At 50.5% G+C, this 141,373-nt stretch overlaps 4 protein-coding genes across 4 annotated transcripts in view; 1 reads left to right on the top strand and 3 right to left on the bottom strand.

Annotated features, from left to right (window-relative positions):
- Positions 1–6,197, bottom strand: part of ABTB2 (ankyrin repeat and BTB domain containing 2) — a 134,289-nt gene extending 128,092 nt beyond the window's left edge. Inside the window, exon 1 of the mRNA XM_075326840.1 lies at positions 5,000–6,197. Within this exon, the coding sequence (XP_075182955.1) occupies positions 5,000–5,861 (862 nt within the window). The 5' untranslated portion in view covers positions 5,862–6,197. The remainder of the gene's footprint in view (positions 1–4,999) is intronic.
- A 9,943-nt stretch (positions 6,198–16,140) lies between these two features.
- Positions 16,141–40,345, bottom strand: TFIP11 (tuftelin interacting protein 11). Its single transcript, XM_075325464.1, has 13 exons — positions 40,241–40,345; positions 39,728–39,933; positions 35,036–35,174; positions 34,076–34,232; positions 32,739–32,866; positions 32,487–32,639; positions 30,033–30,536; positions 29,752–29,855; positions 29,102–29,270; positions 21,553–21,796; positions 19,777–19,919; positions 18,338–18,503; positions 16,141–16,906 (listed from the first exon to the last, which is right to left on the bottom strand). Exons 2-13 carry the CDS (start codon positions 39,925–39,927, stop codon positions 16,557–16,559), a joined length of 2,457 nt encoding a protein of 818 aa, XP_075181579.1. The 5' UTR covers positions 39,928–39,933; positions 40,241–40,345; the 3' UTR covers positions 16,141–16,556.
- Positions 40,346–58,168: 17,823 nt separating this feature from the next.
- LOC142254973 (catalase-like) lies at positions 58,169–105,625 on the top strand. Its single transcript, XM_075326380.1, has 13 exons — positions 58,169–58,307; positions 66,658–66,826; positions 77,437–77,547; positions 78,179–78,309; positions 80,349–80,453; positions 83,222–83,347; positions 83,418–83,609; positions 83,816–83,968; positions 94,391–94,529; positions 94,895–95,025; positions 97,294–97,398; positions 97,709–97,789; positions 101,324–105,625. Exons 1-13 carry the CDS (start codon positions 58,179–58,181, stop codon positions 101,372–101,374), a joined length of 1,623 nt encoding a protein of 540 aa, XP_075182495.1. The 5' UTR covers positions 58,169–58,178; the 3' UTR covers positions 101,375–105,625.
- A 10,370-nt stretch (positions 105,626–115,995) lies between these two features.
- LOC142255355 (uncharacterized) lies at positions 115,996–118,303 on the bottom strand. The gene is made up of 6 exons (XM_075326916.1): positions 118,149–118,303; positions 117,996–118,073; positions 117,838–117,915; positions 117,528–117,741; positions 117,291–117,447; positions 115,996–117,161 (listed from the first exon to the last, which is right to left on the bottom strand). The coding sequence occupies exons 1-6, from the start codon at positions 118,188–118,190 to the stop codon at positions 116,036–116,038; spliced, it is 1,695 nt and encodes a 564-aa protein (XP_075183031.1). The 5' UTR covers positions 118,191–118,303; the 3' UTR covers positions 115,996–116,035.
- Between the last annotated feature and the right edge of the window lie 23,070 nt (positions 118,304–141,373).

Consider the following 141,373-nt stretch of genomic DNA (forward strand, 5'->3'; position numbering starts at 1 on the left):
ACCAGTACAGAGGATCCGAGCATGTTAGTGCCCACTCATCACTAGTTACCAGTACTGAGCACCCGAGCATGGCAGTGCCCACTCATCACTAGTTACGAGTACTGAGCACCTGAGCATGGTAGTGCCCGCTCATCACTAGTTACGAGTACTGAGCACCCGAGCATGGTAGTGCCCGCTCATCACTAGTTACCAGTACTGAGCACCTGAGCATGGTAGTGCCCGCTCATCAGTAGTTACGAGTACAGAGCACCCGAGCATGGCAGTGCCCGCTCATCACTAGTTACGAGTTCAGAACCCCCGAGCATGGTAGTGCCTGCTCATCACTAGTTACCAGTACTGAGCACCCGAGCATGGTAGTGCCCGCTCATCACTAGTTACCAGTACTGAGCACCCGAGCATGGCAGTGCCCACTCATCACTAGTTACCAGTACTGAGCACCTGAGCATGGTAGTGCCCGCTCATCACTAGTTCCGAGTACTGAGCACCCGAGCATGGCAGTGCCCGCTCATCACTAGTTACGAGTACAGAACCCCCGAGCATGGTAGTGCCCGCTCATCACTAGTTACCAGTACTGAGCACCCGAGCATGGTAGTGCCCGCTCATCACTAGTTACCAGTACTGAGCACCTGAGCATGGTAGTGCCCGCTCATCACTAGTTCCGAGTACTGAGCACCCGAGCATGGCAGTGCCCGCTCATCACTAGTTACGAGTACAGAACCCCCGAGCATGGTAGTGCCCGCTCATCACTAGTTACCAGTACTGAGCACCTGAGCATGGTAGTGCCCGCTCATCACTAGTTCCGAGTACTGAGCACCCGAGCATGGCAGTGCCCGCTCATCACTAGTTACGAGTACAGAACCCCCGAGCATGGTAGTGCCCGCTCATCACTAGTTACCAGTACTGAGCACCCGAGCATGGTAGTGTCCGCTCATCACTAGTTACCAGTACAGAGCAACTGAGCATGGTAGTGCCCGCTCATCACTAGTTACGAGTACTGAGCACCTGAGCATGGTAGTGCCCGCTCATCAGTAGTTACCAGTACTGAGCACCCGAGCATGGCAGTGCCCGCTCATCACTAGTTACCAGTACTGAGCACCCGAGCATGTTAGTGCCCACTCATCACTAGTTACCAGTACTGAGCACCCGAGCATGGCAGTGCCCACTCATCACTAGTTACGAGTACTGAGCACCTGAGCATGGTAGTGCCCGCTCATCACTAGTTACGAGTACTGAGCACCCGAGCATGGTAGTGCCCGCTCATCACTAGTTACCAGTACTGAGCACCTGAGCATGGTAGTGCCCGCTCATCACTAGTTACTAGTACAGAGCACCTGAGCATGGTAGTGCCCGCTCATCACTAGTTACCAGTACTGAGCACCCGAGCATGGTAGTGCCCGCTCATCACTAATTACCAGTACTGAGCACCCGAGCATGGTAGTGCCCGCTTATCACTAGTTACCAGTACTGAGCACCCGAGCATGGTAGTGCCCGCTCATCACTAGTTACCAGTACAGAGGATCCGAGCATGGTAGTGCCCGCTCATCACTAGTTACCAGTACAGAGGATCCGAGCATGTTAGTGCCCACTCATCACTAGTTACCAGTACTGAGCACCCGAGCATGGCAGTGCCCACTCATCACTAGTTACGAGTACTGAGCACCTGAGCATGGTAGTGCCCGCTCATCACTAGTTACGAGTACTGAGCACCCGAGCATGGTAGTGCCCGCTCATCACTAGTTACCAGTACTGAGCACCTGAGCATGGTAGTGCCCGCTCATCAGTAGTTACGAGTACAGAGCACCCGAGCATGGCAGTGCCCGCTCATCACTAGTTACGAGTTCAGAACCCCCGAGCATGGTAGTGCCTGCTCATCACTAGTTACCAGTACTGAGCACCCGAGCATGGTAGTGCCCGCTCATCACTAGTTACCAGTACTGAGCACCCGAGCATGGTAGTGCCCGCTCATCACTAGTTACCAGTACCGAGCACCTAAGCATGGTAGTGCCCGCTCATCACTAGTTACCAGTACTGAGCACCCGAGCATGGTAGTGCCCGCTCATCACTAGTTACCAGTACCGAGCACCTAAGCATGGTAGTGCCCGCTCATCACTAGTTACCAGTACCGAGCACCCGAGCATGGTAGTACCCGCTCATCGCTAGTTACCAGTACTGAGCACCCGAGCATGGTAGTGCCCGCTCATCACTAGTTACTAGTACCGAGCACCCGAGCATGGTAGTGCCCGCTCATCACTAGTTACCAGTACCGAGCACCCAAGCATGGTAGTGCCCGCTCATCACTAGTTACCAGTACCGAGCACCCGAGCATGGTAGTGCCACCTCATCACAAATAATGATGGCATTTCTGTTTTTTTTTGTTTTTTCCACTTACGTTGCATTTGGAAGACTTTTTCGCATTTTGAGCACATTACTGTATACTGAGAAGTTAAAAGAATCATGCAAAAAACTACACTCATCCTGCAAAAAAACAAAAAGAAAAAAAAACAAAACAATCTCTGTCACTGGGAAAAAAACAAACTGACTTTTGGAAGATGAATCGCAAATAAAATGAAAATGCAACAATGATAAAAACGCAAAGTCTCCAAGGGATTGAGAGGGACCTTTAGAGCAAAGGACAAGAAAAGACTGCAAAAATAAAGTAAAAAAAATACCCCATTGACTTGTCCTGCCCGGTTGTGATAGGGGCTTCCTTATTAGTCTACAGTTAACATATGCAAACCGTTGGACATTACAAAGGACGGAGCGGAGCGGTGCCGGCGGGGGGAGAGGACACCGCAGTCCCCATATGTCGTGCACACAATGCACCCGGCTGATTATTAAATGTCACCTCTGTCCTCATCAGGCCTCGCTATTTGCATACATCAATATTCAATGCATCTGGGGACAGAGATAGTAACATTTTTTGGTTGGAGGGGGGGGGGGTTCTATAATAAGATGCAAGGCTGATAATTAATTTCAGGCTATTATAATCCTCGTTTGTGTACAGGGTAAGTGCCAGACACATCGTTCATCAGTTTTGATTGACAGCCTGGAGATGACTGTGAATGTCTTCTAATAGGATCCACTTGGATACAATACCCACAAGCAGGAGACTAGAGCCAAATAATGAGTTGTACTGGACATTGGGGCGAGCAAAAGAGTCTTCTGGAGTCCATTGGAAAAATCAAAGGAAATGTTGAAAATTGGTTCAATTGTTCACCCACTACACAGCATTGTGCCGGTTAACATATGCACGGCTTAGAGGGTTTGTCCAGTCCAGGACTAGAAAACATGGCTACGCATCTGTCAACAGGTTGTATTTGAAATTGTAGCTCAGCACCAGTTACTTCAATGGAGCAGAGACACAGAACAAGTACAAGTCGCAGTACACGTACAAGTCGCAGTACACGTACAAGTCACAGTACAAGTCGCAGTACACGTACAAGTCGCAGTACACGTACAAGTCGCAGTACACGTACAAGTCACAGTACACGTACAAGTCACAGTACACCTACAAGTCACAGTACAAGTACAAGTCGCAGTACAAGTACAAGTCGCAGTACAAGTACAAGTCGCAGTACAAGTACAAGTCGCAGTACAAGTTCATGTCACAGTACAAATACAAGTCGCAATACAAGTACATGTCACAGTACAAGTACAAGTCGCAATACAAGTACATGTCACAGGACAAGTACATGTCACAATACAAGTACATGTCACAGGACAAGTACATGTCACAGGACAAGTACAAGTCACAGGACAAGTACATGTCACAATACAAGTACATGTCACAATACAAGTACATGTCACAGGACAAGTACATGTCACAGGACAAGTATATGTCACAGGACAAATAGAAGTCGCAGTACATGGGGACACACTGTTTTGGGGAAAAAAGCCACCATGTTTTTCTAATTCTGAGCAACCCCTTTAAAATGGGCATCTGGTTTAGAAAACCTATTTTCAGATAAATTAAAAAAGGTCAAATATAATATTGGAGGACCCTACAGAGGTTTCAGTCCCATTTTATTGGGCAACCAGACATGGATGAATATAGACCCAACTTGCGATCTGTGGAACGTTCTGTGAAGTGGTCAAAATATCTGACCACTATCTAGTTTGCTGTGGTTTCTTTAGTGGTAGCTCCGTGGGTTCACACACACACTGGGCGGCCCTGCTGCGTTTAGGGAATTCGGGAGTTGCCACCTTGAGAAGTTAGATTCATTCCGCCATACAGCATTTGTTGAGTATCTACAGGCCCAAGACACCAAACTTAGACACCCTATTACTGAGTTGACCATACACTTGATGGTGGACGGACAGGAGCCGGTTTGGTGGACAACTATTCTCATCGACTCCTCCGTACATACTTGGCTTAGAGTGAAACACCGTTGGCGGTGTCTTATATCATGTCAAAATATAAAAGGATTGGCCATGCTGAAATTTAGAAGCCTCTTTCTTCTTCTTTTGCCTTGACATCTGATGTCGAGGGAAAGAAGGTCCTGCCATAATCAGTAGGCTTGGTCCTACAATTATTCTGGTGCATGGCCACCTTTACCCTGGACCTAGAGACCACCATCTCAGTAGATCTTTCTATCTAGTCTATGTTCTACATTACTACAGAATTTCGGGCCAAATAATACAAGAACGGGCCGTGCTTAGAGAAGAAACTGAATGAGACAGTAGTGTGGAGCAAGCGTTATGAATGACATATCTCCACCTCTCCGAATACACATGCCCCACTGTTATCCAAACATCTCACGCCGGCAGACACAGCTTGTACAAGTGTCTGCATGGAGAACACAAGCTTATAGCTGTCAATCACAGCTCGACAAAAGGGGCTCCAGACCATCCAAACACCACCAAAAATAGAAGGCATTCTCCCTAGTGGCTTCCTAAGTAATTTGCCATAGATTGCAGGACCGTGCTCGACATATGGAAATCTCAGTTGTGAACCCTAGTGGCACTGTTTTTGGCACCAAATATGATGTTTGCATCTTACCATTGGCGTTCTTCCCGCAGATTAAGTGCTCATAGGGCTGCAGGACCCCCCAGAGTTCAGCATCATTGTTGATTGCCATTTCCAGGGCATCCAGAGATATCTCTGCCCCATCCGTCACTTGACTGGCAAGAACACGGTTACGAATCTCCTCCAACAAGTTCTCCATGCAAGCCGTCAAGCAAATAGCTGCGTATTCATGGATCCGCACTGATATTCTAGTGTCCACCATCCACCGGAAGAATCTGCCCACCGACATGGACAGACCACAACGAGCGGATTTTCCTTGCCGTAGTCCATCACCGGCACTCATGCTGTAAAGGGACAGAGCCCGAACCGTGGCCAGTGTGCAGCTCTGGGACAATGCCCAACTTAGAATGAGTTTCATGGCGCTCTGGATCTCATAACGTGTGCACTTGGCGTGAAGGACGCTCAAGCGTTGGGCTTCCCTTGATATCCGTATGAGAGGTCTCCTCAACAAAACCGACATTCTCCTTACCGCATCGTGGGAGAATTCCCACTTAATAACGCCATCCCCTTTACCCGTTCTGAGCAGTTTTCCGATATCCTCATCCGTCCACGGAAAGTCCTCTAGATCAGGTAACCGGTGGCACCTAGAGAACATATCCAACACATCAGGATCCTCGGTAAGAGCAGAATTCATGGTGTCCCAGCTGCTATTCCGGCTGTTCATGGACCCCGAGTAATACCACCAATTCCCACGGTGTTGAGAAGACGCCAATGGCTGGGAGTTGGATTTTGAGGATGAGAGGCTGAGGGACCTGCAGGAGTCCTCTGCCCCATATCCAGAGTCCAAGGTAAGGTCCTCCAAGGTCTTCAGGGTAGAGCTATATATTCCGGCCATCGGAACGAAGAATAGGAATCCCAAAAAAGAAGAGAAAAGTCCTGGCAGAAATCCTCAACGTTAATGAAAGCTTTCCATATTGTGGCACCTTACGTGAAGGATCTCGCTCTCCTGAAGGTACCGGAGAAGGGCTGGTGCTTTGTTTGCCATGTTCCTAAGAAATGTGAGGATTTGAGGAAAATGATCCAAGACTCCTGGAAGTGGATGGATTGGATTGTGCTGAAGCTTTTTGGAAAGGAAATTTCTGCTGGTCGTGAAAGGAACTGAGGAAAAATCCCAAAGCAGAACAGAGCGGAGCGGAGCGGATCCCTTTCTTCTCCGATAGAGAAGCTTTCTGCAAACTTTCATCAGTCAGTATGCTGATTCTCCAGGGCTGCAGCCAATCAGGAGCGTTACAGGGGAGGAGCAGCCCTGAAATTAAATCCAAGCAGCTCCAGCCCCAGATTTGCAGACCTCAGCCTGAGCCCATACCTTTGTTTCAAGTTTGCAAAAAACTTTTTGGATTTTTTTTTTTTTTGTTAAATCATAGACTCCCTGGAAAATGGAACCTCATTCACCAAGATCGGAAGAATCCGAGATGTGATTAGGGAGCGAAATGTTCACTTTTTCCTGCGGGATCTTATAGAACCTCAGGTTCCTGGTGAAGTTTGAGGAATCCCATTTACCTCCCAGTGAAAGCTCCGACATTCCTCTCCTGGCCCATAGAGACGCCCCCTCTCCCATATTCAGAGCCAGGTTTGTGGTTTGGCAAGAAAATCTAAAGAGAAACAAAAAGCCGTTCAGTCACCAGAAACGTTCACTAATTTAATAGAAAAGAGTGCAAGCTCCTGGGCTCACATTGCCTGTTCACACAAACAGATTTCTCTCTCCGATTAAGTCCGGACTCCACTCTGACCTCATTATAGTCAATGGCTCCGTTCAGATGAACCATTATGGAAAATTGGATAAAAAAGAATTTACAAAATTCACAATCAGATTCTGTTTTGTAAACAAACGTTGCAGTTAGGCTTTGTGCGCACACTGCAGATTTATTTCTCCAGTGAAAAATGCCTCCAGAAAAATGCATGCGTTTTTTTATTTATTTTGGTGCGTTTTTGCCCGTGTTTTTTTTTAACATTTGACAATGGCAAAACGCAGGGAAAACCGCAGAAAAGAAGTGACATGCTGCTTCTTTTTTCTGCAAAAAATAAAAATCACCAACAATAAGTGCAAGTTGCATAAAAATTAACTTTTATTAATCATAAAACATTAAAAAGTATTCAGAATGTCTCAGGAGAACAGGTCCCTCCAAAAAGGGGAAATGTGTATCAAAAAAATATTACATTGGGAGCACCAGATCAAAAAAATGTTTTTATGTAGAAGTTACCCCGTATATATAAAGTTATAATGATATATATATATATATATTATATATATATATATATATATATATATATATATATATATATATATATATATATATATATTAGAGGTACAATTTTTTACACTAATGTGTAGTTATAAAGATAGATTGGTTAAAATAAACCAAAGAAGAGAACAATAATAACAAATATACCTACAGGGGAACAATAGGCAAAAGTAACGGTGTCCCACACCCTCTCCGACGCACGTTTCGCACTGTGTAGTGCTTCTTCCAGGAAGTAGTCCCCTGTAGGTATATTTGATCTGGTGTTCCCAATATAATATTTTTTTATATATTGGGAACACCAGATTAAATATACCTACAGGGGACTACTTCCTGGAAGAAGTGCTGCACAGTGCGAAACGTGCGTTGGAGAAGGGGTGGGACACTGTTACTTTTGTCTATTGTTCCCCTGTAGGTATATTTGCTATTATTGTTCTCTTTGGTTTATTTTAACCAATGTATCTTTATAACTACACATTAGTGTAAAAAATTGTACCTTTAATCTATATATATATATATATATATATATATATATATATATATATATATACACACCATTATAACTTTATATATACGGGGTGACTTCTACATAAAAACATTTTTTTGATCTGGTGTTCCCAATGTAATATTTTTTGATACACATTTCCCCTTTTGGAGGGAACTGTTCTCCTGAGACATTCTGAATACTTTTTAATGTTTTCTAATTAATAAAAGTAAATTTTTATGCAAATTGCAGTTATTGTTGGTGATTTATATCTTAGTGTTTCTATTCCCTTATATTGATATATATTCTTGGTGTTGATGTTCTTTTTTCTGCAACCAAAACTGCAGGCAAAAAATAAAAAAAATTAAAAAAAAAAATTGCAACGTGCGCACAGACTTTCAGATTTCTCAGATTTTGCTGGGGAAGGTCATACATGCAGTTTAGGACCATAAGCTTCACCAATAAAGCAGCAAAAAAAAAAAAAAAGCAGTGTGCGCACAGGGCCTTAGAAGCCAAAGACCAAAGCGATACAATAAATGGGATTGTTAAATAGATCACTATAAAAGTCCAGTAATTATCCGTTAGAACAGATCATGCAGAGATCTGTTGGGGAAAAAGTTCTGCAACTTTTTTATCCATTGTGAAATAACTGATTTCTGCCGGATTGTTGTTTTTTTTTTTTTTTTGTTTTTTTTTAACATTCGAGTCTATGGAGGACGGATCCGTTAACTATTGCTATTTATCCATCCGTTTTCTTGCATTTGTAAGGCTGCTTTCACACATCAGTTTTTTTGGCATCAAGCACGATCTGGCAAAAAAACTAATGTTACAGATCCGGAAAAAAAACAGATCAGCTGCATCAGTTTTTTCCATCAGTTCCTTCAGTTATTTGATGGATCCGTTGTGGCGGCCGGATCCGTTTTTTTTTTTTGCCGCATTACGCCGGATCCGGCATCCATAGGCTTCCATTATAAAATACGCTGTACGACGCCGGATCCGGTGCGATCCGTTTTTTTTTTTGCCGCATTACGCCGGATCCGGCATCCATAGGCTTCCATTATAAAATACGCTGTACGACGCCGGATCCGGTGCGATCCGTTTTTTTTTTGCCGCATTACGCCGGATCCGGCATCCATAGGCTTCCATTATAAAATACGCTGTACGACGCCGGATCCGGCGCGATCCATTTTTTTTTTTTGCTGGACACAAAAACGTTCACTTCAACGTTTCATCCGGCCGCGGGACAAGTAAATTTTGCTGGCAAAAAAACGGATGAAACGCAAGGCCATCGGGCACAATCCGGCACTAACAAAAGTCTATGGGGGAAAAAATGGATCCGGCGGCAACAGATGCTGGATCAGGTTTTTTTTAGTTTTTGCCAGATTGTGCCTGATGGAAAAAAACTGATGTGTGAAAGCAGCCAAAGGCTATGTGTCCACGGGAGAATGTAGCTGCGGATTTTTCTGCATCAAAATCCGCAGCTTTCCCGCAAAATCCGCACCTTTTCAAAGGCTGGGAAGTGCCTGAGCTGCAGATTTTCGGGAAATCCGCGGCTTTTCCGCAGCGTGGACACATAGCCAAAGACGTAAATTGGACTTAACACGGGCATCATTTATCAATGGCAAAATACTAAAAAGCATTTCAGAATGCAAAAACAGTCAATGAACGATCCAGGAGGACGGGATGTGGAGTCCGGCAGCTCCGGGTTACGAGCCTGCATTACATACCAAACAATGAAAGGGGCACATACAGCGCAGCCCATCACGGTGGTCATATTTACACTAGGCCAGTACCCGAACCCTGTCCAGTCCTATATGTTCCCACACAGTATGGTACTTCTTTCATGGCCCCCCACACTCCGTATGAACCCCTACACATGAACCCCACTTGCCTGTGTCCTGCGTCTCTGCTGCGCTGGTCTTCTGCTGCCAGTGATATGACCTAATAATATCATACAGCTGAAGGTCCTTTAGGCTCTACGCAGAGGGATCCATGGAGCAGAGATCCGAGGGATCCATGGAGCAGAGATCCGGGGGCTCCATGGAGCAGAGATCCGGGGGCTCCATGGAGCAGAGATCCGGGGGCTCCATGGAGCAGAGATCCGGGGGCTCCATGGAGCAGAGATCCGGGGGCTCCATGGAGCAGAGATCCGGGGGCTCCATGGAGCAGAGATCCGAGGGATCCATGGAGCAGAGATCCGGGGGCTCCATGGAGCAGAGATCCGAGGGATCCATGGAGCAGAGATCCGGGGGCTCCATGGAGCAGAGATCCGAGGGATCCATGGAGCAGAGATCCGGGGGATCCATGGAGCAGAGATCCGGGGGCTCCATGGAGCAGAGATCCGAAAGATCCAAGGAGCAGAGATCCGGGGGATCCCTGCTCCACATTTCTATTCAGCTGTGGTTTTCCTCTGCAGACAGATCCAGTTGAAGTTTACTTTGACATCCTGAGGCCGCTCCCCAAATTCAGATCCAGTGGGATCCGGTAGGTACGGTGCTGCTAAGGTACTATATGCCCTACAATAGGAGACTGCTGTCTGTCATTAGAGGCACATACATGTAGTGTACGGGCCCATACACGGCAATGGGTGCCCTACTACAGCTCAATCCATACCACTTGTGTAATGGTGCAAGTGCTGACCTAGGCCCCCTCGATATGGCAGCACATTATTCAGCAAGCTAGCATATGAAATCATGTGCAATCTTTTATATAGCAGTAATGGCGACATTGTACAGTCAGTCCGCCACGCAGGCGGCCCATATGACGCTCATGATGTATAATCAGTGTCCTCAGGAGCCTCCAGCACGGCCTGTTCTCAGGATTTCCTTACATTGCACAGTGCTGGAATCATCACCTGTGCAATCAGGAAACCCTGAATCCATGACCTGCTGGAGGCTCCTGAGGATGGTGGTTGAGGAACTCTGAATTAAAGGGACTTCATGACCAGGTTTTTGCTCCCCCAACTGAAAGCAGCATAATGTAGGGGCAGAGACCCTGATTCCAGCGATGTGTCACTTACTGAGCTGTTTGCTGTCATTTTTATAAAATCAATGTTTTCTCCGCTGCTGATCTAGCAGTTATACAGAGCTCAGGAATATGCTGGACTACCTGCAGAGGCCAAATAGTCCTGCAATGATAATCTACTAGGAAAAAGAAAAAACAGACTTCAGCTTACCATAGGCGACTGCGCTCCAGGACTTGCAGGTGCTTGTAGTCCTCCAGGCCGGTATATAGTTAGGAAGGAGTGGGGGGTGGACCCGGCCCCACGATTCAGTATATTAAAATATCAGAAATGTATTAGATATTGAAAAGCCAGTGGATCCAAAACGTGAGAGAACATGCATAAGGGTGCCCTTATGCGTGTTCTCTCACATTTTGGATCCACTGGATTTTAAATATCTAATACATTTTTGATATTTTAATATACTGAATAGTGGTGCTGGGTTCACCCCCCACTCGTTTCTAATGATAATCTCCTGCTGATTAAACTATGATTTTATCAAACCTACACTAAGCAGCCCAGTAAGTGACATCACTGGAATCAGGGTCTCTGCCCCTACATTATGTTGCTCTCAGATTAGGTGGCAAAAACCTGATGACAGATTCCTTTAAGAGACAGTCCTTTGTTGATGACGGATGTGGTTGTGACCTTACGCAGCTTTCCAATATACTTTATCCATTTTCCAGACCTCTGCTTGCTGTCAGTGAACAGCTGGATTCTTGTTTGTTCACATATATTCTTCTAATTAAAAACAAAGAATCTTCCCGATCTCCGCTGACAATTACTGGTGAAGTCACGTTTCATTGATCCTTCTGGTTGTTTTTTTAATCCATCTCTTTTTTAGGATCATGTTATGGAACACAGACTCAGAAGACGGCGGACAAAATCAGGAGATACAAGAGCGCCCCCTGCAGGTCACCCAAAAATGTCACAACTCTCCCTGCAAATGACTACTACAAATCTAATGCTCACGATTGATGGGAATCCCGACATTTGCAATAAAAACTCCCCTCTGTATGAATTGGAGGATTATTGCGCTCTATGGCCCCCAATTTCTATGGGTGCAGTAATATGGCTCCATAGCATGCAGTGTGAATATTCCATTTCCTGTTTGATTGAGATGTGTCGGCTGGGACCCCCACTAATCCCCAGATCGGAGGGGACACAATGCTATTTCAGTGCCATGATGCTGCTGCCCCCCACCCCCGCCCCATTGCGCCCAATTCACCATGACCATCACCGCATCAGGAATAAGCTGAAGACACCTTCTTGGCCCTTCTGTTCTCCAGATTTTCGGACCACTACTGATCAGAATGTTATGGCCTTCTATCAATACCCATCGGATGAGAAAGACCCGCAATCCCATTATCAGGCCACTATGGGGGAAATGTCTCTACCCCCGGGTCTATGAGTGCAATATCTCTATCTCCACCCCCTTGGGACTATGGGTGCAATATCTCTACTCCCTTGGGACTATGGGTGCAATATCTCTACTCCCTTGGGACTATGGGTGCAATATCTCTACTCCCTTGGGACTATGGGTGCAATATCTCTACTCCCTTGGGACTATGGGTGCAATATCTCTACTCCCTTGGGACTATGGGTGCAATATCTCTACTCCCTTGGGACTATGGGTGCAATATCTCTACTCCCTTGGGACTATGGGTGCAATATCTCTACTCCCTTGGGACTATGGGTGCAATATCTCTACTCCCTTGGGACTATGGGTGCAATATCTCTACTCCCTTGGGACTATGAGTGCAATATCTCTACTCCCTTGGGACTATGGGTGCAATATCTCTACCCCTTTGGGACTATGGGTGCAATATCTCTACCCCCTTGGGACTATGGGTGCAATATCTCTACTCCCTTGGGACTATGGGTGCAATATCTCTACTCCCTTGGGACTATGGGTGCAATATCTCTACTCCCTTGGGACTATGGGTGCAATATCTCTACTCCCTTGGGACTATGGGTGCAATATCTCTACTCCCTTGGGACTATGGGTGCAATATCTCTACCCCTTTGGGACTATGGGTGCAATATCTCTACCCCTTTGGGACTATGGGTGCAATATCTCTACCCCCTTGGGACTATGGGTGCAATATCACTACCCCTTGGGACTATGGGTGCAATATCTCTACTCCCTTGGGACTATGGGTGCAATATCTCTACCCCCTTGGGACTATGGGTGCAATATCTCTACCCCCTTGGGACTATGGGTGCAATATCTCTACCCCCTTGGGACTATGGGTGCAATATCTCTACCCCCTTGGGACTATGGGTGCAATATCTCTACCCCCTTGGGACTATGGGTGCAATATCTCTACCCCCTTGGGACTATGGGTGCAATATCTCTACCCCCTTGGGACTATGGGTGCAATATCTCTACCCCCTTGGGACTATGGGTGCAATATCTCTACCCCCTTGGGACTATGGGTGCAATATCTCTACCCCCTTGAGACTATGGGTGCAATATCTCTACCCCCTTGGGACTATGGGTGCAATATCTCTACCCCCTTGGGACTATGGGTGCAATATCTCTACCCCCTTGGGACTATGGGTGCAATATCTCTACCCCCTTGGGACTATGGGTGCAATATCTCTACCCCCTTGGGACTATGGGTGCAATATCTCCACCCCCTTGGGACTATGGGTGCAATATCTCCACCCCCTTGGGACTATGGGTGCAATATCTCTACCCCCTTGGGACTATGGGTGCAATATCTCTACCCCCTTGGGACTATGGGTGCAATATCTCTACCCCCTTGGGACTAAGGGTGCAATATCTCTACCCCCTTGGGACTAAGGGTGCAATATCTCTACCCCGGGGCGCACACTTTATGCAATTGCTGCACGGATTTTCCAGCTACAAATCCGCTGCCTAAACAGACAACGCCATATAGAGGAGACTAAACAAACCGTGCAGACTTTTCCAAGCGTGGATTGATCTCTGATATAAATTGAAAAAGTCGCAGTATCGCCATTCATTTTGCATAATTAACCCCGTACCTCCCCCGGCGCGCAGCGAAGCCGTAGACAATTCTGCAGCTAAATTCTGAGCTGAACAGCGGCCGCCTCCTCTGTGACCAGAATATCTCGTCCGTCCCTGTTGGAGGTAGACGACATCTTACCAGGTGGCCATGAGACTCCTGTATCTGGTCACAAGACGTCTCCAGGGAATCTAAGCCCATAAACATGAGCTGGACCTGATTTCAGGAGGAGCGGGCAACCATCGAGGCTGGCAGATAAATGAGTGTTCAGCCCATGGCCAGCCTAAAGTGAACCTGTCCGTTCTTGCTGCTTCCGTCCCCCACAATCTGCTTTTGCTACATATACCCGTCCTATAGGTCCAGGAGCTGCAAATTCTCCATACTTTGTTATTTACCATCTGCTCTTTTTGAGTGGGTCGGTTTCCTCTTCTCCAGCATTCTCCCAGCACTATAGGTGTGGGGACCTCCTTTCCCAATACGCATTGCTCCTGCTATTGTCCATTTCCCTGCTTGGGGATAACTGAAAGCCCACCTCTCTATCGTGCCTTTATGCGGTTTGATAGAAAGGAAAACAGGAGCAGAGGAAACCCCTGGCCTCCGCAGAAAGAGCTCAGCCAATAGATTGGGTTCCTAAATTAGGACACCCCATGTATTAAAAATCATTGTCTCATTAGTAATTATATTTATTGCACAGATAAGTAACAATATTCACCATTTATGTATCAAAAATAATCTTAGTATAGCGCCACCTGGTGTTCAGAGTGAATAAGGAGGGAGGGAAAGGTGGGAGAGGGAAAGGGGGGAGGGGAGGGGAAGGGGGGGGGGAGGGAAAGGGGGAGAGGGAAAGGGGAAGGGGGAGAGGGAAAGGGGAAGGGGGAGAGGGAAAGGGGGGGGAGGAGAGGGAAAGGGGGGGGAGGAGAGGGAAAGGGGGGGGAGAGGGAAAGGGGGGGGAGAGGGAAAGGGGGGGGAGAGGGAAAGGGGGGGGAGAGGGAAAGGGGGGGGAGAGGGAAAGGGGGGGGAGAGGGAAAGGGGGGGGAGAGGGAAAGGGGGGGGGAGAGGGAAAGGGGGGGGGAGAGGGAAAGGGGGGGGGAGAGGGAAAGGGGGGGGGAGAGGGAAAGGGGGGGGGAGAGGGAAAGGGGGGGGGAGAGGGAAAGGGGGGGGGAGAGGGAAAGGGGGGGGGGAGAGGGAAAGGGGGGGGGAGAGGGAAAGGGGGGGGAGAGGGAAAGGGGGGGGGAGAGGGAAAGGGGGGGGAGAGGGAAAGGGGGGGGAGAGGGAAAGGGGGGGGGAGAGGGAAAGGGGGGGGGAGAGGGAAAGGGGGGGGGAGAGGGAAAGGGGGGGGGAGAGGGAAAGGGGGGGGGAGAGGGAAAGGGGGGGGGAGAGGGAAAGGGGGGGGGAGAGGGAAAGGGGGGGGGAGAGGGAAAGGGGGGGGGAGAGGGAAAGGGGGGGGAGAGGGAAAGGGGGGGGGAGAGGGAAAGGGGGGGGAGAGGGAAAGGGGGGGGAGAGGGAAAGGGGGGGGGGGAGAGGGAAAGGGGGGGGAGAGGGAAAGGGGGGGGAGAGGGAAAGGGGGGGAGAGGGAAAGGGGGGGAGAGGGAAAGGGGGGGGAGAGGGAAAGGGGGGGGAGAGGGGAAAGGGGGGGAGAGGGGAAAGGGGGGGAGAGGGAAGGGGGGGGGGGAGAGGGAAAGGGGGGGGGAGAGGGAAGGGGGGGGGAGAGGGAAAGGGGGGAGAGAGAGGGAAAGGGGGTGGGGGGGGGAAGAGGGAAAGGGGGGTGGGGGGGGAGAGGGAAAGGGGGTGGGGGGGGGAGGGAAAGGGGGGGGAGAGGGAAAGGTGGGGAGGGAAAGGTGGGGAGGGAAAGGTGGGGAGGGAAAGGGGGAGAGGGAAAGGTGGGGAGGGAAAGGGGGGAGGGAAAGGGGGGGAGGGAAAGGGGGGGAGAGGGAGAGGGGGGGAGGGGGAGAGGGTGGGAGGGGGAGAGGGGGAGAGGGGGGAGGAGGGGGAGAGGGGGGGAGGAGGGGGAGAGGGGGGGGAGGGGAGGGAGGGGAAAGGGGAGAGGGAAAGAGGGGAGAGGGGGAGGAAAAGGGGGGGAGGAAAAGTGAAAGGGGGGAGGTAAAGGTAAAGGGGGGGGAGGGAAAGGGGGGAGGGGAATACCGACCAGTGCAAAATATATTGCAGACCTACCCCAGTATACGGATTTTCCGGCTGACACGGGCGTTTCACGTCAGACCTATTATTAAGGCCGTCATGTAAAATATCAGTCTTAAAAGCAAAAGCTTCTGGGACTTATAGGGGTGAAATGCGCCCGTAGCCCACCCACGATGGCTTTTTGGGACTTCTTGTATGAACCGAATTTAGGGATTACACCTGATCGGGGGAATCGGACGACGTGTTATAAATGACGACAGTTGTCAGAAATGGTCGCGTTTATTGTATACCAACCAGCTAGGGTATTACAGATTGGGGGGCTTCTCTCGTGCTTTCCTCTGCTGGGTGGTCCCCCTTATGAAGGGTATTTCTGTCTCAATCAATCATGGCTGAGATTATCTGTCTGATTGTGGTGGTCGGTCACCATGGAAACGGCGGAAGCTTCCATTCACTTTGAATAGGGGTTTTGTGCTCACCTGTTACCCTCATCCCTAGTATTGGGGGAGGCTGCCAATACCTAGATATTCGGGCTGTTGGTGGGGATGGGTGTACCCCTTTAAACAGTTAAATAAACGTCAGTAAAAAAATAAAGTTCATGGCAGTAAAAGGTGCAGCTCCTCTCCTCCAGTGCGCTGCGGACTCCTTATATACAGTCATACGGAGCAGAACGTGTCCTCTACTTGGCCATGTCTATCAGGCTCTGCAGGGAGGTGGGCACCCAGGTCTTCTCACCCTGCACATAGACCACCCCCCGGTCTATGTAGATGATGATGCGGTTGAAGTTGTACAGCTGCTTGCCTTCGTGCCGTTTGCCGATAATCGGCATGAAGACGATGTTGTGCTCCTCGGCTTTAGACTGGATCAAGTCCTTGAAGTTCATGGGGACGGAGGTGACGCCGATGCCTCTCTGCGCGATGCTCTCTGCGTCCCGGCGCTCCTGCATGGCTTCGTACTGGAAGTCTTTCCTCCTCTCCGTCTGGGTCAGGTAGGCGATGCTTTCCCGGGCGCCGGGCTGCATGTACACACCTGGGGGGGGGGAGGACAGAAAACAAGGGTTACTTATGGCCGACTAGTGACGTGAACCGTAACGGCCCGGATCAAAATAATTCTAACGATCCTCTGTTTAGGATCCGCCGGTTTTAGCTTAGGGAAAAGGACCATTAAAGCCGCACGGACTGGCGCTTATACACTAAGGGGTACTTTGCACGTTGCGACATCGCTACTGTGATATCGTTGGGGTCAAATCGAAAGTGACGCACATCCGGCGCAAGTAACGATGTTGCAACGTGTAAAGCCTAGATGCACCGATTTACGATCGGCAATCTGTGTAGTGTCGGTCATTTCCATAATTTCGGGATGACCGATGTTACGATGTTGTTCCTCGTTCCTGTGGCAGCACACATCGCTGTGTACGAAGCCGCAGGAGCGAGGAACATCTCCTACCTGCCTCCCGCCTGCAATGAGGAAGGAAGGAGGTGGGCGGGATGTTTACGTCCCGCTCATCTCCGCCCCTCCGCTTCTATTGGCCACCTGCCGTCGCTATGACGCCGCACGACACGCCCCCTTAGGAAGGAGGCGGGTCGCCGGCCAGAGCGATGTCGCAGGGCAGGTGAGTGCATGTGAAGCTGCCGTAGCGATAATGTTCGCTACGGCAGATATCACAAGATATCTCATGTGCGACGGGGGCGGGGACTATCGCGCTCGGCATCGCAGCATCGGCTAGCGATGTTGCAGTGTGCAAAGTACCCCTAACTCGCGGACAGTCGTTGCCGGTGTGCCCCTGATGTTTGCCATTTTCACCACCCCCAGGATTGCACCGCCGGTCTGATCTGTGCACTCCCCTCTGCCTCTTTAACTCCCCTCTGCCTCTTTATAAAGTATCTTTACCTCTGCAGCGATGGTGGACACTAAAGTTGTCCGGATCCATAGCAGAGCCGTATAGCAAAAAAGCTTGAAACCAACCACCTCTGATCGGCTGCAGCGGTGGCTGGTAACCAAGGCAACAAGCTGTAAACTATCAAATTAAAAACCCCTGTGCTCTGAACAGGAGGATTATTAATAAGAAGTAAATTGCAAAGGATCTTATTTTACAAGCACTTTGCAATTTTACCCATACGATCCCTTTGTGCTAATGAGTACGGGGGGCTTTAGGCTTAATGCACAACATGCAAGAATCAAAGCACCCATAGAGGTCTACGGGCCTATAGATCCGCATAGCTCAGAGGTCACATTCCAGTAGAAGCCGTAATACTGAGGTGTAGCCTCCACGACGCATCGCTCACAGCCCTATGTGATAGGGAATACATGGTGCCAATAGCTCCATGATACAGAACGGTCGGGGATGTGGGGGGCATCAATCCCTACAAACACCAGGTAGAGCTGGTTTGGGTTTTTCCCCCATTCCCCCTCACAGGCGGTGATAGGGACCACCAGACGGACCGCAGATGCTGCACCTACCAGCATTAGAGGACACGGCCCTGTTCATTATGTCCAATGCTTCATTGAATCTGTCCTTGATTCCTGGATGGGCCAAAATCTGGTCAGAGAACATGGACTTCCAGCCGAGGTACCACTTTGTGATCTCTTCGTAGTTTGGGCTATTACTGAGCCAGGAGCACAGAACCTGCAAAAATCATCGAAAATCAGAAGGGGTGGATCTAACACCGTATAAAGATGGAGGGAAACGTCCGACTACACATTACTGCAAAACGTAAAGATAATATACGTCTGTATATGTATCAAGTCATCACCTATGCACAGATAACTTGCTGATTGTAGGGGGCGCCGCACTCCCACCATCCTGGAAGGGGACACGTGTGCCCCGTCTGAACAAAGCGATGGCCACCACTGGCACCACCACCACCAATCCTGGAAGGGGACGCGTGTGCCCCGTCTGAACGGAGCAATGTCCGCACATGGCCACCACCACCGATCCTGGGAAGGGAATGCGTGTGCCCCAGCTAAACGGAGCGATGGCCGCACATGGGCACCACCACCGATCCTGGGAAGGGGACGCGTGTGCCCAGTCTGAACGGAGCGATGGCCGCACATGGCCACCACCACCACCGATCCTGGGAAGGGAATGCGTGTGCCCCAGCTAAACGGAACGATGGCCGCACATGGGCACCACCACCGATCCTGGAAGGGGACACGTGTGCCCCGTCTGAACGGAGCGATGGCCACACATGGGCACCACCACCGATCCTGGGAAGGGAATGCTTGTGCCCCAGCTAAACGGAGCGATGGCCGCACATGGGCACCACCACCAATCCTGGGAAGGGGACGCGTGTGCCCCAGCTAAACGGAACGATGGCCGCACATGGGCATCACTACCGATCCTGGGAAGGGGACGCGTGTGCCCCGTCTGAACGGAGCGATGGCCGCACATGGCCACCACCACCGATCCTGGGAAGGGGACACGTGTGCCCCGTCTGAACGGAGCGATGGCCGCACATGGCCACCACCACCGATCCTGGGAAGGGGACACGTGTGCCCCGTCTGAACGGAGCGATGGCCACACATGGGCAGCACACCTCTGTTCATGGGGAATAACACTTGTTGGAGATATCTGGGTACAATGCAGATTGAATGGGGGAGCCAGTGGTGATGTGCTGTCCGCTCCTCCATTTCCAGTATTTCTTTTATCGGACCCACAGTGCTGGTGATCACCGGATCCAGAGACGGGGCCCCTCAGAATAAATCTGTGCCGGCACCGGTGCTCCGTGCAGAAACCAGTACACTGTATACAGCCATCTTCAATAGAGCGATTAGTGGCAAGCTCCATTAATCAGCAGAAGCCTCTGCCAGGCCGACGTTACACGTATGACCTATTTACTGCCGGCGTCTTTGAAGCTGGGCCGGGCTGTGAAGCACGAGCCGGGGTATAATCCGCTTACCTGGAGCCACTTGGAAAAGAAATGTTTCTCGAGGAGTCCCACGAGGTTGGAGAGAGAAATCATCCCCTCCCAGTCCATCATCCAGTGGAAGACGTCCATGTGCTGCTGGTGCGGATTAATCACAAACTCTCCCAGACACAAACCTGCAACACACCGGGACGTCGGCTGAGTTAGCCCGGATCATGGCGGTCACTACACATCACTTATATTGTCTGCTGAACAGTCCGGCTCTGGAATATCTATTTATTAACATTTTTAGTGCATCTGGGAAGATGATCCTACTCTATATAGGTCCAAGTACGACAATACAAACAATACCTGTCCTGTAACTCAACGCGCCAGAGCCGAGAAATCAAGCTGTGACTCCACATGCAAATTAGCATGGAAGTGCACAGGGGGAGTGTCCACGCGCGCCGAGTGCACAGGGGGAGTGTCCACGCGCGCCGAGTGCACAGGGGGAGTGTCCACGCGCGCCGAGTGCACAGGGGGAGTGTCCACGCGCGCCGAGTGCACAGGGGGAGTGTCCACGCGCGCCGAGTGCACAGGGGGAGTGTCCACGCGCGCCGAGTGCACAGGGGGAGTGTCCACGCGCGCCGAGTGCACAGGGGGAGTGTCCACGCGCGCCGAGTGCACAGGGGGAGTGTCCACGCGCGCCGAGTGCACAGGGGGAGTGTCCACGTGCGCCGAGTGCACAGGGGGAGTGTCCACGTGCGCCGAGTGCACAGGGGGAGTGTCCACGTGCGCCGAGTGCACAGGGGGAGTGTCCACGTGCGCCGAGTGCACAGGGGGAGTGTCCACGTGCGCCGAGTGCACAGGGGGAGTGTCCACGTGCACCAAGTGCACAGGGGGAGTGTCCACGTGCGCAGAGTACACAGGGGGAGTGTCCACGTGCGCAGAGTGCACAGGGGGAGTGTCCACGTGCGCAGAGTGCACAGGGGGAGTGTCCACGTGCGCAGAGTGCACGGGGGGAGAAGGAGTGTCCACATGTGCCGAGTGCACGGGGGGAGGGGGAGTGTCCACATGCGCCGAGTGCACGGGGGGAGGGGGAGTGTCCACATGCGCCAAGTGCACGGGGGGGAGGGGGAGTGTCCACATGCGCCAAGTGCACGGGGGGAGGGGGAGTGTCCACATGCGCCAAGTGCACGGGGGGAGGGGGAGTGTCCACATGCGCCAAGTGCACGGGGGGAGGGGGAGTGTCCACATGCGCCAAGTGCACGGGGGGAGGGGGAGTGTCCGCATGCGCCGAGTGCACAGGGGGATGGGGAGTGTCCACATGCGCCGAGTGCACGGGGGGAGGGGGAGTGTCCACATGCGCCAAGTGCACGGGGGGGAGGGGGAGTGTCCACATGCGCCGAGTGCACGGGGGGAGGGGGAGTGTCCACATGCGCCGAGTGCACGGGGGGAGGGGGAGTGTCCACATGCGCCAAGTGCACGGGGGGGAGGGGGAGTGTCCACATGCGCCAAGTGCACGGGGGGAGGGGGAGTGTCCACATGCGCCAAGTGCACGGGGGGAGGGGGAGTGTCCACATGCGCCAAGTGCACGGGGGGAGGGGGAGTGTCCACATGCGCCAAGTGCACGGGGGGAGGGGGAGTGTCCGCATGCGCCGAGTGCACAGGGGGATGGGGAGTGTCCACATGCGCCAAGTGCACGGGGGGAGGGGGAGTGTCCACATGCGCCAAGTGCACGGGGGGAGGGGGAGTGTTCACATGCGCCAAGTGCATGGGGGGAGGGGGAGTGTCCGCATGCGCCGAGTGCACAGGGGAGTGTCATCTTACCCAGTTTTGGCACAATGTTTTTCACCATGAAGGCTTCCCATGATCCAGGAGTGAAGACCTCCTTCCAGGGCTGCAGGATCAGTTTGGCGGAGGAGTCGCTCGGGTGCCACTTCTGCAGGGCGTTGGCGAGTTTGTTCCTGATTGGCGAGAACAGCGGCTCCAGCCGCGACTGCATCAATGGCAGCCAGGGGTGAATCCACGAGTGGATGGGGACCGTGTCTGTCAGGGGGTTCCAGTTTTCAACCTAGACACAAATGGTGTAAAAATAAAATAAAAACTAAAAAATGAAGGGAATTTTGTTTACTTACCGTAAATTCCTTTTCTTCTAGCTCCAATTGGGAGACCCAGACAATTGGGTGTATAGCTATGCCTCCGGAGGCCACACAAAGTATTACACTAAAAGTGTAAAGCCCCTCCCCTTCAGCCTATACACCCCCCGTGCTGCCACGGGCTCATCAGTTTTGGTGCAAAAGCCCGAAGGAGGAAAAAATTATAAACTGGTTTAAAGTAAATTCAATCCGAAGGAATATCGGAGAACTGAAACCATTTAACATGAACAACATGTGTACACAAAAACAGGGGCGGGTGCTGGGTCTCCCAATTGGAGCTAGAAGAAAAGGAATTTACGGTAAGTAAACAAAATTCCCTTCTTCTTTGTCGCTCCTAATTGGGAGACCCAGACAATTGGGACGTCCAAAAGCAGTCCCTGGGTGGGTAAATAATACCTCATAATAGAGCCGTAACGGCTCCGTCCTACAGGTGGGCAACTGCCGCCTGAAGGACTCGCCTACCTAGGCTGGCATCTGCCGAAGCATAGGTATGCACCTGATAGTGCTTCGTGAAAGTGTGCAGGCTCGACCAGGTAGCTGCCTGACACACCTGCTGAGCCGTAGCCTGGTGTCGCAAGGCCCAGGACGCTCCCACGGCCCTGGTAGAATGGGCCTTCAGTCCTGAGGGAACCGGAAGCCCCGAGGAACGGTAAGCTTCGAGAATTGGTTCCTTGATCCACCGAGCCAGGGTTGATTTGGAAGCTTGTGTCCCTTTACGCTGGCCAGCGACAAGGACAAAGAGTGCATCCGAGCGGCGCAGGGGCGCCGTACGAGAAATGTAGAGTCTGAGTGCTCTCACCAGATCTAACAAGTGCAAATCCCTTTCACATTGGTGAACTGGATGAGGACAAAACGAGGGTAAGGAGATGTCCTGATTGAGATGAAAAGGGGATACCACCTTAGGGAGGAATTCCGGAACCGGACGCAGAACCACCTTGTCCTGGTGAAACACCAGGAAAGGGGCTTTGCATGATAACGCTGCCAACTCAGACACTCTCCGAAGTGAGGTGACTGCTACTAGAGATAATCCTGAAGACGCTAGGATCCAGGACTCAATGGCCACACAGTCAGGTTGAGGGCCGCAGAATTCAGATGGAAAAACGGCCCTTGAGACAGCAAATCTGGTCGGTCTGGCAGTGCCCACGGTTGGCCGACCGTGAGATGCCACAGATCCGGGTACCACGACCTCCTCGGCCAGTCTGGAGCGACGAGGATGGCGCGGCGGCAGTCGGCCCTGATCTTGCGTAACACTCTGGGCAACAGTGCCAGAGGAGGAAACACATAAGGAAGCTGAAACTGCGACCAATCCTGAACTAAGGCGTCTGCCGCCAGAGCTCTGTGATCATGAGATCGAGCCATGAATGTTGGGACCTTGTTGTTGTGCCGTGACGCCATTAGGTCGACGTCCGGCATCCCCCAGCGGCAACAGATCTCCTTAAACACGTCCGGGTGAAGGGACCATTCCCCTGCGTCCATGCCCTGGCGACTGAGAAAGTCTGCTTCCCAGTTTTCTACGCCTGGGATGTGAACTGCGGATATGGTGGATGCTGTGGCTTCCCCCCACAGCAGAATCCTCCGGACTTCCTGGAAGGCTTGCCGACTGCGTGTCCCACCTTGGTGGTTGATGTAAGCCACCGCTGTGGAGTTGTCCGACTGAATTCGGATCTGCTTGCCTTCCAGCCACGGCTGGAACGCCTTCAGGGCTAGATACACTGCCCTGATCTCCAGAACATTGATCTGAAGTGAGGACTCTTGCTGAGTCCACGTACCCTGAGCCCTGTGGTGGAGAAAAACTGCTCCCCACCCTGACAGGCTCGCGTCCGTCGTGACCACCGCCCAGGATGGGGGTAGGAAGGATTTCCCCTTCGATAATGAGGTGGGAAGAAGCCACCACCGAAGGGAAGCTTTGGTTGCCTGAGAGAGGGAGACGTTCCTGTCTAGGGACGTCGGCATCCTGTCCCACTTGCGTAGTATGTCCCATTGAAGAGGACTCAGGTGAAACTGCGCGAAAGGGACTGCTTCCATTGCTGCCACCATCTTCCCCAGGAAGTGCATGAGGCGCCTCAAGGGGTGTGACCGACCTTGAAGGAGAGATTGCACCCCTGTCTGTAGTGAACGCTGTTTGTCCAGCGGAAGCTTCACTATCGCTGGAAGAGTATGAAACTCCATGCCAAGATATGTCAGCGATTGGACCGGTGTCAGATTTGACTTTGGAAAATTGATGATCCACCCGAAACTCTGGAGAATCTCCAGAGTAACGTTGAGGCTGTGTTGGCATGCCTCTTGAGAGGGTGCCTTGACCAGCAGATCGTCTAAGTAAGGTATCACCGAGTGACCCTGAGAGTGGAGGACCGCAACTACTGTAGCCATGACCTTGGTGAAAACCCTTGGGGCTGTCGCCAGGCCGAACGGCAGTGCCACGAACTGCAGGTGTTCGTCTCCTATGGCGAAGCGCAAGAAGCGCTGATGCTCTGGAGCAATTGGTACGTGGAGATAAGCATCCTTGATATCGATCGATGCTAGGAAATCTCCTTGGGACATTGAGGCGATGACGGAGCGGAGGGATTCCATCCGGAACCGCCTGGTCCTTACGCGTTTGTTGAGCAGTTTTAGGTCCAAAACAGGACGGAAGGACCCGTTCTTCTTTGGAACCACAAACAGGTTGGAGTAGAAACCGTGACCCTGTTGCTGAAGAGGAACCGGGACCACCACTCCTTCTGCCTTCAGAATGCCCACCGCCTGCAGAAGAGCCTCGGCTCGCTCGGGAGGCGGAGATGTTCTGAAGAATCGAGTCGGAGGACGAGAGCTGAACTCTATCCTGTAACCGTGAGACAAAATGTCTCTCACCCAACGGTCTTTTACTTGTGGCAGCCAGGTGTCGCAAAAGCGGGAGAGCCTGCCACCGACCGGGGATGCGGTGTGAGGAGGCCGTAAGTCATGAGGAAGCCGCCTTGGTAGCGGCACCTCCGGCGGTCTTTTTAGGGCGTGATTTAGACCGCCATGCGTCGGAGTTCCTCTGATCCTTCTGAGGCCTTTTGGACGAGGAGAATTGGGACCTGCCCGCACCCCGAAAGGACCGAAACCTCGACTGTCCCCTCCTCTGTTGGGGTGTTTTTGGTTTGGCCTGGGGTAAGGATGTTTCCTTTCCCTTGGATTGTTTGATGATTTCATCCAATCTCTCACCAAACAAACGGTCGCCAGAAAATGGCAATCCAGTTAAGCACTTTTTGGAAGCCGAATCTGCCTTCCATTCCCGCAGCCACAAGGCCCTGCGTATTGCCACCGAATTGTCGGCTGCAACCGCCGTACGGCTCGCAGAGTCCAGGACAGCATTAATAGCGTAGGACGCAAATGCCGACGTTTGAGAGGTTATGGACGCCACCTGCGGCGCAGACGTACGTGTGAGTGCGTCAATTTGCGCCTGACCAGCTGAGATAGCTTGGAGTGCCCATACGGCTGCGAATGCTGGAGCAAAAGACGCGCCGATAGCTTCATAGATGGATTTCAACCAGAGCTCCATCTGTCTGTCAGTGGCATCCTTGAGTGAAGCTCCATCTTCCACTGCAACTATGGATCTAGCCGCCAGTCTGGAGATTGGAGGATCCACCTTGGGACACTGAGTCCCGCCCTTGACCACGTCAAGGGGGAAAGGGTAACGTGTATCCTTAAGGCGCTTGGAAAAACGCTTATCTGGACAAGCTCGGTGTTTCTGGACTGCCTCTCTGAAGTCAGAGTGGTCCAGAAACATACTCTTTGTACGCTTAGGAAACCTGAAACGGAATTTCTCCTGCTGAGAAGCTGACTCCTCCACTGGAGGAGCTGAGGGAGAAATATCCAACATTTCATTGATGGACGCAATAAGATCATTCACTATGGCGTCCCCATCAGGAGTATCAAGGTTGAGAGCGGCTTCAGGATCAGAATCCTGATCAGCTACCTCCGCTTCATCATACAGAGAGTCCTCTCGCTGAGACCCTGAACATTGTGATGATGTCGAGGGGATATCATAGCGAGCTCGCTTAGTCGGTCTGGGGCTGCGGTCCGTGTCAGAGACCTCACCCTGGGATCCATGAGACACCCCGGGAAGACATTGCTGTTCCAACTGAGGGGGACCAGGGGGCAATGATACCACAGTGCCCCTGGCTTGAGATGCCGGCCTGGACTGCAAGGCTTCTAATATCTTAGCCATAGTCTCAGAAAGTCTTTCAGTAAAAACTGCAAACTCCGTCCCTGTCACCTGGACAGTGTTAACAGGTGGTTCTCCCTGGGCCACCCCTAGCAGAGGCTCCGGCTGAGTAAGTGCCACAGGGGCCGAGCATTGCACACAATGAGGGTCAGTGGAACCTGCCGGCAGTATAGCCGTACATGCTGCACAGGCAGCATAGTAAGTCTGTGCTTTGGCACCCTTGCTATTTGTGGACGACATGCTGTTGTCTCCTCTGAGCAATACAGGAGGGTAAATAGCCACAAATCAACAGTGCACCATACAGTGTAAAGTATAGTCTATAATCATATAATCTATAAGTACACTTCTGCACTAGTGGGGCCAGCACCACAGGTGCTGATTACCGCCTGCGCAATGCGGTTGTGTGGGCACCAGAATTCCTGCCTGGGTCTCCCTGCGCTTGTCTCTCCTCTCCAGCGTTAGCAGAGCTGAGAGGAATGGCTGCCGGCGTCCTGAGGAGAGGAGGGAGCCGTGGGCGTGACCCAGAAAAGTGCGGGAACTGGTGCCCCACTGTGCAGAGTGAGGGGGGTGGAGTATGCAAAGCATGCTCCAGCCCTCAGTGCTGCCGTCCTGTACAGCGTCCCGCCCTTCCCCTGACTGGCAGGGCTGGGGGCGGGAAAAGAATGAGACTAGGCCGCAAAAGCCGGGGACTCGAGTTATAAGCGCGGCCGCCGATATAAGCGCGGTCGGCGCGGAAGTCCCCGGCGCACTAACAGTCCCAGCCGCGCCGCAGTGATAACCATGGCAGCGGCGGTCAGCGCGGCAGTCCCCGGTGCACTAGCACACCCAGCAATGCTGGAGTGTTGCTGTGCGCGGTCCCCACGGGGACACAGAGTACCTCAAAGTAGCAGGGCCATGTCCCTGAACGATACTCGGCTCCTATCCAGCAGAGTCCTCAGGAGCTGTGGATGGAGCACGGTCTCCTGTGCCTGGAGACCGATGGGATCCCACTTCACCCAGAGCCCTAATTGAGGGATGGGGAAGGAAAGCAGCATGTGGGCTCCAGCCTCCGTACCCGCAATGGATACCTCAACCTTAACAACACCGCCGACAAGAGTGGGGTGAGAAGGGAGCATGCTGGGGGCCCTGTTATGGGCCCTCTTTTCTTCCATCCGACATAGTCAGCAGCTGCTGCTGACTAAGCTGTGGAGCTATGCGTGCATGTCTGACCTCCTTCGCACAAAGCATAAAAACTGATGAGCCCGTAGCAGCACGGGGGGTGTATACGCAGAAGGGGAGGGGCTTTACACTTTTAGTGTAATACTTTGTGTGGCCTCCGGAGGCATAGCTATACACCCAATTGTCTGAGTCTCCCAATTAGGAGCGACAAAGAAATTTTAATTTCAAGGCTTAAAAAAAACAACAAAAAAACAAATCCGGAGCCGTTTTGTGCATTCACCTCCTTGCAGATTTTTTTGTGTTTGTGGTTATGAACCTTCTCATATTCTGTAACCATAATTTACTGACTCCTTCCTGCCCAGTTTTCTATGGTCTAGAAAGAAAAAAGGGCATAAAGAGAAAATCCACCCGAGTACGGAGGGGTCATGGAGACGCATAGGTCTGCACAGGAGCTGTATACACAAAGAGGAAGGGCTTTTATTTATTAGGAATTCTCAATACTGGAGATTATAATATATCCAAAATGTAAGTGATGTTTCTGATTGGTCGCTAGGACGCCTCCGATCCCGCGCCTGCCATCGCGCCATTCACAATCAATGATATAGCAAGTACAGCGCATTCTGACAGGTCTTTTTAGAGGCCAGTTTTCGGGATTGGTGGGGTCCACACAGTAAGACCCCAATGACCAGCGAGTTATCACCTTTTCTGTAAACCTTTCCAATGGCGGGAACAAGCCTTTAAAACAATTTATAAATTTCCATATTTTATATACCGGATTTTTCGGATTATAAAACGCACTTTTCTTCCCAAAAATTTGGGAGGAAAATGAGGGGTGAGTCTTAAAATCCGAATGTAGCTACCAGGTGGTGATTGAGAGGGGTCACAGGAGGCAGGGGCTCTGTGCGGTGGCAGGCGGAGCTGCTGTGTGCGGGGGCGGCCGGCGGAGCGGCTTTCTGCGGGGGCGGGCGGCCGGCGGAGCTGCTGTGTGCTGCGGTAGTCAAGATACAAGCCATTCTGATGTCAGCAGTAAGGACTTCAAATATTAGCACCCAGAGTCCGCATGTGCACAGATGGAGCTCTTGTCTCAAAAGCTCAAGAGCTCCATCTGCGCACATGCTGCCTCCGGGCGCCATTTATTTGAAGCACAACTTCAGAATAACTCATGCATCACCCCCGCACGGAGCAGAGCCAGCAGGGAGCAGAGCACAGCCAGCAGGGAGCAGAGCACAGCCAGCAGGGAGCAGAGCACAGCCAGCAGGGAGCAGAGCACAGCCAGCAGGGAGCAGAGCACAGCCAGCAGGGAGCAGAGCACAGCCAGCAGGGAGCAGAGCACAGCCAGCAGGGAGCAGAGCAGAGCCAGCAGGGAGCAGAGCAGAGCCAACACGGAGCAGAGCAGAGCCAACACGGAGCAGAGCAGAGCCAACACGGAGCAGAGCAGAGCCAACACGGAGCAGAACAGAGCAGAGCCAACACGGAGCAGAACAGAGCAGAGCCAACACGGAGCAGAACAGAGAAGAGCCAACACGGAGCAGAACAGAGCAGAGCCAACACGGAGCAGAGCCAACACGGAGCAGAGCCAACACGGAGCAGAGCCAACACGGAGCAGAGCCAACACGGAGCAGAGCAGAGCCAGCACGGCGCAGAGCAGAGCCAGCACGGAGCACAGCCAGGACGGAACAGAGCAGCACAGAGCAGAGCTAGCGCAGAGCCTGCAGCCCCAGCACAGCGGTAAGACACCACCGGATTATAAAACAGACCCCATATATGTTTTTGTTTTACCTTTTTTATCCTCTGATTTTGGGGTGCATCTTATAAAACGAAAAATACTATATATATAATAAATAATAGGACAATATATCGGCAGCCGCCATCTTACCTCTTTCTGCAACTTGGGGAAAATTAATTGGTCCAGGATATTATCCAGAATCCAAACCGGCAACAAGGGCACCCAGTTATCCAGGAAGTCCACCATAGGGGCGCAGTTTCGGGGCTGCCATTGTGAGATGATGTTTCTTAGGAATGGAAGCCAAGTGTCCCAAAGAAGTCTGCAAAAGGCAAAAAAAAGAAGATTTCAAGGTAGAAATGTCACCATGGACTCACCTGTGACCAGCTACACCTGGAAATACGATGGGACCAGTTTGGGGGTGGAATGTCTGGTCAATGGGACCCTAATAATCACATTTACAACACTATATGGGATTGGAGCAAAACAATTGCCGGACCCTGGTGTAGCAGACACAGGACTAGTCCGTGGCCTCCAGATCACAGCCCCGCGCGCCTCCTCCTATCTGCCGGTGGCTTCTCTGATTAGTAATACTGATCACAGCGATGATGTCGCACCGGCAATACTAATCAGATGAGGTACCACAGATGCCGGCGGGCGGGCGACGGTACACAGGGCTGTGGTTCGGGGGCCACAGACTAGTTATGTGGCTACTAGACCAGGGTCCTGCAACTCTGCTACGAGTGAATGATGATGGATGGCGTTTCACTTAGTGGTCTGTCACTAGAGAAGCCAGGACCTACCTGTGATAGGAGTCCATCGATGCGTCCTGCGCACTATGGGATAGGTGACCTTCCTCCAGGAGAATCTTCCATTGGCTCATGATGTCAATACCGTATAAAGGGTCCTAAACCATCAATCGATCAGAATTAGTCAGTTATTCGAAAATAACAAAAATACTGGCAGTGATCAAATATGGCGGCACGGTGGACATACTGCTATACTGTCCCGTGTCATGAATGTGCGAGTTATACCAAGACGGCACAATCACAGCAGCGGGACCGTTTGCCCCCCGTTCACTCACCCTCAGGGGGTTCCAGTCTTTTAGGTATTCTTTCATCAGGGGGTAGACGATGGCCATGGCCAGCTCGGTCTTCTCGGACATCTTGTATTCTTCGTAGTACTTGTCCTGCAGCATCTGGAAGACGCGTGCACACTCCTCCAGCGTGAGCGGATCGTCACAGCCCGGCTGCATCCTCCGCTCGCACTCCTCCACCGTCTTCAGGACCTGGCTCAGGTTATGGATGGCCCTGTCCTCGCGGGATAAGACTTCAGACAGTTTCTCCAGCTCGTGGGTGAGGTTCACGACCATGTCCCTCTCGTACTGCAGCTGCCGGTCGTTCTGGATGATCTCCTGCTCCGTCATCTCGATCAGCAGCTGCAGATTGTGCTCCAGCTCGGGCAGGACAAACCCCTGAGGCTTCTCCTCTTTTCCCCCGGCGGGGGTCTCGGCTGGGATGTTGTGTTTGTGGGAGATCTGGCTGTAGCTGTAATAGACTTTCTGCTCTCGCCCCGTCATATCGATCACCTGGGAAGGAGGAAAGCCGGGATTTATCAAAACGCCATATTGGTAAGAAGGTGATGCCGGAAACACGGGAGAGGGGCGACACTAAGTCAACTTAAAGGGAACCTGTCACCAGTTTTTTGCCCTATAAGCTGCGGCCACCACCACCGGGCTCTTATATACAGCATCTAACATTGTGTATATAAGAGCCCAGGCCGCTGCATACAACATAAAAAACACTTTATAATACTCACCTAATGGCCGCTGCGGTGGAGTTGGGTCAGATGGGCGTCTTCGTTCTCCGCTGCCGGCGCCGCCTCTTTCGGCCATCTTTGTCGTCCTTCTGTCGCCGGGGTCCATGACGGGTCCTACATCACCCACACGCGCCGACATTGAGGTCCTGCGCAGGCGCACTTTGATTTGCTCTGAGCAGGTCAGAGCAAAGTATTGTAGTGCGCCTGCGCAGGACCGGCGAGTGTGTATGACGTAGGACGCGTCATGCACCCCGGCTTCAGAAGGACGACAAAGATGGCCGAAAGAGGAGGCGCATGCATCGGACAACGGAGACAGCCCATATGGCCAACCGCGCGACCGTTAGGTAAGTACAGTGGAACCTCGCTTAACGAGTAACCCAGTTAACGAGAATTTCGCTTAACAAGCAAAGCTTTTGGTAAATTTGTAACTCGGTTTACGAGCAAGATTTGCTGTACGAGCAATATACTCACCGCACACACTTCCGGTTCCGTACATCCACCGCGCTCTGACCCGCTCTTGCAGTCCACACAAACACACACGCACGCACACACATACAGTATTATGCTGACCTTACCTTCCGTTCCACCGCCGGCCTGATGGTTCTTGTAGTCCGCCGGTGCAATGCGATGAGGGAGGAATCCTCGCGACGAACTACAGGACCCAGGAGGCCGGCGATGGAACAGAAGGTAAGGTGAGCATATGTGTACCTTTCGTTCCATCGCCGGCCTCCTGGGTCCTGTAGTTCGCCGATCCAGGCTGTGTATCGGCAAGCATAGCGACGAAGCAGGAACTTCCCCTGTCAAACGCTACTCAAAGGCAGCCCGCTGGCCAATCAGAGGCAAACTGCTCCTGCCTTTGACGTCAGCGCTCTGGGTGCGGAAGTTCCTCCCTCGTCGTGATGGTTGCCTGATACACAGCCCGTACCGGAGAACAGCAAGTCCCAGGAGACCGGCGATGGAACGGAATGTAAGGTGAGCATAATACAGTATGTGCGTGCTTGTGAGTTTGTGCGTGCTTGTGAGTGCGTGCTTGTGTGTGCTTGTGCGTGTGTGTGCGTGCTTGTGTGTGCGTGCTTGTGTGTGCGTGCTTGTGCGTGCGTGGAATGACAAAATAGGGGACCAGGATGGGACATTTAACACATTGTGGAACGAACTGTCTGCATTGCAATGATTTCCTATGGGAAATCTTGCTTTGCTGAACGAGTAACTTGGTTTACAAGCAGAGTCCCAGAACGGATTGTTCTCGTTAACCATGGTTCCACTGTATTATAAAGTGTTTTTTATATTATACCCCCGGCCTGGGCTCTTCTATACACCATGTTAGAATACTGTATATAAGAGCCCACTGGTGGTGGCCGCAGCTTATAGGCCAAAAAACTGGTGACAGGTTCCCTTTAAAGCTTTATCAGGTCATATACATAATCGCCTGTTCTGTTGCTTTGATGGGTCATCAATATGTGACGATTGGGACTGTGACCAGAACTCTGGAAGGAAGAGGCCATGATGCTTGTTCAGTCACCATCCCGAACTGTGCGCTCTCCAATGCTGCATCGGAGGAGCTCAGGGGATCATACATGTATCTGCCTGGATTTCATTGACGAGTGTTTTATGGGACAGAATTAGTAGTAGAGGCTTCTTCTGGGCCGGCTACTTAACATTGACAGGTCTCGCCCATAAGTACAAATAATCAGTGACCGGACAACTGAAGCGAAGACCGGACCTTGACTTGTGAGACTTCCTTCTGGGGCGCAGACATCGCCTTCCCTCCCATGCCCTTGGCTTTCAGCTCCTCCACCGTCTTGTAGGCATACTTCAGCTTCTTCTTGCCACCTCCTGGGTCTTTTCTCCATTGACTCAATTCTTTCTGAAATTCCTGGATATAACACAGGAGAAGAAAAATGTAGATTTAGAACTATATAAAAATAAAACGGAACATCCCGCGTTTCCAGCCTTCAGCGGACTCGTTACCGACCTTCTCCTCCTCTTCCTCTGAATCCACCGTAGGGAAGTCCTGCAGGGACTGCTTGGTTCTTTCGGAGCCGTACGCACCCACTGCGCCTTTGCCTTTTCTTTGCTTGGCCTCAATAGGCGCAATGATACCTGCGGGAAAATAATGTTCTTTTTACTCTTTTCATAACATATTAAAGTAGTGAGATATTGAGGACCTCTCAGGCCAATATCAGATCGGTGCAGATAAACCTCGTCATCATTAAAGGGAACCTGCCACCAGTTTTTTGACTATTAAACCCAAAGTGTCCCCTTCTGCAGCTCCTGGGCTGCATTCTATGAAGGTGCACCTCGTTGCGGACCCCCCCCCCTTCTTGCAGACCCCAAAAAGAACTTTATAAAATCCCACCGTGTTGTTTGCTAATGAGCTGTGATGGCCAGATGGGTGGGCTCTATTTCGACTCCTGTCCCTCCTTGTTTGCCATCCTCCTGTCATGGTTGACAAGGATGGCGCTGCAGTCATCATCCCACGCTGCTGTCCAAGTCTCGAGCAGCGTGGGATGACGACGAGCAGCGTGGGATGACGACGAGCAGCGTGGGATGACGACGAGCAGCGTGGGATGACGACGAGCAGCGTGGTATGACGACGAGCAGCGTGGTATGACGACGAGCAGCGTGGTATGACGACGAGCAGCGTGGTATGACGACGAGCAGCGTGGTATGACGACGAGCAGCGTGGTATGACGACGAGCAGCGTGGTATGACGACGAGCAGCGTGGTATGACGACGAGCAGCGTGGTATGACGACGAGCAGCGTGGTATGACGACGAGCAGCGTGGTATGATGACGAGCAGCGTGGTATGATGACGAGCAGCGTGGTATGATGACGAGCAGCGTGGGATGATGATGAGCAGCGTGGGATGATGACGAGCAGCGTGGGATGATGACGAGCAGCGTGGGATGATGACGAGCAGCGTGGGATGATGACGAGCAGCGTGGGATGATGACGAGCAGCGTGGGATGATGATGAGCAGCGTGGGATGATGATGAGCAGCGTGGGATGATGATGAGCAGCGTGGGATGATGACGGCGGCGCCATCCTTGTCAATCATGACAGGAGGATGGCGAACAAGGAGGGACAGGAGCCGAAATAGAGCCCACCCATCTGGCCAACACAGCTTATTAGGATACAACACGGTGAGATTTTATAAACTTTTTTTGGGGTCTGCAAAGATGGGGGGGATGGGGGGGGTCACCAACAAGGTGCACCTTCATAGAATGCAGCCCAGGAGCTGCAGAAGGGGACACTTTTGGTTTAATAGTCAAAAAACTGGTGACAGGTTCCCTTTAATGATCCGTTACCTTGCGCGTTCTTCCCCAGGCCTCTCCCGGGGACGTAGCCCATCTTCTGCAGGAGCTTCTGCCCAATTCCCTTCGTGTGTTTCTCCCAGGAGCCAAAATCAGTCCCGGATCTGATTCCACCGGCAAATGTTTTCTGTAAAGGCTTAAAATTTCCACCCTGCAAAATGCAAAGAGGATGGAACAGATTTACTACACCCGATAGGAAGGCGTGACGTCAGATACACTCCTCTGAGCTCTGCCCCTGGGAGATTTCGGGAGCATTTGGAATAGAAAATCTTCCCCAAAATCAAATTCTTAAGATACTGGAAAACGTTGGGTCATTCTATAATTGATGCAGAAATGAATATATTTTAGAAGAAGCTCCTATATTTCACAGAATCGTGTATGTGACCCCCTAATAGGGTGCGGGGACGTCACCCCCTCAACTAGCCAGAGCACAGGTCTGGCAGATATGACCACTGATGTCTAACATGGCCGCCTAGTCAGATTAAAGGGTTTTTGCCACCGAATCTGAGAGCAGCATAATGTAGGAACAGAGACCCTGATTCCAGTGATGTGTCACTTACTGGGCTGCTTACTGTAGCTTTCATAAAATTACAGTTTAATCAGCAGGAGATTATCATTACAGGACTACTTGACATGCTGCAAGTAGTCCAGCATATTCATGAGCTCTGTATAACTGCTAGATCTGCAGCAGAGAAAACATTGATTTTATCAAAATAACAGCAACCAGCCCAGTAAGTGACAAATCGCTGGAATCAGGGTCTCCGTCTCTACATTATGCTGCTCTCAGATGGGGGAGCAAAACCCTATTAACCAATTCCCTTAAAGCCAGCAGTGACAATCACGGCAGATTTTTCTCTGAAGCGGTGGATTACCAGGGTGCTTTGTTCTAGGAGGGGGGGAATCTTCTATTTAGGACAACCCCTTTAAGACGTTCTGACATGATAAGTGACGCACCGTTCTCAGCTTCTTTGGCTGGAATTCCTCCACTTTCGGCGCGGTCTCGTTCTCGGAGTCGCTGTCGGATTTCTCTTCGGCTGCAGGCTTGCGAATCCCAGCGCTGATGAAATTTACCGGTGCGGAGTAATCACGAGCCCTGAGGAAGACAGAACCGTACGAGGTGATACACGCCGAGCCCCTTCAATGTACAGTTATACAGGAAGCATTGGGAATGTGGGAGCATCCGCGAACTACAAGCATCAGCATGCCCTGTGCCAAAACATCACTACTGTATGGGGCTGCGTGCAGATTGGATGAAGGCAGATGCCTTTAGTAAGTGCAAGTCTGCAGCCGATCAGCAGAAGCGGAGGCGGCAGCACAAAGCACCGACACTGCGCAGATAGGGGGCGGATAGGGGTATGTATTTATTCTTTAAAAGCCACCTTGGCCTATTGAGAAATCTTTTAAGAAAAGTGGCCATTCCCTTTAATGTGGTATCCAGCCTAAATCCATCTCCTATCTGCTAGATGGATGGGAAATGGCAGAGTGATGGATTGCTGCTGCACACCACTGACTGCAGCGGACCCTCCATCCCCGGGGTCCACAGCTCACACCTCACCAGGCTAATGGTCACCACCGACACAGTGGACCTCATACATAACGCCGGCCCGCGGACCCCTGTAATCTCATGATGAACACCTATACAGTGTCCATATACGGTAATGTGATCCATATATACAGTATATTTTATATATTACACACACACATATACATACATACGCACACACATACAGTTAGGTCCAGAAATATTTGGACAGTGACACAAGTTTTGTTATTTTAGCTGTTTACAAAAACATGTTCAGAAATACAATTATATATATAATATGGGCTGAAAGTGCACACTCCCAGCTGCAATATGAGAGTTTTCACATCCAAATCGGAGAAAGGGTTTAGGAATCATAGCTCTGTAATGCATAGCCTCCTCTTTTTCAAGGGACCATTGTAATCAATGAAGTAGTTAAAAGGTCTGGGGTTGATTACAGGTGTGTGGTTTTGCATTTGGAAGCTGTTGCTGTGACCAGACAACATGCGGTCTAAGGAACTCTCAATTGAGGTGAAGCAGAACATCCTGAGGCTGAAAAAAAAGAAAAACTCCATCAGAGAGATAGCAGACATGCTTGGAGTAGCAAAATCAACAGTCTGGTACATTCTGAGAAAAAAGGAATTGACTGGTGAGCTTGGGAACTCAAAAAGGCCTGGGCGTCCACGGATGACAACAGTGGTGGATGATCGCCGCATACTTTCTTTGGTGAAGAAGAACCCGTTCACAACATCAACTGAAGTCCAGAACACTCTCAGTGAAGTAGGTGTATCTGTCTCTAAGTCAACAGTAAAGAGAAGACTCCATGAAAGTAAATACAAAGGGTTCACATCTAGATGCAAACCATTCATCAATTCCACAAATAGACAGGCCAGAGTTACATTTGCTGAAAAACACCTCATGAAGCCAGCTCAGTTCTGGAAAAGTATTCTATGGACAGATGAGACCAAGACCAACCTGTACCAGAATGATGGGAAGAAAAAAGTGTGGAGAAGAAAGGGAACGGCACATGATCCAAGGCACACCACACCCTCTGTAAAACATGGTGGAGGCAACGTGATGGCATGGGCATGCATGGCTTTCAATGGCACTGGGTCACTTGTGTTTATTGATGACATAACAGCAGACAAGAGTAGCCGGATGAATTCTGAAGTGTACCGGGATATACTTTCAGCCCAGATTCAGCCAAATGCCGCAAAGTTCATCGGACGGCGCTTCATAGTACAGATGGACAATGACCCCAAGCATACAGCCAAAGCTACCCAGGAGTTCATGAGTGCAAAAAAGTGGAACATTCTGCAATGGCCAAGTCAATCACCAGATCTTAACCCAATTGAGCATGCATTTCACTTGCTCAAATCCAGACTTAAGACAGAAAGACCCACAAACAAGCAAGACCTGAAGGCTGCAGCTGTAAAGGCCTGGCAAAGCATTAAGAAGGAGGAAACCCAGCGTTTGGTGATGTCCATGGGTTCCAGACTTAAGGCAGTGATTGCCTCCAAAGGATTCGCAACAAAATATTGAAAATAAAAATATTTTGTTTGGGTTTGGTTTATTTGTCCAATTACTTTTGACCTCCTAAAATGTGGAATGTTTGTAAAGAAATGTGACAATTCCTACAATTTCTATCAGATATTTTTGTTGAAACCTTCAAATTAAACGTTACAATCTGCACTTGAATTCTGTTGTAGAGGTTTCATTTCAAATCCAATGTGGTGGCATGCAGAGCCCAACTCGCCAAAATTGTGTCACTGGCCAAACATTTCTGGACCTAACTGTACATATAGTGTGTATATATATAGTGTGTGTATATATACGACGGCGTGTCGTTTCGCTAGGACTTAGCTTCCACTTTGCACTGGGCCCGTGGAAGCTAAGTCCTAGCGAAACGGCACGCCGTCGTCCGGCGTTGTGTGGCTTGTCTCACCCTCCCCACTGTCTGTACCTTCATGTTTCTTCTGAAATAAAGACGGAGTGATACGGTGATCATCTTGGAGTGCGACTCTCTTTCTCCCTTGGATTAATTGTGGCTTACACCGTGAGTCTGCACCAGGATCCCCTCCATGGCTTATTGGGGCTTAAACAGCTGAACATACAGCAATACGCGGAGTAGGCGGTGCACGTGGACTCTTACTTCTACTAAATATATTTATATATATATATATATATATATATATATATATATATATATATATATATATATATATATATATATATATATATATATATATATATATATATATATATATATATACACACACACACATACATATACACATATATATATATATATATATATATACATATATACATATATATATATATATATATATATATATATATATATATATACACACACATATATACTATATACACACACACGCTATAAAATGATGCCCACCAGTCAACCCATAAAGGGATTCTGTGGTTCACTATCACTGGGTGCAGCAATGACAACTCATTTCAGTGCTTGTGACCACTGCAGTCAATCACTAGCTGCAGTGGTCGCATCACACTGGTCAGGATGTCATCTCTGCAGCAGAATATAAAGATGTGATGTTGTAAAAAAAATATTTCTTTTTAAGAGATGAGCGGATTGATTTGAGGGTCTCCGGTCCGGCGTCCAGGTCAGTTGCAGAGAGGATATCGCTCCAGCCCTGGATAATCTAACGCTGCGCCGAGGACGCAGAGAGGTAAGAGATTGTCAACCGCCAGGTGCCACCGACCTCAGACGCTGCACCAGAGTCCTGTGGCTTGAGCCGCTCATCTCTAGTACTATTTGTACTTGCAATGCAATGTAAGTTATTTAAAAAAGCATAACCCCCAATATATCTGCACCCCATAGCTCCGGGGGGAGGAAGAGAGTATTGGAGTACACAGGTTACTGGTAACATGCTAGGACCCCTGTCTGCATATTGGGGTCACTGATAACATGCTAGGGCCCGTCTACATATTGGGGTCACCGATAACATGCTAGGACCCGTCTGCATATTGGGGTCACCGATAACATACTAGGACCCGTCTACATATTGGGGTCACCGATAACATGCTAGGACCCGTCTGCATATTGGGGTCACCGATAACATGCTAGGACCCGTCTACATATTGGGGTCACCGATAACATGCTAGGACCCATCTGCATATTGGGGTCACCGATAACATGCTAGGACCCGTCTGCATATTGGGGTCACCGATAACATGCTAGGACCCGTCTGCATATTGGGGTCACCGATAACATGCTAGGACCCGTCTGCATATTGGGGTCACCGATAACATGCTAGGACCCGTCTGCATATTGGGGTCACCGATAACATGCTAGGACCCATCTGCATATTGGGGTCACCGATAACATGCTAGGACCCATCTGCATATTGGGGTCACCGATAACATGCTAGGACCCATCTGCATATTGGGGTCACACCGAGGTCACTGATAACATGCAAGGACCCCGTCTGCATATTGGGGTCACATCGAGGTCACTGATAACATGCTAGGACCCCTGTCTACATATTGGGGTCACTGATAACATGCTAGGACCCGTCTGCATATTGGGGTCACTGATAACATGCAAGGACCCCTGTCTGCATATAGGGGTCACCCCGGGGTCACTGATAACAAGCTAGGACCCCTGTCTGCATATTGGGGTCACTGATAACATGCTAGGACCCCGTCTGCATATTGGGGTCGCACCGGGGTCACTGATAACATGCAAGGACCCCTGTCTGCATATTGGGGTCACTGATAATATGCAAGGACCCCTGTCTGCATATAGGGGTCACCCCGGGGTCACTGATAACATGCAAGGACCCCTATCTGCATATTGGGGTCACTGATAACATGCTAGGACCCCTGTCTGCATATTGGGGTCACTAATAACATGCAAGGACCCCTGTCTGCATATTGGGGTCACTAATAACATGCAAGGACCCCTGTCTGCATATTGGGGTCACTGATAACATGCTAGGACCCCTGTCTGCATATTGGGGTCACTAATAACATGCAAGGACCCCTGTCTGCATATTGGGGTCACTAATAACACGCAAGGACCCCTGTCTGCATATTGGGGTCACCCCGGGGTCATGTGACTGGGTGGCTGGCGCTGCACTCACTTCTTGCCCCCGAAGCTCGGCCTCTCGTCATCGGAGTCCCGCTCGGCCCACACCCCGTAGGTGGCCTCCTCCTTGGTCTGCCAGTGCTTCCGCCGGTTGGGGTTGAACTCGTTCTGGATGTCCCAGTCGGTGATCTGGAAGCTTTCCATCTCCACGCCATCGCTGTCCTCATCTTTACCGTAGAGGTGCGACATCGACATGATGATCTGCGGAAAACAGAGGGAGAAGACCTGAGAACGGGGGCCACAGTGAAGACCCCTCCAATACAAAATACCAAGGCTGTGTCATGTGATTCAAGCCAATGACGTCTTGGCCCCTGGTGAACACAAACCACAAGAAGTCATATAGGAGTGAATGACCGACCATGAAGCTGAAGCCTGAAGTGTAGAGCATGGTGGATAACTCTGCCTACTGGGTTACATTTCAGTACACCGGCTGCGGACTCATTCTACACCGCAGTGATAATACTCCCCATGCAGAGCAACGGGGAACCGGAGCAGTTGTCATAGCTACCTGCGATCCGGTGCCGCGGCCTCTAACGCTGGAATCAACAAATCTACGGAAAGCAGCGAGGAACCGAGCACTAGCCCCGCCTCCATCAGTGACGCCGACGCGCAAGGCATTCCGGGAGTTGTAGTCTAGTACGAGTAGTTCCATGGAGATGTGAACTTTTCACGTTGCTAGTGGCTGAACTGCTGAGACTTGTAGTTTTATTAAAGTGATACATTTATTGGGGTCTGTATTTGTTTAGGGGATCTGTCTGGGGTCTGTATATGGGTTTTGATTTTTTTCAAGGGGTCCAATCAAGATCTGTATATTTATTCAGGGGGTCTGCGTTCAATAGTGGGGTTGGTCTGGGGTCTGTATTTGGTTATGTGGGTCTGGTCTGGGGTCTCTGATTGATTGGGGGTCTAGTCTGGGGTCTCTGATTGGGGGTCTGGTCTGTAGTCTCTGGGGGTCTGGTCTGGGGTCTCTGATTGGAGGTCTGGCCTGGGGTCTCTGATTGGGGGTCTGGTCTGTAGTCTCTGGGGGTCTGGTCTGGGGTCTCTGATTGGGGGTCTGGTCTGGGGTCTCTGATTGGGGGTCTGGTCTGGGGTCTCTGATTGGAGGTGTGGCCTGGGGTCTCTGATTGATTGGGGGTCTGGTCTGTGGTCTCTGGGGGTCTGGTCTGTGGTCTCTGTTTGACTGGGGGTCTGGTCTGGGGTCTCTGTTTGATTGGGGGTCTGGTCTGGGGTCTCTAATTGGGGGTCTGGTCTGTGGTCTTTGATTGGGGGTCTGGTCTGGGGTCTGTTTCATTGGGGGTCTGGTCTGAGGGTCTCTAATTGGGGGTCTGGTCTGGGGTATCTGATTGGGGGTCTGGTCTGGGGTCTCTGCTTCATTGGGGGTCTGGTCTGAGGGTCAGTTTGTATTTAGGGGCTTAGATCTGGGTTCTGGGTTTGTGTAAGGGGTCTGATGTGGGTCTGTATTTTCTCAGGGCCTCTGGGCTATTTTCTTGGGCCTGGTCAGGGCCTGTGTTTGCTTAATGAGTAAGGTCAAAGGGTCTGTTTTTGTGTAGGGGGTCAGATCTGGGGTCCATATTTATTCTGAGTTTCTTATGCAGAATATTTGCTCACAGGGTCTGGTTTGGAGTCTACATTTATTTAGGGGGCTTTGTTTTGGCTCTGGGATTTTTTAATGAGTTTCACCTGGAGTCTCTATTCATTGGCTGTGGGTCAGTTTAGTGGCTTTATATGGGGTCTGTATTTGTTTAGCACATCTGGACTTTTGTCTATTTTCACATGGGGCAGGGATGTCATACTCAAAGACACAAAGGGCCAAAATTAAGAACTTAGACAAAGTCGTGGTCCAACCTAGTCACAGGCCCCACGTGGGCTCTGGGTGGCTTTTTGGCTTGGTCTGAGGTCTGCATTGCTACAGTCTGTATTTGCCTACGGAGTCTTTTTGAGGGGTTTGTATTTCTTTAGGGTGCCTGGTCTTGGGGCTAGGATTGTTTCATGGGTTTGATCTGGGGTCTGTAGTTATACATGGGCTCTGGGTTACTTTATTCGGCCTGGTCGTGGGTCTTTATTTATTCTTTGTCTCTGGGTTACTTTATTAGTCCTGGTCTTGGGTCTGTATTTATTCATGGGCTCTGGGTTTCTTTATTGGGCCTAGTCTTGGGTTTGTAGTTATTCATGGGGTCTGGGTTACTTTATTGGGCCTGGTCTTGGGTCTGTAGTTATTCTTTGTCTCTAGGTTACTTTATTGGTCCTGGTCTTGGGTCTGTATTTATTCTTTGTCTCTGGGTTACTTTATTGGGCCTGGTCGTGGGTCTGTGTTTATTTATGGGCTCTGGGTTACTTTATTGAGCCTGGTCTTGGGTCTGTATCTGTGTAAGGGCCAGATTTTGTCCGTGTTCATTCTGGGGAGTAGTGAAGTGACTCTATGCACTATTTTTGATTCTAATGACTTAGGTTGGGGGAGTTTCCTGTAGTAGTGGGTGAATGTTGGCGGTGATCCCGCTTTCTGCATGTTTCAGATTCTGCCCGATGTCACGTAAGCCTGATATTTCGCATGCACGATACGCTTCATATCAGTGGGACACGGAATAGAATATGATATAATATTACATAATGGATTTTATTACACATTAGTCATCTAATGGAAGAAATCTATGAGAATTTCTGTTTTCCATACTGGGAAGACGAGCAACAAAACTCCTCATTACACAAGACTGGGATCACACCCAGAATCAAACGCTAATTACACAGTCATTTGCATTATGGAGTCATACTCCTAATGAGCCCGTGATATTGTGAGTAGTAGTAAAATGTGTTTTGATGGAAGTGGTTTGTCCGGTTTTTGGCCCAGGAGACCTTCATCCTGTACGGCTTCGGAAATGGACGGGATCAAGACTAGTGACCTGATCCTTGGTGGTGAATCCACACTAGTAAAATTTCTGTGGGTTGGTCCACATCCAAACCTACCATGATCACTGCTGGTAAAGTGGGGACATTGACGTTCCACCCTGGGAAGACCCTAAATCTTACAGGAATGCCCACTTTTTGTGTGGGGTTTACATCACCCCCTTTCTTTTTTAGCCATGGAAACACCTCAAAATTCGGGACTGTTGGCAACTATGGTCACATCACTGGGTGGTTGTGACTTAAGGCAGGTGAGGAAGAGGAGTGGGTGCAATGCTCACACTATATTCTTGGGGTCTCTCACTGTTATGGTGGGCCCAAAACTGGCAGTGATAAGGAGTCACATAGCGGTCACTGTTTAGCCCCATTGTATATTGTTAACTGTCCCATCCGCCAATTTTGTGCCCTTTATAATACTGGCGTCTTCCTTTGTGGCCGGTGTACAGTTATGCCATCTCGAGCAGTAGGGATTGGGTACAACTGCTACCTATGCACCCAATATGGCTGCCTCCCTAGGTCCGGTAACTGTCACTGTACATGTAACCTATGTGCCGAAAATGCTGCCACCCTGTGCCGGAAATTCATCCATAGTCCACATGTGCCAAATAGAACACAACTTAGCTTTCATTCGGACCTAAACATTGGGGTTTCCATAGACAGGGCTACAGAGTCATCTGATAAAAAATATTATATGGGATCTGTTTTTTACACTCAAATCCCATGGGTAATGGGGTTGTAACGCTCACGGCTGGTGTAGGGGCAGCGAGCGGGATTAGTGGACCCACTGGCACAGGGTGACGGACACAGGGATAACGGGACAGGAGCTCAGAACCTGACAACTAACTAGGTAGCAGACTGGAGACTGACTGACTAACTAAGGTGTTGCGCAGGCACCTCCCCTAATGGGAGGGTGCATTAAATACACAGTGCCTGTCAGCCATAGGCTAAGAGGCATTTCTGGGAAATGGCACATCACCTTTTAAGAGTAGGGCCGGTATGTGTACCTGCGCCTCAGGTGCACTCCTGGGAACCTTGTGCGTCATGTACAGGCCCCAGGAGAAGAAGGAGGCAGCAGCACATGTGGATGGCCAGGGAAGGATGCGACATGGATACCGTAGGGTGCTCAGTAAGTTGGCATCTCTGCAGAGATGCCGATGCTACAGTGGGCCACTGTTCGGCTACCTAGCAGGTGCACTCCAGGGAACCCTGTGCGTCATGTACAGGCCCCAGGAGGCGAAGGAGGCAGCAGCACATGTGGATGGCCAGGGAAGGATGCGACACAGATACTGTAGGGTGGAAAGTTGGTGTCTGTGCACTGATGCTACAGTGGGCCACTGTTCGGCTACCTAGCAGGTGCACTAATATGGAAAATATTTGGCCATTATTAAGTCTCAACCTCCAAATCAATCCATCAGCACCCCATGATCACATCGCAGGGAATGGATAGAGGAATCCTTCTCACTATGTCTAACCGCTTAGATGCTGTGGCCATTATTGACACTGGTACATAGGGGGTACATTGCAGACTCTTCACAGCATTCATCCGGTTTGGATCAGCAGCACAACATGGACATCCACCACGAGATGGGCCACCACTTAGAAAAGAAGGCTTCCGAGTGATAGAACATGCACTATGGCACACCTAAAAACTCACTAAAAGGTAATGAACATTACAGGGGATTTATGGAATTTGGAGGCCTGGGCAGAAAAAAAGCAATTGAATCTTAGTTTATCAATAACTATAAAGTAACAAAATGTATAATTATGTAGTAAATGGTAAAAAACTGGGTTAACCTGTCACTGAACAATGGGTGGACGGTGGCAAACTCTACTTTAGTGACCAATGCCAGGCAGCTGCTGCCAAGTCAAGTAAAATAATAGGATTCTTTAAAAGAGGCAGAGATGCTCCATAACAAGAACATCGTTTTCCTCTTTATAAGTCACTAGTGCTGCCACACTTAGATACATGCTACAGTGTATAAAAAAGATGTCGGTGAGCTAGAGCGGGTACAAAAAAGAGCAACCAAGGTTATTAAGGGACGGGTGCACTGCAGAAGACGGGTTATCCAACTTCAGATTATTCAGTTTGGAAAAGCAAAGGCTTAAGGGCGATCTTATTACAATGTACAAATGTATGCATATGTAGAATGATATTTTTACACCTAGACCTGTGATGGTGACAACTGCCTACAGTGAGACATGGTGGTGCTGATGTCCTTACGTGGATCTGCTGGTGTTGGGAGCTATACGTCCTTGACGGTATCATAAATTCACAGATTTACTGCTCTATAGTGAAAGAGAAGATGTCGCCATCACTCCATGCCTTTGGTAGACGAGCACTTTACCAACAATGATACAAAACTCACATCTGCTACAATTCTGAAGAACAGGGAGAAAGTGATTGTTAGGTCGAGCGTCTCCAGATCTGACCCAACCGGATGAAGAGACAAGATGTCATCACTCTCCATCCATCATCCAGGCGCTAAAAGAGCCCGATCTGAAAAATGCAAGAAGGTGGATGTAATTTGTCACTAACTTGTTCATTCATTGAAAAAGTATTCATACCCCATGAATGCTTCCGCATCTCTACACGTTACACCCCCAAAAATGAATTTTATTGAGATTTTATGTGGTACAAACACTAAGTAGCAAGTGTTTGTGAAGTGTAAAGGAAATGATACAGGGTTTCCTAAATATTTTAAAAATATAAAACTGAAAATTGTGACTTGCGTTTGTATTCATCCCCCGGAGTCAGTACTTTGTAGGGCTACCTCTCTCTGCCTTGCATTAGTATTCATCCCCCGGAGTCAGTACTTTGTAGGACCACCTTTCTCTGTCTTGCATTAGTATTCATCCCCCAGAGTCAGTACTTTGTAGGACCACCTCTCTCTGCCTTGCATTAGTATTCATCCCCCGGATTCAGTACTTTGTAGGACCACCTTTCTCTGTCTTGCATTAGTATTCATCCCCCGGAGTCAGTACTTTGTAGGACCACCTCTCTCTGCCTTGCATTAGTATTCATCCCCCGGAGTCAGTACTTTGTAGGACCACCTTTCTCTGTCTTGCATTAGTATTCATCCCCCGGAGTCAGTACTTTGTAGGACCACCTCTCTCTGCCTTGCATTAGTATTCATCCCCCGGATTCAGTACTTTGTAGGACTACCTCTCTCTGCCTTGCATTAGTATTCATCCCCCGGAGTCAGTACTTTGTAGGACCACCTCTCTCTGCCTTGCATTAGTACTCAGCCCTTGAATTAGTACTTTGTAGGACCACCTTTCTCTGTCTTGCATTAGTATTCAGCCCCCAGTCAGCACTTTGTAGGACCACCTTTCCCTGTCTTTAGGGGTCTGTCTCTCCAGCTTTGCACATCCAGAGGTGACATGTTCCTCTTCTTTGGATGGAGACGTCTGATCAGCATTTCTCCCGTCTTGTCGCAGATTATCAATCAGATTTAGGTCTGTACTGTGACTGGACCTTTCACATGATCTGAACTAAACCCTCCATTGTAGGTCTACAGGATGTTGAGGGTTGTTGTCCTACTGGAAGGTGAACCTAAGCCACAGTCTCAATTCTTTTGCAGCCTCTACCAGGTTTTCCGCAAGAATTGCCCTGTATTTAACTCCATCCATTTTCCTCTGACCAGCTTCCCTGCCCCTGCTGAAGAAAAGCCTCCCCACAGCAGGATGCTGCCTCCACCATGTATGACGGTGGGGAGGGTGTTTTCAGTGTGATCTGCAGGGTTAGTATTCCGTCACACAGCGTTTTGCATTCAGCTCAAAAATGTCTCCTTTGCTCTCATCTGACCAGGCACCCTACAAAAGGGACCTCTTATAAACATGGTTTCAAAAATGTCTTTCTTGTTTCTTCCCCTTCTCCATAAAGGGGGACATAAAGGACAGACTTTTTCCTTGTGTCCTTTCTCATTATTGCACATAACCTAATTTATGGACATCTATGGATTGATTTCTTTACCTGTGTAGATTGGATAGGTTGTTACCGACATCTAGTGAGAATTTTATGTGAATAGCTGCTTTAGAAATATATTTTCTTAAAAAATTGGTGACGTGTTCAATACTTATTTCATTGTATCTCTCTGCAGCTGAGCATTAACACAGATTACAGGCAGTGGAAAAACTGGATGAGCGAGGGAGCCGGAGGCTAATGGCAATATAATTATTTTCATCCTGTAATCAGGACTTTGTATAATAATATAATAATGTGAAGCAGCATGAAGCTATTACTACAATGTGTGACGCGTCTTCCCATATTTGTGAGTGCACATTCCCGGGGTCAGTAATCACAGAGGAATTAGGCGGCCCGGATGGGAACGTGAAGGGTGAACCATTACAAAAGTCCGTGATCGTCCGTCCGGGATCTGACGCTTCGCACTGATAACAGAACTGCTGTTGGTGTTGTTTCCCGCGCCTAATGAATATTATTTAGTGTAGATTTGCATGTACACTTTCACACATTTTTTTTTAATTTTTTAATTTTATTTTTTGCTCTCCATTTCTTTTTTTTCTCCCTCATTAGGTGTCTTAACGTCAGCATTTAATTTACTATTTAATTCATTAGGAAAATAAAAAAATAATCCCTGCGGTCCGCCCCGTGCCTCTGGGAATGGAGATGTGGCCGCACGTGCATCGTTCTCTCTATTAAGTTTTATGGACGTTCCAAATAATATATACAACAAGCACACACGACACATCCCTTTAATTGTACACCACGAGCATCCATAATGTACGGGTTAGGAAATCACCAATTAGCTACTGTATGTCCCTATTATTCCCTGCATGATAAAAAGTCATTAAATGATCCATTTGGCCACATTTATTTTTGGAGAAGGTGGTTCTGAGTCCAAAATGCCTAATATTACCAGTACTAATAGACATTACAGGGGTTGTGCACTACTAGGCGATCTCTGCTTAATCACTTCCGTGCCCTATACAGTTAGGTCCAGAAATCTTTGGCCAGTGACACAATTTTCGCGAGTTGGGCTCTGCATGCCACCACATTGGATGTGAAATGAAATCTCTACAACAGAATTCAAGTGCAGATTGTAACGTTTAATTTGAAGGTTTGAACAAAAATATCTGATAGAAATTGTAGGAATTGTCACATTTCTTTACAAACACTCCACATTTTAGGAGGTCAAAAGTAATTGGACAAATAAACCAAACCCAAACAAAATATTTTTATTTTCAATATTTTGTTGCGAATCCTTTGGAGGCAATCACTGCCTTAAGTCTGGAACCCATGGACATCACCAAACGCTGGGTTTCCTCCTTCTTAATGCTTTGCCAGGCCTTTACAGCCGCAGCCTTCAGGTCTTGCTTGTTTGTGGGTCTTTCCGTCTTAAGTCTGGATTTGAGCAAGTGAAATGCATGCTCAATTGGGTTAAGATCTGGTGATTGACTTGGCCATTGCAGAATGTTCCACTTTTTTGCACTCATGAACTCCTGGGTAGCTTTTGCTGTATGCTTGGGGTCATTGTCCATCTGTACTATGAAGCGCCGTCCGATCAACTTTGCGGCATTTGGCTGAATCTGGGCTGAAAGTATATCCCGGTACACTTCAGAATTCATCCGGCTACTCTTGTCTGCTGTTATGTCATCAATAAACACAAGTGACCCAGTGCCATTGAAAGCCATGCATGCCCATGCCATCACGTTGCCTCCACCATGTTTTACAGAGGATGTGGTGTGCCTTGGATCATGTGCCGTTCCCTTTCTTCTCCACACTTTTTTCTTCCCATCATTCTGGTACAGGTTGATCTGTGTCTCATCTGTCCATAGAATACTTTTCCAGAACTGAGCTGGCTTCATGAGGTGTTTTTCAGCAAATGTAACTCTGGCCTCTCTATTTTTGGAATTGATGAATGGTTTGCATCTAGATGTGAACCCTTTGTATTTACTTTCATGGAGTCTTCTCTTTACTGTTGACTTAGAGACAGATGCACCTACTTCACTGAGAGTGTTCTGGACTTCAGTTGATGTTGTGACCGGGTTCTTCTTCACCAAAGAAAGTATTCGGCGATCATCCACCACTGTTGTCATCCGTGGACGCCCAGGCCTTTTTGAGTTCCCAAGCTCACCAGTCAATTCCTTTTTTCTCAGAATGTACCCGACTGTTGATTTTGCTACTCCAAGCATGTCTGCTATCTCTCTGATGGATTTTTTCTTTTTTTTCAGCCTCAGGATGTTCTGCTTCACCTCAATTGAGAGTTCCTTAGACCGCATGTTGTCTGGTCACAGCAACAGCTTCCAAATGCAAAACCACACACCTGTAATCAACCCCAGACCTTTTAACTACTTCATTGATTACAGGTTAATGAGGGAGACGCCTTCAGAGTTAATTGCAGACCTTAGAGCCCCTTGTCCAATTACTTTTGGTCTCTTGAAAAAGAGGAGGCTATGCATTACAGAGCTATGATTCCTAAACCCTTTCTCCGATTTGGATGTGAAAACTCTCATATTGCAGCTGGGAGTGTGCACTTTCAGCCCATATTATATATATAATTGTATTTCTGAACATGTTCTTGTAAACAGCTAAAATAACAAAACTTGTGTCACTGTCCAAATATTTCTGGACCTAACTGTATTACATAAAAGCAGCCAATAATCACCATGTAATGGCGCCATTCCTGCAATGTCAGCGCCGCTATTTACAGGGCATTACATGACAGTATTGTGACATGTGACCATCGCAGCTAATCAGTGGCTACTCTGCAGCTCATTCCCCTCTGACAAAATAGTAATGGCTGCAGGTGATCAGTGGCTGCTGATTAGCTGCAGCGGTCACGTGACCTGTGGGTAACAGTAATGGATAACCACTTTAAAATGTTATTTATGGAAAATGTGCATATATGTTGAAATTGGTAGGTTAGACCAACAATAGCCAACATTTATGTGCCTGAAATTTGATGTCAAAGCTCACCTCCTCCTCCTCCTCCTGTACAGTGACTCATAACACCTCTATATACAGTAGATCACACAGGATCCACCATTCACAATAGGTGATGTCACAGCTCACCTCCTCCTCCTGTTGTCAATGATTGATAACACCTCTATATATGATGGATAACAGAGGACCCACCATTCACAATAGGTGCTACCACAGCTCACCTCCTCCCCCTCCTGTACAATGACTGATAACACCTCTATATACTAAATAACACAGGATCCACCATTCACAATAGGTTATGTCACAACTCACCCCTCCTCCTCATGTACAATGACTCATATTTTTTTGTTTGTACAGGATACAGCCAGGCCCCTTTCTGTTGGGCCTTGCATTGTAGAGTGTCTGTCCGTGCATGATATACAGTGGAGTACGGCTTGGCAGCCCGCCTGATCTTATAGAAGGGCGTTACCTAATAGGCTGCGGGTTTGTGACTGTGTCATCTGCATGTGAACAGCGCTCTATGCAAGCCACTTGTGTGCAGTTTTATCATCTAGCAGTCACCTCCCCTCCATTCCATGAAGGTGTGTGTGTGATCTGCTTCTCCTGCACCTGTGATGCCTTCACTTAGTGGGGGTTTAGCTGTATCCTGCTAGAGCATCAGTTTTTGGCCAGGGCGATGTACACACTGCAGCCCAACTTGCTGTGAGTAATACTTGATTTTTGGAGGACATTATCCTCTTATTGTTGCTTTTTTTATATTTAGTGTAGGGACCTACAGACATGAGGTCCCTTGACGAGGGTGTAGGCTTACGTTTTATGGCCATAAATACCAACAAAAACCTCATATTTTTTTGTTTGTACAGGATACAGCCAGGCCCCTTTCTGTTGGGCCTTGCATTGTAGAGTGTCTGTCCGTGCATGATATACAGTGGAGTACGGCTTGGCAGCCCGCCTGATCTAATAGAAGGGCGTTACCTAATAGGCTGCGGGTTTGTGACTGTGTCATCTGCATGTGAACAGCGCTCTATGCAAGCCACTTGTGTGCAGTTTTATCATCTAGCAGTCACCTCCCCTCCATTCCATGAAGGTGTGTGTGTGATCTGCTTCTCCTGCACCTGTGATGTCTCCACTTAGTGGGGGTTTAGCTGTATCCTGCTAGAGCATCAGTTTTTGGCCAGGGCGATGTACACACTGCAGCCCAACTTGCTGTGAGTAATACTTGATTTTTGGAGGACATTATCCTCTTATTGTTGCTTCTTTTTATACTCATGTACAATGACTGATAACACTTCCATATACAGCTGATAACACAGAATCCAGTATTCACAATAGGTGATGTCACAGCTCACCTCCTCCCGCTGTCCAATGACTGATAACACCTCTATATACTGTAAATAACACAGGATCCACCATTCGCAATAGGTGATGTCACAGCTCACCCCCTCCCCCTCCTGCACAATGACTGATAACACCTCTATATATGGTGGATAACACAGGCCCCATCATTCACAATAGGTGATGTCTCAACTCACCTGTCCTCCTCCTCCTGTCCTATGGCTGATAACACCTCTATATACAGTACAGTAGATAAAGCAAGATCAACTCCTCCTGTACAATGAATGATAACACTTTTAAAGTAGATAACAGGATCCATTATTCACAATAGATGATATCACAGCTGACCTCCTCCTCCTCCTCCTGTACAATGAATGATAACACTTATAAAGTAGATAACAGGATCCACCATTAAAAATAGATGATATCACAGCTCACCTCCTCCTCCTGTAAAATGACTGATAACACCTCCATATAGGGTAGATAACACAGGATCAACCATTCACAATAGGTGATGTCACAGCTCACCTCCTCCTCCTGTACAATGACCTCTGCATTGGTTACAGAGCATGCCAACAATACACATAGGCATCCTCTGTAGATTACAGTGCAGACCAGGCTCTATGTCACTGCTGTTAAGCTATCTCTCTGTCCTGGTAATAGCAGCTCAGGTACGATGACCGCCCCCCATAATCACGTATAAAAAAATAGAATCATTATTATTTATTATTATAGCGCCATTAATTCCATGGCGCTTTACAAGTGAAAGAGGGTATACGTACAACAATCATTAACAGTACAAGACAGACTGGTATAGGAGGAGAGAGGACCCTGCCCACGAGGGCTCACAGTCTACAGGAGGAGAGAGGACCCTGCCCGCGAGGGCTCACAGTCTACAGGAGGAGAGAGGACCCTGCCCACGAGGGCTCACAGTCTACAGGAGGAGAGAGGACCCTGCCCGCGAGGACTCACAGTCTACAGGAGGAGAGAGGACCCTGCCCGCGAGGGCTCACATTCTACAGGAGGAGAGAGGACCCTGCCCGCGAGGGTTCACAGTCTACAGGAGGAGAGAGGACCCTGCCCGTGAGGGCTCACAGTCTACAGGAGGAGGAGGACCCTTCCCATGAGGGCTCACAGTCTACAGGAGGAGAGAGGACCGTGCCCATGAGGACTCACAGTCTACAGAAGGAGAGAGGACCCTGCCCGCGAGGGCTCACAGTCTACAGGAGGAGAGAGGACCCTGCCCACGAGGGCTCACAGTCTACAGGAGAGAGGACCCTGCCCGCGAGGGCTCACAGTCTACAGGAGGAGAGAGGACCCTGCCCGCGAGGGCTCACAGTCTACAGGAGGAGAGAGGACCCTGCCCGCGAGGGCTCACATTCTACAGGAGGAGAGAGGACCCTGCCCGTGAGGGTTCACAGTCTACAGGAGGAGAGAGGACCCTGCCCTCGAGGGCTCACAGTCTACAGGAGGAGGAGGACCCTTCCCACGAGGGCTCACAGTCTACAGGAGGAGAGAGGACCCTGCCCGCGAGGGCTCACAGTCTACAGGAGGAGAGAGGACCCTGCCCACGAGGGCTCACAGTCTACAGGAGGAGAGAGGACCCTGCCCGCGAGGGCTCACAGTGTACAGGAGGAGAGAGGACCCTGCCCGCGAGGGCTCACAGTCTACAGGAGGAGAGAGGACCCTGCCCGCGAGGGCTCACAGTCTACAGGAGGAGAGAGGACCCTGCCCGCGAGGGCTCACAGTGTACAGGAGGAGAGAGGACCCTGCCCGCGAGGGCTCACATTCTACAGGAGGAGAGAGGACCCTGCCCGCGAGGGCTCACAGTCTACAGGAGGAGAGAGGACCCTGCCCGCGAGGGCTCACATTCTACAGGAGGAGAGAGGACCCTGCCCGCGAGGGATTACAGGGGATGGGTGAGAGTACAATAGGTAAGGACAGAGCTGGTTGCGCAGTGGTGTACTGGACTGAGGGTTATTGTAGGTTGTAGTATTGTTGGAAGAGGTGGGTCTTCAGGTTCCTCTTGAAGCTTCCACGGTAGGGGAGAGTCTGATGTGCTGGGGTAGTGAGAAATCTTGTACGCGATTGTGGGAAGAGGAGATGAGAGGGGAGCAGAGAAGGAGATCTTGTGAGGATCTGAGGTTGCGTGCAGGTAGGTACCGGGAGACTAGGTCACAGATGTAGGGAGGAGACAGGTTGTGCATGGCTTTGTGTGTCATGGTTAGTGTTTTGAACTGGAGTCGTTGGGCGATGGGAAGCCAGTGAAGGGATTGGCAGAGTGGCGAGGCTGGGGAATAGCGAGGGGACAGGTGGATTAGGCGGGCTGCAGAGTTTAGGATAGATTGCAGGGGTGCAAGAGTGTTGGAAGGGAGGCCACAAAGCAGGAGGTTGCAGTAGTCGAGGCGGGAGATGATGAGGGCATGCACTAATGTTTTTGCTCATTTTTGGTTAAGGAAAGCATGGATTTGGGAGATATTTTTGAGTTGTAGTCGCATGAGGTGAAGAGGGCTTGGATAAAAGAATAAAAAATTCTACAATAAAAACTGATTTGAAAAAGAAAAATGTTGATTATCTGGTTTTAACTATTAAAGATAATATGAGTGGTGCAGTCCCCTTAAGCCGGCTTAAGGTCGCTTATCCTCCCTGCCCAGTTCTGAGTCCCTATAAAGCTGCGGGGAGGAGCGGGACATTCTCCGCTGTGAGAACACAAATCTTTGGGTGTTACAAGATACACATCCTACTGGTCACATCGGCCGTCCTCTCATGTCTATGGGACCTTGACTGGCCCTTGATGGACAATGTTGGCTGTAAGAGGGATTGGGCATATCGGATTTCAACATGTTTGACCCTTTGAGATGAGTTGTCCATCAAGTGCTTATTCCCATCCCCCCACTGAGATGCATATGCATGCTTATGGTCCAGTGGGAGCCAACAAAAAAAAAATCTTGCAAGCCTCTGTGCGAAATCAGAGATGTACAGAGTTACTATTGGCCTCCATAGACTTCTGTGGGTGTCATATAATGGAGCAAATATAAGGTAAATTAAAGGGAATGTATAGGATTGATATATTTATGACTTATATTTAATATAGTTCAATAATATCAGAGGCGGGTGCCAGACCACCCACCCATCAGTGGATATCTGGAGCTGGGGCTACGGGAAGTACCGACCGCTGCAGTTCAGCTGTCATTCATGTCAGTCCTAATAGTAGGTCATCAATAATTCAGTCCTGCACAACCTTAATGCCATGATGTGACTGTAGGATAGCAAGGGACAAGGGACTCCTATACTGTTCCTCATGGTAAGGGATCCTAGGCTATCCCTGTCCTCAGGATTACCCCTGATGGTGGAGATGTCTGAGTCTCGTGCCTTGCTATGCTCCTAAGTATATGTAAAGTGCTATGGAATAAATGGCGCTATAATAGTAAATAAATAATAATTATAATAAGTAAAGATAATCTGTCCACCCCCAGGGAAGGACTGGCCAGGAGTGTAAGGGAAAACAGTTTTAGAGAACAGGAATAGCTCAGTCACACTGCACACTACCAGGAAAAAACAGTGAGAAACTAAAGTGAAAAGCAAGTGAAGCAAGCTAACAACACAAAGATAAAAACCAAAACCGCTCACAACAATATTACATACCAGACCAGAATAGACAAGCTATAGCTGGCACTACAAGAACAGTGCTGCCAGCAAATATAGGAGGAAAGTGAATATGATTGGTTCTCCCATAGCATGTGACTAAAGGAGATTAACAAGCTGACCAGCAGAGATTAACTATTGCTAGCCTGCCTAGGAACTACAAGTCTGTGAGTCAACGTCCGAGTCTCCCTGCGCTGATCACAGACATCCGAGGAGTTAGAAGACAGAGTGCTAGGATCTGGAGTTTGTAGGAGGCCAATGTAACGGGTGCCATATCATAAAAGTTGCCATGCTCCAAAATTCCTGCAGCTCACTCCAGTTACAGTAGGTGACCCCATGCCGTTTGCAAAAAATGTGTCTCATCTTGAATACAAATGATGCTCGTCACCTGCGTTACGTTCCTGATGCGCGGTGCGCCACTTCTCTTGTGTAATGTGCATTTGATGAATGCGTCGGTTTTGCCTTAATTTTTTCTTTGTATATTGATCTGAGCACAGACCTGTAGATAACAATTATAGAAATCACAGCCATCACTAATAGGATTACTAGTATCACGAGGTGCAGGGAGAGTATGTCGGCTTTAGTCACCATGTTCCTTATTTATGCACACTATTTCCTGTGACTTCTTGATGAAGAGCATACCCATTACAAACTTCGCAGACTGTCATGGTGGCATCAAGCTCTGTTCACATTGCAGATTCTGATACTTCGTCTGATGGTTTCTCAGGTGTCTGGGATCAACACAGGCAGACTCGGACGTCGACGTGCTGTGTGCTGATTCATAGACAGGCTACCAAGAGTTAATCTCTGCTAGTCTGTGGCGGGGAAGCCAATCACATGTGCTCCTCTCCTATTTAAGCTGGATGACATCTTCTACCCATGCCAGCTATAGTTTATTCTATGTTGGTCTGTGCAGTGTGGTGTCCCAGATGGTGAAAATTGTTCTGTTTGCTGTTGTGGAGTTTCCCCTGTTGTTTTGTAGCTTCCTCCCTGCTCTTGTTTTCCTCCTGAATCTCTTATTGTCTTTATCTTTGTGTGTGTTGTGTGACAGAGTTTTAGTTTTCCCTTGTCTGTCTTTATCTGTGGAATAATACATGTCTGGTCCCTCTCTGGCGGGAGGTGGAATCAGATCAGGACTAATCAGGAGCAAGGCCAGGAAGGAGACTCAGGCATCTCTATCATTGGGAGTATTCCTGAGATAAAGGATATCATAGAGTCCCCTAGCTTGAGAGACAGTAATGAAGCCCCGATTTCCCTATATTCCAAAGTCATTGTGACATAATGCCATATTCACTCCGTCCTTGGCCTATTTCTGAAAATATTTTCCAATTCCCTGCGACCTCTAGAGACTTCCTGACTCACGTAAGAGATGGTGACTCTCAGGGGCAGGAAAGTCTTCCGGAAAGTAGCGCTCCCTGAGTGTTTTCTGTGCTCGGTGTCGGGACTATTGGACTCCAGATGCACATTTTGTATTGGGAACAGGGTGTGACCCATAAAGGGGTGTGTTTCCAGTTTAAAAATTTCCCTATTTTCCCGAAGAAGAATTTCTAAAAGTTGGCAAGTGCTCTCCTGCGTAGACTAAGGTGCTCAGAGGTTTGCAGCTTAGAGGAACCATTGGAAGAAAAAAGTACCAAAGTATCAGCATTGTGCGATCTGGATTCCACGATGACTTATTCATCTCTACTCACCATCAGTACAAATTTAAGATTTATTTCTTTCCATATTGTTTTTCTATTTTTCTTAAGCAAAAGGAGAGTATGTCCCTTCTTTGAAGCGGCTTGTGATGGAATCATCTTCCAAACTAGGCAATGTCCAATCAAAAGGCTGCAAAAACAACGCTTCCGGAAAAAAATCTCTTCCAATAGGGATCTAAACTGCTCCAGAAAACTAAAAATTCCTCCAAAAACTCCCCAAAGAAGGAGCTTTTCCTGAAGCAGTTTTTCTGCTAGAAAAACTATTATTTTTGTCTGCCTCGAAAAACATTGTGCACACATACCGTACCATTAGCCTTACAGATTTTGCACTATGTTCACACTGAGTATTTTTATGAGTTTTTGTAGCAGAAACTCTCCAAAAACCAAGACGAGTTTAAACATCATGAGTTTTGATTGGAGAGTTTTGGTGTGTGCACATGACGTTCTTTAAAGCACCACTATAGTGGTTTTTGTAAATTCCCTTTTGGAGTGGTGGTTTAAATGTAAGTCCCCTGCCCCGTGTTATCCTCCCCTGCCGGCGTTTCATCTTTTTCCAGCGTCGCTCTGGTCGGTCTCTGAATATTTGTGACTTGCCGAGAGCTCCAGTCTTTCATGGAGCGCCGAGGTTACAACGAAATATAAGTCTATGAGAGACTCTTTCTGGCCTCGTTCTGGTGTCATCCTGGCCTTGTTCTGCTTTTGTTTTGGCCTTGTTCTGGTGTCTTGTCTTGGATTTGTTCTGGTCTCGTTCTAGTCTTGTTCCAGACACGTTCTGGCCTCGTTCTGGTCTCATTCTGGTTTCGTTCTGGCCTTGTCCTGGTCTTTTTCTGGCCTCGTTCTGGTCTTATTCTGGACACATTCTGGTCTCGTTCTGGCCTTGTCGTGGTCTCGTTTTGGCCTCGTTCTGTTCTTGTTCTGGACACATTCTGTTCTCGTTCTGGTCTTGTTCTGGCCTCGTTCTGGTCTTATTCTGGACACATTCTGGTCTTGTTCTGGCCTCATTTTGGCTTAATTCTGGTCTTGTTCTGGCCTTGTTCTGGTCTCATACTGGTCTTGTTCTGTCCTCTTTCTAGCCTCGTCTGGCCTCGTTCTGGCCTTGTTCTGGTCTCATTCTGGTCTTGTTCCGGACACATTCTGGTCTCTTTCTGGCCTCGTTTTGGCTTAATTCTGGTCTTGTTCTGGCCTTGTTCTGGTCTCATACTGGTCTTGTTCTGTCCTCTTTCTAGCCTCGTCTGGCCTTGTTCTGGCCTCATTCTGGTCTCGTTTTGGCCTCGTTCTGGTCTCATTCTGGTCTTGTTATGTCCTCTTTCTAGCCTCGTCTGGCCTTGTTCTGGCCTCGTTCTGGTCTCGTTTCGGCCTTGTTCTGGTCTCGTTCTGGTCTTGTTATGTCCTCTTTCTAGCCTCGTTGTGGCCTTGTTCTAATCTTGTTCTGGTCTCGTTCTGACCTCGTCCTGGCCTCGTTCTTGCGTCATTCTTCTGGCCAGTCCGAAGCTACAGTCACAAGATGGTACAGTGGGACCAGAGGGGCGTCAGTAACAGGTAAAGACACAATAAGGTAAATATATGCCATTGCTCAGGGGGTTTAGATTTAAAGCGCCACTCCAGCTCTACAAAAAAAAACACTGGAGTGGTGCTTTCAACTCAGGCGAGCCTAGTAAGCATTTTCAGTACTTCTTCCCTGTGTCAGTTCTTATTATTACACATCACTAATTAATTTATGGTTTGATTTCTTTGCCTGTGTGGTATATACAATCTTATGTTTATGGAGCATACAACGTTTGTATGTGGATACAGCAGTGTGCACTGTTTGTGCTTGCACAATACCTGTAACGTTGGCTCGGGAGGCAGGGTGGATGCGGCTCTCGATCCGTCTCTAGCTCAGGCGCCCTCCTTCTTTTATTGTGTCATGCTGTATAATCAGGATGTTTATTAGCTGCAATGTTTTACATACCGGAGCTGGAGGGAGGTGTATGTGTCACCTGTGCTATATATATGTCGTGTTCATTAACTTCAAAGAGTACACATCTGTCATCATGGCTGGACGATGTATGTATAGTGCTCCGATCCAGAAGGCTGGGAAGGAAGCCCAGGGTCCTCAGGTAATGATGCTAATTTACTAAACTTTTCTTTAAACCGTATATTATGAGTATTTTTATGGGTGAGTCAACTGCTTTTAGTGAAACTTCTTCAAAATAACACCCTAAAATAGACCACCCCTGATCTAGACCATATTTGATGATACAGGTTTGCTATCCCTATCCATACTGGACCTCTTAAAGTATAGTAGCTGACCACCCCTGATCCAGACCAGATTTTTCTATGTTAGGTTTTGGAATTCCTATCCATACTAAGACCTCTTACTTGAGATGACCACTGCCAATCTAGATCATATCTTTCGAAAATACATTTTGTAATCCATACCCATATTGGAGCTTTTCTATGAGATGACCACCACCAACCTAAACTGATCTTTCTAACATACATCTTGGAATCCATATCCATATTGGAGCTCTTGCACAAGATGACCACCACCAACCTAATTTGATCCTTCTAAGATACATCTTGGAATCTATACCCATATTGGAGCTGTTCTACAAGATGCCCACCACCAACCAAACTTGATCTTTCTAACATACATCTTGGAATCCATACCCATATTCGGGATCTTCTACGAGATGACCACCACCAACCTAACTTGATCTTTCTAAGATACATATTGGAATCCATATCCATGTTGGTCCTTTTCAATGATATGGCCACCAATGATCTAGACCTGATCTTTCGATGATACATCTTGATATCTCTATCCATGTTGGACCTCTTCAGTGAGATGACCTCATCTTTCAATGACAACGTTTGGAATTCCAAACTTACTGGACCTCCCCTCTTCTATGAGCTGACCACCATTGATCTAGACAAGGTATATCAATGATGTATTTTGGAAAATGATCCATACTAGACCTCCCCTCTTCTATGAGCTGACCAACATTGATCAAGACCAGGTATATGGACCTCCCCTCTTCTATGAGATGACCATCATTGAGCTAGACCAGGTGTATCGATGACGTATTTTGGAAAATGATCCATACTGGACCGTTTGAATGAGACGGTTAAACGTTTTTGGAATCTTTATCCATATTGTACCTGGATTTTGAAGATGACCTCCCTGGTGGCATATCTTCTAATTCTAAAATATATACAATGAGATAACTATAATCAAAGCACGGTGGTCTCCTCATGGAAGAAGGTGATCATATGTAAGAGATTACGGAATCCATATCGATCAGTCTGGTCTTGATCAGGAGCAGTCTTCGTTTTTTTAGATTGGTTTCACTGTTTTCACAATTGTCAGCTAAACATCAATTTAGACTAATCAGTCTTCTAGGTGATTGGTAGTTGTATCTCAGAGCCCTGTGTGGGTTCTTGTTTATGGACTATGTAGTACAATATTGCAATATAATGATTTATTGCTGATTCTTCACGGATCTTAAGTTGGATTTATGTCGCTAACTGCTCTACAAACAAACTAGTAATTTAAAGGGAGCAATACACATTGAGCAAGAAATCAGATCTGTGAGAACATGTTACAGGAGGAGCTGAGCAGATTAATTGTTTTCCAGGAAAACCTTCAGTAGAACTCGTATTTTAATCATATAAATCCCGTCTCATCCAGAGGTCCAGTGGTGGTCCTAATCAGAGACTGACCGCACACGGGAAGACATCACTGATAGGACCACCCACTGGACCTCTCAGCCTAATCTGATCACTTTATTTCTGATGGTAGAGATTCTTAGTAGGAAATATTGTAGAATTGTGATTGGTGGGGTCCACCGTAGCAAATCAAGAAAAGGATATTTGAAGTTTCAGCTGTACATCTGTCATTGAGATGATGCCATTTTGTTTGTTAACACATACAATACATGGCGATCACAAACATTTCCAATAGTACATGATCCCTTATGGGGGGGGAGGGGTCAAAGTGAGTTGAACTTTCATTATATCTTTCTGATGCCTAAACATAGTCTTATATACAGTGCTGGGTGGAGGTTGTAGCCCAACATTGGTATTAGTACATGAACCCCTTTTGTAGTATTGATGTGGCTGTCTCCATTTCCATCAAACATCCCTTTAGCTTTGAGCTTCAGACATGAATGATGGTAAGGATCTTTGCTAGCCATAAGGGAGGGCTGCTGGTGGAGACCTCTGAGGTTCTCAAGGTGTTGAATGTTCCATGTTCACTCATTATAATCCACTGCTGCTGGAGACCTCTGAGATTTTCCATCTGCTGGAGGTCCCATGTGCCCTCATTATAATCCACTGCTGGTGGAGACCTCCAAAGCTCTCCAGCTGTTGGAGGTTCTATGTGGCCTAATTGTAGTCCACTGCTGGTGGGGGCCAACAAGGTTCTCCAGGTGTTGGAGGTCCCATATGCACCCACTGTAATGTACTGCTGATGGAGACCTCCGAGGTTCTCCAGGTGTTGGAGGTCCCATGTTCCCTCATTGTAATCCACTGCTGGTGGAGACCTGCGAGGTTCTCCAGGTGTTGGAGGTCCCATGTACCCTGATTGTAATCCACTGCTGGTGGAGACCTGCGAGGTTCTCCAGGTGTTGGAAGTCCCATGTACCCTCATTGTAATCCACTGCTGGTGGATACTGCCAAGGTTCTCCACGTGTTGGAGGTCCCATGTGCCCTCATTGTAATCGACTGCTGTTGGAGACCTCCGAGGATCTCCAGGTGTTGGAGTTCCCATATATCCTCATTGTAATCCACTGCTGGTGAAGACCTCCGAGGATCTCCAGGTGTTAGAGGTCTCATGTGCCCTCATTGTAATCCACTGCTGGTGGAGACCTCCAAGGTTCTACAGGTGTTGGATGTCCCATGTGCCCTCAGTGTAAACCACTGCTGGTGGAGACCTTCGAGGTTCTCCAGGTGTTGGAGGTCCCATGTGCCCTCATTATAATCCACTGCTGGTGGAGACCACTGACATTCTCCAGGTGTTGGAGGGTATATGTGCCCTCATGTAATCCACTGCTGGCGGAGACCTTCAAGGTTCTCCAGGTGTTGGAGGTCCCATGTGCTCTCATTGTAATCCATTACTGGTGGAGACCGCTGACGTTCTCCAGGTGTTGGAGAGTCTATGTGCCCTCATGTAATCCACTGCTGGTGGAGACCGTCATAGTTCTCCAGGTGTTGGAGGTCCCATGTGCTCTCATTGTTTGTAATCCATTGCTGGTGGAGACCGCTGACATTCTCCAGGTGTTGGAGGGTCTATGTGCCCTCATGTAATCCACTGCTGGCGGAGACCTTCAAGGTTCTCCAGGTGTTGGAGGTCCCATGTGCCCTCATTATAATCCACTGCTGGTGGAGACCACTGACATTCTCCAGGTGTTGGAGGGTATATGTGCCCTCATGTAATCCACTGCTGGCGGAGACCTTCAAGGTTCTCCAGGTGTTGGAGGTCCCATGTGCTCTCATTGTAATTCATGCCGACAAATATTGTCTCCTTTGTTTAGATGGGACAATGGGAATGGCTGACAAATATCTATTACACGTAAAAGTGGTTAATTCTTCCCATTACCATACACATTCTATTGTTGTCCCAAAAATGTAGGCACCCAACAACATCAATGTCATGTGCACCCGATGTGTGTTCTTTACTGCATAGACCTAGATCTGCCCCCATGATGGGGCAATGAATAATTCCCTGTGTAAACAGAACATGCTGCATACTGACTGACATGTAATTAAAGGGCAATGACATCCCTCGGCATCCGTCTTATACACATGATGTCATGCTCAAATAATATTTTCTTATTTTTATCTTTGTGTTTGGAGACATCTAATTACTACTAGTGCTACACATCTGAGGACTGCTATCTGCGGCATGGCATTCCTTACAGCTGATGACCTGCCCTATTTACCCTCATTATTACCGAAATCACAATATTTGCTTGATTTAAGATAACGTGACTTTATATATGCTGGCTGTTGATGGGAAAATTTGGTTGTGATCAATATTCAAGGTGCCAATGGCAAAAGGAACATACATTAAAAAAATACATTATGTGCCCCCTCCAGGAGCTTTCCTGATCCTGACCTCCCATTCTACATCCATAGCATTAATATGAAGTTGCCCCCTCTCCCACTCTTCTGGGAAGGATTTGTATAAGATTTTGGAGCTGTCTGTGGAAATTTTTGCCCAATTACAATTACCGATTAAGATTTCCCATCACTGGAACTTGAGAGGTTGAGGCCAACCCCTGATAACAGCCCGGAGCATCATCCTCCTCCACCATCTGTACAGCGGGCACAATATAATCGAAGGATAATGTCCTCCATTTCCAAAACCCAGAGTCCTCCATCAGACACATATGGAGAAGTGCGATCCATCACTGCACAGAACACGTCTCCTCCAGAGTCCAGTGGTGGCGGGTTTACACTGCTCCATCTGATGTGCAGCATTGTGCTTGGTGATGTACAGCTCGGCATTGTGCTTGGTGATGTACGGCTCGGCATTGTGCTTGATGATGTACGGCTCGGCATTGTGCTTGGTAATGTACGGCTCAGCATTGTGCTTGGTGATGTACGGCTCGGCATTGTGCTTGGTGATGTATAGCTCGGCATTGTGCTTGGTGATGTACGGCTCAGCATTGTGCTTGGTGATGTACGGCTCGGCATTGTGCTTGGTGATGTATGGCTCGGCATTGTGCTTGGTGATGTACGGCTCGGCATTGTGCTTGGTGATGTACGGCTCGGCATTGTGCTTGGTAATGTACGGCTCGGCATTGTGCTTGGTAATGTACGGCTCAGCATTGTGCTTGGTAATGTACGGCTCAGCATTGTGCTTGGTGATGTATGGCTCAGCATTGTGCTTGGTGATGTATGGCTCGGCATTGTGCTTGGTGATGTACGGCTCGGCATTGTGCTTGGTGATGTACGGCTCAGCATTGTGCTTGGTGATGTACGGCTCGGCATTGTGCTTGGTGATGTATGGCTCGGCATTGTGCTTGGTGATGTATGGCTCGGCATTGTGTTTGTTGATGTACGGCTCAGCATTGTGCTTGGTGATGTATGGCTAGGCATTGTGTTTGTTGATGTATGGCTCAGCATTGTGCTTGGTGATGTACGGCTCGGCATTGTGCTTGGTGATGTACGGCTCAGCATTGTGCTTGGTGATGTACGGCTCGGCATTGTGCTTGGTGATGTATGGCTCGGCATTGTGCTTGGTGATGTACGGCTCGGCATTGTGCTTGGTGATGTACGGCTCAGCATTGTGCTTGGTGATGTACGGCTCGGCATTGTGCTTGGTGATGTACGGCTCGGCATTGTGCTTGGTGATGTACGGCTCAGCATTGTGCTTGGTGATGTACGGCTCAGCATTGTGCTTGGTGATGTACGGCTCGGCATTGTGCTTGGTGATGTATGGCTCGGCATTGTGATTGGTGATATATGGCTCGGCATTGTGCTTGGTGATGTATGGATATATCTGTTCGGCCATGAAGCCCCCAGTGGTCGCAGTGTTTGTGCTGCTGTTACCAGAGGAGGTCTGGACTCTGCAGTTATGGGGGGCAGCAGAGCCATTGTTATGTACAGTTGTAGGGAGAATTTTGTTTGTTTCTAAAGTTACATTTTGGCCACAATAATAGGGAGTAGTCCTCCAACCCTGCCAATAATTAGGAGGATTTTCAGCACTTTGCAATCTTGGTTGGCATTTACGACCTCGCCCACGATTCCTAGAAATGCCTCCGAGCGGGGAAATGTTGTGATGCAGCCGAGAAACATTTCTCTGAGATTAATTTATAAACCATTGTTTTATATGGACGGTCTCGGAGCACAGGCGCGTCCGCATGGCGGGAGGTGTATACAGCCTCATCACTGTATAATGGCAGTGCGGCACGTTATTACACACTTTGTGCTTAAATTCTTCATGATCTTTATGTATTCATTGCACAATTAGGCTTAATCTCCATAAAAAGGACACGAGGACAAAGACGAAGCGTGCGGCGACATCGCGGCAATTATTCCTTATGATCTCACCATCGCAATAGCGCCATCAAGAGGCAAGGGTCGGCATCTGGCCTTTGCCTATCAGCCCCTCCACTAATCACAGTATTAAAGGGAGGCTTTCATCAGAAACTGTATTTTTGCTTCAAGCAGGTTTTTCTGCTAACATTTTTTTATTTATTGGCAATGGTGTGTTTTGTTTTTTTTTGTTTTTTTTTTACATACCACAATATTTATTAAAGAAAAAAAAATGGAAGTCTTGTAAATCTCAGAGGCCTCTGGGGTTGTTTTAGACTTGAAAATTCACATGAACATTAGCATCTAATGAGCTTGCGTAAATGTCATTGTGAATAGAGGTGGAGGCGGTGAGCTGTGACATTTATTGTGACTGAAGGATCTTCAGGTATCAGCTATATATATATATATATATATATATATATATATATATAAATATATATAAATAAAGTATAGCTTGTCATTGTACAGGCGGAAAAGGAGGAGGTGAGCTGTGATATTTCCTATTGTGAATGATGGGTCCTGTGTTATCTCCTGTATATAGAGGTGTTATCAGTCATTGTACAGGAGGAAGAGGTGAGCTGTGACATCACCTATTGCAAATTATGAATCCTGTGTTATCTACTGTATAGAGAGGTGTTATCAGTTATTGTACAGGAGGAAGAGGTGAGCTGTGACATCACCTATTGAAAATTATGAATCCTGTGTTATCTACTGTATAGAGAGGTGTTATCAGTCATTGTATAGGAGGAGGAGGTGAGCTGTGACATCACCTATTGTGAATGGTGGATCCTGTGTTATCTAGTGTATATAGAGGTGTTATCAGTCATTGTATTGGAGGAGGAGGTGAGCTGTGACATCACCTATTGTGAATAGTGGATCCTATGTTATCTACTGTATATAGAGGTGTCATCAGTTATTGTACAAGATGAGGAAAAAATGAGCTGTGACATTAATTGTGATTTAGGGATTTTGAATTATGAGCAGCCATATAGAGAGATATTATCTTTAATGGCACAGGAGTAGGAGGTGAGCTGTGACATCACCTATTATCAATGGTGGATCCTGTGTTATCTACTGTATATAGAGGTGTTATCAGTTATTGTACAGGAGGAGAAGGTGAGCTGTGACATCACCTATTGTGAATGGTGGATCCTGTGTTATCTACTGTATATAGAGGTGTTATCAATCATTGTACAGGAGGAGGAGGTGATCTGTGACATCACCTATTTTGAATGGTAGATCCTGTGTTATCTACTGTATATAGAGGTGTTATCAGTCATTGAACAGGAGGAGGAGGTGAGCTGTGACATCACCTATTGTGAATGGTGGATCCTGTGTTATCTACTTTATATAGAGGTGTTATCAGTCATTGTACAAGAGGAGGAGGTGAGCTGTGACATCACCTATTGTGAATGGTGGATCCTGTGTTATCTACTGTATGTAGAGGTGCTATCAGTCATCGTACAGGAGGAGGTGAGCTGTGACATCATCTATTGTGAATGATGTCTCCTCTGTTATATACTATATATAGAGGAGTTATCGGTAACTGTATAGGTGGAGGAGGTGTGCTGTGATATCATCTATTATGAATGGTGGATCCTATTGCTATCTACTGTATATAGAGGTGTTGTGAGTCATTGTGCAGGAGGAGGTGGGCTGTGACATTTATCGTCATATAGGGATCTTGCATTGTGAGCCTTTCATTGCACAGGAGGAAGAGGAGGTGAGGTGAGCTGTGTTAGCACCCATTGTGACAAATTGTGGATTTTCTGATCTACTGTATAAAGAGCCTGTGCATATCATTGTAATTTTGCCTGTGTTGATAGTGAGAATGCTGAAAATTCTTCCTGAAAGCACAGAAGGTATAGGTCTAAAATAGCCCCAGTGGGTGGCCAGTGTGCTGATTGCAAAATACTTTGTTTTGTTTCTTTAAATCAAGATTGCGATAAGTACATTTTTGATGATGATACTTTCCTTTAAGACTTTAGACCTAACAAAGGCTAAGACGGCGTAACTTAGGTGATGCATGAGATATTGTATTCTAAAAAACAAATGTTGTGTCTGTCTGCAAGCACAAAGGAAACAACATAAAGACACGCTGCTTCCTGAAGAGCGCGTCCGTCCCTGAACCTCTCGCATTCTTCTGATGGGTCTGGTTGTTAAAAATTCTATTTATTTTAGTAGCAAACACCCAGCGATGATTGTCTCTTCTGGTTGCGACACTGACATTCATTCGCCCTAAAGAGGATTTTCAGATTGTGACATTGATGGTCTCTCCTTAGTGTGGTCCGAGGGGGTCGTCCAAGCTCTTGGTAGACCCTCATCGATCATAAGAGCGGCCCCCAAATCATATTCCACCACGTGTTGCGACATTCATAGCGAAACCCATATGGATATTTTCTTAAATATATTCTCTCTCCATAGCCTGAGCTGATGACAACAGCCGCTGGGAATCCCATTGGAAACAAGACCACCTCACTGACCGCCGGCCCCCGAGGGCCACTCCTCCTCCAGGATGCAACCTTTATTGAAGAAATGTCTCACTTTGTCAGGGAGCGTATTCCCGAGAGGGTGGTGCACGCTCGAGGAGCCGGTAAGAAAGTTTATATAGCGCTGTTAATTCCACAGCGCTTTACATACATTGGCAACGCTGTCCCCATTGGGGCTCACAATCTAGAGTCCCTATCTGTATGTCTTTGGAGTGTGGGAGGAAACCGGAGAACCCGGAGGAAACCCACGCGAACACGGGGAGAACATACAATCTCCTTGCAGATGGTGTCTTTGGTGGGATTTGAACCCAGGACCCCAGCGCTGCAAGACTGCAATGCTAGCCACTGAGCCACCACAAGACTGCAGTGCTAACCACTGAGCCACCACAAGACCGCAGTGCTAACCACTGAGCCACCACAAGACTGCAGTGCTAACCACTGAGCCACCACAAGACTGCAGTGTTAACCACTGAGCCACAACATGACTGCAGTGCTAACCACTGAGCCACCACATGACTGAAGTGCTAACCACTGAGCCACCACAATACTGCAGTGCTAACCACTGAGCCACCACAAGACTGCAGTGCTAACCACTGAGCCACCACAAGAGTGCAATGCTAACCACTGAGCCACCACAAGACTGCAATGCTAACCACTGAGCCACCGTGCCACCCATGTTGGTGTAATAATAAAACATTGAAAATTTAGATTCATTTATGACTTTTTTTGTACCATTTATACATATTTGTATCTTCCCTGCTATGTACAGATGGTCGGATGATAATTAATTCAGACTATTTTGGAGAAAGAAAGGATTGGGCATGTGAATGTCGGCATGTCTGATCCTTTTGTATCTAGGGCAGGTGAGCCGCTGCTAGAGATGTCTGACAGTGGCATAAGCCCCACTCCCTATTCAGAACACATGCCCACTTGTCCAATATATATAAGCATTTACAGAGGGTGAAATAAGTATTGAACACTTTACCAATTGTCTAAGTATATATATTTCTAGAGCTGCTATTGACATTAATTTCTCACCAGATGTTGGTAACAACTGATCCAGTCCACACAGGTAAAGACATCAAACCATAGCTGTCCTTACATTTAGTGATGTGTAATAATGACTTTCAACTAACATCCACACTAATTCGAACCTCCCACTCCCGGATCCAAGACTTCTTCCGAGCTGCACCAACCCTCTGGAACGCTCTACCCCAAGAAGTTAGGACAAATCACAACTTACTCAGCTTCAGACGCACCCTAAAGACGCATCTTTTTAGGGCGGCCTATCACACTCCCTAATCAGATTCGATTCACATAGTCCCTCTACAACCTCTCACAACATAGCTCCACATCAAACTCCATGGCACCCAAAGGCATCTCAAGGCTCGGGCCCACTGGTCCAGGAAACCATTATCCAGCCTCATTTCCGTGAGATGGTTGGATTGTCATTGTAAATAAGCACTTGAACCTTGCCTCTCCCCCCATCTCATTGTAGATTGTAAGCTCTCACGAGCAGGGTCGTATTTTTTTTTTTTCCCTCTAAATATTGTATTTCTATAACTGTTACTTGTTTGTATATGATCCTCCTGAATTGTAAAGCGCTACGGAATATGTTGGCGCTATAGAAATAAAGATTATTATTATTATTATAATGAGAAGTGACACAGGGAAAAAGTATTGAACACATGAAGAAAGAGAAGTTCAAAAAGCCCTGGAAAGTCCTGACACCAGCTGAAATCTATCAGTTATTAGAAAGCAGACTGTCACGATTCCTCTGTGCAGAGCATCTTGCCTTATGCTCTGCTGCACTTTCCTGTGTTACTAGCTAGCAGTTTGTTTGACAGCGCAGGATTCCATGCTGGTGCTGATTACTCAGGTGTTCCACCTTCCCGGTAATTGCTCAGGCTTCTTTACTGAGCATGCTCGCCCAGGACCTTGCCAGTTATATTTTCTGGTTCTGCAGTTGTGCTGTTGGCCTGTGTCTCTGATAGTGTTCTAATCTTTGCTCTCTGACCCCAGAATGTTATTTGACTCCTCTCTGCCTGTTCCTTCCGTGACCTCCTGCCTTTTTGACCTTGGACCATTACTTGACCACGTCTCTGTTTCTCCCCTGAATCTATTACATGCTCTCCTGGATTTCTGACCCTCGGATATTGACTTGACTACGCCCGTTTTCTCCTTGAGCTTATAATCGTCATCCCGTTACCAGACCCTGGCGTTCTTGACTACTCCTCTGTCCATACTTCCCGTAAGTAGTGGCTAGCATCACACAATCCTGACACTTAGAGAAAAATATCAGCTGGTCCAAATGATGGCTGATATAAAGGGGTCTTTTTACGCAAGAAACATCTCACGATGGGTAAAGCCGGGGAGCTGGCTCAAGACCTTCATAACCTTATTGTTGCAAAACATACTGATGGCATTGGTAACAGAAGAATGATCACTGTTGAGCACTGAGCACTGTTGGGGCCATAATCCAGAAGGAGACAGAACATCATTTCACCATAAACCGAGCACAACCAGGTGCTCCTCACAAAATTTCAGATAGCGGAGTGAAAATAATTATCAGAAGAGTTGTCCAAGAGCCGAGCACCACCTGTGCAGAGCTACAGAAAATGAGCAGGTACAGCTGTTTTTTTTTTTAAAAAAACCTAGAAAGTAATGCACTCCCCCTTTTTGGCTTGTATGCACGCTCCTATATGCACGCTCACCATGCAGATCTCCATTACTGAACAAAAAAGCAGGTTCAAGAGCGTTCACATTTGCTCAACAGCATTTAAGCAATCCTGGGAAATACTGGACAATACAGTATATTCTGATCAGATGAGACCAAAATTTAACTCTTTGGATGTCATAATACACACAAGGTTTGGAGGTCAAAAGGCAAATCACCTCAAAAAACACCAAAAGTGAAGTGTGAAGGTGGGAACATCATGGTGTAGGGGTCTTTTTAATCATACTGCACTGGCAAATGTCATATCATTGAAAGGAGGCTGAACCACTGTACTGAGACATTCTTGATAAAAATCTGCTGCCATCTACCAGGATGATGAAGATGAAACGAGGGTGGACATTTCAGCAAAACAATGATTCCAAACACACGGCCAAGGAGACTCTCAGAGAAAATAAATCTGCTAGAATGGCCGAGCCGATCACTAGAGCTGGATCCCATAAAAAATGTATTGAAGGAACTAAAGGCCGCGTCACACGCAGCGACGTATATAACAATATATCGCTGCGGTCACGGATTCCGTGACGCACATCCGGCATTGTTAGCGACGTCGTTGCATGTGACACAACGAGCGACCGTTAACGGTGGAAAATACTCACCTTATCGTCCATCGTTGACACGTCGTTCCTTTTTGAAAAATCGTAGATTGTTGAGGATGCAGATGTTCATCGTTCCTGCGGCAGCACACATCGCTACGTGTGACACCTCGGGACCGATGAACTGCAGCTTGCCGCCGACAATACAGAAGGAAGGAGGTGGGCGGGATGTTACATTCCACTCATCTCCGCCCCTCCGCTTCTATTGGGCGGCCGCTTAGTGACGCCGCTGTGACGCCGAACGAACCGCCCCCTTAGAAAGGAGGTGGTTTGCCGTCCAGAGCGACGTCGCTAGGAAGGTATGTGTGACGGCTCCAAACGATTTTGTGCACCACGGGCAGCGATTTTGTGTCGCCCTGGACAAGCCAGGGGCCACAGAGCACAACACCTACACACCCCACACTCCCTGCAGGCACATCAAGGTCAGACACAAAACCCTTGTTGCCTTCCTCCAGGGGCTGATGTCCACATCAGGGGGTGGAGCCAGGCGGTTGGTCTCCACCCACCGAGGAGTTCACAGTCCTGGAGGCGGGAAAACCAGGCAGATAGAGTTTGGAGAGGAAAGAGAGCAGTTGAGTAGTGAAAGTGGAAAGAGTAAAGTGACAGCTAAAGAGCCTGAAGTTGGTCCGGGTGTGTGGCCCGGACGGAGCAGCAAGGTTGGCAGACGGTGGTGACCGTCTGCAGGAGTGGCCTATCGGAGTTTGACGTAAGGACCGTGGACGGGCGGTGGCCCGGCAGTACCGGACCGGTACACAAGGAGAAGCCAGCACCATTGGCAGGGGCTTTTCGGACCCCGGCAAGGCTAGGAGTCGCCGTGAAGTTGCCGAATCCGTTAGTGAAGGGGACCTCCGGGTTTCCAAACAGTCAAGTCCCGACAGAAGGCAACCGTCCAACTGTGAAGGGGAGACACCGCCACCGCCAAGGGCAACCGTTTCCCAGGGCCAGCGCCTGCGGGCAAAAGGGGCTCCTCCGGCCCACATCCAGGTCAGGGAGTGGGTTACCGGTGGGAACCCATCGGAATCAACATAGAACATAGGTGCAGGGAGAGACAGTCACCGCTAACCTGCAGGGAACAACAACACCGCAGCTGTCCGAGGGACCCGTCCATCCAGCCGCTTGTTTTACTGTGAACTGTGTCCTCATCATTGGGCTGAGTGAGTACCTCCGTGCTGTGCGGCACAGCGCTGCCCCTGCGACCCTGCACCTCAGCAGGCCCCACAACCCGCCTGTCATCCAGCCCTACCCCATCACCGGGCCCCGGGACAACTGTGAAGCCCCACAGGTGTTGTGTCGGTGCATTACCTTCAGGGACTCCACGTAGCTGGATCTGGTCACAGGTAGGAGATCTTCTTCTTGTCGTGACGCCACTCTCAGTATTGCGGCCAGTAGGGACCGCCACTGCAGGTTGAGGGTCGCCTGGGGCTGATGGTGTGTGCAGTTAGTTGGAATAGCCTCCTGAGAGTGAGGCAAGCCCCAGGGCCCGGTGTAGGTGCGTAGTACCACAAGGCGCAGAATAACTCCACACAGGCAGAATGTCTTTCAGGGTTTTTACTCACTTCAGGTGGCAGGGTGAGTAACCCGGGCGTAGCTGGGATGAACCAGGCGGGAACCAGGTGTCCTTCAGGCTGACTTGTGAGGGTGACTACTAACTCGCCTTCCTTAGCCCTTGGTGGTTTGGGGTAACCCCGACTTTTAGTCCCTATGGGGGTCACCCAGGGAAGATGCTGCAGCCTCTCTCCCCTTCGTTTGCCGTGTGCTTGTTGCCTGGGCCAGATCACTCCAGCTTCTTGCCTCCTGTGAGCTATGGGCCCTAACTGTGGCTACGTGGCTGCGGCTTTTTGTGGTGTTGTGGCGTGGGCTTTGAGAGCCCCACACCGGCAGGTTTAGCAAAAGAAAGCTGGATCTATCTCCGCTTCGGGATCTGCCGCCCGTTTGGGCCTGGTACTCTCTAGCAGTCTCCTTACTTCCCACTCCGTGCTCTCTCTTTAGCTGAAGATGGATTTCGGGTAGCCCTCCTAGTTGACCGTTCTCCCCCGTCAGTAGCCACTGCGCGGGCGCTGTTAGACAGCAACAGCCCCACAGGTCTGCTCCTCACTGAGCCCTATGGAGTTCTGCTCTAACTGACTCACTGCCCCTCCTCTCCTGTTCTTGCCTACGCCACCTAGCAACCAGATTCTCTTACCACACCCCTTGAGAGGAGATGGAGGCTTTTGGCCCCCTCCACTATTCCAGTGAAGGTCAAGGCTTTTCCCCCTCCTGGGATCCCCAGGGGTCCTCTCATGGGTACATGTGTGAGACCTGATCACTATGCGCCTGTGTTCCACACCCCGGTCAGCCTTCTGGATTACCTGTGTTGTACTGTCCCCAGCATGGGTGCAGTACTCAGTGGTGCCTGACCAGGTCAGGGGCGCCACATTCCCCCTTAGTTATCACCAGCACGTCCTCGGGCTGCAAGACAACATTTTAAAATGCATAAAACATTAAAACATGTAAAACATTTTTTAAAAGCACCAGGTACCATACATCACCACCCTCCACCCACAAGTCCGTTAACCCACCCAAAACCCTTTCACGTTGGCCGCGGCTTCAGCCACTTCTGGCAGGATGTAGAGGCGGCTTACATGGGCTGGTGGTTTCAGGGTATACCTGGCCTGGTGGATCCGCGCCTTCAGCCTCTTCTGGCAGGATGCAGAGGCGGCCTCCACAGTTGGTGCTGACCAGGTACCCTCTTTGTGGTGGAGAGCCAGGCCCCATAAACAGGCATGCTCTCTGGTCGCAGGTGAGCCAAGGCCCTATATACGGACGGGCTCCTCCTGGTTGCAGACGAGCCAAGCCCCTAAACAGGCTGACTCTGGTGGTGGTGGTGCCCTCTGGTGTAACTATTTACACTGCGAGAGTTTGTGGCTATAGCCAGTTCATAGCCTTAAGGTTTATGGTTTTCTCACAATAGTTTTTGTGGGCACATTACTTGAACTTTAAAACGTTGCAAAACAAACTTTCCAAACTGGTCAAAACTTGCTGTACTTTACTTAACTTAGGCGGATTCCTCTTCACCAGGGCTTGGGCCTGTTGGGCTGCGGCACCTGTTGCTTTCTTGGCCTCTTTCTTCATCTGTTGTTGTCTCATCTGCAGGTTCCTTGTCTCTGCTTTCTCTATCTTCATCTGTTTCCTTTCCTGTATCTGTTTCTCTTTCCTGTAGCATGGGGTGGCTGTAAGGTTTGCTGGTACATAGTGCTACGTCAAGCGCGTACAGTCCTCTTTCGCCTTGATGCATGGTAAACTGTACTGAATCCCCCATCTTTAGGTTTCTGCCAGGGTGTCCTCTAGGCAGATGAGCGCTCACATCTCTTCGGTTGACAAATATCCCTTCCTTCACACCAGGTGCTACAATGAATCCATATCCACTTTTCAAATTGAAATCCTCCACTACTCCTCTGCAAAGGGGTCCTCTGACCTGGGCTTTGGCTCTTCTCAGGGACCGTTTTTCTTGTAGGTCTCTGGCTGTGACTTCTCTCTGCTCTGGAGACTGTGGTGCAGGGGACAGCGTTGTTCTGTTGCGACGCCTTGTCTTGCGGGCTGGGTTCTGCTGGGCTGTTACCTCAATGCCTGCAGGGCCCCAGGTGAGGTTTCTGGGCTGGTCTTCATCAGCAGACGGGGTCAAGTCCTCCTCATCCCAACGGGAATAGGGTAACATCTCCGGCTCTGAGTATTGCTCCACTGCCGGTGGCTCCGGAGTCAGCTCCTCAGTTGCCTGGCCTCCTCTCCCCCTTAGTTCTTCTTGGCACTCCTTTGGTGGCAGTGCTGGGGATGGGCTTTCTTCAGCAGGCCCAGGCGGGGGACTCTTTGGCTTGGTTGCTGCAGGGGTTGCCGGAACCCTCTTGGGGGTGTGCGGAGGGAGCAGATACCGATCCACCATCTCTTGTGGGAACTGGGCCTCCATGTCAGCCTTCAGCCGCCAGTATTCGGGGTCCTCCCCCAGCGTGGGCTTTCCAGCAGGGACCTCTTTGGACTGGGGAGCGGTGTCTGCTCTGGCCTTGCAGGCCGGGGAAAATGGTGATGCAATCTCTTGGCGGGCCGCGCCTGGCATGGTGGCGGCCTGGTCTTGGCGGGCCGCGCCCTGTATGGCGGCGGCCTGGTCTTGGCGGGCCGCGCCCTGTTTGGCGGCGGCCTGGTCTTGGCGGGCCGCGCCCTGTATGGCGGCGGCCTGGATCGGCGTCGCTGTCGCGATGGAATCGGTGCAGGCTGGGCTGGGCGTCGCTGCAGGGACCGGGTCTTGGTGGGCCGAGCAGGGCATCGCTGCGGCGGCCGGGGCTTGGCGGGCCGAGCAGGGCATCGCTGCGGCGGCCGGGGCTTGGCGGGCCGAGCAGGGCATCGCTGCGGCGGCCGGGGCTTGGCGGGCCGAGCAGGGCATCGCTGCGGCGGCCGGGTCTTGGCGGGCCGCACCTGGCGTGGCTGCGGCCTGGCTCAGCGTCGCCGCGCCGGGCGCCTCTTCAGGGACCGCGGGCGTGGCAGCAGGGGTCGGGGCATCCGGGCCGACAGGGGTAATACTGGACTCACCCATCGGTGGCAGCATCGGGGTCTGAGTCGTCGCCGTCCGGTCTGGCACTCGTCGTGCGGTTCCCCTCTCATAGGCCTGAACCGCGGCAGCCATCTCCAGAAGTTCCATGCGTTCTTCCCTGATCTGCTCCACGACCCGGGTCTCCAGTCGGTCGCAGAACTGGGCCAGCTCTCGATACCACCAGGCAGCGGAGCCCGGTTCTGGGTTTCTGCGGTCAGACGCCATTTCTTCTGCGCCGTCTTCTGCACGATTCTCCAGCTGTGGACTCGTCGTTGCCTCTAGTAGCAAGCTGTTCAGTTTCTGCTCTGCCTCTTTCAGCAGCTCCTCTCCCAGCAGCAGGCTTCTGGCTCCCTTTCTGTCCCGACGTCTCTGGACGCTTCCACTCTCATAGCTGGCAAGGTCAGAACTCTGCAGGGGATCTCTGGGTAGCCACACCTCTTCGTGGGCGGTAACTTCTTCCAGCGCGGGCTGCTGTTGTTTTTCAGTGCGCTTTTCATGGTGGCAATATGGCGGCGCTTCCAATTTTTCAAGCGGACCGCCCAGGCACATGGTCACCTGTCTGGACAGGTCTAGTCCTTATCCTGTTCGTGACGCCAGAAGTGAAGCCCCACAGGTGTTGTGTCGGTGCATTACCTTCAGGGACTCCACGTAGCTGGATCTGGTCACAGGTAGGAGATCTTCTTCTTGTCGTGACGCCACTCTCAGTATTGCGGCCAGTAGGGACCGCCACTGCAGGTTGAGGGTCGCCTGGGGCTGATGGTGTGTGCAGTTAGTTGGAATAGCCTCCTGAGAGTGAGGCAAGCCCCAGGGCCCGGTGTAGGTGCGTAGTACCACAAGGCGCAGAATAACTCCACACAGGCAGAATGTCTTTCAGGGTTTTTACTCACTTCAGGTGGCAGGGTGAGTAACCCGGGCGTAGCTGGGATGAACCAGGCGGGAACCAGGTGTCCTTCAGGCTGACTTGTGAGGGTGACTACTAACTCGCCTTCCTTAGCCCTTGGTGGTTTGGGGTAACCCCGACTTTTAGTCCCTATGGGGGTCACCCAGGGAAGATGCTGCAGCCTCTCTCCCCTTCGTTTGCCGTGTGCTTGTTGCCTGGGCCAGATCACTCCAGCTTCTTGCCTCCTGTGAGCTATGGGCCCTAACTGTGGCTACGTGGCTGCGGCTTTTTGTGGTGTTGTGGCGTGGGCTTTGAGAGCCCCACACCGGCAGGTTTAGCAAAAGAAAGCTGGATCTATCTCCGCTTCGGGATCTGCCGCCCGTTTGGGCCTGGTACTCTCTAGCAGTCTCCTTACTTCCCACTCCGTGCTCTCTCTTTAGCTGAAGATGGATTTCGGGTAGCACTCCTAGTTGACCGTTCTCCCCCGTCAGTAGCCACTGCGCGGGCGCTGTTAGACAGCAACAGCCCCACAGGTCTGCTCCTCACTGAGCCCTATGGAGTTCTGCTCTAACTGACTCACTGCCCCTCCTCTCCTGTTCTTGCCTACGCCACCTAGCAACCAGACTCTCTTACCACACCCCTTGAGAGGAGATGGAGGCTTTTGGCCCCCTCCACTATTCCAGTGAAGGTCAAGGCTTTTCCCCCTCCTGGGATCCCCAGGGGTCCTCTCATGGGTACATGTGTGAGACCTGATCACTATGCGCCTGTGTTCCACACCCCGGTCAGCCTTCTGGATTACCTGTGTTGTACTGTCCCCAGCATGGGTGCAGTACTCAGTGGTGCCTGACCAGGTCAGGGGCGCCACACAACCAACCCCCTACCCACGGAGGGGAAAAATAACAACAAAGCTGCTCCCTGTCACCGCTCCCGGGATCCCCGTCCAGAGCAGCGGTGGTGTCCACACAATCACCACAGCCGTGGGTGGCGTCACGGACAATATCCCTAAAACCAAACCACCCCTTTTCACTCACGGGCGAGGAGCGCCGCTCGAGTCCCCGGGATCCAGCCCATCGCTCGAGCCACCGAGCAGCAGCAGCCGCAGAGCAGCGGCGGCCGGACCCGAGCAGTGGGAGAGCGCAGCATCCCCTCCTCCGCCCGCGACAATTTGCCCGTGACACACCAACGACGGGGGCAGGTGCTTTCACCAGCGATATCGCTGCGTGTAACACCCCCTTAAAGCTCAGAGTTCATAGAAAGAATCAAGACCTGCAGAATGTGTAGAGTGTTTGTGCGGAAGAATGGGCAAAAATCCATCTGAGCAATGCAAGCGACTAGTTTCTCCATACAGGACGTGTCTGGAGGCAAAAGCTTTTGTACAAAGTATTAAATACATTTCAGTAAGCGTGTTCAATACTTTTTCTCTGTGTAATTTCTCATTATTACACATAGCTTAATTTATAGACATTTAGTGTTTGATATCTTTGCCTGAGTGGATTAGATGAGTTGTTACCGACATCTGGTCAGAAATTCATGTCAATTACTCCTTTAAAAATATATTTACTTAGAAAATTGGTTGTGTTCAATACTTATATTTTGCCATCATTGGTCAGGTGTAAAATCAGACACAGGTATTATGTAACTGTTATCGGAGCTCCCATAATGCACTGCTCTCTGGAATCCAGTACAATTTTAAATTTAAATTTTGAATGTGAATACAGAAGATGACATCACAACTGTCAGCATGAGAGCAGTTATGCAAATTAGCAAAACATTTTATGGCCTGCTGCAAAGTGTTGCATTTTCCATTAACATTGTCATTTCCATTAATTAATTTTCTCTTTGTTCTACTCCTATTAGACAGATTTTATCTGGCGATGATGAAGACATAAGGACGTGCGGTGATGATAAGCGGAGACCCCTCTTACTATACTGTTTTTGTATTCTAGGAGCGTTCGGATTCTTCGAGGTCACTCATGACATCACCAAGTATTGCAAATCCCAGTTGTTTCAGTATGTTGGGAAGAAGACGTCGGTAGCTGTCCGCTTCTCTACTACCAGTAAGTTGTAAGAGCAGAATTTTGTGCTTCAGAGCTGTTCTTCCTACTGTAATTAGTTGCTTAAAATCTCATACATATTACTGCTGATATGAGATGCAATCGATTTTCAGCTTGGAAAATAGGGATAGACAATATGCTGAATTTACAATAGAAACATACCTACAGGTAGGACAGTCCACTGATAGTCCACATGACGGTCCACATGACAGTCCTCATGACGGTCCACATGACGGTCCACATGACAGTCCACATGACGGTCCACATGACGGTCCACATGACGGTCCACATGACGGTCCACATGACGGTCCTCATGACGGTCCACATGACAGTCCACATGACGGTCCACATGACGGTCCACATGACGGTCCACATGACGGTCCTCATGACGGTCCTCATGACGGTCCACATGACAGTCCACATGACGGTCCACATGACGGTCCACATGACGGTCCACATGACAGTCCACATGACAGTCCACATGACAGTCCACGTGGCTCCTGTTAACTGGGAATGCAAACTCTACCTTCTGAGGTTAATTGTAGGAGCAATGAGACATGATAACTTGTACATAACACATCCCTTGCCCTTGTCTCATGCGTCTTTGACCTGTTGTGAATGATTGTGTCCGCAGCCGGCGAAACGGGGACGTCAGAACTTGTCAGAGATCCTCGCGGATTTGCTGTTAAATTCTATACGCAAGAAGGAAACTGGGATATTGTTGGGAATAACACCCCAATATTCTTCATAAGAGACCCCATCATGGTTAGTATGGCCTCTGCCCTTTTTATATATTGTCATCTCACTCCTTTGTGGACCCTTACTCCTTGAGAGTCACTTTCTTGAATTGGTCTACTGCAGGAAGACCCAACTGGTAGGTATGTGGCCCATTGATGTTTGATGTGCAGCCTCCATGATGGTAAATGCATATGGTGGAGAAGCCTTTTCCGGTATAATGAGTGCTACTCTCTACTGTTCTGTTATGGGGGCACTGATATGTCTCTTATGTGTCTAGCGTATGGGGCAGTGTATAGACTTACTACTTATTTGCCAACATTTCTAAACTATTTTTGAAAGCTTCACCTTCACATGCCTTCAAAATGTATTCCATAAACACCCCGACTTGTGCTTGTTCCTGCCCTTTGAACCTTGGTATCATACCTGAGCATCATGGCAAAACTTTGGGGCCACACTATCTCTAAGTTAGTTTATGCAGCTGCCGGGAGACTTGCCTGGAAGGTCTCTCCTTCTTCTGGGAGTCTTCTGTATATCCCAGGAGAGTTGAGCAGCTCCAGGAAGACTTATCTGGAAGGTCTCTCCTACTTTTGGGAGTCTCCGGTATATTCCAGAAGAGTTGAGCAGCTCCGGGAGACTCATCTGGAAAGTATCTCCTTTTTTTGGGAGTCTCCGGTATATTCCAGGACAGTTGTGCAGCTCCGGGAAAACTTAAATGGAAGATCTCTCCTTCTATTGGGAGTCTCCGGTATATTCCAGAGAGTTGTGCAGCTCTAGGGAGACTTATCTGGAAGGTCTCTACTTCTTTTGGGAGTCTCCAGTATATTCCAGAAGAGTTGAGCAGCTTCGGGGAGACTTATCTGGAAAGTCTCTTCTTTTTTTGGGAGTCTCCGATATATTCCAGGACAGTTATACAGCTCCGAGGAGACTTAAATGGAAGGTCTCTCCTTCTTTTGGGAGTCTCCGATATATTCCAGAAGAGTTGTGCAGCTCCGGGGAGACCTTTCTGGAAGGTCTCTCCTTCTTCTTGGAGTCTCTGGTATATCCCACAAGAGTTGTGCAGCTATAGGGAGATTTATCTGGAAAGTCTCTCCTTCTTCTGGGAATTTCTGGTATATTCCAGGACAAGTTGTGCAGCTCCGGGGAGACTTGACTGGAAGATCTCTCCTTCTTTTGAGAGTCTGCGATATATTCCAGGAGAGTTGTCCAATTCCCAGGAGACTTAATCTAGAAGGTCTCTCCTTCTTCTGGGAGTCTCCGGTATATTCCAGAAGAGTTGTGCAGCTGCAGGGAGACTTGCCTGGAAGGTCTCTCCTTCTGAGAGTCTCCGGAGAGTTGGCCACTATTGTGTATGTGGCTTGAGCAGCTTTTTGATGGAGACTCGAGCAACATTTTTGGCCCGTACGTGCTTTCAAAGTCCTGTTGGTTGCCATTGAAAACTAACAGTAGTTTATCTCCTCCCCACTGTCAGATATGAGACCTAATATCTTAAGTCAAAAGTTGCCTATTTCCATTAAACAGAGGTCGACTAAAAACCACAGGGCCGTTCAGCCTTTCAGTGTGTATATTGGGTGGTCATCTGATATTAGTTTGATCTTGTTGGCAAAAGAAAGGATTGGGCATGTTGAATTTCAGCATGCCTGATCCTTTAGTTTTCAAGTGGAGGTGAGCTGCTAGGCCTGGCAATGGATTGCTCCTAGACGTGCGTGTATCGACATGACCACCATGGTCTATAGGCTACATCATGTTTGACCAAAGACTTTTGTGAGTGGGAATAACATAATGAGATGTGAGATTATCCGGACTCCTGGTTCATCCTTCCATTTCGTCCAATAAATCGGGGTATTATTTGGCATGTAGAGACATCAACCTCAAAGATCATGGCTCATAGTTGATTGTAGGACATCTCGGAGGGGACATTTGAAATCAATGTCTGGATGCTGGTGTGTCCCACACATCTGTAGGAAGAGGACCCACGATATGTCGACTTCTACTTCTACTGGTCATACAGGGGGCTCGTAATGAGGTTTCTTCTGGATTTTCCACCCTCACAAGCTTTTCTCTTGCAGTTTCCATCACTTTCCCATGCTCAGAAGAGACACCCTCAGACGCATCGTAAGGATCCAAACATGCTGTGGGATTTCTTCAGTCTGCGACCTGAAACTCTACACGAGGTACCAGACGTCATATGTTACAGGATTTCAATTTGCAGAACGGATTGTCTGCAGCTGCTCACTGACCTCAACCAATAGTGGGCGCCTGTGGACGAGGTCTCGGTGGTCATTATTAGATGGGCACTGTGGTCATTATTAGATGGGCACTATGGTCATTATTAGATGGGCACTATGGTCATTATTAGATGGGCACTATGGTCATTATTAGATGGGCACTATGGTCATTATTACATGGGCACTATTGTCATTATTAGATGGGCACTATGGTCATTATTACATGGGCACTATTGTCATTATTAGATAGGCACTGTGGTCATTATTAGATGGGCACTATGGTCATTATTAGGTGGGCACTATGGTCATTATTAGATAGGCACTATGGTCATTATTAGATAGGCACTGTGGTCATTATTAGATGGGCACTATGGTCATTATTAGGTGGGCACTATGGTCATTATTAGGTGGGCACTGTGGTCATTATTAGGTGGGCACTATGGTCATTATTAGGTGGGCACTATGGTCATTATTAGGTGGGCACTATGGTCATTATTAGATGGGCACTATGGTCATTATTAGATGGGCACTATGGTCATTATTAGATGGGCACTATGGTCATTATTAGATGGGCACTATGGTCATTATTAGATAGGCACTGTGGTCATTATTAGATATGCACTGTGGTCATTATTAGATGGGCACTGTGGTCATTATTAGATAGGCACTGTGGTCATTATTACATAGGCACTATGGTCATTATTAGATGGGCACTATGGTCATTATTAGATAGGCACTATGGTCATTATTAGGTGGGCACTGTCGTCATTATTAGGTGGGCACTATGGTCATTATTACGTGGGCACTATGGTCATTATTAGGTGGGCACTATGGTCATTATTACATGGGCACTATGGTCATTATTACATGGGCACTGTGGTCATTATTAGATGGGCACTATGGTCATTATTACATGGGCACTATGGTCATTATTACATGGGCACTGTGGTCATTATTAGATGGGCACTATGGTCATTATTAGATGGGCACTATGGTCATTATTAGATGGGCACTATGGTCATTATTAGATGGGCACTATGGTCATTATTAGATGGGCACTATGGTCATTATTAGATAGGCACTATGGTCATTATTAGGTGGGCACTATGGTCATTATTAGATAAGCACTATGGTCATTATTAGATAGGCACTATGGTCATTATTAGATGGGCACTGTGGTCATTATTAGGTGGGCACCATGGTCATTATTAGATGGGCACTATGGTCATTATTAGATAGGCACTATGGTCATTATTAGATAGGCACTATGGTCATTATTAGATGGGCACTATGGTCATTATTAGATGGGCACTATGGTCATTATTAGATAGGCACTATGGTCATTATTAGATGGGCACTATGGTCATTATTAGATGGGCACTATGGTCATTATTAGGTGGGCACTATGGTCATTATTAGATGGGCACTATGGTCATTATTAGATAGGCACTATGGTCATTATTAGGTGGGCACCATGGTCATTATTAGATGGGCACTATGGTCATTATTAGATAAGCACTATGGTCATTATTAGATAGGCACTATGGTCATTATTAGATGGGCACTATGGTCATTATTAGATAGGCACTATGGTCATTATTAGATGGGCACTATGGTCATTATTAGATAGGCACTATGGTCATTATTAGATGGGCACTATGGTCATTATTAGATGGGCACTATGGTCATTATTAGATAGGCACTATGGTCATTATTAGGTGGGCACTATGGTCATTATTAGATGGGCACTATTGTCATTATTAGATAGGCACTATGGTCATTATTAGGTGGGCACTGTGGTCATTATTACATGGGCACTATTGTCATTATTAGGTGGGCACTATGGTCATTATTAGATGGGCACTATGGTCATTATTAGGTGGGCACTATGGTCATTATTACATGGGCACTATTGTCATTATTAGATGGGCACTATGCCTGGTATTACGTGTGTACTATGGCCGTTATTAGATGGGCACTGTGGTCATTATTAGATTGGCACTATGGATGGTATTAGATAGGCACTATGGTTATGATTAAATAGGCAATTGTGGCTCTTAATAGATGGGTACTTTGGATGCTAATAAATGGCACCATGGCTGGTGTTAAGTTGGTACTATTACTGTTATTAGGTGGGCACTGTGGATGGTATTATATGGGCACTATGGCCCTTATTAGGTGGGCACTTTGGTCATTATCAGATGGGCACTGTGGCTGGCATTATATGGATATGATCTGGTTTCATGGGGGCACTTTTGCAGATTTTATCTTGGTACGGTGGCTGGTATTATGTGGGCACTGTCATTAGTGGTATGTGGGCACTATGATAGTATTATGTGGGTACCGTGGCTGGTATTATGTGGGCACTATGTTAGTATTATGTGGGCACTGTAATTAGTGGTATGTGGGCACTATGATAGTATTATGTGGGTACCGTGGCTGGTATTATGTGGGCACTATGATAGTATTATGTGGGTACCGTGGCTGGTATTATGTGGGCACTATGATAGTATTATGTGGGTACCGTGGCTGGTATTATGTGGGCACTATGATAGTATTATGTGGGTACCGTGGCTGGTATTATCCTGGTACCATTGCTGGTGTTATTAATTAGACCGTATACCATATTTTCTGTCCAGTGTCTGGCTTTCCGTTCTGCGTCCTCCGATACCCGGGGATGGCTAGTAATGACCCTCCATCCTCTCTACTCGTAGGTCAGCCACCTTTTTTCGGACAAAGGCATTCCTGATGGATATCGCCACATGGACGGATTTTCCAACCATGCCTTTAAACTGGTGAACGAACAGGGGGAGTCCGTGTTTGCGAAATTCCAGCTCCAGGTGGGTATGTGAGGCAGGTATCGCCCCATCTGCCAAACCCTCCTTACACCAGGTCCTCGTATCCCTCCAGTCTAACCAGGGGCTGAAGAATCTGCCCAGAGAGACCGCCAAGGAGCTGGCCGGAAAAAATCCCGACTACGCCAATAAAGACCTTCAAGACGCCATAAACAATGGCGACTTCCCATCCTGGACATTGTGCATCCAAGTCATGACCCCGGAGCAGGTCAAGAAGATGCCCTTCAATCCTTTCGATATCACGAAGGTAAGAAAAGTAGAGTCATTTTTGCTTGTTCTGTGTATTTTGTGTAATTCTCCCCTTAAAGGGGTTGTTCAGTTTTTGAAAATATTTTATGATATGTATAGTTCATTGTAAAAAACAACCTGTGCCTTTCTCACCCTCCCCGGGTCCATTGCCGCATCTCCACCAATCCCAGGCACAGTTTCTTGTATTACGCTTTTTTATTTCAGGTTTGGTATGAGGATAAGTTCCCGTTGATACCCGTGGGAAAGGTCACATTGAACAGGAATCCGGTCAACTTCTTTGCTGAAGTGGAGCAGATCGCCTTCTCACCGAGTAACATGATACCTGGCATAGAGACCAGTCCTGACAAGATCCTGCAAGTAAGAGATGGCGGACTGTATCTATATATATAATTGCCTTATTCTGTCTGTCTGTCTGTCTGTCTGTCTGTCTATCTGTCTGTCTGTCTGTCATGCTCCGAAATTGTGTCCTTACGGTGACACAAAGCTGATTGGCCGCTGGGCTCGCCATGGCCCCCCCCCCCCCCACACGGATTGGCCTCTCGCCCCGGCTCTCTGCAGGCCCCGCCCCCTCACGCAATGCACGCTCGCTGTGGCCCAACTGACACGGGGCTCCGATTACCAGGTGAGTACACACACATCAGATCACACTCACTCTCACACTCACAACATGCTGGGATATCGCTTGCTTCTACACCGGCTCCGTCAGGATCCCGGCAGCGCCAGACATAACCTTGCGATGCTGGGATCTTAACGGAGGCCGTGAAAGCTGGTAACCATTATACACATCGGGTAACTAAGGTCCCTTAGTTACCCGATGTGTATCATAGTTACCAGTGTACACCGGCTCACACTCACTCTCACACACACCTCACACACACATCACATCGCATCCACACATCAAGGTCCTGCAGCTGCGGAAAATACAGACACATAACAGCACACACACACACACACAAATCAGATCACACTCACACACACACATCACATCGCATCCACATACTCACAACATCCTGGGATATCGCTTGCTTCTCGGCGGCGATACTGTGCTGTGAGCTTCCAGGACCTGACGGAGGATCACATGGCCAGAAGCATGTGATATCCCCGGATGTTGTGAGTATCAGCGCGTATGTGCAATATCGTCAGTGTCTGTGTGTGTGAGTGTATGCGATCGGGTGTGTGTGAGTGTATGCGATCGGGTGTGTGTGAGTGGATGCGATCGGGTGTGTGTGTGAGTGGATGCGATCGGGTGTGTGTGTGAGTGTATGCGATCGGGTGTGTGTGAGTGGATGCGATCGGGTGTGTGTGTGAGTGTATGCGATCGGGTGTGTGTGAGTGTATGCGATCGGGTGTGTGTGAGTGGATGCGATCGGGTGTGTGTGTGAGTGGATGCGATCGGGTGTGTGTGTGAGTGTATGCGATCGGGTGTGTGTGAGTGGATGCGATCGGGTGTGTGTGTGAGTGTATGCGATCGGGTGTGTGTGTGAGTGTATGCGATCGGTTGTGTGTGTGAGTGGATGCGATCGGTTGTGTGTGTGAGTGGATGCGATCGGTTGTGTGGGTGAGTGGATGCGATCGGTTGTGTGGGTGAGTGGATGCGATCGGGTGTGGGTGAGTGTCGGCAGAGGAGCACGGCGTGCTGGAGGAGGCTGGGAGCAGAGAGGCTGATCTTGGGGAAGGCTGGGAGGAGGGGGCTGATGCTGAGGGAGGCTGGAAGGAGAGAGGCTGAGCAAACGTGCTCCATCCGCCATACTGCGCACTCCCCATCGTGCTGCATCCCCCATGCTGCGCACTCCCAAACGTGGTCCATCCGCTGCGCACTCCCAAACGTGCTCCATCCGCCATGCTGCGCACTCCCAAACGTGCTCCATCCGCCATACTGCGCACTCCCCATCGTGCACCATCCGGCATGCTGCGCACTCCTAAGCGGATGGAGCATGATGGGGGGTGCGCAGCATGGCGGATGGAGCACGTTTGGGAGTGCGCAGCATGGCGGATGGAGCACGTTTGGGAGTGCGCAGCATGACGGATGGAGCACGTTTGGGAGTGCGCAGCATGACGGATGGAGCATGTTTGGGAGTGCGCAGCATGCCGGATGGTGCACGATGGGGAGTGCGCAGTATGGCGGATGGAGCATGTTTGGGAGTGCGCAGCATGGGGGATGGAGCACGTTTGGGAGTGCGCAGCATGACGGATGGAGCATGTTTGGGAGTGCGCAGCATGCCGGATGGTGCACGATGGGGAGTGCGCAGCATGGCGGATGGAGCACGTTTGGGAGTGCGCAGCATGGCGGATGGAGCACGTTTGGAAGTGCGCAGCATGGCGGATGGAGCACGTTTGGGAGTGCGCAGCATGGCGGATGGAGCACGTTTGGGAGTGCGCAGCATGGCGGATGGAGCACGTTTGGGAGTGCGCAGCATGGCGGATGGAGCACGTTTGGAAGTGCGCAGCATGGCGGATGGAGCACGTTTGGGAGTGCGCAGCATGGCGGATGGAGCACGTTTGGGAGTGCGCAGCATGCCGGATGGTGCACGATGGGGAGTGCGCAGTATGGCGGATGGAGCACGTTTGGGAGTGCGCAGCATGGCGGATGGAGCACGTTTGGGAGTGCGCAGCATGGCGGATGGACCACGTTTGGGAGTGCGCAGCATGGCGGATGGAGCACGTTTGGGAGTGCGCAGCATGGCGGATGGAGCACGTTTGGGAGTGCGCAGCATGGCGGGTGGAGCACGTTTGGGAGTGCGCAGCATGGCGGATGGAGCATGATAGGGGGTGCGCAGCATGGCGGATGGAGCACGTTTGGGAGTGCGCAGCATGGCGGATGGAGCACGTTTCGGAGTGCGCAGCATGGCGGATAGAGCACGATGGGGAGTGCACAGTATGGCGGATGGAGCACGTTTGGGAGTGCGCAGTATGGCGGATGGAGCACGTTTCGGAGTGCGCAGCATGGCGGATGGAGCACGTTTGGGAGTGCGCAGCATGGCGGATGGACCACGTTTGGGAGCGCGCAGCATGGCGGATGGAGCACGTTTGGGAGTGCGCAGCATGGCGGATGGAGCACGTTTGGAAGTGCGCAGCATGGCGGATGGAGCACGTTTGGGAGTGCGCAGCATGGCGGATGGAGCACGTTTGGGAGTGCGCAGCATGCCGGATGGTGCACGATGGGAAGTGCGCAGTATGGCGGATGGAGCACGTTTGGGAGTGCGCAGCATGGCGGATGGAGCACGTTTGGGAGTGCGCAGCATGGCGGATGGAGCACGTTTGGGAGTGCGCAGCATGGCGGGTGGAGCACGTTTGGGAGTGCGCAGCATGGCGGATGGAGCATGATAGGGGGTGCGCAGCATGGCGGATGGAGCACGTTTGGGAGTGCGCAGCATGGCGGATGGAGCACGTTTGGGAGTGTGCAGCATGGCGGATAGAGCACGATGGGGAGTGCGCAGCATGGCGGATGGAGCACGTTTGGGAGTGCGCAGCATGGGGGATGCAGCACGATGGGGAGTGCGCAGTATGGCGGATGGAGCACGATGGGAGGTGCACACCTCCCCCCAACACACACACACACGCGCACTGCACAACACACACACACTAGGAATCACAAACAACGCCCTACACAGACACCCACACACACAGACAACGCTGCACACACAAATATACGCACATACTGCACAACACACACATTGCTCAAAACATACCTCCCCCCAAAACACACCACACCCACACAAACCGCACAACACACACACACACACAACGCTACAGACACACAGCGCTCCACAAACAACGCAACACACGCAACACACATACAACACCGCTCTCACCCCCCGCGACACTCAGAACATGTACAGCGCCCTACACAAACACTTGGTAACTACACACAACAACATCTATATATATAACAAAAATCATACATGAACTACACAATACGTAAATTCTAGAATACCCGATGCGTAGAATCGGGCCACCTTCTAGTATATATATATATATATATATTGTGAGGTATCAACCGGCTGTATTACAAAGGGCCGGTATGTTTTGCAGAAGTGTGGGTGCTCTGCAATGTGAAGCTGGCTAGGACCTGTGGTTCCACAGGATTGCATTACATGCAGAGCCATGGAAGGGTGTGTGATGCTGATTACACACTCCTTACCACCTGTGGGTGTGGCTCCATGGGTTAAAGCAATCCTGTCTCTGAACCTGGGAGAAGTGTGTCTAGGGCAGTCTAGAGAGAGGCTGGCTCTAGATGTCCAGTGTGTGGACTGGAAACAAGTTAGAGCAGAGCCAGGAGCTCTGGGTGTATCAGCCTGCATGGAGGCTGAACACAAGGCTCTGATATTGAGTCTGAGGTGAGTGCAGCCAGGCCAGGGCTATAGGGCCGAATCTCTCCAGGAGGAGAGACAGACAGGGGTCTGCAGAGGGCCCTGGGTGCTGGAAGGAACCTTGGCTAGAGTTGTACGCTGGCAGGAGCCAGAGAGTGGGGAAGTTGCTAAACTTCCATTATGGACTTATTGTTTATGTGTGAGGGCAGTTTATGCTGAGTGTTTTTAATAAACTGCCAGAATTTCTATGAAGAGACTGTGTACGTGTGTTGCTGAAGCTACCTCACACCGCTGCAAGCGAGTGAAACCCCCACGTTGCAGGGCGCAACGTTACATATGGTGTCTCGAATGCGGGCATGCGGTCTGGTTGCTAGGGGCAACGGCATAGGACATATTCCTGTGGATACGGACTGCTTGCTGTGGATCGGCGGGTCCACGAAAATTTTTTTGAAGCGGTTTACGGTGGATCGGCGGGTCCACGAACAGGGACAGCGTGCTCCAGCTGCTGGCGGTGAATCAGTGGGTCTGCCGTGGCGAGAGACCAGTGACTGGAGGATTCCAGGCCGGCCGGAATTGCGAGGACCTGCTTGGTGAGCAGTGATACACCACAGGCTGGAGACCCAGGTTGTACGGGCGGTACAACCTGGAAAGGTTAGTGGTTATCTAACCCCCCCCCCCCCTGTCTTTGACCACCGGGTATTACCCATTGGAGCGCCCCTCCTGTGCCTCTTTTTCGTTACAGCATGGAGGAGCTCCTGAACCAGCTGCTGCAGAGCCAGCAGCACCAACAGCATGTGCCTGGAGGTCCAGTGACAGCAGTGGGGGCTAAAAGCGAAAAAGAGGGAATGGTCCCTGCGGACGTTGTGGAGGAGCTGTATCAGTTCCTGGTCCAGGGACAGCAGGAGCTGTCGGTGTGTAGCGATGTCACAGCCATGGACCAGTTTGAGCGTTCCCTTCAGGGGCCAGTATGGACACTGGGTGCCCAGGGAGACAAGGGCAAACGGTGTGAACTGGGGGCTAAGGACATTGCATGGAAACCGCAAAAGGGGGCGGAGTCCCAGAAAGGAATAGTTGCCCATAAGGGGGTGGTTGCCCATAAGGGGATGGAGTCCCAGAAAGCGGTGGTTCCCCAAAAGGGTGCGGAGCATCCCAAATCCAAGGGTGAAGTGGCACAGATGGACTGTAGCCAGGGACAACAGTGTTCATGCCACAAGTGTCCTGTTTGCAATATAGACCACCCATCCGACGAGAAGCCACGTCTGTGTTCCGTGGAAGTGGATGGGGAATCTATAACAGGAGTCGTAGACTCAAGGAGCTTGGTGACCCTGGTGAGGGCCACCTCTGATGTCCACTTGATTCCTGGAAGGAAGATCCACGTCGGCTGCACCCACAGTAATGAGACAGAATACCCGGTCTCCAGAGTGGTCATTAAGACAGCCTGGGACAGTGGTTCTCATGATGTTGGAGTAGTCTCAGATTTACTGCACCCAATTATTATAGGTTGGGACTCTAAATTATTTGTGCACTTGTGGAAGCAGGGGGACGTATACGGTTGCTTGTGTAAGAGCCGGAACAGCCCAAAGGAAACTCCACCACATTGGGAGGTGAAAAGGGGTCCTTGTTGTGCAGTTATGTGTGGTAAGGAGGAGATAGCACCTCCTAAAATTGACTGTCCTAAGTTAGGGGTGACCAAAGAAAATGATGGACGGACCCAACTTAGTGTCATAAGGACTAAGGGAATAACCGACAGTGTGACCGTTAAAAACGGGGTAGCTCCAGAAAGGGAGGCAGATATCTGGTTAAGTGGGGACATGATAGTCCAGGATGCCAGGGGGAGTGATTATGACTCCAGTAAAGACACTGACTCTAGTAAGGTGACAAACGAGTACAGTGTGGTACAGATGGGCGAGAAGGGCAAAACTTCCTCCCGACGCCGAAGACGTAATAAGCGCCGAGAGGGGGCACAGTGTAGGCCGTCTGAGGGTGCAGAGAAAGTGATATGCCTGGTTAATGAAAACATGGTGCTAGTAACACCTGCTACGGAAGAGTCAGACAGTGATATCCTGCAAAAGAAAGAGGAATCAAAGACTGAACTGACACATTGTCACGACAGAAACCAGCAGGGTGAAATTGCAGGGGAGGAACCGACCAAAGACGTAATGGCGGTGTCTCCTATAATTTCCATGCATGAAGCTGGAGGTCTGTTGGATGATAGCGCTGTACGAGATGACATCCTACAGAACAATATAGGAGAAGGAATCCAGGGCAGTGTTGGTGGAGTACAAATCCACAAAGGTCATGGTGAGCAGACTGGTAAGCTACCCAGTGGTGAAGTGATGAATGTTGAAAATGGTGCCAAGGTTCTAAGAAGAACAGAGTACCGTGCTGAAGGGCGTAACACCCTGGTAGAAGGCGATGCTGTAAATGCCCAAGAGAAGGCAGAGGGTGACACTGCAGAGACCCAAGTGGAAGTTGGAGGGAATGCAGTGAAGTCCCAAGACACAGCAGGTGCTGTAAAAGCGGAAAGAGCCTCTGAGGAAGAGGTGAAGTCTGGACATGAGGTCTCATCAGAAGCTGAGAGCCTGACTGACTCAGTGGGTAAGACCAAGATCGCAGACAAGAAGATTGGCTCAGCTAAGAGCCTGAAACCCAAACGTTCTGAAGCTGAGTTGGAAGAAGCCTCAGAAATAGTGTGTCGTAGACCAGAGAGGTCCGCAAGTGAAGACTCATTCAAGAGGATGAGCAAAGACCATCTGCAACAAGAGATACTTCTTAGGCAGCCTACTGAGAGTCGAGTAAGGGAGCTGGAGAAAGAAGTGGCTGAGCTCCGAAGTCGCTTGGCAGAGTACCAGTCCAAGTCCCAGGGAGCCTTGGAGCAGATGGAGCAGCGAGTGTCGATCCTGACCAAACATGTTGAAGCAGGGGAGGCCCAAAGAGAGCTGACTCTGGAAGCTAAACTTGACAAGCATGTGGCAGGGATGAATGAGACTTCTGTAGTCAAGTGCATGGTGGATATACCTGAGGACTTAAGAGAAGCGTGTGCCACCGAGTGCATGCATGACGTATTTAAGAGAGCTGTGGAAGCGTGTGAGGTCTACTGTACCCCAGGGGCTGAACAGTTAGTGATATTGTCCACCAGTGAAATTACTGGGCAGCGGGTGGCTATTCTAAAGGACATGCACTTCAGATGTGTTCGTATGAAGTGGCAGGTCCAACTGCAAAAGGAAGAAGCCACTAGACAGCTAGAGTATAAAAGGAAAGCGCAGAGTCTGGCGGAAGATATTGTCCAAGTACCCCGGGCTCTGGTGGGGAGAGTCATTGGAAAAACCGGACGAGTCATGCAAGACATGGTGAATAAATCAGGATTGGTGAGATTAAGAATCCCTGCTGCTAATGAGAGCAAGATACCCAGGGAAGCTGGTATGGTTCCGTTTGTCTGTGTCGGGACTGTAGAGAGTCTTGGAAACATTCGAAGCCTTATTGAATATCGGGTACACCATGTACGTGACATGGAGCGGTTGTGGCAAGAAAACCTGAAAATTAAGGAGCAGCTTCGCCAACTGTGTGGGGGACAGCAGCCGTCTTCCACCCGTTGTTCAGGGGAAAGAAGTGGAAGATGGCGTGTCGGTCCAGTAGTTCAGACGCGCGATAAAAGGAATCGCCGACAGAGAGGTAACCTACGATGTACTGTAGATAGTGGCCGCTATGAGCTTAGAGTTCCCGACAGTAGCCTTGGGGGTACTCGAGAAAGCCTAGGTTCGGACAAGACTGTAGGTTTGACTGGGGACATGTCTCTCTACTACGGTGACCCTGGGAGGGGGTCAGGGAGAGAACGGTCTGGAATTGGACGTCCTTTAACCCTAGGTTGACCAGACAGGGTTTGGTGACAGTGTCGGGCGATGCCTCAGGGACTACTGCTCTTGGACGGCCCTCTCAACTGGTGGGGCATGGCAGCGGGGATGCCCTGTCTCGCGGCCCCAGGTCATTGGCAAGTGTTCTCCCCTACGGGTTTGAACAGAGGGGGAGGGTATGTGAGGTATCAACCGGCTGTATTACAAAGAGCCGGTATGTTTTGCAGAAGCGTGGGTGCTCTGCAATGTGAAGCTGGCTAGGACCTGTGGTTCCACAGGATTGCATTACATGTAGAGCCATGGAAGGGTGTGTGATGCTGATTACACACTCCTTACCACCTGTGGGTGTGGCTCCAGGGGTTAAAGCAATCCTGTCTCTGAACCTGGGTGGAGACTGTCGAGGGCAGTCTAGAGAGAGGCTGGCTCTAGATGTCCAGTGTGTGGACTGGAAACAAGTGAGAGCAGAGCCGGGAGCTCTGGGCGTATCAGCCTGTGTGGAGGCTGAACACAAGGCTCTGATACTGAGTCTGAGGTGAGTGCGGCCAGGCCAGGGCTGTAGGGCCGAATCTCTCCAGGAGGAGAGACAGACAGGGGTCTGCAGAGGGCCCTGGGTGCTGGAAGGAACCTTGGCTAGAGTTGTACGCTGGCAGGAGCCAGAGAGTGGGGAAGTTGCTAAACTTCCATTATGGACTTATTGTTTATGTGTGAGGGCAGTTTATGCTGAGTGTTTTTAATAAACTGCCAGAATTTCTATGAAGAGACTGTGTACGTGTGTTGCTGAAGCTACCTCACACCGCTGCAAGTGAGTGAAACCCCCACGTTGCAGGGCGCAACGTTACAATATATATATATATATATATATATATACACTGTAGAGTAATGTTATAGTACAAGACAACTGGACATTTATGAGTACACTGGGTATTAGGGTTTGCAGGCTCAGCAGCTGAGGGGGTAACTTCCACTTTTAAAGGAGTCAATTGCTTGTGCATCTTTGGAATTTGTATATTTTTTTACTTAAATGCATGTATTTCTGATTAAAAATCAATTCCACAATTGGATTTCATTAAAAATTTTGCACAGTTTACCTTTGATTGCATCGTCTATTGCTGGCTACAGAAAGAGTTAACTGAGAATCCCTCAGCGAGCTTGTGATAACGGTCTGACAGGAGCATTTGTATCGCTTTTATCTGCATTTTTCAGAGTTCCTCTGAAACGTTGTGTCCCTGCTTCTCCCTGTTACAGGGACACCGCCCGGCGTCCCTGATCACTTCTCCATGTGCGATCCTCCTCCTCCTCATGCCTCCTGGAGTCTGTGCACATATCACAGGATCTCCAGGAGTGCTCCCAGGGAGTGCTTCTCCCTTCTCTTAAAGGGCCAGCATGCCACTTCTAGGAAGTGCCTCTCAGTCTATCGTTGAGAGGCACTGGGTATTTAAGGCACGCTCCCACTTGGGGAGGTGCCTGTTCAACACTATCAGTCCTGTTATTCAGTTGATTCTGTCTAGTCAGTTGTCAGGTCACCCCGTCCTGTCCTGTACTTTGTCTCAGCCCATCCTGCCTGTTGGCACCTGTGTCCAGTCCTGTCCCGCCAATACCTGGTCCAAGGCCGTCCTGCCTGTTGGGTGCCTCGTCCCAGTCCTGTCCCGCCCATACCTGGTCCAAGGCCGTCCTGCCTGTTGGCACCTGGTTCCAGTCCTGTCCTGCCCGTACCTGCACCTAGCCCGTCCTGCTTGTTGGCACCTGGTTCCAGTCCTGTCCCGCCTGTACCTGCTGCCTGTGTGTCCTGCCTTGTTGGTACTATAGACTTTGCCTGTCTTTACTTGGTCCCTCTCTGCACTTGAGACCCAGTCCTGTCTGCCCCTGTGTCCGCCCCTGTCCTGGGGGTCAGCTGCCAAAGTCCTGGTCCTCTACCCCACGCTAGGTTAGGTCCAGGGTCTCCCCGTGGTCCAGTGGGTCCACTTCTAGCTTACCGCAGCCCCATCCCCAGCGGTGAGCGTTATATCCTCTTGGCTGATTTATGACCTTACGCCACCAAAGAGCCTGTAAAAAACAAATGGTGCAACATTTTTGAATAAAACTCAATTGCAAAAATAATTTTTTTAGCTCCAAATAAATACAATTAATTTAGAATAAAAAAAAATGTCCAAGGTTACAAAGTGTTCACTGTTCACTATGTTTCTGCCTCCAAAAGCGTGGAGGAATATGAATAATAGAGCAGAAAAGATATACTGAGCAAAGAGAAAAGAATCAGTGCCAGGAATAAATGTCACCTGGTGGAAACGCCGCTGTTCTCCTGAATCCGGAGATGTTTTTCTTTTGTTCCTGCGCCGCTCCGTTCCTGAGATATGGCGTCTTGTTCCCTGTATATAAATCTAGTCTGTTAGCCAAATGGGTGTGGTCATCAGCTATTTGTAGGTGACTTACACACGCCCACTTGGCAAAAGGCTAGATTTATATACAGGGAAGAAGAGGCCATATCTCAGGAACGGAGAGGCGCAGGAACAAAAGAAAAACGTCTCCGGATTCAGGAGAACAGCGGCGTTTAATAGGTTTTCTTTAGATGAGAACCACTCGTATTGTAATGTAGTCTCTTCTTTTGATCTCTTTGGATCCAGGGGCGTATGTTCGCCTACTCAGATGCTCAGCGGCACCGGCTAGGAGTGAATTTTGCGCAGATTCCAGTAAACGCCCCGAAGAAGTCTAAAGCCGCAAATGTAGAGCGTGATGGGCTAATGGCAATGGGTGACAATCAAGGTAAGATTGTGCTGATCACATCTAGTCAGAGATTAAAGGGGTATTCCCAATTCCTTAACAGATGGTATATACTGGTATATACTGTCAGGACAGGTGATAACTTGCCGCTCGCTAGGCGCCCTGTGCCCGTCAGTCCTCGGACGTCTGTGGCACTTTAGTAAGTGATCACCTGTCCTGTGATATCCCGGAGAGCTTTAATGTTCTCTTAGGGTACATGGAGGTAAACAATGGGGTGCGCTGCTTGAGACCCCTCCGTGGAGCACAGGGCATGGCCCGATATTTCATCAGATGATGATCCTGTGATTATATAATAATTTATCATTTATTACGATGCCTAAAACACATGACTTCATTTTTCCACGTAGGAAATGCCCCCAACTATTACCCAAACAGTTATGGGGGTCCCCAGGACAGACGGGAGTGCCTGCAGAGCACATTCTCTGTGCAGGGGGATGCGGCCAGGTACGATGATTCAGAAGAAGACAACGTGTCTCAGGTAATTGTCACTCATGATGCAATGGGAGAAGGCCTAGGACTGCAGGGAGGACCGGGCCTAGGACTGCAGGGAGGACCGGGCCTAGGACTGCAGGGAGGACCGGGCCTAGGACTGCAGGAAAGACCAGGCCTATGACTGCAGGGAGGACCAGTCTAGGACTGCAGGGAGGACCGGGCCTAGGACTGCAGGAAAGACCAGGCCTATGACTGCAGGGAGGACTGGGCCTAGGACTGCAGGAAAGACCAGGCCTATGACTGCAGGGAGGACTGGGCCTAGGACTACAGGGAGGACCGGGCCTAGGACTACAGGGAGGACCGGGCCTAGGACTACAGGGAGGACCAGGCCTATGACTGCAGGGAGGACCGGGCCTAGGACTGCAGGAAAGACCAGGCCTATGACTGCAGGGAGGACTGGGCCTAGGACTACAGGGAGGACCGGGCCTAGGACTACAGGGAGGACCGGGACTAGGACTGCAGGAAATACCAGGCCTATGACTGCAGGGAGGACTGGGCCTAGGACTACAGGGAGGACCGGGACTAGGACTGCAGGAAATACCAGGCCTATGACTGCAGGGAGGACTGGGCCTAGGACTACAGGGAGGACCGGGCCTAGGACTACAGGGAGGACCGGGACTAGGACTGCAGGAAATACCAGGCCTATGACTGCAGGGAGGACTGGGCCTAGGACTACAGGAAGGACCGGGCCTAGGACTGCAGGAAATACCAGGCCTATGACTGCAGGAAATACCAGGCCTATGACTGCAGGGAGGACCAGGCCTAGGACTGCAGGAAATACCAGGCCTATGACTGCAGGGAGGACTGGGCCTAGGACTACAGGGAGGACCAGGTTTAGGGCTGCAGGGAGGACTGGGTCTAAGACTGCAGGGAGGACCGGGCCAAGGACTACAGGTAGTATTAGGTCTAGGACTGCAGGGAGGACCGGGCCTAGGACTGCAGTAAAGACTGGGTCTAAGACTACAGGGAGGACCAGTCTAGGATTGCAGGGAGGACTGGGTCTACGACTACAGGGAGGACTAGGTATAAGACTGCAGGGAGGACCGGGCCTAGGACAGCAGGGAGGAACGGACCTAGGACTGGGTCTAGAATTTCAAGGACTACTGGTCCTAGGACTGCAGGGAATATCTGGTCTAGGACTGCAAGGAGGACTGGGCTTAGGACTGCAGTAAGAACTAGGCCTAAGAATACAGGAAGGACTGGTCCTAGGACTGCTATAGGGCATAGGTCCAGGTTTGCATGGAGTAACAAGCGTAGAACTGCAGGGAGGACTGGGCCTAGGACTACAGGGAGCACTGGGTCTAGGACTTCAGCGACTACCAGGCCTTGGACTGCAGAGAGGACTGGGTCTAGGAGTGCAGGAAGGACTGGTTTAAGACTTCAAGAACTGCTGGGCCTAGGACTGCAGGGAATATCAGGTCTAGGACTGCAGATTGATGACTGGTTTTAGGAATGCAGTAAAAACCAGGCCTAAGAATACAGGAAGGACTGGTCCTAGGACTTCAGAAGGGACTAGGCCCAGGACTGCATGGAGTAACAAGCCTAGGACTGCAGGGAGGACTGAGCCTAGGACTGCAGGGAGGACTGAGCCTAGGACTGCAGGGAATACTATGCGTAAGTCTGCGGGAGGACCGTGCCTAGGACTATAGAGAGAACTGGGTGTAAGACTGGGTGTAGAATTGCAAGGAGGAGTGGACCTAGGACTGCAGGCAAGACTGAGCCTAGGACTGCGGGCAGGACCGGGCCTAGGACTGCAGGGAATACAAGGCCTAGGACTGCAGGGAGGACTGAGCCTAGGACTGAGCCTAGGACTGCGGGCAGGACCGGGCCTAGGACTGCAGGGAATACAAGGCCTAGGACTGCAGGGAGGACTGAGCCTAGGACTGAGCCTAGGACTGCGGGCAGGACCGGGCCTAGGACTGCAGGGAATACAAGGCCTAGGACTGCAGGGAGGACTGAGCCTAGGACTGAGCCTAGGACTGCGGGCAGGACCGGGCCTAGGACTGCAGGGAATACAAGGCCTAGGACTGCAGGGAGGACTGAGCCTAGGACTGAGCCTAGGACTGAGCCTCGGGTTACAGGACAGGAGGGTCCTGTATAAATTGTGTGAACTAGGGATAATGTGAGTTGGTGGGTTTAGGATAAGGGGTAGTTTATGGGGGTCTTCACATGATGTGCTGGCCTGAGGCTGCCCGTTGGTCTCATACGCCTCAGTCCCAGTCTCTCAGGTCCGGACTTCTGGTTTTCTTTCCAGGTGAAAAAGTTTTACCTCGATCTGTCAGAAGAGGAGCGGCAGAGGCTTTGTGAGAACATCGCAGAAAGCTTGTCTGTAGCCGAACTGTTCATTCAGAAGAGAGCGGTAAGCTACGAGCCCTGCACAACACTCAATGCAAATCTAGGCGGCAGAGCTGCAGTGTAAAGCATGGGCGAGGCACAAAAACATAGCATGAGCCTCTAATGAGACTGAAAATGGATTTCAGACTACTCTGTAAAGAAAAAGCAGCAAAGCTGATGACATCTGAGCCCAACACAACCCTGGTAAAAATCACTGACAGGTGGCCATTACAGAAAGGCGGTGACTGATGGATGCCTGCTGTGGACACGCAGCGCAGAGAACCCGAAAATGCTCCAAAAAGGCTTCAGAGTAGTCACTGTATCTGTATTTCCAGGTAAAAAACTTCTCAGACGTGCACCCGGAATACGGAAAAAGAGTGCAGGGGGAGCTGGACAAAGTGGCGGCTGCCAAGAAGGTAAAAAGGAAAACATGGCGGTATATAGAGGGGCAGTCAGATTACACGGCGGTATATAGAGGGGGCAGTCAGGTTACATGGCGGTATATAGAGGGCAGTCAGGTTACAGGGTGGTATATAGAGGGGCAGTCAGATTACATGGCGGTATATAGAGGGGGCAGTCAGGTTACATGGCGGTATATAGAGGGCAGTCAGGTTACAGGGTGGTATATAGAGGAGGCAGTCAGATTACACGGCGGTATATAGAGGGGCAGTCAGATTACAGGGTGGTGTATAGAGAGGGCAGTCAGATTACACAGCGGTATATAGAGGGGGCAGTCAGGTTACATGGCGGTATATAGAGGGGCAGTCAGGTTACATGGCAGCATATAGAGGGGCAGTCAGATTACATGGCGGTATATAGAGGGGCAGTCAGGTTACATGGCGGTATATAGAGGGGCAGTCAGATTACATGGTGGTATATAGAGGGGCAGTCAGATTACATGGCGGTATATAGAGGGGGCAGTCAGGTTACATGGCGGTATATAGAGGGGCAGTCAGGTTACATGGCGGTATATAGAGGGGCAGTCAGATTACACGGTGGTATATAGAGGGGCAGTCAGATTACATGGCGGTATATAGAGGGGCAGTCAGATTACACGGCGGTATATAGAGGGGCAGTCAGGTTACATGGCGGTATATAGAGGGGCAATCAGATTACACGGTGGTATATAGAGGGGACAGTCAGATTACATGGCGGTATATAGAGGGGCAGTCAGGTTACATGGCGGTATATAGAGGGGCAGTCAGATTACACGGTGGTATATAGAGGGGCAGTCAGATTACATGGCGGTATATAGAGGGGCAATCAGATTACACGGTGGTATATAGAGGGGACAGTCAGATTACATGGCGGTATATAGAGGGGCAGTCAGGTTACATGGCGGTATATAGAGGGGCAGTCAGATTACATGGCGGTATATAGAGGGGCAATCAGATTACACGGTGGTATATAGAGGGGACAGTCAGATTACATAGTGGTATATAGAGGAGGCAGTCAGGTTACAGGGTGGTATATAGAGGGGGCAGTCAGATTACAGGGTGGTATATAGTGGGGGCAGTCAGATTACACGGTGGTATATAGAGAGGGCAATCAGATTACACGGTGGTATATAGAGAGGGCAATCAGATTAAATGGTGGTATATAGTGGGGGCAGTCAGATTACATGGTGGTATATAGAGGGGCAGTCAGATTACATGGTGGTATATAGAGGGGGCAGTCAGATTACATGGTGGTATATAGAGGGGGCAGTCAGATTATATGGTGGTATATAGAGGGGGCAGTCAGATTACATGGTGGTATATAGAGGGGGCAGTCAGATTGCAGGGTGGTATATAGAGGGGGCAGTCAGATTATATGGTGGTATATAGAGGGGGCAGTCAGATTACACGTTGGTATATAGAGGGGGCAGTCAGATTGCAGGGTGGTATATAGAGGGGGCAGTCAGATTATATGGTGGTATATAGAGGGGGCAGTCAGATTACATGGTGGTATATAGAGGGGGCAGTCAGATTACACGGTGGTATATAGAGGGGGCAGTCAGATTACATAGTGGTATATAGAGGGGGCAGTCAGATTACACGGTGGTATATAGAGGGGGCAGTCAGATTACATAGTGGTATATAGAGGGGGCAGTCAGATTACTTGGCGGCATATAGAGGTGGCAGTCAGATTACATGGTGGTATATAGAGGGGGCAGTCAGATTACATGGTGGTATATAGAGGGGGCAGTCAGATTACATAGTGGTATATAGAGGGGGCAGTCAGATTACATAGTGGTATATAGAGGGGGCAGTAAGATTACAGGGTGATATATAGAGGGGGCAGTCAGATTACATAGCGGCATATAGAGGGGGCAGTCAGTTTACATGGTGGTATATAGAGGGGGCAGTCAGATTACATGGTGGTATATAGAGGCGACAGTCAGATTACATGGTGGTATATAGAGGGGGCAGTCAGATTACATGGTGGTATATAGAGGGGGCAGTCAGATTACAGGGTGGTATATAGAGGGGGCAGTCAGGTTACAGGGTGGTATATAGAGGGGGCAGTCAGATTACAGGGTGGTATATAGAGGGGGCAGTCAGATTACAGGGTGGTATATAGAGGGGGCAGTCAGGTTACAGGGTGGTATATAGAGGGGGCAGTCAGATTACAGGGTGGTATATAGTGGGGGCAGTCAGATTACACGGTGGTATATAGAGGGGACAGTCAGATTACAGGGTGGTGTATAGAGAGGGCAGTCAGATTACAGGGTGGTATATAGAGGGGGCAGTCAGGTTACAGGGTGGTATATAGAGTGGGCAGTCAGGTTACAGGGTGGTATATAGAGGAGGCAGTCAGATTACAGGGTGGTATATAGTGGGGGCAGTCAGATTACATAGTGGTGTATAGAGAGGGCAGTCAGATTACAGGGTGGTATATAGAGGGGGCAGTCAGATTACAGGGTGGTATACAGAGGAGGCAGTCAGGTTACAGGGTGGTATATAGAGGGGCAGTCAGATTACAGGGTGGTATATAGAGGGCAGTCAGGTTACAGGGTGGTATATAGAGGAGGCAGTCAGATTACACGGTGGTATATAGAGGGGGCAGTCAGATTACACGGTGGTATATAGAGTGGGCAGTCAGATTACACGGTGGTATATAGAGTGGGCAGTCAGGTTACAGGGTGGTATATAGAGGAGGCAGTCAGATTACAGGGTGGTATATAGAGGAGGCAGTCAGATTACAAGGTGGTATATAGAGGGCAGTCAGGTTACATGGTGGTATATAGAGTGGGCAGTCAGGTTACAGGGTGGTATATAGAGGGCAGTCAGGTTACATGGTGGTATATAGAGTGGGCAGTCAGGTTACACGGTGGTATATAGAGGGGGCAGTCAGATTACAGGGTGGTATATAGAGGGGGCAGTCAGATTACATGGTGGTATATAGAGTGGGCAGTCAGATTACATGGTGGTATATAGTGGGGCAGTCAGATTACAGGGTGGTATATAGAGGGGGCAGTCAGATTACACGGTGGTATATAGAGGGGGCAGTCAGATTACATGGCAGCATATAGAGGGGGCAGTCAGATTACATGGTGGTATATAGTGGGGGCAGTCAGATTACATGGTGGTATATAGAGGGGCAGTCAGATTACATGGTGGTATATAGAGGGGCAGTCAGATTACATGGCGGTATATAGAGGGGGCAGTCAGATTACATGGCAGCATATAGAGGGGGCAGTCAGATTACATGGCAGCATATAGAGGGGGCAGTCAGATTACACGTTGGTATATAGAGGGGCAGTCAGATTACATGGTGGTATATAGAGGGGGCAGTCAGATTACACGGTGGTATATAGAGGGGGCAGTCAGATTACATGGTGGTATATAGAGGGGGCAGTCAGATTATGCGGTGGCATATAGAGGGGAGGTCAGTGGGGGTCCCCGCTGCCCCCTTCCTCGCTATATATTATGACTTACTGATGTATACTTTGTATTTTTTGTTTTTAGGCCGCACAGAGCAATCAGACCCCGATATTACAGAAGGTGACCCTGCATTAGACCACCCCCCGCCATGTTACTCTCACACCGGTTTATACCCACAGATATTAACGAAAGAACTGAAGACTTTATTTTTTTTTTTTTACTTTTTTTTTGAAAATTGTGACTTGTCCCCTCCATTCACTGCATTATAACATCCTCTGGATATGAAAGAGTTGGACCGGAGCATCGTTTTATAGCAGGTCAATGCATGGCCGGGTTCTGCTGCTGGGACTCCCAAATTATTACACACTGGTCCTGTCCGAGGCGTCCATGGAGCTGGAGTATAGCAGAATGTGAAATCACGATCGGCCACTAGATGGCGACATCACAGCATTCGAGGGATTGTCCAAAATCTGATTATTCTAATTCATAATTAATTAATAATTAATCTAATTAATTAATTATTCTATTAACTCCATTCATCAATTGCAATTTTTTTTAAAAAATCACCAACTTTGTGTACAAATTTCCTCCACTTCCGCCCTTCCCTCCAGAGTCCAGAGGGATTTGATGTGCGCCTGAAATTTATGGGCAAATATTATGATATTTTGGTGGAATGTGTAAGTTTTTTTGTGCTGAAGTTGGATTTTTTTTTATTTTTTGCAAGACTTCATGAATTGTGTGAGCTGTTTTGCAAAATTTGGCACCAAAAAGTTAATAAATAACACAATATAAAAAAAGATAAGTGACAAAAAAACACAGACCCCCCCCCCCTCTACCCCTTGGAAATGATGAATAGAGCTCTATGTATACAGACTGTGGTTGAAACTTCCTGTGCTCAGTTATACTAAGAGGAGCAGCTCTGGAGCACAAAGTTCTGCTCTCACAAGTATTCAGACTGATTGTATCCGTGTTTTAGTCTTTATGTATGTAAGGGGGTACAAAAGAGGTCACAGACTATGTATGGGTAATATGTATGGGTCTATGTGTGTAATAAAGTTGTTGTTGTATGTTGTGTGGCCACTAGGTGGCAGCTTGCCCCAAGAGACCGCTTCCCTGGTACTCCTTGGTTAGGAAGGGGTTAGTTACAGGGAGGGATGTAGGTTATAAAAGGGTTAAGTAAGAGGAAGAGAGTATTGATTAGATGAGATCCTATGGGTCGAACTCGTAACCCGGACACGTGGGGTCCTGAAGCTGTAGGACTGAAGATAACTGACACACTAGTCTCCCCAACATGTACATGAATAGTGTAATATCAGCAGCGATTGAGTCAGTATCACACAGGACACCGGGGACTGCAGCTATGTTTGCTGCAATGGCTGCCTCCTCCAGACACTTTCCTACCTGTATCCACCTCACTGCCTCCCCCTACTGGACACGAGAGGCCACTATGATCGCAAAACCCTGGGTAACTACCAATCATCTCACATAAAATGCCCATGTATCTCCACTCAACACTTGGTGACTTTCCTGTTAAAGGCTCATTCTCTAAGCCGTAGATTAGAAGAAGCAGCACGGGCCAGAGGCGATGAAGCAGTAGAACTGCCTGGCACATGTATGAGTGAAGACCAGTATGAAAGACGACAGATAGATAAGCAGAGCAGGAAGCACCGAATGAAGCAAAGCCAGGGATGTGGATGCACACAGGAACAGGAGATGCATATGTGCCGCCCCTGCAGCGGTCGAACTGATCGGAGTCGGGGGTCGCTGCTGTGGCTCGAGGGTCTCCGGACCCAGGGGCTTGCGGCCACTCAAATGTAAAGGGAACTTTTTACAGGGGATAAGAGTTAGTGATGCCACCCGTGGTTCGCGGTAGGCGGAGTACTGCTTATGGGAGTACCCGATGAAGATGGAGCGGGGCAGCCAGTTGACGTTCCCTCCATGGGTAGGCTAGGCCCCGGGACTATGGATGGTGGAGGTATAGGGAGCGCAGCGCTGGTTGGGAACAGGGGAGGATCACGTACTCACTCAGGCAGGGTTGGTGATGATGCGACCGCAAAGCAGACTCTGACAACAAGGTAAACCAAGTCTCTGGGTGCCGCTGCCCTCTTGGGGGAGCCCGTCCGGGTATCCGTCCCCTCTGGTACTGCTGGGTGGTCTGGAGCCTGCCTCCGTGCACAAATTAGAAGTGTTCTGGTGGCCCGTTGGCATAAAGCTGTCCGGGCCCCGCTCCCTACTTGTTCGTAGTGGAGCTGCGCTCTCAAGGGCTCACGCTTGGGATTTCTGTGGGCTGCGTGGGTTGGAAAGCCCTATCCTCCTCGTTGCGCTAGTGCCCCTGATCTCTGAGCTTCTTGGGGACAGTCCATAAACTCATTATCCTCTGCAGGTTAATTGCTGGGTTACCTGAAGCTACTCCTCAAACTAGGGTCCTGTACCCCGCCGTGCTTTTGGTACCGGACCGGTTATTAGGCTCGAGCTGCTGACCGTCCTCCAAGACCAGGTCTAGGCACCCAGCCTCAATACCCTGCGACCGGGTCTCCGACTCCTCCGGGCCCGCACCACAGTCTGCGACCCAACCTGTAACCTACAGGGAGCCACTACTCCCTCAGCTCCTCACTTCTTGAGGGCTACTCCTCAACTACTCTGTCTAATTCCCTCCCACCAGTCTGCCTGACCCCTAGGTGGGCGGCCCTATTCCAGCTAGGCAGCCCACTGGTGTGTCTGACAGGGTGTCGCGTAAGGTGTGGTTGGGATTTGAATGCTGATGGAGGCAGTACCATAGGTTGGGAACCCAGAACCACAAGGGGTTGAGTCCTGCACCAAAGAATAGGAAATGCAGTACCCTGTGACGCCCTGACTAGTCCAGGGGCGTCACACATAGACAATTCAGAATAGCAGCAAACAAATGATTAATAATAATAATTGTATTCATTTATATAGCGCTATTAATTCCACAGCGCTTTACATACATCAGCAACACTGTCCCCATTGGGGCTCACAATCTAGAGTCCCTATCTGTATGTCTTTGGAGTGTGGGAGGAAACCGGAGTACCTGGAGGAAACCCACGCAAACACGGGGAGAACATACAAACTCCTTGCAGATAGTGTCCTTGGTGGGATTTGAACCCAGGACCCCAGCGCTGCAAGACTGCAGTGCTAACCACTGAGCCACCACAAGACTGCATTGCTAACCACTGAGCCACAGTTATATGCTTGCAGCAGACAAATGGTTAACAGCAGAGTAATATGCTTGAAGCAGACAGATGATTAATGGCAGAGTAATATGCTTGCAGCAGAGAAATGGTTAAGGGCAGGTTCATATGATTGCAGCAGACAGATGGTTAATGGCAGAGTCATATGTTTAAGGCAGACAGATGGTTATTTGGAATGGAATAAAAAAATAATTCTGCAGTCTGAGTTTGGCTTTTATTTCTACATTGTTAACTTTGTGGTAAAAAAAATATTACACATTCACTTTGTTCTTTGGATCAGAACTATTATGGTGATACCAAATGTACATAGTTTTTTTTATGTTTATTTACTTTTTTTTGTCAGACAGTGTCGCCATATTTGGGGAGCCATAATTTGACTTTTTTTTGTGGGGTGATCTATAAAAATTATCTTACTAGCACCATTTTAGGATACATATAACTTTTAGATCTTTTTTTATGCTTATTTTGGTGGGAAGACATTGTGATTAAAAAATCAGTAATTCTGTGGTTTTGGGCATTTTTTTTTCTTGGTGGAGGGGACAGTCAGTGATACATTTTATGATATTGTATTAGTTTTGCACTGTTACAAACGTGGCAAAATCAAACATGATTATTTTTTCACTTGGATTTTTTGATCATGGGAAAAGAGGGTGTGATGGTGGAATATGGGGGGGTTGTGTATAATTTAGTGTAGGTTCGTATTTTAGGCGTGGTGCTCTGTTCTTTCTGTGTACATTGTCCTGTTAAGTTAGGTTAATCACCCCCTGCCGGGCTTTTGTCCCTAAGTCTGGGGAAGGGGGGCCCTGGGATCCACCTAAACTCTCTGCTTACCTGGGAGATTATTGAGTGTGGCTGGGACGGGCAAGAGACAAGCAGGAAGATTCATCCTCTGGGGGAGAAGCTGCAGCTACAGGTAGCACCCTAGAGAGCCATTGAGAAACCCCGATGTTCCCTGGAAAAGGACTGCTGGAGAATTGTGACTGATCCCCGGGACATTTTACCCTCCGTGTGCTCGATTATATGATGGACATTCTGATTTGCTTGGAATAAATGTTCTTTGGATTGTTCAATCATCTCCCCATGACACAGTATTACTTTTTTTTATTATTATTTTTTATTAGTCACCTATAATGACTTGAAACTGCAAGCGCTCATACAATAAACTATAATACTTTTATATTGCAGACTGTTGAAATATTAAAAAATCTAGGGACAGGAGCGTTCAGTAAGCCTCTGGCTGCCATGATAACATTCGCCATTGCATTGGTGGGATTCCACCGTATTTAACCACTTAAATGCTGCTTTCACGATTGACAGTGATATCTGAGGGTCTAGCTTGTTAATGTTGATAACTGCAATACCTGAAGGGGCAATATAATACAGCTGGAAATCACTGTTTCTGAAGTTTAGCTGTAGTTTTACAAATAACCAGCAGGTGGCGCCACTGTCTATAATATCTGTAATATAAAGGGGATATCTGTTTAAGAAAACCTATTTTTAAACATCTTATTAGGTGGATTCAGGATCCTCATCTATTATTTAGCGTGAACCATAAAGAGTGATTCATAGACTTCAATGAAAAACGTTGCACACTGTGTAATGCTTTCTTTCTCCTCTGGTGGCGCTGCAGAGGGATTACAACTAATTTTTGAAGACCCCTGCGGCAACACCTCCTCTGATATGCTTATAGCCAAGGGAATTTATTAAAAAAAGAAATTGATGACCCCTTTATTCCCTTCAGGGTGCATTTATTATGGGCTTTAAAGACATTTTTTCAATAATTTTTTCGATTTTTTTGTACTGTTAATAATTGTTGTACGTATACCCTCTTCCACTTGTAAAGCGCCATGGAATAAATGGCGCTATAATAATAAATAATAATATTAATTTTGTATTATTATTACTAAGTTTTAAGAGTCAAAACAGTTTCACTTTTCCAGCAACATCAATGGATGAGGGATTATTTTAGTTTTGCCATTTTTTTGGTTGGGGGAGGAGGTGGGATTGCAAAAATAAAAAAACAAAAACATCAACTGTAAAAAAAAAATATTTTTTTATAGGTTTTCTGAGATGCGGAACTTTTCTGTTTCTCCATTGATGGGGCTCGTTTTTTTTCGGGGCGCTTTTACGGTTTTATTGATAATATTTTGGGGGATATAGGATGTTTTTTATTGTCTTTTAGGTAGGTGCAATTTTGTAATTTCTATTTTTTTTCTCTTTACACAATGACCAAAAAATAAGCAATTGGCATTTTGATTTTTTTTTTCTTCTCCCTACAGCATTTAATGAATGGGCTCTTTTTATTTTTTGAGGGATCAGACTTCGACAATTGCGGAGATTTTATTTTTTTATTAATTTGAAATGTTATATTTGTTAATTTTTCTTTTAATTTGTCACTTTATTAGTCTCATTTAGTATATTTGAAATGATGTTCTCCTATGAAGCTCATGATGACATATTGGTACCTCGCAATTGCCATTTAAATGCCGTTACCAGAGATTGACAGTGTCATGTAAATGGTTATCAGCAGTGATCGGAGCTGGCTCTGATCACTGCTGTTACAGGAGGATGCCAGCTGTGTAACACTGCTCCTGAGCCCGCTTCATACACTCGCACCCGATGTGTGGTTTTGAGCAGTATCTGTTTCCACCTTCCTGGTAATTGCTCTGTTTCATTACTGAGCATTATCTCCCAGAACCTCGCCAGTCGTACTCTCTGGTTCTGTAGTTGTGCTCTTGGCCTGTGTTTGTGCTTGTGTTCAGATCTAAGTTTCTTGACACCGGGCTGTTATTGGACTCCTCTCTGCCCACTCCCTGTTCTTGTTGTTACCTTCAGGCTTCTGACCTCGGACCGCTCCCTGACCACGTCTTTGCTCGCTCCCTGTTCTTGTCATTACCTCCTGGCTTCTGACCTCAGACTGTTACCTGACCACGTTGCTCTCTGCTCCCTGAATCTAATACCTACTCTTCTGGAATTCTGACCCTCGTCCTGTGACTTGACTGCATTTCTGTTTACTCCCTGTGTCCTATCGTGCCCTCCTGTTTTCTGACCCCGGCTTGTCTGACTACCTTTCCGTCTATACTATCTGTAAGTAGTGACTAGCATCACAGCAGCTTTCTTCAGCACTGGAAGAATCACAATCACTGAGGTCGACCAGATACAGCGATCTGGCTGAACGCATGAAAGATCTATAGCAAAGAGCTTGTAAGTGCTGTACTGTTTGCCTAGGAAACCAACCGCCTCTGATAGACTGCGGTGTGGCTGTTAATCTAGGTACCGAGGAATAAACTGTAGAATTCAAAAATCTCTCCGTTCTTGAGAAGTTGCGATAAGAGTTTTTATTTCTGTGCCCCGCATCTTCAGGGCATCTTTGCACTTTCTAAGCAGGGATTTTTGGCATATCAACAGGCGACAACTGTCTCATTTTAATAGCTAAGCCAGCTCCCTTCTTTGACTATGCTTTATCAGAGAAGGGGGCTGACTTAGCATTCATCCAAGTCAGCCAGGCCCTTTCAGACACAACAACGACAACATAGCCAACACAAAAGTGGTGCTGACCAACCCGTGACCGGAGGAGGTATCGGAAGAAGTGGGCACCCGGTACACCCCCATCTCCGTTATGCACTTCATAATATGGTTCATGCAATGGATTTTTCCAGTCTTAGACAAACAAGTGTACAGTTCACTTCCCCCCTGTCCAAATCTCTGATGTAACAAACAGCGGTTAATAAATGATTGAATTGGCGCTGAGCAATGCTACTGCTCAAATAAAGAGGATGAAGAAACAGAGGACCCGTCGGGGCGCAGCGCCAGTTTGGCACAGGTACAGCATGATTTTTGCCCAATAAACAAACAGATGAGCAAGGACTCTGCCCTCAACTAAGCGCTCGCTCAAATTCCAGATCAGTCAAGGAAACAGCGATATTAACCTCGTGGTGAGATGTAAAGTGAGAGGTACTGCCATGGGGTGCAAAATGGTGACCTGCAGGCTAGGCCAGTGCGGTATATAATACAGGCAGGGGTCGTCCTACTTCCATTTCTTGATCACTATTACATTCCAGCATGTACGATCTCTCATAGACCAGAGGACGACACATCTAAGCTTGACCTCCCTGCAATTCCCATGTATTGCCCAAACAGGACATTGATTGCACCAGTGTAATTCCTCATTTTTCCTTGTTGTGGCGCTGCAAGGAAATGTAATAAATAATGCAGATTTCCCCTTATATTGGTGCTGATCATCTTTTTTTATTGCAAAAAGAGGTTGTAAAAACACAATTAAACCTTTTATTCAATTTTTTTTATTTACTGTTAAATAGGGATTGTCATAACATAAATGGTAAAAATTGTGATGTGCTTGTAAAAACGAGCAACTTTGCAATTTAATTTACATCTTATTGCAACTTCTTAGGAACAGAGGGATTTTTGAATTCTATAGTTTATTCCTCGGTACCTAGATTAACGACCAAACTGCAGTCTATCAGAGGCGGTTGGTTTCCTAGGCAAACAGTGCAGCACTTACAAGCTCTTCGCTATAGATCTTTCATGCATTCGGCCAGATCGCTGTATCCAGACAGCTTTGGTGATTGTGATGCTTCCGGTGCTGAAGAAAGCTGCTGTGATGCTAGTCACTACTTACACATAGTATAAACGGAAGGGTAGTCAAACAAGCCAGGGTCAAGAAACAGGAGGACATGACAGGACACAGGGAGTGAGCAGAAATGCAGTCATGTTAGAGGCCGAGGTTCAGAATTACAGAAGAGTATGTATTAGATTCAAGGAGCAGATAGAGATGTGGTCAGGGAGTGGTCCGAGGTCAGAAGCCAGGAGGTAATGACAAGAACAGGGAGCGAGCAAAGACGTGGTCAGGGAGCGGTCTGAGGTCAGAAGCCTGAAGGTAACAACAAGAGCAGGGAGTGGGCAGAGAGGAGTTCAATAACATTCCGGGGTCAAGAAACTAAGATCAGAACACAAGCACAAACATAAGCCCAGAGCACAACTGCAGAACCAGAGAGTACGACTGGTGAGGTTCTGGGAGAGCATGTGCAGTAATGGAACAGAGCAATTAACAGGAAGGAGGAACAACTGAGTAAAAGCACCTACTAGATCCTGCAGGGGACCTGCGCTGTCAAACAGCTTGCTAGCTAGTGCTCAAAGAAATAGCAGAGCATCTCCAAATGGAAGATGCTCTGAACGAAGGAAACATGTCACTGCCGGCTCTGTAGTTCAGAAAGGTGCGGCAGAGCATTACCTGTGTGCAAGATGCTCTGCACAGAGGAATAATGTCACTGCTGGCTCCATAATTCAGGAAGGTGCAGCAGAGCATCTCCACTGTGCAAGATGCTCTGCACAGAGGAGTCGTGACAGCTGCCTCTGCTAGAGAGTGCACAGTTTGGCTTCATCACACCTCTGGCCACAGCTGTCAATCATCAGTATCATAGTTTTGATTTTTCCAGATGTTTTAGCTCACTTCATTTTTTGCAATTCTTTTTTTTTTTTAAATGTTGCAAAAATGTATGTGCAATAGTAACCCAGTACAGCAGAGGAGTACAAAATCTGCCACATTTTTATTTATTTATTGGGCAGCTTTGACTTTTTACTCCAATAAGGCATGAAAAATAGTCTGCACAAAATGAATCTCAACCGCGTGCAACATTTTGAAGAATTTGGTGCAAACCCCTGCAGTCAATATCGCAAGACAAAAAAAAGAAAAATCAAATAAAAAACAAAAAGACAAATTATGAATCTTATCCAAATGTAATGAAAAAAGATAAATACTTTTTTGTGGAAGGAGCAGAGAGAAAAACTGTGATTCTGCACTTTTAGCATCTCAGGGTTTTGCTTTTACTGTAAACGACAGAACTTTATTCTCCAGGTCTAAATAACCTCAATAATAAATTGGTATGAAATAAAAAAAAATGTTTTGCCGAAGTGTTTATCTTTCTATCATTATGGAGGGCAAGGAGTTTTATTTTTTTCAGCAGGGCCATCTTTGGTTTTTATTGGTGTCGTTTTGTAATACATAGGACTTTTTATCTGCTCTTCATGTCACTTTTTTGTGAAGAAGGTTAATTAACAACAAAAACAAAAAAAAAAAAGCAATTTGGGCTTTTTCTTATTTTTTTCCACACATGTTCAATGGGAATATGTGTAGGGGTTTTTTTTTTTTACACATGTATTTTGTAATATTATTTTTTTTAGTATGTAACGTTTTTTTAGCATTTTATTTACACTTTGGGCCTCAAAGGAGTACAAAGATGGCTCCATTAGGTTTAAGGATGAGATAGAAACCAATCTTCGACAAACGATTTGTTTCACAAGGCACCAGGGAGGTGACAGTGGGAAGTTGGAACCATCATTACCCCGTTTAAAGGGAACCTGTCATCTATTTTTTTGCCCTATAAGCTACGGCTACCACAACCTGGCTCTTATATACAGTATTCTAACATGCTGTATATAAGAGCCCAGGTCGGGTGTATAACATAAAAAACACTTTATAATACTCACCTAGAAGGTCGCTCCGGTGCAGACTGACCGGATGGATGTCTCCATTCTTTGTTGCGGCGCCTCCCCTTTCGGCCATCTTGGTCTTCCTTATTCTGAAGCCGCGGTGCATAATGCGTCTACATCATCCACACTCGCCAGCATTGAGGTCCTGCGCAGGTGCACTTTGATCTGCCCTGTTCAGGGCAGATCAAAGTATTGTAGTGCGCCTGCACTAGACGCATTATGCACCGCGGCTTCAGAATAAGGAAAACCAAGATGGCCGAAAGGGGAGGCGCCGCACCGAAGAACAGAGACATCCATCCGACCAGTCTGCACCGGAGCGACGTTCTAGGTGAGTATTATAAAGTGTTTTTTATGTTATACACCCGACCTGGGCTCTTATATACAACATGTTAGAATACTGTATATAAGAGCCCGGTGGTGGTGGCCGCAGCTTATAGGGCAAATAAGTGGTGACAGGTTCCCTTTAATCAGGGTGGTCTGTAGTCAACAGCTGCAGTGCTACAACCTACTGTATCCTCACCCATTCCCTTGTAGACTGTGAGCCCTCGCGGGCAGGGTCCTCTCTCCTCCTGTATACTGTGAGCCCTCGCGGGCAGGGTCCTCTCTCCTCCTGTAGACTGTGAGCCCTCGTGGGCAGGGTCCTCTCTCCTCCTGTATACTGTGAGCCCTCGCGGGCAGGGTCCTCTCTCCTCCTGTAGACTGTGAGCCCTCGCGGGCAGGGTCCTCCTCCTCCTGTAGACTGTGAGCCCTCGCGGGCAGGGTCCTCCTCCTCCTGTAGACTGTGAGCCCTCGCGGGCAGGGTCCTCTCTCCTCCTGTAGACTGTGAGCCCTTGCGGACAGGGTCATCTCTCCTCCTGTAGACTGTGAGCCCTCGCGGGCAGGGTCCTCCTCCTCCTGTAGACTGTGAGCCCTCGCGGGCAGGGTCCTCTCTCCTCCTGTAGACTGTGAGCACTCGTGGGCAGGGTCCTCTCTCCTCCTGTAGACTGTGAGCCCTCGCGGGCAGGGTCCTCTCTCCTCCTGTAGACTGTGAGCCCTCGTGGGCAGGGTCCTCTCTCCTCCTGTAGACTGTGATCCCTCGCGGGCAGGGTCCTCTCTCCTCCTGTAGACTGTGAGCCCTCGCGGGCAGGGTCCTCTCTCCTCCTGTAGACTGTGAGCCCTCGTGGGCAGGGTCCTCTCTCCTCCTGTAGACTGTGAGCCCTCGTGGGCAGGGTCCTCCTCCTCCTGTAGACTGTGAGCCCTCGCGGGCAGGGTCCTCTCTCCTCCTGTAGACTGTGAGCCCTCGTGGGCAGGGTCCTCTCTCCTCCTGTAGACTGTGAGCCCTCGCGGGCAGGGTCCTCTCTCCTCCTGTAGACTGTGAGCCCTCGTGGGCAGGGTCCTCTCTCCTCCTGTAGACTGTGAGCCCTCGCGGGCAGGGTCCTCCTCCTGTAGACTGTGAGCCCTCGCGGGCAGGGTCCTCTGTCCTCCTGTAGACTGTGAGCCCTCGCGGGCAGAGTCCTCCTCCTCCTGTAGACTGTGAGCCCTCGCGGGCAGGGTCCTCTCTCCTCCTGTAGACTGTGAGCCCTCACGGGCAGGGTCCTCTCTCCTCCTGTAGACTGTGAGCCCTCGCGGGCAGGGTGCTCTCTCCTCCTGTAGACTGTGAGCCCTCGCGGGCAGGGTCCTCTCTCCTCCTGTAGACTGTGAGCCCTCGTGGGCAGGGACCTCTCTCCTCCTGTAGACTGTGAGCCCTCGCAGGCAGGGACCTCTCTCCTCCTGTAGACTGTGAGCCCTCGCGGGCAGGGTCCTCTCTCCCCCTGTAGACTGTGAGCCCTCGCGGGCAGGGTCCTCTCTCCTCCTGTAGACTGTGAGCCCTCGCGGGCAGGGACCTCTCTCCTCCTGTACCTGTCTGTGTCTTGTATTGTTTATGATTATTGTACTTGTCCCTATTATGTTCACCCCTTCCACATGTAAAGCGCCATGGAATTGATGGCGCTATAATAATAATAATAATAAAAATAATAATAATAATGATAATAATAACCAAAGAGTTAGCGATTAGCTGGACATGGATATTTTCTTTCTCAGATGCCACTTTTATCAAAAGATGTTTTTAGACACATCAACTCCATTTACACTGTAAGAAAAACTCCAAAAGTATCAAACTGGAGTTTAAATTAAAAAAAATTATTGTGAAATGCAGAAAGAAAAAAAGTGACACTGCAAAGTATGATAATAAAATATATGGTATACGTGAACTGAAATGACAATGCAGCCCAGCAGGTGGCGCACCAAACATCTGCATGAAATCCTATAGATAACGACTTCTCTAGCGGTTAATATCATAGACTTAGTGGCCGTTATATTATCTCCAGCAACAGATAATATAAAGCAGCTTCATAGACTTATGTTTTCATAATATAATCATAGGGAACTCAAGAATTTCAGTCGCTTTTCTAACTACCCCCCCCCCCCCCCAAAAAAAAAGAAGTGCAATCAAAACATTCCACATGTACAGACCCCTGAAAATGCTATCAACGAAAACGTCATCACGTTATTAAAATAAAGAGAGACCTGGCAACGCTCCAAAGTTATGGGTTTTGGAAGAAGGGGAGGAAAAGCGCAAAATTATCCTAGGCTGAAAAGGGTTAAAAGTTTATTTTCAATCTAAAGAGCTTTAGGCTGCTTTCACACCTCCGGCTTTTGCAATGCGGCACAATCCGGCACTTTGCAGGAAAACCGCAACCGTTTTTTTTTGCTGCCGGTTGCGTTTTTCCTACATAGACTTTAATTAGTGCCGCATGGGCTTGCGTTCGGTCCGGTTTTTGCCGCATGCGGCAGATTTAGCCGATGTGGCGGCCGGATGGAACGTTCCCTGGCACGTTTTTTGCTCCGGCAAAAAAAAACGCATCGCGCCGCATCCGGCCGATGCGGCGCTTTTCCCAATGCATCCCTATGGATGCCGGATGCGGCGCGATGCAGCAAAAACCGCATCTGGCCGCCGCATGCGGTTTTTGCCACTGCGCATGCTCAGTAGCATGCCGCAAGCGGCAAAAACCGGACCGGCCGCATGTAAAAAACTTATGCAAAGGATACGGTGTTTTTACCGCATCCGTTGCATAGGCTTCACAGCCGGATTGAGCCGCAGAGCTCAAGCCGGATGTGTGAAAGCAGCCTTAGGCTACTTTCACACATCAGTTTTCTGTATTCAGGCACAGTCCTTTTTTTTGCCGTATCCAACGTTTCCGTTTTTGTTGTGCAAACCGGAGCCAACCGGACCCACCGGATCCGTTTTTTTGCGGATCCGTTTAGGACGGATCCGTTAAAAAACGGATCCGGTGGGTCCGGTTTGCATCCGTTTTGCATCCGTTATGTCCGTTTTTTAACGGATCCGTTTTTTTAACACTAAACAAACAATTAACGAGTTCCGTCTTCTGATTGGCTATTGGGAACATATAGTATATATACAGTATTTTGAAGCATATATGACAGAATGAAGACAGAGGCAAGCAGAAACCATGGATGCTATTCTTGCAAATTACACAAAGATCGCTGCAGATTTTATATTTGAGGCAAATCGCTTGGCTATCATCGTCAGAGAAAAGGAGCGACAGCGACTGAGGCGTCAGCGACATCGACGCTTTTGGATCCATCCCCTGACTGCCCAGAGACTGACACGTGGGGTGTTTTCAACCCTATACCTGGAGCTCCGTGGAAACCATGAAAAATTCACAAGCTATGTCCGGATGGCAGTGAATAATTTTGACGTCCTCCTTGGCCTTGTTGCGGACAACATCCGTAAAACGGACACCTACAGCCGGTTCTCTATAACACCCGAGGAGCGTTTGCTGGTTACGCTTAGGTAAGTTTTTTTTTTTTTAAATTGTATCCTCCTGTAAATTGACTTTTAACTGTAATGTGTTTGCTATTATTTTTTTATAATTATTGTCTTTCCTTTACAGATTCCTTGCAACTGGAGAGTCGCTTTCATCCCTCCACTACCAGTTTCGACTAGGAATTTCCACCATCTCGGGAATCATTAGAGACACTTGCCAAGCCTTGTGGGATTGCCTCCATGAGGATTTCATCCCCCAGCCCACCAGGGACAGATGGCTTGCAATTGCTGAACAATACTATAACATTTGTCAGTTTCCAAATTGCCTTGGCTCAGTGGACGGCAAACATATCAGAATTGTGAAACCTGCTGCTTCGGGGTCAGAATACTACAATTATAAAAAGTATTTTTCAATTGTCCTAATGGCAATAACGGATGCGGAATACAAATTCATCTCAGTGGACATTGGCGCATATGGGAGATCCAATGACTCTCAGGTCTTTAAAATGTCCCCAATGGGGCGGCGAATCTATGGGAATACTTTTGATTTCCCTCCTGCAAGACCTCTTCCTGGCACATGTGAGCCCCCAATGCCCTTTGTTTTTGTGGCCGACGAAGCCTTTCAACTATCCCAACATCTATTGAAGCCATATGCAAGCCGTGGATTGACGCAAACACAAAAAATATATAATTACAGATTATCCAGAGCCAGAAGAATGGTGGAATGCTCCTTTGGGATACTAACCAGCAAATGGCGAGTCTTGTTAACAGCCATTAATTTAAACATTGAAACTGTTGATGAAATAGTGAAAGCATGTGTGGTACTGCACAATTTTGTTTTAACAAAGGAACCTTTGTCGTTGGATGACCAGAGTTTGGAATCCACCTCTTTGTCAGACTACACCAGTCCTGGATTTAGGAGTAGTGTTGCCTGTTCAACAATCCGTGACATATATGCTAACTATTTTGTGTCCCCAGAAGGTAGAGTAGATTGGCAAGATCAAATGGTGTAAGATTTTTCTTCAGTTTTATAACAAATAAAAATAATTATAAATAAATTAAATAATATCTTGTTAACCTTGTTAATTTTAATCTTTCACTCGCTTTAAAAATTTGTAATTTTTACCCCGTCAAATTACAACATGTTATGTTTTTGTATTACCTTATTATTAACTTAACTTGCTAAATAATATTCACACCAAAAAAAACAAGAACAAATAAATACTTTTCAACCAAAAACTTTTATTTTTTATTACATAGATAAATAAATTATAAATTTGTAAATCTTGGGCTTGGGGTGGAGATAGTACTGGAGGGGCTGACAGGTGGGAACACACGCACAGTTGGAGTATTGAGGGTGGAAAGTGGTGTTGGTGGTGGTGGTGGGGAAGTAACAGAAGATGAAGGTGTGGTAGAGAAACCAAGAGGGAAACCAGGAGATGGGATGGGATTTGGTAAGGATTGAGGGGTGGAGTGGAGGGATTGGGAGACAGAAGAGGTGGCGGGTGAATTAGTGGTTTGAGTTGGGGTCATGATGGTTGTGGAAGGCGAGATGTGGTAGTGGGTAGGAAGTGTAGGGGCAGATGTGGTTGGGAGCTGGTACTGGCCCGCAGGCTGGTACTGGGCCGCAGGCTGGTACTGGGCCGCAGGCTGGTACTGGGCATCAGGCTGGTACTGGGCAGCAGGCTGGTACTGGGCAGCAGGCTGGTACTGGGCTGCAGGCTGGTACTGGGCTGCAGGCTGGTACTGGGCAGCAGGCTGGTACTGGGCAGCAGGGGGAGTAGGGACAATGGCTGGAGGGGGGGCAGGTGGTCTTGTAGGGGTGGGTGGAGGTGGTTGGGAGTCAACCTGCCCCAGAGCCTTCCGTGTGGCTTGCATTACATGCATCTGCTGGTCAAGAGATAGCTTTTCCATGCGCTCTAGTACGGCTTGAAAAAAACAATGATTGGGAGATTTACTTGCATCTAAATGCAGCCTGTCCAGACGCGTGCACAATTCGTGTGTATTTTTTTCCATATTTGCATTTAGGAAGCTAAAAGATGCACGATTTTGTTCGGATAATAATTGAATGGCGTTCTGGAAGGCTGCATTTAGATGCAAGAACTCTGGCGCATAGCTCTTTTCCTGACCCCTATGACGCTGACGCCCAGAACCCAAAGGTGTTCTACTGAGGGCAGCAGTGTCAGAGGGGTGGGGTAGGGGAAAAGCTATCTCATCACCAGCAGCTTCAGGTAATGAAGTCTCACGGGAAGCTCCAGCGCAGGTGGATGGGACAGATGTAGATGGAAGGGAAGGTTCAGATGGGTGGGGTCTGTGCGTGTGTTCACCAGTGGCGGACTGTTCAGGGATCGCTCCTGTCGGGTTCGATGCAGGCTCCTGAGTGCTGCAGACGGTGCTGTTAAAAAGAGGAAAAACAAAACAATAATTAATTTAATTGCTATACATTGGCCCTGACTAAAAAAAAAAAGCAAAAAAAAACAGACATAAAATATTATACTTTGTACATATTGTGTGGAATATTTACCTTCTGCACACCATAGTTGTCCGGAGGAACGACAACGCTCTAAAGTAACGGTACTTCGATCTGCGTCCTCCGGATCCACTCGGGGCCTGCATCTCTTGATTTAACTCCTTTTTGAAGCGATCCCTGATAGACCGCCACCGCTTCTGAAGTTTGTCACCTGAAAGTGGAAAGCAGAAAGTGGTTATTATACAACACATTACATCATGCAGCATAACCTACTGAACTGTGAATACTTACGCTGTTTCTTCTGGCCACGAGAATTGAGCTCCCCCCAACCTTCTACCGCTGCGTGGCATACCTCGTCCCAGAGTCGACGGGTTACGATCGAATCAGCGTGGCGGCGGTCAGCCATGTTCCACAGCGGCTCCCTCTCTCTAACTTCATCGATGAGGAGGTCGATGTTGATAAATCCGGCCTCCTCACCGTCAGAATCGGGAGCACGCTGGGATGCCTGTTCAAAGAAAGAAAAAAGAAATTAAAAAAAAAAATAGACAAAAATTCACACTGACATGAAAAAAAAAAAAATAAAAAAAAAAAAAAACCTTACACTATGACCACCGCCACCTCGACGACGACCCTGGGACGGTCTTGGGGGAGCTCTATCGTGAGCCCTAGAAGTTGAAGCCTTTAGTGAAGAAAACAAAAAAAAATTATTTACTTATATGTTTGGTGTGCTGTGGTAAACAATTCCTGTATGAAACTTACACTATGATCGCCCGCTCCGTGTCTTTCTCCACCCCTTCCGTCCTCTTCTGGCAGCATCTCCTGTGATGTTTCGGCCACCTGTGTAAATGTCGTTGATTTAAAAAAATGTTTTTTTTTGTATTTTTTACAAAAAAAACAAAAAAAAAAAAATACCTCAGTTTGTGAACCGAAGGGCGGGCTACCAGAAGACGACATTTTTTTGATTACAGGCCACGCACAACAGGACCTCAACCTCAGGAACACTCTTGCACTGCCACGGAAGATAAAAGGACCCAGCAACAGGCTGCCCAGAAATGTACCGCAACACTGCACCTGCAAAAAAAGAAAAAAAAATGTCTAAGTACATGTACGCAGCTCACAGCAGTGATCTGTGGACAGTACTGTGGACATTACCTCAGGAACACTCTTGCACTGCCACGGAAGATAAAAGGACCCAGCAACAGGCTGCCCAGAAATGTACCGCAACACTGCACCTGCAAAAAAAGAAAAAAAAATGTCTAAGTACATGTACGCAGCTCACAGCAGTGATCTGTGGACAGTACTGTGGACATTACCTCAGGAACACTCTTGCACTGCCACGGAAGATAAAAGGACCCAGCAACAGGCTGCCCAGAAATGTACCGCAACACTGCACCTGCAAAAAAAGAAAAAAAAATGTCTAAGTACATGTACGCAGCTCACAGCAGTGATCTGTGGACAGTACTGTGGACATACCTCTTCCCTGGAGCACTGGACTGGAGGACAGCAGAAGTTGAAGTCAGGAGCCGGCAGGAAGTGTGTAGAATGTGCTGGATCCTTTTATAAGTTTTGTGATGAGGAAAAAAAAAAATTTGCGCATGCTCTGTTTAACAAACCGGATGCGGTCACCGCATCCGGTTTAAACCGCATTGCGCCGGATCCGGCATGCATAGACACCCATTGTATACAATGCCGTATTGCGCCGGATCCGGCAGAATGCGGTTTTTTTAAGGGGACAAAAAACGTTACATGATACGTTCTATCCGGCCGCCGCATTCAATTATTTTGCCGCATCCGGAAAAAAACGGATGCAACGCAAAGCCATCCGGTACAATCCGGCAACAATGCAAGTCTATGGGGGATAAACGGATGCGGTACCGGATCCGTTTTACCCGTTTTTTTCCGGATTGAACCTGATGGCAAAAAACTGATGTGTGAAAGTAGCCTTACACAGTCAATGTCTCTGCCTCCTCAGGTTCTTCTTCCTCTCTGTCCCTCAGTGTCTCCCCCTCCTCAGGTTCTTTTCTCTCCCTCTCTGTCCCTCAGTGTCTCCCCCTCCTCAGGTTCTTCTCCCTCTTTGTCCCTCAGTGTCTCCGTCTCCTCTGCTTCTCTCCCGCTCTGTCCCTCAGTGTCTCTGCCTCCTCAGGTTCTTCTCTCTCCCTCTTTGTCCCTCAGTGTCTCCGTCTCCTCTGCTTCTCTCCCTCTCTGTCCCTCAGTGCCTCCCTCTCTTCAGGTTCTTCTCCCTCTCTGTCCCTCAGTGTCTCTGCCTCCTCAGGTTATTCTCCCTCTTTGTCCCTCAGTGCCTCCCTCTCCTCAGGTTCTTCTCTGTTCCTCAGTGTCTCCGTCTCCTCTGCTTGTCTCCCGCTCTGTCCCTCAGTTTCTCTCTCTGTCCCTCAGTGCCTCCCTCTCCTCAGTGCCTCCCTCTCCTCAGTGCCTCCCTCTCCTCAGTGTCTCCCTCTCTCTCCTCAGTGTCTCCCTCTCCTCAGTGTCTCCCTCTCCTCAGTGTCTCCCACTCCTCAGTGTCTCCCTCTCTCTCCTCAGTGTCTCCCTCTCCTCAGTGTCTCCCTCTCTGTCCTCAGTGTCTCCCTCTCCTCAGTGCCTCCCTCTCCTCAGTGCCTCCCTCTCCTCAGTGCCTCCCTCTCCTCAGTGCCTCCCTCTCCTCAGTGCCTCCCTCTCCTCAGTGCCTCCCTCTCCTCAGTGTCTCCCTCTCCTCAGTGTCTCCCTCTCCTCAGTGCCTCCCTCTCCTCAGTGTCTCCCTCTCCTCAGTCTCTCCCTCTCCTCAGTCTCTCCCTCTCCTCAGTCTCTCCCTCTCCTCAGTGTCTCCCTCTCTGTCCCTCAGTGTCTCCCTCTCCTCAGTGTCTCCCTCTCCTCAGTCTCTCCCTCTCCTCAGTCTCTCCCTCTCCTCAGTGTCTCCCTCTCTGTCCTTCAGTGTCTCCCTCTCCTCAGTGTCTCCCTCTCCTCAGTGCCTCCCTCTCCTCACTACCTCCCTCTCCTCACTGCCTCCCTCTCCTCACTGCCTCCCTCTCCTCAGTGTCTCCCTCTCCTCAGTGTCTCCCTCTCCTCAGTGCCTCCCTCTCCTCAGTGTCTCCCTCTCCTCAGTGTCTCCCTCTCCTCAGTGTCTCCCTCTCTGTCCCTCAGTGTCTCCCTCTCCTCAGTGTCTCCCTCTCCTCAGTGTCTCCCTCTCCTCAGTGTCTCCTTCTCCTCAGTGTCTCCCTTTCCTCAGTGTCTCCTTCTCCTCTGTTTCTCTCCCTCTCTGTCCCTCAGTGCCTCCCTCTCTTCAGGTTCTTCTCTCTCTCTGTCACTCAGTGTCTCTGCCTCCTCAGGTTCTTCTCTCTCCCTCTCTGTCCCTCAGTGTCTCCCCCTCCTCAGGTTCTTCTCCCTCTCTGTCCCTCAGTGTCTCCCCCTCCTCAGGTTCTTCCCTCTCCCTCTCTGTCCCTCAGTGTCTCCCCCTCCTCAGGTTCTTCTCCCTCTCTATTCCTCAGTGTCTCCGTCTCCTCAGGTTCTTCTCCCTCTCTGTCCCTCAGTGTCTCCGTCTCCTCAGGTTCTTCTCCCTCTCTGTCCCTCAGTGTCTCCGTCTCCTCAGGTTCTTCTCCCTCTCTGTCCCTCAGTGTCTCCGTCTCCTCAGGATCTTTTCCCTCTCTGTCCCTCATTGTCTCCCCCTCCTCAGGTTCTTCTCTCTCCCTCTTTGTCCCTCAGTACCTCCCTCTCTTCAGGTTCTTCTCCCTCTCTGTCCCTCAGTGTCTCCCCATCCTCAGGTTCTTCTCCCCCTCTGTCCCTCAGTGTCTCTGTCTCCTCAGGTTCTTCTTCCTCTCTGTCCCTCAGAGTCTCCGTCTCCTCAGGTTCTTCTCCCTCTCTGTCCCTCAGTGTCTCCCTCTCCTCAGGTTCTTCTCCCTCTCTGTCCCTCAGTGTCTCCCCCTCCTCAGGTTCTTCTCTCTCCCTCTCTGTCCCTCAGTGTCTCTGCCTCCTCAGGTTCTTCTCTCTCCCTCTTTGTCCCTCAGTGCCTCCCTCTCCTCAGGTTCTTCTCTGTCCCTCAGTGTCTCCGTCTCCTCTGCTTCTCTCCCGCTCTGTCCCTCAGCATCTCCCTCTGTCCCTCAGTGTCTCCCTCTCCTCAGGTTCTTCTCCCTCTCTGTCCCTCAGTGTCTCCCCCTCCTCAGGTTCTTCCCTCTCCCTCTCTGTTTCTCCCCCTCCTCAGGTTCTTCTCCCTATCGGTCCCTCAGTGTCTCCCCCTCCTCAGGTTCTTCTCTCTCCCTCTCTGTCCCTCAGTGTCTCTGCCTCCTCAGGTTCTTCTCTCTCCCTCTTTGTTCCTCAGTGCCTCCCTCTCCTCTGTTTCTCTCTCTCCTCAGTGTCTCCCTCTCTGTCCCTCAGTGTCTCCCTCTCCTCTGTTTCTCTCCCTCTCTGTCCCTCAGTGCCTCCCTCTCTTCAGGTTCTTCTCCCTCTCTGTCCCTCAGTGTCTCTGCCTCCTCAGGTTCTTCTCTCTCCCTCTCTGTCCCTCAGTGTCTCTGTCTCCTCAGGTTCTTCTCCCTCTCTGTCCCTCAGTGTCTCCCCCTCCTCAGGTTCTTCTCTCTCCCTCTCTGTCCCTCAGAGTCTCCGTCTCCTCAGGTTCTTCTCCCTCTCTGTCCCTCAGTGTCTCTGCCTCCTCAGGTTCTTCTCCCTCTTTGTCCCTCAGTGCCTCCCTCTCCTCAGGTTCTTCTCTGTTCCTCAGTGTCTCGTCTCCTCTGCTTGTCTCCCGCTCTGTCCCTCAGTTTCTCTCTCTGTCCCTCAGTGTCTCCATCTCCTCAGTTTCTCTCCCTCTCTTTCCCTCAGTTTCTCCCTCTCTGTCCCTCAGTGCCTCCCTCTCCTCAGTGCCTCCCTCTCCTCAGTGCCTCCCTCTCCTCAGTGCCTCCCTCTCCTCAGTGTCTCCCTCTCCTCAGTGTCTCCCTCTCCTCAGTGTCTCCCTCTCTGTCTCTCAGTGCCTCCCTCTCCTCAGTGTCTCCCTCTCCTCAGTGCCTCCCTCTCCTCAGTGTCTCCCTCTCCTCAGTGCCTCCCTCTCCTCAGTGCCTCCCTCTCCTCAGCGCCTCCCTCTCCTCAGAGTCTCCCTCTGTCCCTCAGTGTCTCCCTCTCCTCAGTGTCTCCCTCTCTGTCCCTCAGTGCCTCCCTCTCCTCAGTGTCTCCCTCTCCTCAGTGTCTCCCTCTCCTCAGTGTCTCCCTCTCCTCAGTGCCTCCCTCTCCTCAGTGTCTCCCTCTACTCAGTGTCTCCCTCTCTGTCCCTCAGTGTCTCCCTCTCCTCAGTGCCTCCCTCTCCTCAGTGCCTCCCTATCCTCAGTGCCTCCCTATCCTCAGTGCCTCCCTATCCTCAGTGTCTCCCTCTCCTCAGTGCCTCCCTCTCCTCAGTGCCTCCCTCTCCTCAGTGTCTCCCTCTCCTCAGTGCCTCCCTCTCCTCAGTGTCTCCCTCTCCTCAGTGCCTCCCTCTCCTCAGTGCCTCCCTCTCCTCAGCGCCTCCCTCTCCTCAGAGTCTCCCTCTGTCCCTCAGTGTCTCCCTCTCCTCAGTGTCTCCCTCTCTGTCCCTCAGTGCCTCCCTCTCCTCAGTGTCTCCCTCTCCTCAGTGTCTCCCTCTCCTCAGTGTCTCCCTCTCCTCAGTGCCTCCCTCTCCTCAGTGTCTCCCTCTACTCAGTGTCTCCCTCTCTGTCCCTCAGTGTCTCCCTCTCCTCAGTGCCTCCCTCTCCTCAGTGCCTCCCTATCCTCAGTGCCTCCCTATCCTCAGTGCCTCCCTATCCTCAGTGCCTCCCTATCCTCAGTGTCTCCCTCTCCTCAGTGCCTCCCTCTCCTCAGTGCCTCCCTCTCCTCAGTGTCTCCCTCTCCTCAGTGCCTCCCTCTCCTCAGTGTCTCCCTCTCCTCAGTGTCTCCCTCTCCTCAGTGCCTCCCTCTCCTCAGTGCCTCCCTCTCCTCAGCGCCTCCCTCTCCTCAGAGTCTCCCTCTGTCCCTCAGTGTCTCCCTCTCCTCAGTGTCTCCCTCTCTGTCCCTCAGTGCCTCCCTCTCCTCAGTGTCTCCCTCTCCTCAGTGTCTCCCTCTCCTCAGTGTCTCCCTCTCCTCAGTGCCTCCCTCTCCTCAGTGTCTCCCTCTACTCAGTGTCTCCCTCTCTGTCCCTCAGTGTCTCCCTCTCCTCAGTGCCTCCCTCTCCTCAGTGCCTCCCTATCCTCAGTGCCTCCCTATCCTCAGTGCCTCCCTATCCTCAGTGTCTCCCTCTCCTCAGTGCCTCCCTCTCCTCAGTGCCTCCCTCTCCTCAGTGTCTCCCTCTCCTCAGTGTCTCCCTCTCCTAAGTGCCTCCCTCTCCTCAGTGTCTCCCTCTCCTCAGTGCCTCCCTCTCCTCAGTGTCTCCCTCTCCTCAGTGTCTCCCTCTCCTCAGGTTCTTCTCCCTCTCCTCAGTGCCTCCCTCTCCTCAGTGTCTCCCTCTCCTTATTGTCTCCCTCTCCTCAGTGTCTCCCTCTCTCTCCTCAGTGTCTCCCTCTCTCTCCTCAGTGTCTCCCTCTCTCTCCTCATTGTCTCCCTCTCCTCAGTGTCTCCCTCCCTCTCCTCAGTGTCTCCCTCCCTCTCCTCAGTGTCTCCCTCTCTCTCCTCATTGTCTCCCTCTCCTCAGTGTCTCCCTCTCCTCAGTGTCTCCCTCTCTCTCCTCAGTGTCTCCCTCTCCTCAGTGTCTACCTCTCTCTCCTCATTGTCTCCCTCTCCTCAGTGTCTCCCTCTCCTCAGTGTCTCCCTCTCTCTCCTCAGTGTCTCCCTCTCCTCAGTGTCTCCCTCTCCTCAGTGTCTCCCTCTCCTCAGTGTCTCCCTCTCCTCAGTGCCTCCCTCTCCTCAGTGCCTCCTTCTCCTCAGTGCCTCCCTCTCCTCAGTGTCTCCCTCTCCTCAGTGTCTCCCTCTCCTCAGTGCCTCCCTCTCCTCAGTGTCTCCCTCTCCTCAGTGTCTCCCTCTCCTCAGTGTCTCCCTCTCCTCAGTGCCTCCCTCTCCTCACTACCTCCCTCTCCTCACTGCCTCCCTCTCCTCACTGCCTCCCTCTCCTCAGTGTCTCCCTCTCCTCAGTGTCTCCCTCTCCTCAGTGCCTCCCTCTCCTCAGTGTCTCCCTCTCCTCAGTGTCTCCCTCTCCTCAGTGTCTCCCTCTCTGTCCCTCAGTGTCTCCCTCTCCTCAGTGTCTCCCTCTCCTCAGTGTCTCCCTCTCCTCAGTGTCTCCCTCTACTCAGTGTCTCCCTCTACTCAGTGCCTCCCTCTCCTCAGTGCCTCCCTCTCCTCAGTGCCTCCCTCTCCTCAGTGCCTCCCTCTCCTCAGTGTCTCCCTCTCCTCAGTGTCTCCCTTTCCTCAGTGTCTCCCTCTCCTCAGTGCCTCCCTCTCCTCAGTGTCTCCCTCTTCTCAGGGTCTCCCTCTCCTCAGGGTCTCCCTCTCCTCAGGGTCTCCCTCTCTGTCCCTCAGTGTCTCCCTCTCCTCAGTGCCTCCCTCTCCTCAGGGTCTCCCTCTCTGTCCCTCAGTGTCTCCCTCTCCTCAGTGCCTCCCTCTCCTCAGTGTCTCGTTTCCTCAGTGTCTCCCTCCTCAGTGTCTCCCTCTCCTCAGTGCCTCCCTCTCCTCAGTGTCTCCCTCTTCTCAGGGTCTCCCTCTCCTCAGGGTCTCCCTCTCCTCAGGGTCTCCCTCTCCTCAGGGTCTCCCTCTCTGTCCCTCAGGGTCTCCCTCTCCTCAGGGTCTCCCTCTCCTCAGGGTCTCCCTCTCTGTCCCTCAGTGTCTCCCTCTCCTCAGTGCCTCCCTCTCCTCAGTGTCTCGTTTCCTCAGTGTCTCCCTCCTCAGTGTCTCCCTCTCTGTCCCTCAGTGTCTCCCTCTCCTCAGTGTCTCCCTCTCCTCAGTGCCTCCCTCTCCTCAGTGTCTGCCTCTCCTCAGTGTCTCCCTCTGCTCAGTGTCTCCCTCTGCTCAGTGTCTCCCTCTCCTCAGTGTCTCCCTATCCTCAGTGTCTCCCTCTCCTCAGTGTCTCCCTCTCCTCTGTTTCTCTCCCTCTCTCCCTCAGTGTCTCCCTCTCCTCAGTGTCTCCCTCTCCTCAGTGTCTCCCTCTCCTCAGTGTCTCCCTCTCTGTCCCTCAGTGTCTCATCTCCTCAGTGTCTCCGTCTCCTCAGAGTCTCCGTCTCCTCAGAGTCTCCGTCTCCTCAGTGTCTCCGTCTCCCTCTCCTCAGTGTCTCCCTCTCCTCAGTGTCTCCCTCTCCTCAGTGTCTCCCTCTCTCTCCTCATTGTCTCCCTCTCCTCAGTGTCTCCCTCTCTCTCCTCATTGTCTCCCTCTCTCTCCTCATTGTCTCCCTCTCCTCAGTGTCTCCCTCTCTCTCCTCAGTGTCTCCCTCTCTCTCTTCAGTGTCTCCCTCTCCTCAGTGTCTCCCTCTCCTCAGTGTCTCCCTCTCCTCAGTGTCTCCCTCTCCTCAGTGTCTCCGTCTCCTCAGCGTCTCCGTCTCCTCAGCGTCTCCGTCTCCTCAGCGTCTCCGTCTCCTCAGTGTCTCCCTCTCTCTCCTCAGTGTCTCCCTCTCTCTCCTCAGTGTCTCCCTCTCCTCAGTGTCTCCGTCTCCTCAGCGTCTCCGTCTCCTCAGTGTCTCTCTCTCCTCAGTGTCTCCCTCTCCTCAGTGTCTCCCTCTCCTCAGTGTCTCCCTCTCTCTCCTCAGTGTCTCCCTCTCTCTCCTCAGTGTCTCCCTCTCTCTCCTCAGTGTCTCCCTCTCCTCAGCGTCTCCGTCTCCTCAGCGTCTCCGTCTCCTCAGCGTCTCCCTCTCCTCAGTGCCTCCCTCTCCTCAGTGCCTCCCTCTCCTCAGTGCCTCCCTCTCCTCAGTGTCTCCCTCTCCTCAGTGCCTCCCTCTCCTCAGTGCCTCCCTCTCCTCAGTGTCTCCGTCTCCTCAGTGTCTCCGTCTCCTCAGTGTCTCCCTCTCCTCAGTGTCTCCCTCTCCTCAGTGTCTCCCTCTCCTCAGTGTCTCCCTCTCTGTCCCTCAGTGTCTCCCTCTTCTTAGTGTCTCCCTCTCCTCAGTGTCTCCCTCTCCTCAGTGTCTCTCTCTCCTCAGTGTCTCCCTCTCCTCCGTGTCTCCCTCTCCTCAGTGTCTCCCTCTCTCTCCTCAGTGTCTCTCTCTCTCTCCTTAGTGTCTCCCTCTCTCTCCTCAGTGTCTCCCTCTCCTCAGTGTCTCCGTCTCCTCAGCGTCTCCCTCTCCTCAGCGCCTCCCTCTCCTCAGTGCCTCCCTCTCCTCAGTGCCTCCCTCTCCTCAGTGCCTCCCTCTCCTCAGTGTCTCCGTCTCCTCAGTGTCTCCCTCTCCTCAGTGTCTCCCTCTCCTCAGTGTCTCCCTCTCCTCAGTGTCTCCCTCTCTGTCCCTCAGTGTCTCCCTCTTCTTAGTGTCTCCCTCTCCTCAGTGTCTCCCTCTCCTCAGTGCCTCCCTCTCCTCAGTGCCTCCCTCTCCTCACTGCCTCCCTCTCCTCACTGCCTCCCTCTCCTCAGTGTCTCCCTCTCCTCAGTGTCTCCCTCTCTTCAGTGTCTCCCTCTCCTCAGTGTCTCCCTCTCCTCAGTGCCTCCCTCTCCTCAGTGTCTCCCTCTCCTCAGTGTCTCCGTCTCCTCAGTGTCTCCCTCTCCTCAGTGTCTCCCTCTCTGTCCCTCAGTGTCTCCCTCTCCTCAGTGTCTCCCTCTCCTCAGTGCCTCCCTCTCCTCAGTGCCTCCCTCTCCTCAGTGCCTCCCTCTCCTCAGTGTCTCCCTCTCCTCAGTGTCTCCCTTTCCTCAGTGTCTCCCTCTCCTCAGTGCCTCCCTCTCCTCAGTGTCTCCCTCTTCTCAGGGTCTCCCTCTCCTCAGGGTCTCCCTCTCCTCAGGGTCTCCCTCTCTGTCCCTCAGTGTCTCCCTCTCCTCAGTGCCTCCCTCTCCTCAGTGTCTCGTTTCCTCAGTGTCTCCCTCCTCAGTGTCTCCCTCTCCTCAGTGTCTCCCTCTCTGTCCCTCAGTGTCTCCCTCTCCTCAGTGTCTCCCTCTCCTCAGTGTCTCCCTCTCCTCAGTGCCTCCCTCTCCTCAGTGTCTCCCTCTCCTCAGTGCCTCCCTCTCCTCAGTGTCTGCCTCTCCTCAGTGTCTCCCTCTGCTCAGTGTCTCCCTCTCTTCAGTGTCTCCCTATCCTCAGTGTCTCCCTCTCCTCAGTGTCTCCCTCTCCTCTGTTTCTCTCCCTCTCTCCCTCAGTGTCTCCCTCTCCTCAGTGTCTCCCTCTCCTCAGTGTCTCCCTCTCTGTCCCTCAGTGTCTCATCTCCTCAGTGTCTCCGTCTCCTCAGTGTCTCCGTCTCCTCAGTGTCTCCGTCTCCCTCTCCTCAGTGTCTCCCTCTCCTCAGTGTCTCCCTCTCCTCAGTGTCTCCCTCTCTCTCCTCATTGTCTCCCTCTCCTCAGTGTCTCCCTCTCTCTCCTCAGTGTCTCCCTCTCTCTCTTCAGTGTCTCCCTCTCCTCAGTGTCTCCCTCTCCTCAGTGTCTCCCTCTCCTCAGTGTCTCCCTCTCTCTCCTCAGTGTCTCCCTCTCCTCAGTGTCTCCGTCTCCTCAGCGTCTCCGTCTCCTCAGCGTCTCCGTCTCCTCAGCGTCTCCGTCTCCTCAGTGTCTCCCTCTCTCTCCTCAGTGTCTCCCTCTCTCTCCTCAGTGTCTCCCTCTCCTCAGTGTCTCCGTCTCCTCAGCGTCTCCGTCTCCTCAGTGTCTCCCTCTCTCTCCTCAGTGTCTCCCTCTCTCTCCTCAGTGTCTCCCTCTCTCTCCTCAGTGTCTCCGTCTCCTCAGCGTCTCCGTCTCCTCAGCGTCTCCCTCTCCTCAGTGCCTCCCTCTCCTCAGTGCCTCCCTCTCCTCAGTGCCTCCCTCTCCTCAGTGTCTCCCTCTCCTCAGTGCCTCCCTCTCCTCAGTGCCTCCCTCTCCTCAGTGCCTCCCTCTCCTCAGTGTCTCCGTCTCCTCAGTGTCTCCGTCTCCTCAGTGTCTCCCTCTCCTCAGTGTCTCCCTCTCCTCAGTGTCTCCCTCTCCTCAGTGTCTCCCTCTCTGTCCCTCAGTGTCTCCCTCTTCTTAGTGTCTCCCTCTCCTCAGTGTCTCCCTCTCCTCAGTGTCTCTCTCTCCTCAGTGTCTCCCTCTCTGTCCCTCAGTGTCTCCCTCTTCTTAGTGTCTCCCTCTCCTCAGTGTCTCCCTCTCCTCAGTGTCTCTCTCTCCTCAGTGTCTCCCTCTCCTCCGTGTCTCCCTCTCCTCAGTGTCTCCCTCTCCTCAGCGTCTCCCTCTCCTCAGTGCCTCCCTCTCCTCAGTGCCTCCCTCTCCTCAGTGCCTCCCTCTCCTCAGTGCCTCCCTCTCCTCAGTGTCTCCCTCTCCTCAGTGCCTCCCTCTCCTCAGTGCCTCCCTCTCCTCAGTGCCTCCCTCTCCTCAGTGTCTCCGTCTCCTCAGTGTCTCCCTCTCCTCAGTGTCTCCCTCTCCTCAGTGTCTCCCTCTCCTCAGTGTCTCCCTCTCTGTCCCTCAGTGTCTCCCTCTTCTTAGTGTCTCCCTCTCCTCAGTGTCTCCCTCTCCTCAGTGTCTCCCTCTCCTCAGTGTCTCCCTCTCCTCCGTGTCTCCCTCTCCTCAGTGTCTCCCTCTCTCTCCTCAGTGTCTCCCTCTCTCTCCTCAGTGTCTCCCTCTCTCTCCTCAGTGTCTCCCTCTCTCTCCTCAGTGTCTCCCTCTCCTCAGTGTCTCCGTCTCCTCAGCGTCTCCCTCTCCTCAGCGCCTCCCTCTCCTCAGCGCCTCCCTCTCCTCAGTGCCTCCCTCTCCTCAGTGCCTCCCTCTCCTCAGTGTCTCCGTCTCCTCAGTGTCTCCGTGTCCTCAGTGTCTCCCTCTCCTCAGTGTCTCCCTCTCCTCAGTGTCTCCCTCTCCTCAGTGTCTCCCTCTCTGTCCCTCAGTGTCTCCCTCTTCTTAGTGTCTCCCTCTCCTCAGTGTCTCCCTCTCCTCAGTGCCTCCCTCTCCTCACTGCCTCCCTCTCCTCACTGCCTCCCTCTCCTCACTGCCTCCCTCTCCTCAGTGTCTCCCTCTCCTCAGTGTCTCCCTCTCTTCAGTGTCTCCCTCTCCTCAGTGTCTCCCTCTCCTCAGTGCCTCCATCTCCTCAGTGTCTCCCTCTCCTCAGTGTCTCCGTCTCCTCAGTGTCTCCCTCTCCTCAGTGTCTCCCTCTCTGTCCGTCAGTGTCTCCCTCTCCTCAGTGTCTCCCTCTCCTCAGTGCCTCCCTCTCCTCAGTGCCTCCCTCTCCTCAGTGCCTCCCTCTCCTCAGTGCCTCCCTCTCCTCAGTGCCTCCCTCTCCTCAGTGCCTCCCTCTCCTCAGTGTCTCCCTCTCCTCAGTGTCTCCCTCTCTGTCCCTCAGTGTCTCCCTCTCCTCAGTGTCTCGTCTCCTCAGTGTCTCCCTGTCCTCAGTGTCTCCCTCTCCTCAGTGTCTCCCTCTTCTCAGTGTCTCCCTCTCCTCAGTGTCTCCCTCTCCTCAGTGCCTCCCTCTCCTCAGTGCCTCCCTCTCCTCAGTGTCTCGTCTCCTCAGTGTCTCCCTCTCTCTCCTCAGTGTCTCCCTCTCCTCAGTGCCTCCCTCTCCTCAGTGTCTCCCTCTCCTCAGTGTCTCCCTCTCTTCCTCAGTGCCTCCCTCTCCTCAGTGTCTCGTCTCCTCAGTGTCTCCCTCTCCTCAGTGCCTCTCTCTCTTCAGTGCCTCCCTCTCCTCAGTGTCTCGTCTCCTCAGTGTCTCCCTCTCTCTCCTCAGTGTCTCCCTCTCCTCAGTGTCTCCCTCTCCTCAGTGTCTCCCTCTCCTCAGTGCCTACCTCTCCTCAGTGCCTACCTCTCCTCAGTGTCTCCCTCTCCTCAGTGTCTCCCTCTCCTCAGTGTCTCCCTCTCTCTCCTCAGTGTCTCCCTCTCCTCAGTGTCTCCCTCTCCTCAGTGCCTCCCTCTCCTCAGTGCCTCCCTCTCCTCAGTGCCTCCCTCTCCTCAGTGTCTCCCTCTCTCTCCTCAGTGTCTCCCTCTCCTCAGTGTCTCCCTCTGCTCAGTGCCTCCCTCTCCTCAGTGTCTCCCTCTCTCTCCTCAGTGTCTCCCTCTCCTCAGTGTGTCCCTCTCCTCAGTGCCTCCCTCTCCTCAGTGCCTCCCTCTCCTCAGTGTCTCTCTCTCCTCAGTGTCTCCCTCTCTCTCCTCAGTGTCTCCCTCTCCTCAGTGTCTCCCTCTCCTCAGTGTCTCCCTCTCCTCAGTGCCTCCCTCTCTCTCCTCAGTGTCTCCCTCTCCTCAGTGTCTCCCTCTCCTCAGTGTCTCCCTCTCCTCAGTGTCTCCCTCCCTCTCCTCAGTGTCTCCCTCTCCTCAGTGTCTCCCTCTCCTCAGTGCCTCCCTCTCCTCAGTGCCTCCCTCTCCTCAGTGTCTCGTCTCCTCAGTGTCTCCCTCTCTCTCCTCAGTGTCTCCCTCTCCTCAGTGCCTCCCTCTCCTCAGTGTCTCCCTCTCCTCAGTGTCTCCCTCTCTTCCTCAGTGCCTCCCTCTCCTCAGTGTCTCGTCTCCTCAGTGTCTCCCTCTCCTCAGTGCCTCTCTCTCTTCAGTGCCTCCCTCTCCTCAGTGTCTCGTCTCCTCAGTGTCTCCCTCTCTCTCCTCAGTGTCTCCCTCTCCTCAGTGTCTCCCTCTCCTCAGTGTCTCCCTCTCCTCAGTGCCTACCTCTCCTCAGTGCCTACCTCTCCTCAGTGTCTCCCTCTCCTCAGTGTCTCCCTCTCCTCAGTGTCTCCCTCTCTCTCCTCAGTGTCTCCCTCTCCTCAGTGTCTCCCTCTCCTCAGTGCCTCCCTCTCCTCAGTGCCTCCCTCTCCTCAGTGCCTCCCTCTCCTCAGTGTCTCCCTCTCTCTCCTCAGTGTCTCCCTCTCCTCAGTGTCTCCCTCTGCTCAGTGCCTCCCTCTCCTCAGTGTCTCCCTCTCTCTCCTCAGTGTCTCCCTCTCCTCAGTGTGTCCCTCTCCTCAGTGCCTCCCTCTCCTCAGTGCCTCCCTCTCCTCAGTGCCTCCCTCTCCTCAGTGTCTCTCTCTCCTCAGTGTCTCCCTCTCTCTCCTCAGTGTCTCCCTCTCCTCAGTGTCTCCCTCTCCTCAGTGTCTCCCTCTCCTCAGTGCCTCCCTCTCTCTCCTCAGTGTCTCCCTCTCCTCAGTGTCTCCCTCTCCTCAGTGTCTCCCTCCCTCTCCTCAGTGTCTCCCTCTCCTCAGTGCCTCCCTCTCCTCAGTGTCTCGTCTCCTCAGTGTCTCCCTCTCCTCAGTGTCTCCCTCTCCTCAGTGCCTCCCTCTCCTCAGTGTCTCGTCTCCTCAGTGTCTCCCTCCCTCTCCTCAGTGTCTCCCTCTCCTCAGTGCCTCCCTCTCCTCAGTGTCTCCCTCCCTCTCCTCAGTGCCTCCCTCTCCTCAGTGCCTCCCTCTCCTCAGTGCCTCCTCTCCTCAGTGTCTCTCTGTCCCTCAGTGTCTCCCTCTCCTCAGTCTCTCCCTCTCCTCAGTGCCTCCCTCTCCTCAGTGTCTCCCTCTCTCTCCTCAGTGTCTCCCTCTCCTCAGTGTCTCCCTCTCCTCAGTGTCTCCCTCTCCTCAGTGCCTCCCTCTCCTCAGTGCCTCCCTCTCCTCAGTGTCTCCCTCTCCTCAGTGTCTCCCTCTCCTCAGTGCCTCCCTCTCTCTCCTCAGTGCCTCCCTCTCCTCAGTGTCTCCCTCTCCTCAGTGTCTCCCTCTCTCCTCAGTGTCTCCCTCTCCTCAGTGTCTCCCTCTCCTCAGTGTCTCCCTCTCCTCAGTGCCTCCCTCTCCTCAGTGTCTCCCTCTCCTCAGTGTCTCCCTCTCCTCAGTGCCTCCCTCTCCTCAGTGTCTCCCTCTCTCTCCTCAGTGCCTCCCTCTCCTCATTGCCTCCCTCTCCTCAGTGCCTCCCTCTCCTCAGTGCCTCCCTCTTATCAGTGCCTCCCTCTCCTCAGTGTCTCCCTCTCCTCAGTGCCTCCCTCTCCTCAGTGTCTCCCTATCCTCAGTGTCTCGTCTCCTCAGTGTCTCCCTCTCCTCAGTGTCTCCCTCTCCTCAGTGTCTCCCTCTCCTCAGTGTCTCCCTCTCCTCAGTGTCTCCCTCTCTGTCCCTCAGTGTCTCCCTCTCCTCAGTATCTCCCTCTCCTGTGTCTCCCTCTCTGTCCCTCAGTGTCTCCCTCTCCTCAGTGTCTCCCTCTCTGTCCCTCAGTGTCTCCCTCTCCTCAGTGTCTCCCTCTCCTCAGTGTCTCGTCTCCTCAGTGTCTCCCTCTCCTCAGTGTCTCGTCTCCTCAGTGCCTCCCTCTCCTCAGTGTCTCCCTCTCCTCAGTGTGTCCCTCTCCTCAGTGTGTCCCTCTCCTCAGTGTCTCCCTCTCCGCAGTGTCTCCCTCTCCTCAGTGTCTCCCTCTCTCTCCTCAGTGCCTCCCTCTCCTCAGTGTCTCCCTCTCCTCAGTGCCTCCCTCTCCTCAGTGCCTCCCTCTCCTCAGTGTCTCCCTCTCCTCAGTGTCTCCCTCTCCTCAGTGTCTCCCTCTCCTCAGTGTCTCGTCTCCTCAGTGTCTCCCTCTCCTCAGTGTCTCCCTCTCCTCAGTGTCTCCCTCTCCTCAGTGTCTCCCTCTCCTCAGTGTCTCCCTCTCCTCAGTGTCTCGTCTCCTCAGTGTCTCCCTCTCTGTCCCTCAGTGTCTCCCTCTCCTCAGTGTCTCCCTCTCCTCAGTATCTCCCTCTCCTGTGTCTCCCTCTCTGTCCCTCAGTGTCTCCCTCTCCTCAGTGTCTCGTCTCCTCAGTGTCTCCCTCTCTGTCCCTCAGTGTCTCCCTCTCCTCAGTGTCTCGTCTCCTCAGTGTCTCCCTCTCCTCAGTGTCTCCCTCTCCTCAGTGTCTCCCTCTCCTCAGTGTCTCGTCTCCTCAGTGTCTCCCTCTCCTCAGTGTCTCGTCTCCTCAGTGTCTCCCTCTCTGTCTCTCAGTGCCTCCCTCTCCTCAGTGCCTCCCTCTCCTCAGTGCCTCCTCTCCTCAGTGTCTCTCTGTCCCTCAGTGTCTCCCTCTCCTCAGTCTCTCCCTCTCCTCAGTGCCTCCCTCTCCTCAGTGTCTCCCTCTCTCTCCTCAGTGTCTCCCTCTCCTCAGTGTCTCCCTCTCCTCAGTGTCTCCCTCTCCTCAGTGTCTCCCTCTCCTCAGTGCCTCCCTCTCCTCAGTGTCTCCCTCTCCTCAGTGTCTCCCTCTCCTCAGTGTCTCCCTCTCCTCAGTGCCTCCCTCTCTCTCCTCAGTGTCTCCCTCTCCTCAGTGTCTCCCTCTCTCCTCAGTGTCTCCCTCTCCTCAGTGTCTCCCTCTCCTCAGTGTCTCCCTCTCCTCAGTGCCTCCCTCTCCTCAGTGTCTCCCTCTCCTCAGTGTCTCCCTCTCCTCAGTGCCTCCCTCTCCTCAGTGTCTCCCTCTCTCTCCTCAGTGCCTCCCTCTCCTCATTGCCTCCCTCTTCTCAGTGCCTCCCTCTTATCAGTGCCTCCCTCTCCTCAGTGTCTCCCTCTCCTCAGTGCCTCCCTCTCCTCAGTGTCTCCCTATCCTCAGTGTCTCGTCTCCTCAGTGTCTCCCTCTCCTCAGTGTCTCCCTCTCCTCAGTGTCTCCCTCTCCTCAGTGTCTCCCTCTCCTCAGTGTCTCGTCTCCTCAGTGTCTCCCTCTCTGTCCCTCAGTGTCTCCCTCTCCTCAGTATCTCCCTCTCCTGTGTCTCCCTCTCTGTCCCTCAGTGTCTCCCTCTCCTCAGTGTCTCCCTCTCTGTCCCTCAGTGTCTCCCTCTCCTCAGTGTCTCCCTCTCCTCAGTGTCTCGTCTCCTCAGTGTCTCGCTCTCCTCAGTGTCTCGTCTCCTCAGTGCCTCCCTCTCCTCAGTGTCTCCCTCTCCTCAGTGTGTCCCTCTCCTCAGTGTGTCCCTCTCCTCAGTGTGTCCCTCTCCTCAGTGTCTCCCTCTCCGCAGTGTCTCCCTCTCCTCAGTATCTCCCTCTCCTCAGTGTCTCCCTCTCTCTCCTCAGTGCCTCCCTCTCCTCAGTGTCTCCCTCTCCTCAGTGCCTCCCTCTCCTCAGTGTCTCCCTCTCCTCAGTGTCTCCCTCTCCTCAGTGTCTCCCTCTCCTCAGTGTCTCCCTCTCCTCAGTGTCTCCCTCTCCTCAGTGTCTCCCTCTCCTCAGTGTCTCGTCTCCTCAGTGTCTCCCTCTCTGTCCCTCAGTGTCTCCCTCTCCTCAGTGTCTCCCTCTCCTCAGTATCTCCCTCTCCTGTGTCTCCCTCTCTGTCCCTCAGTGTCTCCCTTTCCTCAGTGTCTCGTCTCCTCAGTGTCTCCCTCTCTGTCCCTCAGTGTCTCCCTCTCCTCAGTGTCTCGTCTCCTCAGTGTCTCCCTCTCCTCAGTGTCTCCCTCTCCTCAGTGTCTCCCTCTCCTCAGTGTCTCGTCTCCTCAGTGTCTCCCTCTCCTCAGTGTCTCGTCTCCTCAGTGTCTCCCTCTCTGTCTCTCAGTGCCTCCCTCTCCTCAGTGTCTCCCTCTCCTCAGTGTCTCCCTCTCCTCAGTGTCTCCCTCTCCTCAGTGTCTCGTCTCCTCAGTGTCTCCCTCTCTCTCCCTCAGTGTCTCCCTCTCCTCAGTGTCTCCCTCTCCTCAGTGTCTCGTCTCCTCAGTGTCTCCCTCTCTGTCCCTCAGTGTCTCCCTCTCCTCAGTGTCTCCCTCTCCTCAGTGTCTCCCTCTCCTCAGTGTCTCCCTCTCCTCAGTGCCTCCCTCTCCTCAGTGCCTCCCTCTCCTCAGTGCCTCCCTCTCCTCAGTGCCTCCCTCTCCTCAGGTTCTTCTCCCTCTCCTCAGTGTCTCCCTCTCCTCAGTGTCTCCCTCTCCTCAGTGTCTCCCTCTCTGTCCCTCAGTGTCTCCCTCTCCTCAGTGTCTCCCTCTCTGTCCCTCAGTGTCTCCCTCTCCTCAGTGTCTCCCTCTCCTCAGTGTCTCCCTCTCCTCAGTGTCTCCCTCTCTGTCCCTCAGTGTCTCCCTCTCCTCAGTGCCTCCCTCTCCTCAGTGCCTCCCTCTCCTCAGTGTCTCCGTCTCCTCAGTGTCTCCGTGTCCTCAGTGTCTCCCTCTCCTCAGTGTCTCCCTCTCCTCAGTGTCTCCCTCTCCTCAGTGTCTCCCTCTCTGTCCCTCAGTGTCTCCCTCTTCTTAGTGTCTCCCTCTCCTCAGTGTCTCCCTCTCCTCAGTGCCTCCCTCTCCTCAGTGCCTCCCTCTCCTCACTGCCTCCCTCTCCTTACTGCCTCCCTCTCCTCAGTGTCTCCCTCTCCTCAGTGTCTCCCTCTCCTCAGTGTCTCCCTCTCCTCAGTGCCTCCCTCTCCTCAGTGCCTCCCTCTCCTCAGTGTCTCCCTCTCCTCAGTGTCTCCGACTCCACAGTGTCTCCCTCTCCTCAGTGTCTCCCTCTCTGTCCCTCAGTGTCTCCCTCTCCTCAGTGTCTCCCTCTCCTCAGTGCCTCCCTCTCCTCAGTGCCTCCCTCTCCTCAGTGCCTCCCTCTCCTCAGTGTCTCCCTCTCCTCAGTGCCTCCCTCTCCTCAGTGTCTCCCTCTCCTCAGTGTCTCCCTCTCTGTCCCTCAGTGTCTCCCTCTCCTCAGTGTCTCGTCTCCTCAGTGTCTCCCTGTCCTCAGTGTCTCCCTCTCCTCAGTGTCTCCCTCTCTGTCCCTCAGTGTCTCCCTCTCCTCAGTGTCGCCCTCTCCTCAGTGTCTCCCTCTCCTCAGTGCCTCCCTCTCCTCAGTGCCTCCCTCTCCTCAGTGCCTCCCTCTCCTCAGTGTCTCCCTCTCCTCAGTGTCTCCCTCTCCTCAGTGTCTCCCTCTCCTCAGTGCCTCCCTCTCCTCAGTGTCTCCCTTTCCTCAGTGTCTCCCTCTCCTCAGTGCCTCCCTCTCCTCAGTGCCTCCCTCTCCTCAGTGTCTCCCTCTCCTCAGTGCCTCCCTCTCCTCAGTGTCTCTCTCTCCTCAGTGTCTCCCTCTCCTCAGTGTCTCCCTCTCTGTCCCTCAGTGTCTCCCTCTCCTCAGTGTCTCCCTCTCCTCAGTGTCTCCCTCTCTCACCTCAGTGTCTCCCTCTCCTCAGTGTCTCCCTCTTCTCAGTGTCTCCCTCTCCTCAGTGTCTCCCTCTCCTCAGTGCCTCCCTCTCCTCAGTGCCTCCCTCTCCTCAGTGTCTCGTCTCCTCTGTGTCTCCCTCTCTCTCCTCAGTGTCTCCCTCTCCTCAGTGCCTCCCTCTCCTCAGTGTCTCCCTCTCCTCAGTGTCTCCCTCTCTTCCTCAGTGCCTCCCTCTCCTCAGTGTCTCGTCTCCTCAGTGTCTCCCTCTCCTCAGTGCCTCTCTCTCTTCAGTACCTCCCTCTCCTCAGTGTCTCGTCTCCTCAGTGTCTCCCTCTCTCTCCTCAGTGTCTCCCTCTCCTCAGTGTCTCCCTCTCCTCAGTGTCTCCCTCTCCTCAGTGCCTACCTCTCCTCAGTGCCTACCTCTCCTCAGTGTCTCCCTCTCCTCAGTGTCTCCCTCTCCTCAGTGTCTCCCTCTCTCTCCTCAGTGTCTCCCTCTCCTCAGTGTCTCCCTCTCCTCAGTGCCTCCCTCTTTTCAGTGCCTCCCTCTCCTCAGTGCCTCCCTCTCCTCAGTGTCTCCCTCTCTCTCCTCAGTGTCTCCCTCTCCTCAGTGTCCCCCTCTGCTCAGTGCCTCCCTCTCCTCAGTGTCTCCCTCTCTCTCCTCAGTGCCTCCCTCTCCTCAGTGCCTCCCTCTCCTCAGTGCCTCCCTCTCCTCAGTGTCTCTCTCTCCTCAGTGTCTCCCTCTCTCTCCTCAGTGTCTCCCTCTCCTCAGTGTCTCCCTCTCCTCAGTGTCTCCCTCTCCTCAGTGCCTCCCTCTCTCTCCTCAGTGTCTCCCTCTCCTCAGTGTCTCCCTCTCCTCAGTGTCTCCCTCTCCTCAGTGTCTCCCTCTCCTCAGTGCCTCCCTCTCCTCAGTGTCTCCCTCTCCTCAGTGCCTCCCTCTCCTCAGTGTCTCCCTCTCCTCAGTGTCTCCCTCTCCTCAGTGCCTCCCTCTCCTCAGTGTCTCGTCTCCTCAGTGTCTCCCTCCCTCTCCTCAGTGTCTCCCTCTCCTCAGTGCCTCCCTCTCCTCAGTGTCTCCCTCCCTCTCCTCAGTGCCTCCCTCTCCTCAGTGCCTCCCTCTCCTCAGTGCCTCCTCTCCTCAGTGTCTCTCTGTCCCTCAGTGTCTCCCTCTCCTCAGTCTCTCCCTCTCCTCAGTGCCTCCCTCTCCTCAGTGTCTCCCTCTCTCTCCTCAGTGTCTCCCTCTCCTCAGTGTCTCCCTCTCCTCAGTGTCTCCCTCTCCTCAGTGCCTCCCTCTCCTCAGTGTCTCCCTCTCCTCAGTGTCTCCCTCTCCTCAGTGCCTCCCTCTCTCTCCTCAGTGCCTCCCTCTCCTCAGTGTCTCCCTCTCCTCAGTGTCTCCCTCTCTCCTCAGTGTCTCCCTCTCCTCAGTGTCTCCCTCTCCTCAGTGTCTCCCTCTCCTCAGTGCCTCCCTCTCCTCAGTGTCTCCCTCTCCTCAGTGTCTCCCTCTCCTCAGTGCCTCCCTCTCCTCAGTGTCTCCCTCTCTCTCCTCAGTGCCTCCCTCTCCTCATTGCCTCCCTCTCCTCAGTGCCTCCCTCTCCTCAGTGCCTCCCTCTTATCAGTGCCTCCCTCTCCTCAGTGTCTCCCTCTCCTCAGTGCCTCCCTCTCCTCAGTGTCTCCCTATCCTCAGTGTCTCGTCTCCTCAGTGTCTCCCTCTCCTCAGTGTCTCCCTCTCCTCAGTGTCTCCCTCTCCTCAGTGTCTCCCTCTCCTCAGTGTCTCGTCTCCTCAGTGTCTCCCTCTCTGTCCCTCAGTGTCTCCCTCTCCTCAGTATCTCCCTCTCCTGTGTCTCCCTCTCTGTCCCTCAGTGTCTCCCTCTCCTCAGTGTCTCCCTCTCTGTCCCTCAGTGTCTCCCTCTCCTCAGTGTCTCCCTCTCCTCAGTGTCTCGTCTCCTCAGTGTCTCCCTCTCCTCAGTGTCTCGTCTCCTCAGTGCCTCCCTCTCCTCAGTGTCTCCCTCTCCTCAGTGTGTCCCTCTCCTCAGTGTGTCCCTCTCCTCAGTGTCTCCCTCTCCGCAGTGTCTCCCTCTCCTCAGTGTCTCCCTGTCTCTCCTCAGTGCCTCCCTCTCCTCAGTGTCTCCCTCTCCTCAGTGCCTCCCTCTCCTCAGTGCCTCCCTCTCCTCAGTGTCTCCCTCTCCTCAGTGTCTCCCTCTCCTCAGTGTCTCCCTCTCCTCAGTGTCTCGTCTCCTCAGTGTCTCCCTCTCCTCAGTGTCTCCCTCTCCTCAGTGTCTCCCTCTCCTCAGTGTCTCCCTCTCCTCAGTGTCTCCCTCTCCTCAGTGTCTCGTCTCCTCAGTGTCTCCCTCTCTGTCCCTCAGTGTCTCCCTCTCCTCAGTGTCTCCCTATCCTCAGTATCTCCCTCTCCTGTGTCTCCCTCTCTGTCCCTCAGTGTCTCCCTCTCCTCAGTGTCTCGTCTCCTCAGTGTCTCCCTCTCTGTCCCTCAGTGTCTCCCTCTCCTCAGTGTCTCGTCTCCTCAGTGTCTCCCTCTCCTCAGTGTCTCCCTCTCCTCAGTGTCTCCCTCTCCTCAGTGTCTCGTCTCCTCAGTGTCTCCCTCTCCTCAGTGTCTCGTCTCCTCAGTGTCTCCCTCTCTGTCTCTCAGTGCCTCCCTCTCCTCAGTGCCTCCCTCTCCTCAGTGCCTCCTCTCCTCAGTGTCTCTCTGTCCCTCAGTGTCTCCCTCTCCTCAGTCTCTCCCTCTCCTCAGTGCCTCCCTCTCCTCAGTGTCTCCCTCTCTCTCCTCAGTGTCTCCCTCTCTCTCCTCAGTGTCTCCCTCTCCTCAGTGTCTCCCTCTCCTCAGTGTCTCCCTCTCCTCAGTGCCTCCCTCTCCTCAGTGTCTCCCTCTCCTCAGTGTCTCCCTCTCCTCAGTGTCTCCCTCTCCTCAGTGCCTCCCTCTCTCTCCTCAGTGCCTCCCTCTCCTCAGTGTCTCCCTCTCCTCAGTGTCTCCCTCTCTCCTCAGTGTCTCCCTCTCCTCAGTGTCTCCCTCTCCTCAGTGTCTCCCTCTCCTCAGTGCCTCCCTCTCCTCAGTGTCTCCCTCTCCTCAGTGTCTCCCTCTCCTCAGTGCCTCCCTCTCCTCAGTGTCTCCCTCTCTCTCCTCAGTGCCTCCCTCTCCTCATTGCCTCCCTCTCCTCAGTGCCTCCCTCTCCTCAGTGCCTCCCTCTTATCAGTGCCTCCCTCTCCTCAGTGTCTCCCTCTCCTCAGTGCCTCCCTCTCCTCAGTGTCTCCCTATCCTCAGTGTCTCGTCTCCTCAGTGTCTCCCTCTCCTCAGTGTCTCCCTCTCCTCAGTGTCTCCCTCTCCTCAGTGTCTCCCTCTCCTCAGTGTCTCGTCTCCTCAGTGTCTCCCTCTCTGTCCCTCAGTGTCTCCCTCTCCTCAGTATCTCCCTCTCCTGTGTCTCCCTCTCTGTCCCTCAGTGTCTCCCTCTCCTCAGTGTCTCCCTCTCTGTCCCTCAGTGTCTCCCTCTCCTCAGTGTCTCCCTCTCCTCAGTGTCTCGTCTCCTCAGTGTCTCCCTCTCCTCAGTGTCTCGTCTCCTCAGTGCCTCCCTCTCCTCAGTGTCTCCCTCTCCTCAGTGTGTCCCTCTCCTCAGTGTCTCCCTCTCCGCAGTGTCTCCCTCTCCGCAGTGTCTCCCTCTCCTCAGTATCTCCCTCTCCTCAGTGCCTCCCTCTCCTCAGTGCCTCCCTCTCCTCAGTGTCTCCCTCTCCTCAGTGTCTCCCTCTCCTCAGTGTCTCCCTCTCCTCAGTGTCTCCCTCTCCTCAGTGTCTCCCTCTCCTCAGTGTCTCCCTCTCCTCAGTGTCTCCCTCTCCTCAGTGTCTCCCTCTCCTCAGTGTCTCGTCTCCTCAGTGTCTCCCTCTCTGTCCCTCAGTGTCTCCCTCTCCTCAGTGTCTCCCTCTCCTCAGTATCTCCCTCTCCTGTGTCTCCCTCTCTGTCCCTCAGTGTCTCCCTCTCCTCAGTGTCTCGTCTCCTCAGTGTCTCCCTCTCTGTCCCTCAGTGTCTCCCTCTCCTCAGTGTCTCGTCTCCTCAGTGTCTCCCTCTCCTCAGTGTCTCCCTCTCCTCAGTGTCTCGTCTCCTCAGTGTCTCCCTCTCCTCAGTGTCTCGTCTCCTCAGTGTCTCCCTCTCTGTCTCTCAGTGCCTCCCTCTCCTCAGTGTCTCCCTCTCCTCAGTGTCTCCCTCTCCTCAGTGTCTCCCTCTCCTCAGTGTCTCGTCTCCTCAGTGTCTCCCTCTCTGTCCCTCAGTGTCTCCCTCTCCTCAGTGTCTCCCTCTCCTCAGTGTCTCGTCTCCTCAGTGTCTCCCTCTCTGTCCCTCAGTGTCTCCCTCTCCTCAGTGTCTCCCTCTCCTCAGTGTCTCCCTCTCCTCAGTGTCTCCCTCTCCTCAGTGCCTCCCTCTCCTCAGTGCCTCCCTCTCCTCAGTGCCTCCCTCTCCTCAGTGCCTCCCTCTCCTCAGGTTCTTCTCCCTCTCCTCAGTGTCTCCCTCTCCTCAGTGTCTCCCTCTCCTCAGTGTCTCCCTCTCTGTCCCTCAGTGTCTCCCTCTCCTCAGTGTCTCCCTCTCTGTCCCTCAGTGTCTCCCTCTCCTCAGTGTCTCCCTCTCCTCAGTGTCTCCCTCTCCTCAGTGTCTCCCTCTCTGTCCCTCAGTGTCTCCCTCTCCTCAGTGCCTCCCTCTCCTCAGTGCCTCCCTCTCCTCAGTGCCTCCCTCTCCTCAGTGTCTCCCTCTCCTCAGTGTCTCCCTCTCCTCAGTGTCTCCCTCTCCGTCCCTCAGTGTCCCTCAGTGTCTCCCTCTCCGTCCCTCAGTGTCTCCCTCTCCTCAGTGTCTACCTCTCTGTCCCTCAGTGTCTCCCTTTCCTCAGTGCCTCCCTCTCCTCAGTGCCTCCCTCTCCTCAGTGTCTCCGTCTCCTCAGTGTCTCCCTCTCTGTCCCTCAGTGTCTCCCTCTCCTCAGTGCCTCCCTCTCCTCAGTGTCTCAATCTCCTCAGTGTCTCCCTCTCTTCCTCAGTGCCTCCCTCTCCTCAGTGTCTCGTCTCCTCAGTGTCTCCCTCTCCTCAGTGCCTCTCTCTCTTCAGTGCCTCCCTCTCCTCAGTGTCTCGTCTCCTCAGTGTCTCCCTCTCTCTCCTCAGTGTCTCCCTCTCCTCAGTGTCTCCCTCTCCTCAGTGTCTCCCTCTC

The sequence above is a fragment of the Anomaloglossus baeobatrachus genome, chromosome 10 (genome assembly GCF_048569485.1).
Source record: "Anomaloglossus baeobatrachus isolate aAnoBae1 chromosome 10, aAnoBae1.hap1, whole genome shotgun sequence".
In the NCBI taxonomy this organism is placed as follows: Eukaryota; Metazoa; Chordata; class Amphibia; order Anura; family Aromobatidae; genus Anomaloglossus; species Anomaloglossus baeobatrachus.

Excerpts from the sequence above, each read along its gene's own strand:
- TFIP11 (XM_075325464.1), bottom strand. The coding sequence starts at position 39,927 with ATGTCGATGTCGCACCTCTACGGTAAAGATGAGGACAGCGATGGCGTG. Across the intron at positions 30,537-32,486 it reads AGGAAGTCTCACAAGTCAAG|GTGATCGATATGACGGGGCG; the intron begins GTCCGGTCTTCG and ends CCTCCTTCCCAG. Across the intron at positions 21,797-29,101 it reads TCCCCAAGTTGCAGAAAGAG|GTTGAAAACTGGAACCCCCT; the intron begins GTAAGATGGCGG and ends ATTTGTGTCTAG.
- LOC142254973 (XM_075326380.1), top strand. The coding sequence starts at position 58,179 with ATGTGTCACCTGTGCTATATATATGTCGTGTTCATTAACTTCAAAGAG. Across the intron at positions 80,454-83,221 it reads GACCTGAAACTCTACACGAG|GTCAGCCACCTTTTTTCGGA; the intron begins GTACCAGACGTC and ends CTCTACTCGTAG. Across the intron at positions 83,348-83,417 it reads TTGCGAAATTCCAGCTCCAG|TCTAACCAGGGGCTGAAGAA; the intron begins GTGGGTATGTGA and ends GTATCCCTCCAG.
- LOC142255355 (XM_075326916.1), bottom strand. The coding sequence starts at position 118,190 with ATGTCGTCTTCTGGTAGCCCGCCCTTCGGTTCACAAACTGAG. Across the intron at positions 117,916-117,995 it reads ACGGAGCGGGCGATCATAGT|GCTTCAACTTCTAGGGCTCA; the intron begins GTAAGTTTCATA and ends TCTTCACTAAAG. Across the intron at positions 117,742-117,837 it reads GAGGTGGCGGTGGTCATAGT|GCATCCCAGCGTGCTCCCGA; the intron begins GTAAGGTTTTTT and ends TTCTTTGAACAG.